The sequence below is a fragment of the Calliopsis andreniformis genome, chromosome 3, assembly GCF_051401765.1.
Source record: "Calliopsis andreniformis isolate RMS-2024a chromosome 3, iyCalAndr_principal, whole genome shotgun sequence".
Taxonomy (NCBI): domain Eukaryota; kingdom Metazoa; phylum Arthropoda; class Insecta; order Hymenoptera; family Andrenidae; genus Calliopsis; species Calliopsis andreniformis.
Window position 1 is genome coordinate 88,576 of NC_135064.1, and position 144,179 is coordinate 232,754.

The 144,179-nt window shown below is 37.7% G+C and overlaps 1 protein-coding gene, 3 long non-coding RNA genes and 1 pseudogene across 4 annotated transcripts; 4 read left to right on the plus strand and 1 right to left on the minus strand.

The window, feature by feature from the left end:
• Positions 1–9,236: 9,236 nt before the first annotated feature.
• LOC143188777 (uncharacterized) lies at positions 9,237–9,872 on the plus strand (annotated as a pseudogene).
• A 1,037-nt stretch (positions 9,873–10,909) lies between these two features.
• On the plus strand, positions 10,910–86,656 carry LOC143177140 (uncharacterized). Its single transcript, XM_076374942.1, has 3 exons — positions 10,910–11,089; positions 46,645–46,910; positions 86,541–86,656. Exons 1-3 carry the CDS (start codon positions 10,993–10,995, stop codon positions 86,592–86,594), a joined length of 417 nt encoding a protein of 138 aa, XP_076231057.1. The 5' UTR covers positions 10,910–10,992; the 3' UTR covers positions 86,595–86,656.
• Positions 86,657–89,034: 2,378 nt separating this feature from the next.
• LOC143177048 (uncharacterized) lies at positions 89,035–90,813 on the plus strand. The gene is made up of 4 exons (XR_013001530.1): positions 89,035–89,196; positions 89,362–89,485; positions 89,564–90,294; positions 90,365–90,813. It is a non-coding gene; the product is annotated as an uncharacterized LOC143177048 (long non-coding RNA).
• A 1,119-nt stretch (positions 90,814–91,932) lies between these two features.
• LOC143177429 (uncharacterized) lies at positions 91,933–93,059 on the plus strand. Its single transcript, XR_013001567.1, has 4 exons — positions 91,933–92,048; positions 92,373–92,536; positions 92,714–92,952; positions 93,018–93,059. It is a non-coding gene; the product is annotated as an uncharacterized LOC143177429 (long non-coding RNA).
• Positions 93,060–106,242: 13,183 nt separating this feature from the next.
• Positions 106,243–106,943, minus strand: LOC143177141 (uncharacterized). The gene is made up of 3 exons (XR_013001539.1): positions 106,822–106,943; positions 106,583–106,733; positions 106,243–106,460 (listed from the first exon to the last, which is right to left on the minus strand). It is a non-coding gene; the product is annotated as an uncharacterized LOC143177141 (long non-coding RNA).
• Between the last annotated feature and the right edge of the window lie 37,236 nt (positions 106,944–144,179).

Genomic DNA, 144,179 nt, shown 5'->3' on the forward strand with positions numbered 1-144,179 from the left:
TCAAAGCTACTTGAAAAAAATCCCAATGTCGTTACACTGCCGTGCGTTTGCCATTCTATAGCCTTAGCAGCAAGTGCTGCTTGTGCTACACTTCCTACGGAATGTGATGAATTACTTCGGGGTGTAGTATCTTTCATAAATAGCAGTCCCAAACGGGCTGCAATTTTTCGTCAGTTTCAAGAGAGTTATGAAAACTCTCCCTTGAAATTGATCAAATTGTCTGAGACACGCTGGCTTGTCAGACACCAGTGTGTTCGAAGATTTTTGCTGATCTGGGACGATTTAGTCCGATTTTTTTCCGAACAGTCATTTTCAGAAAAGTCCGAATCTGCTAAAAAATTCCTTTCATTGCTTAGCAGATACGACTTAAAAGCATATTTCTATTTCTTAGATTTTGTTTTAAATGTATTGAACGGTTTCAATGCCTCCTTCCAAAGTAGGAAAACAATGGTACAAGAGTTGCAGCCCTCTTCAGCAAGGCTGCTTCAATTCTTCTTGCAGAGGTTTCTGAAACCTCTGCTTTTACAACATCTCCATTTAGTGAGGCAGGTAGATTTCTCATCAAAATCGAACCAAGTTCCACTAAATCAAGTGGATCTTGGTACTCAATGTGTAGAATTTTTGGAAGAGGCATTTAATGATAACGGGTTATCGGAAGTTGAGGTGCAGTCCTTCCGCAAAAATTGCTTACAGTTTTATATCACTGTAAGCAATGAAATTAGAAATCGTCTTCCTCATGACGATACTTTTCTAATGCAATTGACGGTTTTTAAACCGATCAATGCTTTTTCCAATAGCGACAGGTCTCTAATTTTTTCAAATCTCGTAGCTGTCGCTCATAAGCTCAGAAATTTTAATACCGCGGAATTACAAAAAGAATGGAACTTTTTGTATTGCGGCACTTCTGAATCGCAAAAAGACGCGTGGGCCAAAATGTCTTTCGACGATATGTGGATAGACATCTGTAAACAAGAAACCCCGTTTAAAGATCTTCTTTTCCCAAATCTCAAATCTTTATTAAATATCATCAGATGTCTTCCACACTCAAATGCTGAGCCCGAAAGGATATTTTCGATGCTCCCCGACGTTAAGTGTAAAAAACGAAATAAAATTGGTTCTATCTTATTAAATTCAATCTGTGTGGTGCGCACAGCCCTGAAAGCTAGAAATGAAACTAGCCGCACCATGTCTGTCGATGACAGACATATAGAATTAATGTCGGGGGAGCATTTATACGGAAGTTCGTCGCGTGAACAAAACTTTAAACAGTTGACGTTGCACGCGTTTGCGAACTTTTAAAAATTCTTCTCCTTTGTTGTATATATTAGCGAGTAAATTTTGAAATTATCACATAGGTGCAAATTTAGCAATTCGTTTTCGCGGGGGAGGGGTGGGGGGTTAGAAGAATATTTGTGTTATTACTTTCATCGATAAAAAAGGATAAGTATATATTAATGTTATTTTCTTTTAGGTCGTGAATAAATATAAAGTATATATTAATATTTATATTTATTCACGCAACTGCAACTCTAACTAAATATTTTTTTTCTTTTTTAGACTTCCCTTTTTTCGTGTTTATTAGGCTACTAAGGAAGTTCCTTCGCTTTTGCGTGTATAATGATTTCAAAGGTTGTTTATGCACTGTCTGGTCAAGATTTAGTACATATATACTTTTTGACATAATGATACATGCAAAAGTGATAGAATTTTCTTGGTTACCTAATAACAGACATGGATATACCAAACTCTACTCGAGAGTTAAAATATGGAATTAACAAATACTTAAAAAAAAGATAAGTTCATATCAATCTTTCTATTTCATCTACACGGTTGGAATAGTAATTGTGATTTCAATCGTGTTTGTCTCTTTTTATGTGCAGGAAGGCGGAATACTTAAAGGAGTGATTTTCTAAGTTCATCCATGCGTTTACCGACTAGATTGTTTCCTGATTTTGACTTATCCCGCTCGGGATCCAGAAACGTGAATTTTCGACGAGAAGAGAGAATCGCCGAGTGACGGCGAGAATCACCGAGTAACGCCGAGCGAAGCCGAACGGACAGCGCACACGGATAGGAGCTGTTGGTTATGTGTGCGTAGAGCGAGGGTCGCAAAAGTGGGAGACCGTGGGACGTCATGGTGGGGGTAGCCCGTTTGTCCCACGTCCCACGATTCTGGCATCACTGGTCGTAGGTGGCTTGGGTTGGGGCCCAAGTCGCCATGGCACAGCGACCCCGGGGGGCGGCGGCGGCATGTAGTGTGGTCACTACATGCAGTGATGCCAAAATTGTGGGCGCTGGGCGCTCGACGGTTCCCTCACTATGACCTACCGGCGTCCCCCACTATGCTTCCATCGATGCGCACACAAGCTACGCGTCCCCTGTACGTGTGCGGTCCGCGTTACTCGTTGCTTTCAGGCAATGTTCCATGTTTCACGTTGCCAGAGGCGAAAGCTCGAGCAGAGGCACAGAGGAAGGCAAAATGAATCGCCGATCGCCGTCGCCGTCATCGGTCGCTAACGTGAACGGCGACTCGCGACTAGGCGACACTCTTCAAATCCCAATACTGCAGATTTTAATGAATTCATAATTTTATGTTATGACTTCACGATAAAAATAAACTGAAATCAGAATTATAAGTTGAACAAATTTACCTAAAATACTACATTTCCATTAACTTACCTTTTTTTTTTCTTAATTTTATATCATTTGATGTTCAAGTTCCGAGAGAAAATCCTGGCTTACTAGAAACTTCAACTGATTCACACACGTTGCCAAAACCACTTCTGTTGCTCTACATACAGTAATGTTGCGGACGAGAGCCGTTTCGTCTACACGGACGAGAGCCGTGGTTTATCCCCACTACCTCGTTTGATACGTGCCGCTGAGAAACCAATTCTTGGAACCATCGCGTTCGAGCTCGACGCCCGAGAACAGGGGCGTCATAAAAAACAACGATAGCATTAGGGATTTAAATAGGAAAAATTGAAGTTTCTTATTCGCAAACGGATTTTCACGCAAGTAACACTAATCGATTCCTTGTGCTCTCCCGATTAAAATGATGTCAAACACGACATGATTCCGATTATTTTTAACAAAGATACATAAAACTTGGTTTGTAGAACGAAAGGTCATGCTCGTAAACAGACCCGGGCGCGACTCTCGTCCGCGAGTGGTAGTCGATTTTAAGCACGACCAGTCCCGAGCGCTGCTCTCGTCCGTGAATGGTAGTCGATTCTAAGGCACGACTAGACCCGAGCGCGACTCTCGCTCGCGAGTGGTAGTCGATTCGACGAACGCGGCTCTCGTCGTAGGGCTAACTCCCTATTATGTATTCCCTCATATTTTTGTGTTTAATTATTTAATGACTGAAATTATTAAGAAAATGAAAGCGTAATACAAAAAGTATGTATATAAGTTCCGTTTTAAATGTTTAGAAATTTTTATTTTTTTATTTTTAATATCTTCTTTCCGACATCGATTAAATATAATATACATAAATTCTGTTTATGTCATTTTTAGCTCGTAAAGAACTGATAGAAAAGTAACTTTGACGATTCTCCGTAACCGTCGCAGGGTTCCAACGTTTATTATTTAAATATCTTTATTATAAATAATAGGAATCATGTCGTATTTGACATCATTTTTATCGGGAGAGCACAAGGAATCGATTGGTGTTACTTACGTGAAAATCTGTTTGCAAATAAGGAACTTCAATTTTTCCTATTAAATCCCTAATGCTATCCTTGTCTTTTCTGACGTCATTGATTTCGGGCATCGAGCTCGAGCGAGACCCTTTTTTTTGCTTCCCCGGTCGTGTACCAATTATCTCGGCGACCGAGAGCAAAGGAAGCCGAATCGACTACCAGTCGCGGACGAGAGTCGCGATCAGACCCGAGAGCGGCTCTCGTCCGCAACATTACTGTACATATAAAGAAAAAATATACACAATTAAAATCTTGTTTGCAATAAAAATATAGAACAAAGTATTAATGTTACTATAAACTTATCTTTTTTTTTTTTAATGTTCCGGAGTCCTAATTTGAGAATGAATATTGGTGTCTCCGAAAACTATACCTTGTTTAATTGCCTATAAGAAGAGAGAAATAAATAATTGAAATCATAATCAAAATTTTAATAACATAACGTTACAATAAACTTTTTTTAAATATTCTGTAATTTACCTAAAACTCCTTTAACTGATTCGTGCACGTTGTTCAGTCCCTTCTCCGTTGTAGCACTAGAAATAAACCGCTCATTTGTCAAATCGAAAAATACAGTTTATCGATGTGACAAATGGGCGGTTCATGCATAAAAAAAAAACAAACACAATTAAAATTGTAATTCTGATACATTAAAACAAATTATAAATATAATTGTAATAAGTTACCTTTTTGAAATTTTTCTGATGAAAGGATAGGTGACAGATCTATGATACGGAGGACCATGTTTCTGGGAATTGCAACTGTTTAAAAACTTCGAATTCCGTCCATCAATGGTACACACAGAAAGATGAATTATCTATTTTCGACAGCGTTTAGAGTCTGTTTAAAGGTCTCTAAACGCGTCAAATTTTTGTACAAATGCTGCCCTGACATGAGCTCTAAATGTCGGTCATCGACAGACATGGTGCGACTAGTCTCATGCCTAGCTTTTAAGGATGTGCGCACCACACAGATTGAATCTAGGAGATCGGCTCCTATTTTATTTCTTTTTTTTGATTTAACATCGGGCAGCATAGAAAATATTCGTTCCGTATATGTTTTCGGGAGTTTCTAATTTGCAAATGTCTGCCCACATGTCGTCGAAGATCATTTTTGCCCAGTCATCTTTTTGGGCTTGCGTTGTACCGTTATACAAAAGGTTCAATTCTTTTTGTAGTTCATCGGTACTAGAAACTCCGAATTGTCGAGCAACAGCAGCAACATCAGCAAAAGTGGAAACTCTGTCGCTGCTGAACAAAGCATTGACTGGTTTAAAAACAGTCAACTGTTTAAGAAAAATATCGTCATGAGGAAGACGATTCCGAATTTCATTACTTACGGTAACGTAAAACCGTAAGTAATTTTTGCGGAAGGAGCGTACCTCAACTTCCGACATTTCATTTTGAGTTGCCTCTTCCAAAAAATCTGTGCACTCGGAACCAAGATTCACCTCATTGAATGAAACTTGGTTGCACGGTAAAGAAAAATCGACCTGTCTAATTAAATCAGTGTGCCTTAGAAGAGCCGGCTTTAAAAATTTATTTAAAAAAAATAGGAGTAGCGTGACTGAAGAGGGCTGTAACTCCTGAACCATTGTTTCGCTTTTTTGGAACGAGGCATTAAAAGAATTTAGAATATTGAGGGTAAATTCCATAAAATAGAAATACCCTTTAATGCCATATCTGCTAAGAGAAGACAGAAATTCTGTAGCAGCTTTCGACTTTTCAGAAAATTTTTGATCCGAGAAAAATCGGACTAAATCGTCCCAGATAAATAAAAATCTCTGAACACATTGGTGCCTTGCGAGCCAACGTGTATCAGAGAATTTGAGAACTTTTACAGGGGACTTCTCGAAGCTCTCCTGGAATTGACGGAAAATAGCAACTCGTTTAGGGCTGCTGTTTATATAAGAAGCGACACCTCGGAGCAATTTGCCACATTCGTCGGGAATTGTAGCATAAGCAGTACTTGCTGCCAATGCTACAGAATGGCATACACATGGCAATGTTACGGCATTTGGATGTTTTTCAAGTAACTTGGACTTGAATGAAGAATATCTACCCGTCATTACCGAAGCATTGTCACAACTAAGGACTGCGATATTTTGCAAAGGAATTTGCATTTTCAGCAACTGATTTTCGAAAGATTTGAAAATCTTTTCTGCTGAACAATCGCCGGCATCCAGATGAATTAATTGTAACAATTCGGTTCTAATTGACAAACGACATGGTTCAACATACTTAACTGCTAGGGTGAGCCATTTATCGTTTGTCGAATCCGAGGTTTCATCCTCGTAAACTGAAAATTTAGTATGCCGTACATTGTCAATAATGTGTTCCCTTTCGCGAACGCCTAAAACATTGGCAATAACTTTGCTACATTTACTGCGACTGATTTTCATGCCTTGTAACACTTTAGGCTCCTTGCCTATGTCTTGCATGAGATGAAGAAAATCAGACGCGACCGAAAGGGGAACATTATGTTCAGCGAAAAAAGCGGCATATTTTATCTCCGCTATTTTTATTTTTTCATCGAGTGTCGATGAAGAAGAGGACACGACGAACACCTCGGTTTGGTTTTCTGTTGGTAACGGTTCTTCTCCGGTTGTGGTAGAACCGATACCTCCAGTATTATCACTACACATTTGCTGCATATTTTTAATATGCAGCTGTGTAAACGAGTGCCTGCGTATTTCTGAAAGCCCGCAATCGAAGACTTTGTTGCAGGCTTTGCAGAAGCATTTTGACTCGTCCGTGGAAATAGTTTGCAACCAAACCTTTAACGAGTCGTCAGCATCAAACCAATGTTGCTGGAATCTTTTTTTGTACCTTTTAGCTGGTCCAGAATCCACCGTTAAAGCAGTTGCAATTCCTCTTTAGTTGAATGTTTAGTCCTCCGGAACCACTTACGCGCACTCGCACTATTCTAATATATATAAAAACTACACACGCTGTTTACGTCGGGATGCACGTGTCGCGGACGCGGGCTTTAAATGACCAATGTCAATACTGAAGCGCGTAGCATCTATTCCCGCTCAAATCTACGTTCTTTTGTTTTAGGCGGTTGCGTGGAAACGTAACGCTGTTGACACCGCGCGCTTTAAATGCGTTTTTACAATTTATCATTATCGATATTTTTCTTCCTATTTCAAAGTTGAAATTTCAAACAAAAAATTGATTCTTTCCTACAAAGTAGCATAATTTTCATAATTTCTGCAGGATTCCAAATCTTGGCTCAATGGACTATTGTTAAAATACCATTTTATAACATCGTCGTCCATATTTTATTACTGTGTGCCTTTTTAGTAGGCAAATATTGTATTGATTAGGAGTCGTCGTTTTTGGTACAGAGATTACTGCAGCCACAGAAAATAGAGGTAAAATAGGGAAAATGTCTGCGAAAAAACTTTTTTTATTTAAATAAAGGTTCCGAAAATAAGACACAATAATAACATTTTCGATTTATTTCCCTCCTTAAAAAATTCCCAAAAATCATCAATTTTTTGACGCTAAGAACGTAGTAACCCCTTAGCAATGAAAGTGTCAGACTATGTATAATGTGTAGTACTTTACTTTATCGTGAAGTCATAACGTAAAATTATTGGTTAATTAAAATCTGCAGTATTGGGATTTGAAGAGTGTCGCCTAGTCGCGAGTCGCCGTTCACGTTAGCGACCGACGACGGCGACGGCGATCGGCGATTCATTTTGCCTTCCTCTGTGCCTCTGCTCGAGCTTTCGCCTCTGGCAACGTGAAACATGGAACATTGCCTGAAAGCAACGAGTAACGCGGACCGCACACGTACAGGGGACGCGTAGCTTGTGTGCGCATCGATGGAAGCATAGTAGGGGACGCCGGTAGGTCATAGTGAGGGAACCGTCGAGCGCCCAGCGCCCACGATTCTGGCATCACTGACTACATGTCGTCGGAGTTAGATGTGTCGCAGGCAGGGGAACCACCCCTCCCGGGATGAGCCTCGGCACGGCTAGGGGGGTACTGGATGTATTTTTCGGAGTTCCCAGTGCCCCCCGAAACGCCTTCGGTTGGCCACCGTGGAGTTTTAGTCGGTAAGAGTCCGCCACTGCCCCGAGCCCTCCCCAAGGGGTTCGGAGTGTCCTATGAGGATTTCTCCACGTCAAAAAAAAAAAAAAAAAAAAAAAAGGTTGTAACCAGGGATGTGAGATTCCTGTTTGACGGTAAGGATGTCCCTCTCAAACCAGAGGTGAACACACATGATGACCCTCTTGACTCGCCTTTTGAGGAGGTCGAAATTATTCCGGCGCCTACTTTCTCTGCGACAGACGATGCGATCGTCCAATTGGGAGATCAAGTGCGAAGAGCGCCGGGAAGGCCGCAAATAATACGCACTGGGAACCGTGGAAGGCCTAGAAAGGTTCGCCGTTTGACGAGTGCATCAAACAACAGGAGCGATGCACGATCAAATGTCGATGAGGACGTACCTGTGACACCGGTGGGAGATGATGGTCAACAAGGTGCTGTATGGAACATGGACGGTGAGCCAACTGAAAAAGAAACGATCGATGACCCAACCTCAGACGATGTATTTTACGAAACAAATACAGTAGAAAATGTTGCCTTCGTATCCGAGGTGAATTTCGATGACGCCATGACGGGTCCTCAATCTGAACAATGGAAAAAGGCTATGATGCAAGAAATAAAGGCTATACTCCTAAAAGGAGTGTGGGAACTAGTAGACCGCCCGAAGAATCGTAAAGTAGTAGGTAGTCGCGTCGTTCTTACCACTAAATGTGGGCCAGGAGACAATTTAAACCATCGGAAGGCGCGCTTAGTCGCGAAAGGTTTCTCTCAGAAACCGGGCGTGGATTTCATACAGACATTTGCGCCAGTGGCTCGTTTGGAGTCATTAAGATTGCTGATGGCAGTTGCAGCAAGATATAAGATGACCGTACATCAAATGGACATAGTAACCGCCTATTTAAACGGCCATTTAGACGAAGAGATCTTCATGGAAAAACCTGCTCTCCTCGAGGAGACACTCGAAGACATCGTCAAGCGAGAAGGAAGAATGAGTGACATTGGTACTAAGGCAAATGAAATGTTGAAAACGCTACGGAAAGGGGATAAGGTGTGCCTCCTCAAGCGTGCCTTATACGGACTTAAACAAGCTGGACGTTAATGAAATAAACGCCTTGACAAGGCTCTTCAAAATCTAGGGTTATTGCCAACTCAACCTGATCCTTGCCTGTACGTTAGACGGAGAGGGACAGCGTGCATTCTAGTCCTCTAAGAACTGAAGAATGGTCTGGCACGAGAATTCCAGGTGAAGGATTTCGGAAGTGCTACGTATTGCTTAGGCATTGAAATTAACCAAGGCCCCGACGGCATCACACTGTCGCAACAGCGCTACATCCAAAATCTTTTGGAGCGTTTTGGTATGAGCGAGGCGAATCCTGTCGTCAAGCCAGGTGAAGTTGGTTCTAGACTACCAAAGACAAAGGAAGTTAAGGACAAGGAGGGGCGACGGCCACCCTACTAAGAGCTGATAGGCGCCTTGATGTATTTATCGGTGGCTACCCGACCTGATATTGTCTTCATTGTCAGCTTTCTTGGGCAATACAACAATTGTCACGGAGAAGAGCATTGGAAGGCTGCGAAGAGAGTTCTTCGCTATCTCTAGGGCACACGTAATTATGCTTTGTTTTGCAGACAAACGGAAGGTACCGTGATGGGCTACGCTGATGCGGATTGGGCGAATTCCGCTATAGATCGAAAGTCGTACACCGGGTATACTTGTCTCCTCAGCGGAGCAGCCGTGTCATGGAAGGCTCAGAAGCAAAGTACTGTGGCACTCTCTTCCACGGAGACCGAGTACATGGCCCTTGCCGAGGCAGCCAAGGAAGCCAAGTATCTGCGTTCGCTATTATTGGAGCTCGGATTTCCAGAAATCGCCTGCATAGTCATCTATTGCGATAACCGCGGAGCTAAAAGCCTTTCGGAAAACCCCGTTTACCATTCTCGGACCAAACATATTGATGTCCGTCATCATTTCGTGTGTCACGCCATTAGAGATAACTTATTTAAAGTGTCTAGTGTGCCCTCGAGCCAAATGTTGGCCGACGTTTTTACTAAATCATTACCCAAATCTAAATATTATTATTGTATCGAATCACTAGGAATGAGATCGAGCTGATATGATGTTTTTGTTATTGTATTCTATTTTTTTTTGCCTTTCGATTGAGAGGGGCGTGTTAGAACTGTCGTTTCCTGAGTTCAATCTTGCGCGGGTTTCTTTGTTGTTTTGGTAATGTTACCATACCTGAGATACAAGAATTATAAAAGTAGCCACGCGATCTTACGCCTAAAAGTCTTAATTGTATTAAATTGTCCTCGTTCATTATTTGCACACGCGCAATTAAGCGTAATCCAACATAAAATCTATTTTGTCAAATACAGTAGAACCTTGATTGTTAGAACGATCGATTATCTGACTCTCGATTTTGATTACCAGAAGATCGATTAACAGAACATACTGTTTGGACAATGAAATATTATTAAGTAAGGAAGAAAACTATATCCAATGTATTTATATACTACAATGTTTGTATTTTGGCAATGGTTTTTCTTTTTTTCTATGTTATTAACACAGTCTATATAAAATTTTAAAATACTTACGAAGACCACAGTCCGTTAATAAATATCTATATCAAAATGTCAGTGAAGATGTTGTACTATCCTTACAAATCCGATGAATGAAAAATATTAAAAAGTATCATTCGGTCAACAACTGAGAATGATTGAGAAGCAAGAAGAGAGGCCGAAGAAAATTTTTAACATTTATTTAAAAATATATATTTAATTCTGTTTAGTTTTGTTAATGTAAATGTACTGTACAGTAATTCAAGGTGAATCTTTAATGAAACAAAAATATACCTAACAGTATTTGAGCTTATATTCAGAAATGCATCTCTCCTTGTAAGTTTGTCTTTAATAAAGTATGAACTTATCCTGAAACTTTCCAATATTCTTAGTATGCTATGTGGTCATTCATTATTCTCACTTTGAGTGAAATGTAACTGAATTTGTTGTCAGCACTCGGTATGTAACTAGTATTATACTCGTGAACTCCACCCACAGTATCTGCGTAGTCAGAATGCTCCATAGTTACGTTCGACTGCGCACTTCGATTCTACTCTCGTAAAAGAAGGAACGCGCGAATTCTCTTCATTCATTCACAACCACTCGCTTGTCCGGGAAACATTAGTGTTATTGAATTTTATCTAATCGTGAGTTAACTTATCAAAAAATACAAGATGAGGGGTAATGACAGCCCTGGTGTTCTGCTGCTCTGCATTTCCATTTGCATGGTAATGGTTCTGCTCTCTAGCAGTGGTACAGTCTACGCTAAACGTGAGTAATTGATTGTTCATTTAGTTTTTGTTCTATACTTTTTGCGTTAAGTTAAATATCTTTTAACATATGTATTTGCAAATACGAGTATCTATAGACGTTGTTTACCAATTTGTATGTTTATGCTTGTGAAAACATATCTTAATATAGTCTTTATATTAATAAAGTATTTGAAAAGGACTTATAAAACATTGGGGCATCTAGTTAACTTAATTAGAGGTCGAAATGATTTTTAATGTTAATGATCGAAGTGGTTCATTTACCTTTAAGTATCATATGCTGCGAAAACAAAGGATTGTCTAATTAAACATTTACTTTGGTGTTTAGAAACAGTCTTTTACACATTTTGTTTAAATTTGTATACGTTCACTCTAGCAAAACATTATCTAACAATATGCGTAAATACTAGAGTTATAAGTATTTTATTAAAATGTTAGTTGGATGATATAAAAAAATATTATGTATTTATTAGTAAATCTATGTATGAGAATCATATGAACAAATATAAGATGAATTTAAAGTTGTTGTTTATTAGAGAAGAGAAATTCTCGAAAATGTTTATAATTTTATACCATCAAGATTGTATAGTGATGCGAATCAGAGGGAGATATGTAAGATACGTTTTCCAAAACACCGATGTTTAGATTTCATAAGATAACTTCTTTTTATTTATATTACATATACTACTTATCATTAAAAATAAACAAATTAACCAAATACCTCTGTAATAACAATAAAAACAATTTCTAATTCAAAAATAAAGTGAATTTTCCACATATACTTATCAGCATTGTTTTTCTGTATTCGGTAAGTTCTATCTGCTTTGTGTATACTCCGTTTCAAAAATATTTAATTTAAGAAACAATTTCGAGCTTAAAAATTTGTATAAATACACACACACACACGTTTTCATCCTTGTATTTTTTACAAAAAAAAAAAAACCTACGCAATGAAACTGCAACATAAGAAAACAGAATAAAATATGATTTCATTGATGTACAGGATGTCCGGAAAGGTCGGGGTCAAACTTATACTACACGATAATGAGGTCAGGTAGGTAAAAAAAGTTCATATCAACCTATTTCTTAGGAAAACGCTTCATTGAAAAGTTACATGCATTCAAAGATTTTTATTAATAATTATGACAGTTATAATAAATATTCGAATTTCTTCTTTCTGCAAGAATGCAAGCTTCCATTTATTGAATTAATGATTTTCGAATTCTTTCAAATGTTCTTCCTGTATTACAAATAATAATAAATACATTTCAAATAATATATGTTCATCTGTGATTATGAATAACAAATTGTAAAAATGATTTTGCTCGTAAATCTTTGAACGCCTATAACTTTTCAATACAGGGTGTAACAAAAATGTCGCAGTTCCTTAAAAGGGGTGATTCAGGGGGTGATTTGAAACAACTTTTTCCTTAACGAAAATGTAAGATGAGGCTTCGTTAACGAGTTATTAATGAAAAACACCGGCCAATGAGAGCACGAGTTTGCCGTCCGAGCGACTGCGGTAGCGTTGGGTACGCGCTGGGCGCTACGGTTGTACTCCGAACAAGAAAGTCGGCATGCGTCGAAGGAAATAGCATACGTATGAAAATATTTGCATAACGTATAAACGAAAACGCAATGCAACAAAAGAAATGAACGGAGACTTGGAGAATTAACGTTGAAGATAGAAACGTTGATTTCTATCGGCGGTCGATGACCAGGATCGGTACAGTGACCCAGTGACACAGGTTTACAAACTATAGGTGAAGTTTGTCCTCTTCTTCCTTTATTTTTCGTTGTATTGCTTTTTCGTTTATACATTATGCGAATAAGAAATTTACATATTCGTGTTTTTACGTTGCACGTAGTTTCCCTCGATTTTAAGTAATTATTCACTTCAAGTGATACACAAAAAAACTCGGTATTATTTATTATGTCGCTTTCAGTTTTCATACTAATGCTATTTTCTTCGATGTATGACGACTTTCTTGTTCGGAGTACAACCGTAGCATCTAGCGCGCGTACCCAACGCTACTGCGGTCGCTCGGGCGGCAAACTCGCGCTCTCATTGGCCGGTGTTTTTCGTAAATAACTCGTTAACGAAGCCTCATCTTACATTTTCGCTAAGGAAAAAGTTGTTTCAAATCACCCCCTGAATCACCCCTTTTAAGGAACTGCGACATTTTTGTTACACCCTGTATAGTGTTTTCAAACATAAGTTTATATGAATTTCTGTTACGTATTCGGACTCATTAAGACATAGTATAAGTTTGGTCCCGACCTTTTCGGATACCCTATATATTCATTAAAATGTTATAAAATTATATATATAAAATTTATATACAGTATGTCCCACGAAACACTGGACAGTCGATTATTTGGTAACCTATTAAAGATATGAAAAAAGTTTTTATATGAAATTGAATGGCAAGAGGGGGCTGATTTATTGGCCGTAACAATTTTTTTTTATCATTATTGTTTACAGAGATATGGAAGTTAAGTTTGATTTTTTAAATGGGATTATATATATTTTTTTTGATCAATAGATAGTACGTTTCAAGACGAATTCAGCAAACATTAATGTATACACCTTTTTTCAAATAGTTTTTAAGATATTACGCGTAAAAGTTTACTGATTTTCGGTGGAAGATTTAGGCCTGCCGTTCCTACCACAGTCTCTTCGTATCAGTTTCAAGAGGCACGGTTTAACGCGTTCGACTCGCGACAGGGTAGATCTATCGAGTTGAGCCCGTTTCCCCGGAGAATTATTGACCCGGCGGTGTTGCCGCGCGCTAGCATACAATCGGACAAACCTTTTTCGACCATTTTTTTACCCCCGCACGCAACGTGTTAACCAGTAGCATCTTAAGTGTGGTCGAGAGTCGAGACTCCCTACTGTGCTTCCTGGTCTCGCAGATTTTCTTCCACCGAAAATCAGTAAACTTTTACGCATAATATCTTAAAAACTATTCGAAAAAAGGTGTATACATTAATGTTTGCTGAATTCGTCTTGAAACGTACTATCTATTGATCAAAAAAAAAATATATAATCCCATTTAAAAAACCAAACTTAACTTCCATATCTCTGTAAACAATAATGATAAAGAAAAATTGTTACGGCCAATAAATCAGCCCCCTCTTGCCATTCAATTTCATATAAAAACTTTTTTCATATCTTTAATAGGTTACCAAATAATCGACTGTCCAGTGTTTCGTGGGACATACTATATATAAAATATATATATAGTATATATAAAATAAATGAATGTGTGGAAAGAATGTTCTAAGTCAACTTTTGGTATTTATCAGCGGGAGAAATAAATCTGCATTTTTTTCTCTTTAAATTAGTGAATATATTTGGATGCAACCAAACATTTTTTTATTTCATTGTTAGAAATATGTATATTTGTTTTTTATTTGGACACCAAGTATGTTTTGTATGTTACTGCGCGAAAGTCTAACTTGCCTTCGAAGGAAAACAGTCAATAATATGAAACTTAATTTTGTAATAGATTAAAAAAAGCATTTTTACACAGTACATGTATAGTCGCTTTTTCTCGTTACTTTTGAAGTTTCTCTCTTTATGTGTTGGACTTTAAAGGAGAATTATATTCATGTGATTCATTTAATTTTTTCTAACATGTCAATTCTAAAATAGATAAGTTCAAACCTTCATTTAGCTAAAGATTTGAATTTTTGAGGTTTTCAAATAGTACTTTTAGAAGCGATTAAGTTGTATGTACATAGAGAAAATTTTGAGCTTAAAAATAAGATACTTTTTCTAATAGGAAATGTTTACTAAGGTTTTATATTCAGCATGGTGTGTACTATCTACCATATAAATGCTGAATAACTTTTTTAAACATTTTGTATACATGGGGGAAGATGAAGTAAGATAGGAATGCTGGGCAAGATGGGACTGTTCCTTATTTCGCGTTATTATATTACCATCTTCCTGAAAACTATGATATCTAATAAAAACAGTCGAATTTTACACGAGACTAATAATTTAAGTCAGTTTATAACGTCCTTATAAGTGTAGTTGTCTTATTTCTGTTTTTTGCAATTGTAATCTTATATTCAGTCATTTTTTGATCATCATCAGATAAAGTATAATTTACAATAATATTAGTTCTTAAGTAGTATCCGTTAGACAGATCCCTAAGCTATTTATTTATAGGCTTATGAATGTTATTCGCAAACAAATAAAGGTATTATCATACAATTAGTTTTGGGGTATTATACTCAACCATGAACAAAGGTTTTAGATAAAATTGTATATATCTACAAAAAAGGAGACAAACAGACAAAGTTAAACGAAATAATAAATGCAAAAAGCCGCTGAAGCAACTTTGTGTGTGTGTTCTGGCTAAGAACTTGATGAAAACAATTCAAAGGAAAAGTTTAACTGACCGAGCCGAAGAAAAAATATATGAACAAATAGCACACTTGGGGACATGTATTATGGAAAGACGAAATTAAAAAATTATAAAGGAATTGAGGTTTCAAGTTGTTGGCATTATTTGTGCTATCACATTACATTTGTAGCTTCTTTCAGTCTTTATATTTACTATTTATTTTAACTTTAACTTGCTTACTCTAAATCTTATTGACGTATTATTATATGTAGGTATATCCGTATATATTGTGTTATTATTTTATTATTATCATGCTGTTTTGTAGACGTTAGTAGAAAATTTGTTTACAGATTTCGATGGTACGTTGTATTGTTTCATCATTATGAAAAAAAACATCTTACATGTGTTTATTGAGTAAATAATAGAGAAATTGCGACAAATGCTTTCTTATATCTCGTCGAGGACGTAAATGACAGAAATATGAAACTGGATACGTCGCTGTTCTAAATGAGAATCTTCGATATTCATCCTTTTGTAGTGTGAAGAACGAAGTTTAAAGGGAACTTTATTCTGGAGAGTACAATCGCATAGCAGGATGTATAAGGTGCGAGTGAGAGAGCAATCGAATGAATAATTCTTGGCTCTGCACCGCTGAACTTAAATTGGTTTTTCATGACGACGAGCAAAAATTATTTGCTTAGCATTTCTCGTTAATACAATTTTAAGTGGAATCGGTAGTTGTCGAAAAAAACTTCAAAAAAGTAAAAAAATTACGCCAAATACATAAAACTGTGTCCAAGACGAAAAACGTACCATAAAATAAATCTTGCTTCTTTGAATTACACAAAACTAGGAGAAAATAATAATCAGAAACGAAACTTTTGCTTTTTTTTTAAATTTTGTGCAACTCAACAATACGTGCATATAAAAATGGTATGAAATTAAAATGAGCTATAAGTACATGTAATCATCTAAATTTAAAACAATATTTTCATTGACATATGTAAAAAATGCATGTAATATTTTATTACTTACTTTGAAAAATATCCTTCAGGTTAGAAGGACCATATTATAAAGTCCGTGTGTTGCATATAAAATGGTTAACATGTTACAATTATGTCTCTGTGATATTATTGTTACATCAATCGCTATGTTCACTTTGCAATCTTTTCATGCTGCGGGTATTTAATGTGAAGTTTATATCGATGTAAAGAAAACGAGCGAATACTCATTTTCCCCCACTGTAGTAAAATTCAAGTTACATCGGCACTTTTATTCAGTTGTTGATTTTATTCATTCATAATAATTGAATTTTGTTGACGGTGAAAGAAGACCGAACATTCGTTCGCTTGGTCTAAAACTCTAAACACACCATTACAGATATGGCAAGTACATGTAGGACCAATTATGTTAACTGCGAATAACTTCTTTACGTAGACTATTATTATATATATATTAGGTGTACAAATTAATTCGGTGCCTTTTTAAATAAAATTCAGAATTTATTTACGAAAAATAAGTACACGTTTATTATTCAGAATAGTATCCATTATTTTCCAACACTTTACTCTATGTTTTAGTAATTGGCGAATGCCCTCGCGAAAGAAACTTAGCGGTTTTGACTGAATAAATTCATCGATGCTTCTTCGGACTTCGTCGACTGTTTTAAAGTGCTCATCAGGCAGGTGATGATAAAGTGATCAAAATAGGTGGTAATCGGTCGGAGAAAGGTCTGACGAATAAGCCGCGTGAAGGAGAGCTTCCCAGCCGAATCCACAAATGACATCCTTAGTTCCTTTTGCAACATGTGGTCGAGCGTTGTCGTGCTGTAAAATCACATGCCTGTTTCCTCTGCTAATGTGAGGTCTCTTTCGCTCCAACGCATTACTCAGACGGATAAGTTATTGTTGATAGAGATCCGCAGTAACAGTTTGGCCAGGTTTCAGCAACTCGTAATATACCACGCCCTTTATATCCCACCAGATACTTAGCAACATTTTCTTTGTATGGATATTAGGCTTCACAGACAACGTTGACGATTGACCGGGATTCACCCATGATTTTCGGGTTATCATACAAAATCCATTTTTCATCACCCGTAATAATTTTGTACAGAAAATCTTTTCTTTTAAATCGGGTCAGCAAAGACATTGCAGTGACAAATCTTCGGTTTTTGTTGTCCGGGCTTAAGTTGTGCAGTACCCATCTACCCTACTTTTGAATTTTTCCAAGTTGTTGTAGACGGTGAGATATGCATTGTTGAGTAACTCCGAGCTGTGACGCAAGCTCTGCTTGAGTTTGAGCGGAATTTTTAGTCAACAGTTTCTCAAGTTCTTCACCATCGAAGTTTTGAGGTTGACCCGAACGTTCTTGATCAGTAACATCAAAATTTCCAGCTCGAAACCTCTGATACCACTTTTTACACGTTTTATATGTTACTGCGTCTTCTCCCAGAGCGGTATGAATCATTTCTGTAGCTTCAGTACCACTTTTCTTTCATTGAAACGCAAAAAGAATGCAGTGTCTCAAATGCTGCCTATCAACAGCCATCACGTTTATTACTGTTTCGGAAGGTTACATCACCTGCTCTGCCAGAGTATGTATTATTTCGACAACTTACTGGTACACAACAACACTACAACAGAACAGGAAACTATTTAAATTTGAAACGGAATTATAAAGCACGAAATATAAAGGCACCGAATTAATTTGTACACCTAATATAATACACTAGACTACTAGCTTCTGTCTGTGAGGCGTCTCCAAATTTTATGTACGAATTTAGTGTATAGACTAAAATGCATGCGCGGCAAAAAGGTGCAAAAGTAGCGCGAAAATTTGAACGACCATTTAAGTATGTATTTATGTTAAACGTCAATTTTTTATAACCTGATAAAATATTGAATGAAAATAATACTTATTATAAGTATTTCCTTATGCAGTAGGCAGATATGCTGTAACCATGTATGTAATAAATACTGTTTGATTTATTTATACATACAGTATGTCCCACGAAATCCTGGACAGTCGATTATTTGGTAACCTATTAAAGATACGAAAAAAGTTTTTATATGAAATTGAATGGCAAGAGGGGGCTGATTTATTGGCCGTAATAATTTTTTTTTGCCATTATTGTTTACAGAGATATGAAAGTTAAGTTTGGTTTTTTAAATAAGATTATATATTTTTTGTTTGATCAATAGATAATACGTTTCAAGACGAATTCAGCAAACATTAATGTATACAACTTTTTTCATATAGTTTTTAAGATATTACGCGTAAAAGTTTACTGATTTTCGGTACAAGAAAATCTGCGAGACCAGGAAGCACAGTAGGAAGTCTCGACTCTCGACCACACTTAAAATGCTACGGGTTAAACCGTGCCTCTTGAAACTGATACGAAGAGACTGCGGTAGGAACGGCAGTCCTAAATTCTGCACAATACTTTTGTATACATCGTAGTAATACCATTCACATCTGAAAAAGTTTCTCCACCCCTTTTGTACGAATTTAAATTCAAATTCTAATATTAAATTCTTGTGGTAAATAATATTTTGTCATCATAAGTATTTTCCATTCAAATGTATTGCCAATTTGTTAATTACTTCAAAGTACGAGTAACGCTTTCGCTTTATCCGTTAGCTTTATTTCCTTACTAAAATATTTTTCTATATTTATTATTATCGCATATTAAATATGCAATATTTTTCTGCATGCCGTAAAGGTAACGGTTGTGAAAAAAACTATTGTGTAGAATTTAGGCCTGCCGTTGCTACCCCAGTCTCTTCGTATCGGTTTTAAGAGGCACGGTTTAACCCGTAACATTTAGGTGTGGTCCAGAGTCGAGACCTCCTACTGTGCTTCCTGGTCTCGCAGATTTTCTTGTACCGAAAATCAGTAAACTTTTACGCGTAATATATTAAAAACTATTTGAAAAAAGGTGTATATATTAATATTTGCTGAAATTGTCTTGAAACGTACTATCTATTGATCAAACAGAAAATATATAATCCCGTTTAAAGAACCAAACTTAACTTTCATATCTCTGTAAACAATAATGATGAAAAAAAATTGTTACGGCCAATAAATCAGCTCCCTCTTGCCATTTAATTTCATATAAAAACTTTTTTCGTATCTTTAATAGGTTAGTAAATAATCGACTGTCCAGGATTTCGTGGGACATACTGTATAACATATTTATAATATATATTATATATCAATACAGATTGACATTGAAATTATATGTATCTGTGACAGAATTTGATATTTTCCATTCTCAAGTCCCAAGTTCCCATTCATTTTGTCCCCTTAGAGGTGACAGTCAAGGGCAAGAGGTTAAATACAGTGGCCTATTCTTACAATTAGATAAATTTTCTGAAGGGATTGTATCTGATTTTAATCTGTTCGTTTTCGCTCCTAGAGTATTATAAAAATTGGCCAATTTAAAATGTTTTGGATAAATTATACTCCATGCATTTAATAGCCAGACTTTTCTATTCACTGCTGCAATTCATGTTAACGATAATTGTGATTCATTTAACGAAAATCTGAAAGTTTTCCAATATAAGGAGTTTGGTTTTAAATAAAGTTTAACATAAAACACGTTTTGCACAATTTCAAAATAACATAATACTTACTGGAAGAAACCAATTCCAGAACCTTTAGATTGTATGCTTCTTCATTGATCTACTACACATTTGGTACGCACAATTAAATAAATAACTTTTACTACACGCTAACGAAAACCGATGTTGATCGACGCTTTGCTTAGCGTCAATACGACCAAAATCAAAATGAACGACACGTAGAAAAGTATGCAACACATATTATATACATATGTATGAGTACCTATGTATACTTGTATTATGTTTAGACACTTATATATTTGCACCCTTTCATCACGCATATACCAGTTTAGTACATACTTTTTGGGTACATTCATCTGCAGCTCTACATGGGAAATTCGTAGTTTAGTGCATTATAGAGAAGTCTGTGGTCCGTTCAGTACGCATGCATTTCTTAATAGTGTCATCGTGAATATGATCTCCGTAATGTTCCTAATCTCAGATCACAATTTAAAATGCACATATTCTATCACTTTTTTTATAAATTAACGGATGCTGAATATCACTGAGAAAATACGAGAAGGGGAAGAAGGAAAGAATCAGGAGGAAAATAAAACATAAATTTCTAATCTTGTATAAATAAAAAAAGTTTATAAGAAAGTTTATTTCCTGTTTGTTTGTATTTAAAATTTTAAAACATTATTGTCTATTTTTAAATTCAATATAGTATGTACACACGTTGAATAATATTGCTGATTGGGTGACTGCCTGGCTGCTACGCAGCTGGTGGTTGTATAGCTACTGGTGGTTGTGGAGGCGGTGGGGGTAGTAGCTCAAATTATTGTGTTGTTTTTAATACAACAAGAAATATTTATGGTTTAATTAAACATGTTACATTTCAAATTTTGGCAGCTTACCTTATTGAAAACTTGGAAGGTTATGATTCAATAGATCGCTTGACACTTTGCAAACACGTAACAATTCAAATGTTGACAACTTACCTTATTTGACAATTGGCAGGTTATCCTATTCATTCTACAGGGACGGGCAACGAGCCTCGACAAATGGTTTCGAAAGTCGATAAACGAAACATGTGTTAGTTTCTTTTGTCTGAATATGTGCATGCAATTTATATATGTATTATCTCAAACAATTGTATAAAATTGGGAAGAAAACAAGAACAAGAATTTTGACATTTGGGACAACTGGTCCATAAGTGGACTAGTTTGATTGAAATTGGTCTTATTTAAAAGTTCATATTCGGCTTATACAGGGTGTTTCTAAATTCGTGGGAAAACTCGGAGATGTAGGTAGAAGACAAGAAAATACACCGAAAATTTCCTATGCAATATTCTCGGAAACGCTTAGTTTGTTAGTGAGCCTCTTGCGACTCGCAACGTATCTCGAGAGATACTTCATCGAATGGGAAAGCATACTTTCTAATTGAAAATACTATTGATATTTATCTACTTTATTTATGTACTTCCACATCCAATTACGAAATAATAGTCGGTGACATGAGATAAATTTTCAGCAAAATTGCCGGTCAACAATGTGTTAAAAATGCCAAAACAACCCCTTAATCGTAGATAAATATCAATAATATTTTCAATTAGAAAGTATGCTTTTCCATTCGATGAAGTATCTCTCGACACGCGTTGCGAGTCGCCAGAGGCTCACTTGGGTCCAGAGATGCCTAGTCCTTTAAAAGCTTGAGGCTTCGTTGAAGCCCGAACACTGACCTTAAAGGGGATAAGCCACTGTTACATCGGTATTTTACGAAATATAAAACCGCGTATAACTAACAAACTAAGCGTTTCCGAGAATATTGCATAGGAAGTTTTCGGTGTATTTTCTTGTCTTCTACCTATATCTCCGAGTTTTCCCGCGAATTTAGAAACACCCTGTATAATGAAAGTGCCTTTAAAAAAGCATATTGCAAGTGTGTTGAGATATTAATGAAACAAGTTTCAAGTGAATTTAGAATGCCTGATTTTCAGGAAAAAAATACGCGGCGACAATCGACTCATGTACAGTTGATGGAAAGGTTCATAGCAAGTAGAGTGTGATGTGCTGGGCAACTATCATTTTGGTCAATGGTAGACAGGCCCATTTACAGCATTTTCGTTCTTTTCTTTTTCATAAATTCGTCACGCTCTTTGTGCGGAATACGAAGTTTAGCGCGGCCAATTTTTGCGTACTTTTTTAAAGCCTTTCCACTGATTATACTTGGCGTCATGACGCTGCCGCATCTCTTGGTTAACAACTGTAAGCACATTTTAATTATTCTCAATGCTCTGAATTGTCATAAATTTTAAATTAGCTCTTTTTTGTATGTGTTAATGGGTTATCAATCGTTATTTTTCTCATTCTGAGTTTGCATACGAACTAAATTGAATTATTATCACCGTAAAATGGATGTAGATAAAGATACTTCCAAAGTAACGAATGAAAACAAAGTGGTTTAGGTTTAAATAATTTTTTAATGTATACAAGTAATGTATGTTATTACATATTTCAAATAACTTTATTTTTGAAAAAGTTCCGTCCAATAACAATTATTACGTTTTCAGATGTGATGAATCTCTTCCCTACACTTTTGTGTAGGTACTTATAACTTTTATATATTTACTTTTATATATTAATTCTTAGCCTACATGTCTTGTCTAGACATTCAACTCTGACCCACATTCCAGATAGCACACGACGTCTTGAAAACGTCTATTTTATGCTCATTTTATGCCTGAACGTCTTACGACATAATTTAGACGTCTTAAAAACATCCAAGAGCGTACATCTTAAAGCCTTGCAAAGTTTACATCTATAAAACGTTTTAAAGACACACTACATGGACATCCTAAAGACTTACGTTCTTGGACGTCTTAAAAACGTCTAATTTTTGTCTGAACATCTTATATACGTAATTTGAACACCTTTAAAATGTCTTATGAATGTTTCTTAAGATGTCCTAAAGACATACTGATTTGTAACATCGGACGTCTCAGAGACGTATTTTGGACATTCTTGTGCTATACATAATCGATTACGTTTCAACCAAGTTTTTATATTTTATCCAAAAGTTTATTTATAATAGATAAAGTGTTTACAAGAATTCAAAATACATAGAAGATTATAATATTTTTTATTTATTGTAGATATATGTATATCGATTTTGAAATCATTAATTTTCAATTAAATGTTTTTTCTTCAAATATTCTTGTTAATTAAATAGAAATAGAAATAATCTGAATAAATCGGTGTTGAATTAACGAACACGTAAACTATTTTTCTATGAACATATAATGGAAATATTGTATACAGGGTGTTTCTGAACAGCACGGGATAAATTTAAGGGGTGGTTCTAGAGATCAAAGTAAGATGAAAATCAAAAATGAGTATTATAAATGAAGTACCAAGGTGTAGAAAATACAGCGTAAGGCACAAAACCATTCCTTTAGTGTTCGCCGTCTTAACAGGATGTACAACTGAATAACTAGTGAACGCTTCGATTGCGATAAATATGCACTTAAACGCTCGCCTTGTTTTTTCGAGTGGATCATAAATGGTCTACGTGTAGTTTCTCGAAGGGTTTAGTCCCTTTATCAATAATATGAAGTTTGCCTTCCTTTTATCTGTTGGTACTTGATATAGTAAACATTTGATACAATCATCAGTATGATTTTTTACAACGCTTCACATGTTTGGAAATCAATATGACTTCGTAAACAGTTCAATAGTTTTCTGTAATGCAACATGTCAAACTTCGTCGTTATAAATACGGGTGAGAAATCAGAAGTTGTCAGTGAGATACTACTTCAACAGAAAACAGAGGTCACTTGTCAAATCTTTTATACAGAACGCCGTCTCTTAATTCTTTACTAAAATTTCGTCAAATAGCAGCAATGACGAATATACAGTGTTCGACAATGTAAGTGTATTGCTGCAATATTAAACTCTATCTATTTATTTGCGAATATTTCTTTTGCTTAATATCAATTTAAAAGCGTTACAATCAGTTACGATGACAAAGCGTATACAGAAAAGAAACTCGAAATTTATTTACTGCATAAACAAGAGCTAATATTTCAAGCTCCTAACTTTGGTAATGATTTTTGGCTGTTGAAGTGCATTTACTGAAATAGATTATCAGACACAACCATCTTGTTGCTTTTGCAACAATGTACCACCGCAGCCGACAGCACTCGCATCTGTATGCAACTCTGTAGCTGCTAACAGATTATATACAAAGATAAAATGGAATATTTAGTTAAGAATCTCAAACGTACGCAATTCTTTTTCGCCAAAACAAAATTGAATGCCTTTCTTTACGAGGTTATAAAGGGTTTGTTATCACTGCGAAATTCGACATAAATCTACGAAAGTAGCATGCTAATTCAAAGGAACTTAATATTTGTTTGGCGCTTCTGAATAATGGAAAATTTGCAATACCTTCCACGTTAGATAGATTAGGAATAATACCTCTAGTTGATACTTTGTAACTTAATAATCAATTTTCTTCATCAAAGTCTGCGTTTGTCCAGATTTAACTTCAAATTATAACGCATTAACAACATTAAAATCTCCTTAACAATGGATGAATTTTCTTCCATAGTGGAACTCGAAATTAAAACGTCATCAAAATAAATCAGAACCTTACGAGCATCCAGAAGAGGTCTAAATGTGACGTATCTTTGTATTTCGGCTGGTGCGTTTTGTTGTGCCCGCGAGATGATTCGCAGGACGAGGTATAGGATTTGGTCTTCAGGGTTCGTGGGCGGTTACAGGATTAGAATCCATCAGGCGATTTCAACAAATCTTTGTTTATTGAGCTATGTAACTGAACAGGACAGGATATACAAGTGATCGCTTCGATCTATCGTGGTTCCTTTCGAACTCCTCGTTTCCCCATATCCTCGAATTTTATTAGGCGTGACGGGGAGGTCACACATTACATTTGTAGTTACAATACTAAAGATAAAGCGTGAGGTCGAGATCGAAAAAATTAACGTTCTAGTAACATAAAATGTAAACAATTTCGTAATTCGTTTCGCTTTATCAGAAGCGAAGGTGCCTACTACATCGTAGGCGTTTAAGAATAACTTAAAAGCATCTAAGTAAATACATACTAGCAACCTCGTAATGAAATAGAGATCATTGTTGTAAAGTTGTATGAATCCGGGAATTCGAGAAATTGGAAAATAGCGGAGCGCAGTCTCATTACGGAACAAATAAAACAAGTCATTAGATCACCATCGTCTGGTAAATACTTCTCCTCCACTAATTCGTTCTCGATGTTATTTGATGACGCATTGTTGTTGCATTGATTACAGAGCGAACACGTTCAATCGAAACGATTAATGAACAACGTAATGCCTTTTTCGAGTAACTGACTTGCATAAGACCGTCATAATAGTTACTTTTTATGCATAATATACAGGGTAAGTCATCTAAAATTAAAATCTAAAATATTTCCAAAACTGTTAATTAGATCGAATAATGTTTCAGACACAAATTAAATGGTTTCAAGGGAAGCATAATTTCATGTAATTAATTGTTTTTTATTGAAGAAGGTGTAGAGGAAAAATAAAGGTCTATTTATATAAAGGTATATGTTTTAATACATGAATCCATTCAGATTATCGTTTCCCACAAAAAACTATTAAGCCATTTATATTAAAAAAAATAATTAGTCCTAGAGATATTTCAATTTAAAGAATACCGAATGTTACAAGTACAGCTATCCGCAATTGTGTTTTTTTAGATGATGCATGCTACTTTTTCTTATTAAGTGTGTTGAGTCAAACTTACTTATTTGCGACATATCATGTGTGATTTTAATAATGTTGATAAACTAATAATAATATTGTTGTGCCCCGCGTGGTGGCTTCGCAGGACTAGGGACGGGATATGGCCTTCGGGTCCGTGAGCGGTTAAAGGATTAGAATCTACCGGGTGATTTCAACAAAACTCCGTTTATAACTGTTCTCGCTTCGACCTGTTCTCGGCCGTGGTTTGCTTCGAACGTCTCGATTTCCAACTCTCTCGAGTTCTGTTCGGCGTTTTTTAGTGAGGTCGCACATTACCATATATGGTTTTATTAGCAACAACGTTAAGATGTCGATGCGGAATTAGCGGAACGTGCTTAGCGGAACGCGTGTCTTTGTAGACCGTTCTCGGGTGACGCAACTATGTTACACGGATGGGCGTTGTCTCGCACAATAGTATTATTAACAGAAGCGTCGTCTTCGTGTCAACACGTGTTCAGTCACTATTTTTTTCTATCGTTCCAAAAAACTACAATTTTCTTCTTAAACCTTAAACTCTAGACTTAACCTAGAACGTAAAACTACTGACTAACTTATACTATAATATTGCACAGGTAGAGTGCCGCCACAGGCTGCCGATGTAGAATCAGAATCGGTGATATTCAAATTGGCGATGCGAGGTACTAAAAATTTCCCCTTCTACTATACACACCACCACATGAATCGCGTGCACATGAGCTCGGCGTTTCGAGCCACTTTAGACAGCTTCGGAAAGTCAAAAGAAATGGTGAATGTAAAGTGAGCTCTCTTGCTCTTAGAAGTGAGCCTTTCTCCAAGTCGTGGATAAGTGGCATGTAGCATGCACGATCTTCTCGACTATTCAAATATTTTCACTGTCCAATTTATTGTTAGTAGACGACTCTTCGGTGTGATCCTCGAAGGGTTGTATGAGATTTTGAAGGCTGAATCTAGAAGTTAAACGATGACATTTTGTAGATTACCTCATATCAATGCATACTTCTTATTAGCAATTAAAACCAATCTATATTGAACGAGCGGTACAACCGTGAAAGGCGTTTACATGTAAAAATAAACTGAAAATTATGACCGCCTTACATATACGAAGCCCGGAAATAGTGAGGTGCATATATAGGAGACGAATCTTTAAATTTAATTTCCCCGAAAACTAAGTACTTTATAAAATGAATTATGTAAAAAATTGTATAAAGTTTGTAATATCCTTAAAACAAGCGATTGGGTAGCTGCGGATCATAGTTTCATAATGAGTAACACGTCACAGGTTCGATACCCAGGGTGGAAAGTACCACTTTTTTTAAATATTTAAATGGCACGTAACAATATTTTACAAATATTGTAAATTCTTTATACAAATTTTCATTTACAAATATATATCTAACACTATACATTTGATAATAGATACCATACATTTGAATCTTTTGCTGCTTCTTTCTCTGTATTTTATGGAGGAATTTCCACTATCTAGGGCTAGGGCCTAAATGCAGCGTCGAAATACGCATAACGTTTCCGTATGTACATATGTGATCTACTGCGTTTGTTTTCTTATATTTTGTGTGTGGCTGTATGCGTTGGACGCAACTGTCGGCCGCAACGTCAGACACGTTATTTTAATTCTGTAGAAATACATATGCATGTATACTTATTGTAGAGAAAAGTTTAGACATATTTATTAGATCTAGAGACGCGGTAGCGTCTCGACGCCAAGCCAAGTACACGAAGAAGAACACCCTGTATATACATTTTCTACTCATACTCATATAATACTCCTTTTCTATAGTTTCTGTCATCTTCTTCAGGCTGAAGTGCCCATTTTCGTGAGCTCTTTTAATTATTTCAAATTGCAGGCGTTTCGGAACGACCACAACGTTTTTACCCCTTTGATGTTCTTCAGGATGTCATCTTCGATAATGTAGTCCTCATATGGTTCCTTATGCAAGATCTGTCGGATAATTCGTAGTTTTTCGTCCTCCTGTTGTCGCGCTTTTATTGCCGTGATTAAACTATTGTCAATAACTAAAATCGGCGAACGACTAAGAGCATCGACATGTTTTAGCTTACTACCCGATCTATGTTTGACTTCGTACTCGAATTCCTCAAGCATTAATGCCCAGCGCGCTACTTTTTCCGATAAATCTTTTTTTGTAAGAGTCTTTTTAAACGCATCGCAATCTGTGACTAATTTAAACTTAATTCCGAATAAATAAACTCGCAATTTTTTTATCGTATTAACTACGGCTGAAACCTCCAACTCATACGAATGGGATCGCTTTTCAATGTCTGTGGTTTTTCTACTATAATAGTATGCTGGATGGAACGTTTTTTCATCGTTTCGTTTTTGCAGCAAGATTGCACCGTAACCTTCTTTGTTCGTGTCCGTATGCAACTCGGTAATGGCTGTCGGCTTATAAATTCATAGAACGGGTTTTGTTGACAATATTGTCTTCAACGTAATGAACGCACATTCTCGCTCGTCACCCCGTATAAATTTCGTATCTTGCTTAAGGGGGCAGACTCCTTGTGTTTTGAGCTGTGTGCGTGCGCTCACACAAGCAAAGAAAGTCATACACGTATACGCGATGAGCGAGAGAGACAAACGGTTTCGCAAATTACGCTTTACGTCTCGATACTTGCATAAATGAATTTTTCGCGTGTACAGAACCCACGAGTAGACTTCACTACAGGGTGCTCTGGTCCGTTTAAAGTCCAATAAACACTATACGTTGAGAAAACTGTAAAATTACAAACTGTAAGCATGAAACAGACGCTGTTGTAAACTAGCAAGATGGCTGCCGAAGTGACATTTTCGCAAATATCTCACGATTTAATGGTTTTTTCACTCATAGCACACCAGAGCACCCTTCCTTGAATTAGCACAATATCGTGGAAATGCGATTTTCCTCAATTTAACACTTCTTGAAGGCGTAAAGCGTAATTTTCGTTGTGCACCCGTTTTGACACAAAAATAGTTCAACGATTTGCCGTTAGAAGCGTTAATGGTATATCTCAATCAATTGGGTCATATTACCATCAGCATCGATAAAAATACAGATCAGTCGGTAAATGTAATCTAGAATTTGACAGCTGAATGGCGTGTTCATCAAATACACGAATACAGACGCAAGAAAGGCTTAGTTGCCAAAACGTATTGAAAGTTTCGTCACGCTGTTGCCACATATATGTATGTACATATTACAATTCTGCCCATCAGGAAAACTTGAACGAATCCAACTCCAGCCGACATTTTGATTCTTACTAATAAGGGAACATCGCGAGGTGAAAGTCTCCGATTTTGATGAAACTTTGTAGGATTGTAGAATAGCAGAAAATATTCGACACGTATTTTTTTTTATTGCTTCTAATTCATCTAAAGGGTGTTAAAACCACCCCCAAAGTTGGGGGTGGAAAACATATTTCGTTTAATATCTCCAAAACTAGTGCGTATAGCAAAATGATATAAATGGGGCGATTGTGTATTTTTGAACGACGAATCCATTTATTTAAAAAATATATTAAAAAATAGTATATTGTCGTTGTTTTCACTGACAACATGCTGATCGAACGTTTTGCAAATTTATATGCAAATACTATGAACCAAAACACAAAATACGGCTAAAATAGAATTTTGAATTTTTACGTTATAAACAAAATAATAACATTCCTAGTTAAACTGCATTTTGTGCGAAATTGGGCCCTGAAACGAGTGGTTTATTGTTCACGTTCATGTTGTTTATTGTTCACTAAATATATAAATTATAACATTGCTAATGAATACTCGCAACGTCTTGCACTCGTTGGAAACAGTACGAGAGGTTCAGTGTGAGTGACTCTTGATCGATGAAAATGTAGCAAGTACAGGTGATTTACAAATCATTATTCTTCAATAATTATTATTTACTATAAACAAACAATTGGAATTGTTCCAGAAGGTATAGTTTAATCCACTAATTTTACAAGAAAGTACCGTAGTTGAGTGTGAATTAGGCATTCCCTCATAATCTGTAGGTGCCTGGTTCGAATCTCGTAGTAGCTTTTAATTTTTTTAGTTTTCAATTTTTATTTTAAATAATTCTAATTTTTGTATACCTTTTCACAGATTACAATTATACCACTCATAACATTTTTATTTTTAAATAAAAAAAATTAAAATAATTTCGTTTGTTTATTTCTTAAAAAGTGTGAATGAATGATTGAATGAATAGCATGAATTTAATGAATTATTTATTCTATATATATAAGTTTTAGGATTTCACATATTAGTATATATATATGCCCATAATTATGAAAGTGGTCTAAATTGTATATTTCTTATTTTGGGATATTGAAAGGATTACATTTAAATAAATTAGAAAATATTTTTATATTACGTAACATTATAATTAGTCTTGATTAATGAACATTTATTATAAATGTGAAATTTTGTGTGAATCTCATACGAAAATGTTGTTTCTTAGACCACTTTCATAATTTTGGGCACATATGTATTGTTTCATTCGTGATACTCTTTCTTTCTCGTTCGCACCGTCCTTTTCTATATTCCGTATGAAGCAAAATATCGGCTCAAGGCGTATTCAGTAGAGATTTACTGATGCATAAAATTGTAATTGATGTGGCAACAGTGTGACAGAACTTTCCTACGATGCGATTTGGCAATTATATCTTCGCACTTCTCATTTGTAATTCAACAGGATAACGCTAGATGCCACATTATCAAATGTCGCATGTATAAATTATATGTTTTCACTAATGCCCGTTTTTTCGCAACAGCGCTTCGATCGATTCGGAGTAGGCCCCGAAGGAGTCTGCCCCCTTAATCAAGTTCGGTAATGGTTGCGCAATACGAGCGTAATCCTTTATAAATTTCCTAAAGTACACGGTTAAACCTAGATAACTCTGTATTTCTTTTGGACATTTCGGTTTCGGAAAACATTGTACCGCTTTTATTTTATCTTGACCCGGATATACTTGTCCGTTTTCTATTTCATGCCCCAGAAACTCGATTCGCGTTTGTAAAACCTGACATTTTTTTCAGTTAATAATTAATCCGTGTTCGCTCGCTACTTTTAATGATAATATAAGTTTATTGAACGCGTCTTCGCCGTCAATGCCAGGTATAACCACTTCGTCAACGTACGGAAAAACTATTTTACGTTGAATCAACTCTCGAAATACTTCCCCAATAAATCGTAAAAAGCTAGCAGGACTAATGCATAAACCGAACGACGTTTTATTGAACTCATACTAACCATCGGAAGTGACAAACGATGTGTATTTTTTACTACTTTCGGCAACAGGAACATGCAAGAATCCGTTTTTCAAGTCGATCACGGAAAATACTTTAGCGTCTTTTAATTCGTCGATTCGATCCTCTACTAGTGGCATTGGGAATTGATCCCTTATAACTTTCCGATTAAGCCATCGATAATCAACACATACCCTATATGTTCCATCTTTCTTGGGTACAATCACTACCGGACTAGCCCACTCACTCTTACTCGGACGAATAATGTCTTTTTCCAACCATTCCGTTATTTGGTCACGTAATATTTCCTTTTCTTTAGGTGCTAAACGTCGCGGTCTTAAGTTAACTGGCGTATTATCGATTAACCTAATCGTTGTCTCAACTTCTGTTTTAACATTCTCCGCCGGGGTATATTCGCTAATTATTTATATATAATAGTCTTTAAACGGTTTCGGAACGGTTTTTTAAGGTTTAGTTCGTTTTCCTCAACGTAACAAATACGCTTTAATTCCTTACTCACCGTACAGTCCTCGTTAACATTTCCGTCCATTGTCTCGACAACACCACGTTCGTCGCCGTCGCCTTTCATTACATCGATAGTTGCATTTTCATTAACGTTTTCCGCTATTTTTTCTACGCTCATTACACTGTTCAACACGGGTCTGATTTTGTAAGCGTGAATAAACATTTCTTATAGATTTCGACGTGCTGATTACGAATCTGCAAACCGTTTTTTTCCAGAACGTACAGTTTTTGAAAAAATCAATTTTAAAAAAAATGACAAATTTTCAACTTTGGGATTTTTCTGTGCTTTTGCCGTAGTAGTTATTTAGTTGCTCTTTGCACGAAATGATTCTGTGGACTCTCCCGAATAAAATAATATAAATAGTTATTAGATTATAAACATCGAAATAGGTTTAAATAACAATTAAAGTGAAAAGGACACCTAAAACGCACCCATTTTTGCTAATATTTTTCACTTTATTTCAAAAAGTAAGGGTCTAGGAGAAAATTTGACTATACCACGCGATAGAGCAAACCTTTCTATTAAGGAAAGCATCAAGCGAATGTTCAACATTATTTTTGTTTTCAATATAGAAATAAAATAGTTTGGCGAAACGCGCGACGGCGACAGTGCCTGAGTCTATTAGAGCTTCGCACTTTAATTGTCCAACTTGAACCTCGTTCAATAATTTCGTCGTCGTAACACAGCCAACGGTCACCGTCTTCTTATCCGGCGGGTTCTTGCAATTCGATGATATATGGCCGAATTCGTTGCACTTGAAACATTTTGATCCTTTATCTCGTTGCGGGCAACTTTTAACTTCATGTTCTTCTGATCCACAGGAGAAGCAGTGCGCTTTTCGAATCGTTTTACCTGTTGTCGGCGTCTTCTTATCGCGTGTATCTTCTTTCTTCTTGCTGCTTTTCTTCTGTCCTATTTTTTCCTTCATCCGGTCATAAACATCTAAATTTCGTTTCAACTCTTGCAGCGTTCGTGATCGATACAGAACTACCTTATTGCATTCATCGTCAATAATGCCGTCGATAATTGTTGTTAAATAAATAATGTCCTTTGTTCGTTCATTAACACCAATATATTATTTAAATGAAACAATACAACTTTCTTTGTGAATAGAATATACTTATATCTTATTTTTAACATTTATAAACTTTGTATAATACATCTCAATAACTCAGCCAGAAACAATGGGCAGTGCTCGTCTCGACCCATTACACTAGATGTCGCGCGTTACCTGCTAAAGGCTAATGCATATGAAAAACATACGAGTGATAACAAAACAATTAACACCCTAACACTCCTCCTTAATTATTTTGTTTCGCAATCTTTCAAACGCTTTACGAGGTAATGACTTTGTCAATATATCGGCATACTGATCAGAACTTCCAACATGAATTGGTTCCACAGTTTTACCAATATGTTCTTGAATAAACTTTCTTGGAATGTCTATATGTTTCTTGCCCTTTGTCATCTTTCCCTCATGAGTATTTTTCAACATATGTATGGCGGATTGATTATCAACGTACAGAGCAGTTGGTTGACTTAAATCTAAAGCATTCAGTTCGCTTGCAATACGTCGAATCCAGCAAATATCATCGATTGATGAAACAGCAGCTCTATATTCCGCCTCAGCAGTCGACGATGCAACATGACGTTGTTTTTGTGAATACCACACAATAGGTCCTCCTCTAATAACAAGAACTCCACTAGTCGACTGTCCCGTCAAGATATCTCCACCATAGTCAGAATCCGTATAAGCAACCAGTGTAGCATTTCCATTGAACAGTATACCCCAGCGTAGAGTGCCCCTCAAGTACTGAAAAATACGCTTGATCATCTTCCAGTGACTTACCATTGGTTTGGTAGCAAATCTGCTTAAATAATTGACTGCAAAACTGATATCCGGACGTGAAATGGTTGCCAAATATAGCAGACTTCCTATGGCTTCCCTGAATGGTTCCGACTCCGACAGAAGCTTGTCATTTATAAAATTCTGTTCATCAGTTTTCATCCCACATTCCATTGGTGTCAACGTTGGATAAGATGTATCCAGCTTAAAACGCTGCAAGATTTTCTCAGTGTATTTTGGTTGACTTACAAAGATTCTATCATTTGCCTTGATTTGAATTTCCATGCCCAAATAGAATAGTTGACTTTGCAAATTCTTTTGAAAAGTGATTTCAAATTTTTGATTTAACTCGTTTAAAAGTTTATACAGTCTATTCTCATTTGTTCCAGCCACTAGACCATCATCCACAAAAAGAGCAATTATAATACTTCTGTCCTTATTATAATAGATACACGGATCGTCATCTGTGTCTGTGAATCCCAAAGTCTTTAAATATGTTGAGAACTTTACATTCCAATTCTTTGGCGCTTGCTTAAGTCCATATATACTTTTATTCAGTCTACAGATCCGATTTGATCCATCACTAAAACCTTCAGGTTGAAGCATAAAAATCTCTTCCTGTAAATCACTGTATAAGAAAGCAGTTTTTACGTCAAATGTTATCATTTTCATTTGATTTGATGCCACAATACTTAGTATTAATCGAATTGAAGCATATCTTGCAACAGGGCTGAATGTCTGAAAATAATCAGTTCCTTTCTCTTGCTCAAAGCCTCTTGCAACTAGTCTCGCCTTCAATCGACCATCCTGTTTTTTTACGTAATATCCAACGACAAGTTAACGGCTTTACATGCTTAACAGGCTTTACAAGATCCCATGCTTTCATTTTGATCAGCGATTTGTACTCTTCAGACATGGCTTTGTACCATTTTTCATCCTTTAATGCCTCTTCAACCGAAATATCTTCAGCTTCACCTATCATGGCCATATTTGTATCATTTTCTCCACGAATAAAACTTAATACATAATCTGCAAATTTAGCAGGCTTCTTCAAGCTTCTTCGATCACGCAGATTTAATGTCGAAGATGAATTTTCACTTGAAATCTCAGGCAAACTATTTGAATCCTCAAAAACATCCATTTCTGAGCTTTCAGTTGACTCATCGTCTGATTTAGATCTTCCATGTTCCTGATCCTCAAGAACTTCTAGATTTTCATCTTTACTTTGTCCCATGGACATTTCAGCATCAGTATTTTCATCAGCTATATTTCCTTCATCAAAAACTACATTATCAGTGCTGATGACATCCCTTTCATCTGGCAAATATATCCTGTAGCAAGGTGAATCTAGATCGTAACCAACAAAGATTCCTTTCTTTGATTTCTTTTGAGTTTTCAAGCGTTTATGATCATGAATTAAAACATAGCAAACACATCCAAAGATTCTTAACTTATTAACATCTATTCTGCGTCCAAACCACAAATCTGCTGAACTTTTATCCTTTACTGAACTTGTTCCAGTCTGATTCAGTGTAATAACAGCATAGTTCACAGCTTCTCCCCACAGATTTTCATCCAAATTTCGAGCATGTATTGCTGAGCGGGCTGCTTCAGTGACAGTGCGCATCTCCCTTTCAATACGACCATTTTGTTGTGGCGTATATACATTTGACCTGGTGTGAAAAATCCCAAGTCCTTCCAGGAGTTTTTTTGAATTTGCATTTTTAATTTCAGTTCCGTTGTCCGACCTGATACTTTTGACACTTCTTCCAAATTGATTCTCAACCATTCTCAAGAATTTGTCCAGTTTTGTGACAGTCTCGTCCTTCGTCTTCAAAAAATAGACTGTCCTAAAGTGCGAGAAATCATCCTTGAATAACAGAAAATACTTGGCTCCTCCCAAGGATTGCGTACTCATTTCACACAAATCAACATGTATCAGATCCAGAATACCCTCTGCCACCTTTGGATTTCTTGGATGAGAAATGCGATGCTGCTTGCCATAAGTACATCCACTACAAACATAATCGTTCCAGTCGTCGAGATACTTAATACCATTTCTATTTAAGATGTCTCTGACGTATTTTATGTTCTGATGAGCTAATCTTTCGTGCCAGACTTTAATAGAGCTAGTCAATAGACAGCTTTCAGGCTCCTCCTGACGAAACAACATCTTAAACAACTTTCCGTCTCGATCTGCAATTGCAACTGTTTCCTTCTTGTCAGATGTCATGAATACTGATCGTTTTGAGTCTGCAGTCTGAACGTAGCCCTTGTCCAATAATTGAATCGCGGAGAAAAGATTGAATGTCATTTCAGGAACATATAATACATTTTTAAGTACTATGTCATACCAAACTTTCCCATTATAGGCCTCTAATAATATATCTCCCATTCCAATTCCTTTCAGTTCTGTAGAGTCGCCAATAACAATTTTGACAGTATCTTGTAACTCCACAAAATTGGTTAGCCATTCCTTTCGAAAGGTCATATGCTGTGTAGCAGCACAGTCCTGATACCATGCATTATCTCGATCATACTTTGAGTTTATGTCCTGAATACTTGCACTGGACAGACCAACAGTAATAAGAGCTCGACGATATGACTTCCGAGCATCATTGGGTTCAGTCTTTTCATTTTTGTCACTGTTCCCTTCCAAATATCCTTTTGAACATTCCTTAGCGAAGTGTCCCTTTTGACCACATGTATTGCAGACATAATTATTCTTGCAGTATGCTAAATACTTACTACACGGTTTGTTTCTGCAATATCGTTTTACATGTCCCTTCATTCCACATTTAAAGCATTCAACACCCAGTGAACTGACTTTTACTGGTTTCTTACTTTGCTTTGTTATGAATGCATTCTGACTTGTAGATTCATTCGACTGCTGGGTTTCTTTTAATCTGTCATCTTCCAGTCGCAGACGTTCAATGAGTTTATTGATATTTTTATCTTGTCCACTAACGTTGTCCCAGGCTGTACGAAAATGATGCAACTTTGATGGTAGCATGCCTAAAATCCTTGTCATGATCCAACTTTCTTTTACCTCCTCACCTTCAGCAGCTAAGTTCTCAGCGTACTGCTGAATTATCATACAATTTTCAACAGCTGACTTGCTCACATCGTATTTATAACTGAAGAAACTTCTTTGCAGACTTTCAATTGTTAAATCAGACTTTTTACCATATAGCGTTTCTAACCTTTTAAGCATTTGATGAGAAGGCTGGCAGTTGACTAATCTTTTGGCTATATTTCCATTCACATTGAGACCTATGAGTGTCTGTGCCTCGAGATCCTTTTTAATCCATACTTTTGTGTCCTCTTCTACATCTGCATCTGATTCCTGAGGTTTTGCAATAATGCCCATTGCCACCAAAAACAAATCTTTCGACTTCAATGTCAAATCCAGTTTAAACCTCCACGAGGTGTAATTTACGTTCCCTTGTGAGTCCTCGGACAGAGTTTCCAAATGTGATTTAATAGAATCCATTGTGTATGAAAACAAAATAAATAACTGACAAGTCTGCCTCTGATAAAGCAATCCAAGCGAACACGTGTATGAACAAGGACAAAATGTCGGACGGCGTGGTTATTCTGGGCCCATAACCTGTTGTTAAATAAATAATGTCCTTTGTTCGTTCATTAACACCAATATATTATTTAAATGAAACAATACAACTTTCTTTGTGAATAGAATATACTTATATCTTATTTTTAACATTTATAAACTTTGTATAATACATCTCAATAACTCAGCCAGAAACAATGGGCAGTGCTCGTCTCGACCCATTACACTAGATGTCGCGCGTTACCTGCTAAAGGCTAATGCATATGAAAAACATACGAGTGATAACAAAACAATTAACACCCTAACAATAATGTACTCTATAATCGCCTTTTCCTCAACTTTATCGACTGCTACTATTTCAAACATGGCGTACACATATTGTCGTCCATTTTCATTCGGCCGTCTCTTTCTTTTAAATAATTGCGAATATATCGTTGCGCTACTAATTTCACACTTGAATTCTTGTTTCAGCCGTTTCTTTAGAATCTTCCACGAAGCAACGCTTTGTTCAGATGCAATAAACTGTTTCGCCGAACCGCGCAACATTCTCTTACCATAAATAAACTTCTGTAAATCATTCCATTCGAGAAGTTCACTCATGTCTTCGAACTCATTTAACCACTTTCGAATCGACATCCGATCGTCACCAGAGAAAGATGATAAACTTTCCTCGACATCTTTTATCGTGAATGCACTCGTCTGAACTTTCCTTTGTGTCGATCTATCATCTCTATCCTCCTTCCGGGTCTTCCGCTTCGTCTTCTGTATCGTCGTCTTCATTGTCAACTAGCAAATGCATTTTCAACCGATTCCTCAATTCTTGTTTTTTACCCGTCGTTTGCAGGTTTAATTTCTTCGATGTTCTTTAGTTCATTCAGCTTCATCTTATCGATTTCTTCTTCGGTCAATCCTAGTTCGTTGTTCGTTCTAAGATTTATAATAGTTTCATCAGCATCTCCTTCGCTATTCTCCGCGGAATTTTCCTCCACCGCCGCGTCTTCCATCTTATCCTTTGCGCTCTTGGCCATCTTTGTACACTTTCGTACCTTCAACCGTTCGGTCTGCCTTCTTATCCGCTGTATCAAGCTTCTGCACACTGTCAACTTCAAACTTGGTTCACTTGTGGTCAACTTACCACTCGAACACAATTCAACTTCCAACGTTTGACTTTTGCACGAATATTGCGAGCAATCCGGCAAACTTCCGTCTCTAACCTCTTTTACTTCGGTTCGTTTATATTTATTCCGATCCCGGCTGAGCCCCCAATTGTGGGGTTGGAAAATTAAAACGAATTCGGTGCTTCTTTAACACGAATATAATAGTAACATAAGAGAACACAAAGAACATAAAAGAACATAAAAGAACGCGTAAAAATGGAATCGCCTTGCTTCCGTCGCTTGATCCCGTCGCTTCCTCATTTTTAACTAAACTCTCTTGTTTTTTCTCTCTCGACGTCGCGGCGCCTTCGGACCCCGTCGTGTGCCGTCGTGCATCCCACCGTCCGATTTCTCGCGTCGCTATACCACACTTATGTAAACCGCATCTGAGCTTTCCAATAAGACCAAATTCAATAGAATCGGTCAATCTATGACGGAGGTATCACAATATCATGTCATGGATCAGTCGAAAATTGTATGACGTTTCTTCTGATTCTTCTTCTTCTCCTTTTCTTTCTCCTTCAGGCAAATTTTCGTCAACATAATACGTATATATGTTACGCGCACACATTCAACCAAAAGGGACAAACACATGTTTCGTTCGTCGACTCTCGGGATACGCGTTACACGCAATATATTCAACCAAAAGAAACTAACACATGTTTAGTTCGTCGACTCGCCGGATCATTAGGCAAGTCCCGGCGGCCGTCATTGGAAACAGAACCTGCCAAGTGTCGAATGACATTTCGGACGTACCGCCGTGGAGGTTATTTGTAGTTGAAGGTTATGATAGAACGAAGAAGCATCCTCATTCACACTAGTTTCTGAATATTTGTGCCATGCTTGTGCGAAATGTAACAAATTGCAACCAGAATTCTCATTTAAAACATTATCGTTTACTTGTCTTAATTTAAGTCTGTAATTAACTAGTTGATACATTTATCTTCTGTGATTCTTCATTATATTTTTTGGCTTCATTATTAATTAATTATTAAGCTGTATGCATGATGAAACGAACATATTTTAAACAAATTACACATATATACAGGTGTATGTGCAATTAAATTACATAATAGTTTGCTCAGAGAAGTTGTTTGCAGTTACCCCGATGGTCCTGCGTGTCTTTTTCGGATCTGCAATTGCTTAAATTATTATTAGTAAATCGGCTAACTTTGTGAGTGACATTTACATTTATTCGTCTGTAGTAGGCTATAGAACACAGAATGTATTTTCAGTTTGTAATTAACTAGTTCATAAATTTATTCTTCTACTGTACATATAATGTAATACATATAGGTCGGCAATGCGGTGCACATGGTTTCTTTTAGTAGTTGTTGAACTTACGTAGAATCTATCCTTAATTTCGTTCCGTGATAAGACAGTTCATGGCTGTTGATGATCTTTGTAAAACGATGTGAGATCCCCACAAAACACTTCACAAAAGTTGTGGTGGGATTCGAGTATAAAAATGATAGATCACGTGTTTCACACAGTTAACAGGGTAATATTTAATATCAAATATAAACGATTAAAGAAAAAGATATTATAATGTCCCTTCACGAGGTTCGGTTCGCTTTGTTTCTCTCCCACTTTCTCTCTTTAACTCCGTGTACTCTCTTATGCGCAGCCGAATACGAACTAACTCCATCTTTCCACACCATTGAGCTATACAGGGTGTCCCAAACTAAGTGCGGGAGCCGGAAACAGGAGATTCCTGGGGTGATTCTAAACAACATTTTCCTTTGCAAAAATATCCTCCGAAGGTTTGTTAACGAGTTATTAACGAAAAACCCCGACCAATCAGAGAGCGCGAATAGCGAGCGCTCGGCCGACCAGCGACAGGTCACAAGCTATGCGCAGCGTCTGCTACTTACCGTGCTCGGGGCTTGTACAAGAAACTCAAGACCTTTACACGTTATTGCCAAATTTCTCCTAAAGTATTGGACAAAAAATTATGAAAAAAATTAGGAACACCTTAGCTATTGCAACAAATATTGTGAAATTTTCTCAGATTTTTAAATTAATTAACAAAATTGTAAAACATAAAAAGCGAGAGACAAGAAGGATATTGACCAATTTTGTTAAAACTACTGGTGGAAAAATTATAACAAAAAATGCTGCAACATGTAAGCTATCGCGACAAATATTTTGGAATTTTTTCAGATTTTTAAAATAATTAACAAAGTTGTAAAACATAAAAAACGAGGAAGAAGAGTTTCAAAATGCCGATTTAGTAAAGTAATGCTATAGTAAAAAAAAATAAAAAGCAATGTTTTCGTAGTTCCTACGAATTGTACGTTATTTTACTGTGTATCAAAACATTGAAAACTCACTGTAAAACTCACCCATTCGGAGAGGAATTCACCTGCTGCTTGAACACTTGCTCCACTGAGTCACTGTGACGGTCCCGATCGTTGGAGGATGATACCGGTAACATACACCACAGGGTTTGCTGATCGCAGGTACACTACACCGCACGAAGCCATCTTGCATTTATGACACTTCGCGGTCACTACATAACACTGATCACTTTACGAAACAAGCACTTGACCTTTTAACGACCGACAATCCCGAAACGCACCGAATTAAAAATCCCATGGTCGTGGATTATTTAGGAACGTTTTGTAAAGCGGTGTTCGCAATGCCGTGGCATTCGGTAAATAAAAACAAAACATTACACAGTTCGGCGGCGAAATTACGATCGATACTGACGACTTTTTTCGGTTTCTTTCCTCGTGCCCTCACATCCCTCCAGCGTGACTTCTGGTAGTCCAAATGCTCGAATTTGATTTGTTGCTTGGAACCAACGAGGTTCGATCTTCCTCGGTTACCTTTTTTAGTGGAGGTGGTAGTCTCTTCTTCGGGTTGAAAAAGTCGCAAGCAAATTCATGGGGAAAAGCAAAGGCATATTGGATTACTGTAGGAGACCGTTACGAGTGTCTCGCAGACGTGGCAATGATCACAAGTATTGCCCTGCACGGTCGAAGGAGCCATCCGTATCCGAGACTGAAGGCCGCGAAGGTCGCGTCGCGCTTACCATGGAAATCCTTTCGATATGTGATGCAATTACTTAATATAATATTAATACGATGCAGTTATGATTAGGAAAAATTTATATTTCATATTCTTAATCGCCTATTATTCTAAGATCTTCAATTATGAAGCAGAACCCAGACTTAACCCAGACCTAGACCAGATTGTACAAGCATTCTTCTTCTCCCCAAAACTTATGTAATATTGATTGATAAAAATGCAAAATGACGACGATGTTCTCGCCCAGTAACCATTTGCATTTTTATCGATCAATTTTTCTGTCGGTAAAACAGTTTGGATGTACATTGATTTTAACCTATTGCAGGCGTGACGTAAGCAGGTATGACATCATCAGGCGTGACATCAGCAGGTGAGATGTCATCAGTCGTGACGTCATCAGGCATGACGTCAACCCCGCCCGTCCCCCCTCTGACGTCAGCCCCCTCGAGCGCCTGTCTAATCCCCCAATGTACTGCTACTGATAGGCACTTACGTTAACCCGGTTCGGATGTACTCGTCATACACCTAATGTAGGCAGTGGTCTCGATGCTCTTACGTCGAGTAGCAAATTCAGCGAATCGTGACAATCACCGATTCCAAGGGTGCATTAATTGGCCAAGAAATCCCTCTACTGCGAGCTGATTCGTCTGTTGCACGTATAATACGTGATAGTCAAACAGATGGCAATATATCAAACAGATGGAATATATCAGACGGCAAGAGACTGACCAGACAGCTGGATTTCTAGCGCTACGAGGACTTCCAGCGTTTTGGAGAAACCAAGGTGCTCTTAGCGAAGTAGGCTCGAAATGGCTATGAAGCTGTTGATTTTCTGCTACCTGTCGAAGGACTGGCGCAAGACTGACTGCGATACTTGCGTATGTCTTCGTTAAAACGCGCTAATTAGCCGCAACGCGGAGCTCGCTTATCATATTTTGTCTTTGTCAAATGTTCGACAGTTTGTCTCTCTCTCTTTTCCAGGCTCTGACGTCTCCACTCGACGTCGGGCGTGAAATTCGAACAGCTGACACAGGTCGTTCACCTGTTCGACTTGAACTGTATTCGCTAAAAAAGAGTCATACTCCAAATTTACCGTGTTTGTTATTAGCGCGACGGAATCTCCTACCGAAGGCGACCTTCGGTTGGTCACGTATATCAACAGACAACGGTTTTCACGAACGAGATAAAGACTCGTTATATCATCGCTTTTTTAAACATACGTATAAACACGTTCTGCAAAATTAGCATCGACATCTCTGCTGTCTACGATATTGTTAACAGGACCATACATGGTAATGTGTGACCCCGTCACAACGCAAAACAGAATTCGATATATACGGCAACACGAAGTTTGAAGGGATCCACGACCGAAAAAGGGTCGAAGCGATCACTTGTACGCATCCTATCTTGTTCAGACATTTTTTCTTAATTCTTCAACCGCTCATGAACCTAATGACCAAATCTCGTACCTCGTCTTGCGAATCATCTCGCGAGGCACAACATTATATTAATTAATTATATTAATTAATTATATTAATTAATTAGTAATGACATAATGACAGCGAGAGCATGCGTACAAAAAGCAATGAATGCTGTTAATTGCTCGATCGTTGGATAGTGCGTGTGGGAACCGAGACAGTGTTCTCAGGCCTTGTGGGTTTTCGGATTCAACCTCTGCGTCACGCTGTAGACTACGATCGTGTCCTATTCGTCGACCGGTAAACCTAACGCCTTTAGAGCCGCGTGTGTTTCCGAATACTGACTGCACAAAGACTGTAATTTTTTCGCACTTTCCCATTGTAGGTATGATTATGAAAAGAAGTCATGCAGATGCGCGTTAATGATGCAACGCTTATTGGAGTATCGACACTCAAGCAAGCCCTACACCAACCCGAAATTATCATTCGTAATTGGTAAATGCTTGACTAGTGAAAAAAGTTCACCGTCAATACATGAACGCAAGAAATGGAGACGCTGAAGATCATCCAAGGAAGAGTCGCGAACTACTAACGACTCGAAAAAAGTACGGAAGGAGTCTCACTGATTGTACTTACCACTAAAACGCGGCAGTTCAATCCGAGGTACCACGAAGGTCCATCCAGTCCCGAAAGTGGCAACTTGTTCCGAGGTTATTGAAAGAGACGTTGAGACGGCAGGGGCCAGCAGAACCATAGACTCCTCCAGGTCGGCCACCATCTCGATACAGGCCTCTTCGTGGGTATGGAACTGTTTCTCGACAAAGTACGGGAGCGAGGTCCTTATCCGATGGTACGCTTTGGAAACGAACGTGCTGTTCATAGCTCTTCACTCATATGTTCTGGATCTACTCTAGTCAAACCTTAATCTGCACGTCTGTGCGTTCACTATACGTCGCAAGACTCTGGTGGGACCACATGATACTATCGAAGCGCTCCATCTGACAAGCAATCAAGACAGCGAACGTTTCCCCAACTATGGTGCTTACACTGGATTCCGACACGGTATCAAAATCAGAGTCCAAAAAGTTAGTAAATTCCGGATTAAATGACGAGTCCATAAGGTCTATGGTATCGCTCATATAGACATGGTACTGTTGATCGCCGAAAGACTTGTACGATACATTAATGTATTGTGTGTCACATGTACATGCGCGGATATGCCACAGCAAAATTGAAGCAAACGAATAACTCTATATGTTTGTTTACGCAGCACCGGACGCGGAGCGTCGTGTACCGTAATGCAGCTGATCGAAGCGACGCAGAGTAAGACGATCGTGCATGAGTGTATACTAGACACGATTTTAACCTCCGTGCGATTACGACATTAAGAAAACTGTAACTGTGACGTCTAAAAGCTGCGGGGGAACGCATTTGGTACAGAAGTAGAAGATTTGGTAAGGCTCACGGTACTCAAAATCAAGAAATGCAGAAGAAGTTTATAGGGAGTAATAATATAGATTGTAAAATAGGTTATAATGAAATAGATTGTAATGAAATGAAAATAAAATCTCCTATAAGTAACCCTTTATCGACTATTTGCGACACGAAGTCTGCCCTATGCAACACACAGTCAATAGTTTGGAACATCAAATGCGTTTCAAGCAACTCTTTGTTATTTTGTAATCGAGATAATGCACGAAAGATACATCACGGGTATTGTGAGTGTAATGAGGAAAACGTACAAACTAGAGAAAAGGAGTATCGCGAACGGAACAATAAAGAGATACTGGGCATAGAAAAAAAGTATTATGAACGTAACAAGAAAATTATACAAGAAAGGACAAGAATGCGTTATGATCAGAAACGTTCCCTAATGATACAATGTCTTAGAAATTATTACATAAATCATATAGAGAAGAAACAGATTGCTAATCGTCATTATGAAGTAATGCAGTTTCTTTAAACCTTGAATGCAGAAGACGTACTGCGCATAAGCTTGTAATAAAATGTAAAAATTCTTTCAATCGTGGGAAAGTTTCTAAAGGTTTTAAAGCTTACTTTATTGGCCCTAGTGCCATTCTTATGCAGGATACTGCTGAGAATTATATAACAAGATTACCATGAATATCGATGCTGGAACAGCAGAAGAATGCAGGTTTGAGGCAGAGAAGTTGTTTTATTTGATGTTGTTATGTTAGAAGTAAATATATGTATGATATTAGTAAAATTCTCAATTTATTAAGGAAGAAAGCAAAACTCTACATTACTCAAATATCTATCCCTGCAAATACGGACGTTAATAGTAGATGGAATGTTCTCGGCGGCGAAACTAAACATATGTTTAAATCGAAAGTCTATTTTGTGGACATTTTTTACAACGTTTTAATGACTACAGATCTTATTATAATAGACGAAAATGATCCAGCTGTGAATATTTGACCATCAATAGAAAACGGCAATGAAGGAAAATTAATAAAATTATGGGATTGTAGCAATTTGAGCGAAAAACACTGCGTTATTCTTGTTCAATATCAACGATATCAAATCGGAAAAGCATAATAACACATTTTGGACGTACGTGACTAGTTACTCGAATATTTTACGTGGTCACTCGCATGCTTGTTATATTAAACATAAAATTTGCCATCCACTTCCTCTTGCACTTAATATTTTAGTTCCCCATTTTTAATTAATTGAAAACATTTTCGATTAATCAATTCCTTAATGTACAAAAGAAAATTGGACGTATTAGATAATGCACTCAAAACCTGTGATGTAGAAAAATTAGTACAAATTACACAAGTTGCATGAGAAATGAAGGGGAAATTGATCTAAACCAGGACGCAATACTCTTAAAATTTTCTGTAGCATTTTAATGTTTGACAAAACGATGGTATATGTGTCTTACGATCCACCTCGATTGGTATGTGTGGCTTACGAAAGGTTACTCTGCCAAAAACTATTGACCTTACCAATTTGAGGAAATCTATACAAGGTGGATATTGGAAAGATGTAATGACGCATTTATAGAATAAAGATGCATCAATTAATTATATTTGCCATTACTATCTAGTTTATTTCCGACAAACTCCTTACCGTCACTTTGTATTTCAAATTACCTCTTTGCGGATGACATATCTCCACTATTTCCAACTTTGAATGACTATGAAAGAATGTTAATACGCAGGGCAAAGGAATTTCAGTGTGTGCAAAAATATAGATACGGTTGCAAATAAGAAAACTATACCACGAAAAGAAATGATTTAAAAGTAAGGAGTAAGAACTTCCCATTTACCATTGTCGTTGGAAGAAGCTTCAAAAAGGATATGTCCAACAAATGTTACGATAAATTCTCATCATGAGACATATTCCGCAGAAACATTTTCAGTAGCAGTCATGCAGGCGATAAACATCAGTCGACTTTTCCATTGCCATCGCTCGTTTAGGTTTACCCGAGCAACTAGCTTCTTTCTGCGAAATTCGCCTTCTCATATTATTTTGAAAATTTTAACAATGTACAGACTAATAGGAAAATTTAAATAAATTCTGTTCGATAAAAATAGAAATATCAATAAAAACTGAAAAGATATGAAATTCCGTTCATTGACGGAAAACGAACTTTCTCTGGACTGTGTCTACATCGTAGTGAATCACTTTTATAAAAACTCCCGCATTCTGTTTTATAAATATTTCGATTCTTAGACAATCACTCTTCTCTTTCCTTCAAAAGCCATATTCAAACGCTACCAAGGACCACTCGCGCGTTTGCGTTTCCAGTGGTATTCTTTTCATCAATTGTGTTTAGAATGTCAACATAATCACTCAGATCAAGTAGACTTATGTTTTTGGGGATATTTTTAATGGAACTTTGGACGCATGGAATCTGCGATGTAGGCCAGTTATCATCAGCGGCCCACAACAGCACGTTACGATTGTACATTTATTGTCACATTATTACACATAATCAAATTGTTGATGAATGTTGTAGCGTTGAATAAGTAATTCAATAATAAATAAGTAACCATTTCCTTCATTTCAGGCGGTTGTTCAGCGTTTGGACATTCCTGTTTTGGTGGTCATGGTAAGAGGTTTGATTCCCTTTTACGGGATAATGGACTTCAGAGGAAGCAAGCAATGGCCAATGGTAAAAACGAGAAACTAGAAAGAACCCGTTTAAACAGTGAATTCTCATTTTTGAAACAAAAACTAGATGAATCTAAAAAAGTGGTTCCTCCTCAAATTCAGCGGTCCAAAGACTCTTCACGATATAACCTCTATAGGCTGTATTTTATTATTGGACAATGGGTATATATTCAATTGTTATAATTGTTTCCAAGAAGCAAAAGGAATGGATAAACACAAATATTTAACTGCAAAGTAATAGTGCACGATTTCTAATTTAATATTTGCAACGAATCTTGCAAGGTTTTACTTTTTTAATTATCACCAAATATAATTCATAAATATTACAGTAATACCCTTAAGAGGGTAGATACGCAAAGGGGTAGATAAGCAAAATTAGGCAAAAACGTGGATTTACGCCCTACGTCCTTTCGCCCTTATTTAAGATTTTGAGCTGATAAATGATTCATTCGAAAGAAGAAAGTTCTCAACGGAGCGCAATCAACTCGTGATTTAACGAAATTCTGCTGATATTTAGTAACATGAGTATTAGAGAGTCTTCTAAACGAAATCACAAGTAGGGTGCGCTGCAAGGAATTTTTTTCTTTCGAATGGACTCTTTTCCATCTCAAAATATTCTCACATAACGACGGAAGTCCATGGCTTAGTATTACTTTTCGCTAGGTTATCGATAAAACACAATAAAATACGTGACAAATTTAGTTACGCTTGTTTGAACCAAACAGCACCTAATTAGGAGAGCTATCGATGTAAAATCGGAATTCCCTAAAAAAACCTTAATAAGATAATAACAGGCACGCCACGTATATGTGTTCCCTTGAAAAAACTAGCAAACAGAAACCAATCTCCCAAAAAGCATCAATCATTTAAAAAAAAAAAAGAAAAAAAGAAAACAATTTAAGATATTAAGGCAAACAAGTCTATTCAAATCATAGAAAAACACCAAGCGCAATAATATAATTTTCTACCAAAACGTTGTCAATATTGTACTCCCAACAAATATCACTTATAATCTTATTTCTACCGCTACAATGTGTCTCTCAATAAAGAAATTTTTGACCATAAAAATGAAGCCGTACTGCATAGGATAAAACATGATTTCCGTCTAGCATGTTGCAAGTAGCGTAAAAAATTTTTTTAATGGGAGACACACTGTAGTGGTAGAAGTAAGATTAAAAGTGATATTTGTTAGGAGTACAATATTGGCAACGTAGTGGTAGATTGATTTGTATTGAGCATGGCGTTTTCTTATGATTTCAATGGATTTGTTTGCCCTCGTATCTTAAATTGAATTTTTCAAACGACTCATGCTTTGTGGAAGATTGGTTTCTCGAAGATAGATTTTTCAAGAGAATGTGTATACTTGACATGCTTTTTGTTACATATTCAAGATTTTTCGGGGTAACTTTATAGCTTTGTGTGATATTGAATAAAGGTTTGATTATTGTTAATCAAGCTGATTTTAACCTGAAGGAGAAATGCTGTGCACTTTTTTAAATGAAAGTAACTTATTTAATAATATAATAAATTGTTTAATTTGATTCACGAAGTGCCGCAATATATTTTTGAATGAAAAAAGGATCCAATGTTACTAGTCATCAAAAGAATGGGAATTGAAAAGCTACAAAGTACGCAGTTATCAAGACCTTATTAATTTCGTGAATAGTTAAAACATAAGTACGTGTGGGATATTCGTGCTCGGGAAAAATAAAGCACGGACTTAAAAATCAACAAAGTGGATTTATTTAAGTCGCATAAAAATGTGGGACTTGCAAGACGTGTTGCTCAAGTCAATCCTCAAGTCGAACTCCTCGACAACACGATTCGCTTTTTCCTTCACCCTGGACGACCAGGTCAAATTTCTAAAAAGGACGTACTGGTGGGTGTAATGGTACCCCTTAGCGACAACGCGAAGTTGGAAAAACCCGACGCTTCGCAGGCTCTCGAAAATACCGTTCGAAGGTCGATCGCCAAAGGTCATAAAACATCTGTTTGGCAAATGTGACCATTGCCTGCGACGATGCACAAATTTTTCCGCTACGCTGTCCACAGGTACCCCCACATACGTTTTTCTTTGTCTTATGTGTAAATGGATTAAGCATCGATTTATGTTAAAGTAGTACATACACAGAAACATTGAAAGTTTACAACTGGTTCACAATGGAAATGTGACTATTATTACCATGAAAGCAACACATAACGTGTTTAATATTATCACTATCCTCTTTAAGTCTATACACAAGTAGGAAGAAGAGCGACTCTTACTATGTACTGACGCCCGCAGAGGATAATTAACATCAATACCGAAAATTATTGACAATATTATCGATCGTTTACTATCGACATTAAATAAATGTGGAGTAAATATTAATGAAATTTTGATTTTTAAGATCCAAACATGGAGTACTGATAATCTGCCGTGTCAGGTGTCTGTCCCACAATGTATGATTGCGCTTGAGCCTTTACGCGACGGTCAACTGGGACATCCAGCCCTAGTAGAAGAAAATCTTGAAAATTAGCTGTTAAAAGTGTCATTTTTCTGGATCGCATCACGAGATTTCAACATACATTGACTTTGATAAAACTGCACTTAATCGAAAGATTGACATTCTACTGCGATAGGGAGTTGCTAATCCCAAGACATTCACAACTAAAATTTCTATACGCAAAACTCCACTAACCGCGTACTGCTACACGGGCTACGTTTCGCATATAGTAATAGCCATTAAAATTGCACTAGCTTGCAGGTGCCAATTCAATGAAATGTGAGGAGTCCTTTGAGGAAAAACGAACTTTCTTTATGCCACGTCTGAATCGTAAAGACTCACCCTTTTTAAAAGTTCCCGTATTCTGATTTCTAAATATTTCTGTTTCTAGAAAATCATTCCTTTCTTTAATTTAAAGGCCACATCCAAATGCAGCCGCAGACTGATCACGCGTTTGTTGTTTTCAGTAGCATTCTTCACATCAGTTAAATTAGGACATCAATATAATTACATTTAAATATAGAATTAAGTGAATCAAAATACATCGAGTCGATCAACAAATGTTGGTATAACAGATGTCCTTGTTAGTAATAATCTTTGACATACAAACACTCAGCAAAAAAATTAAGGAGTCACCTCTATGAAGACGTAAAGTGAGGCCAAATTCAAATAGTCTTAACTTTAGCAAAAACGGTCATATTGATAATATTAAAAAATCGATTAAAAGCGCGAAATCTTTACTTTCGCACACCGTTTTCAAATTTTATATTTGTCATTTTGTGACAAACTTATAGCGATATAAACGGCAGTTTGAACTTTTTTTTAAAATTTTGACAAACTTTTTAATACTTCATAGGGCACAAAAAATTTTCTAAGCATTTTTGTTGTCAACCATCTCTATCATGGAGTAAACTACCCCTAATCGTTTAAATGCACATTTAAGACATGAAACCTGTAAGAAGATTCTTACAATCTTTAAGAAACGTTGGATTTTATACTAATAAATTATTGCATGATAACAGATTATTAGTTCTATTACCTCCAACTCTTACTGAGGGGTGCACCACCTCTGATTGGTGAACTTGTGACGTTGCACATAGCGCCGTTACCGGATTCAGTGCATTTCGTGAAATTAATGATAAGAAGTCGGGAGCGTACGGCTCCCTTGCGGAACACGTGCCGAGAGACGCCTGCTGGAGGAAGATATCGTCGATTTGAATCGCTGCTAATTTCGGGTGCCTTTGTGCTGAGCGCGCACGACGTTTCAGGGCCGTAGAAGACACCTGAGGGACCTCGAGGTCTTCTCCGTCCCTCGGCTGTGCAGTTTCCGGATTCATGCGCCGTATCAACACCGGATGCTACAAGGGCCCTCCACCTCCGGAGTTGAGGGACTTGCTGCTTCCGCGGAGGACCAAAAGAGCCAAATGAAAATCTGCCAACTACGAGCCAAGGGATGGTCCCACGGTGTTGCCCATCTACAGTAGCTCAAGAGGAAGGCGAGAGTGGAGGCGAGCCCGGAGATCGTTGTCCAGGCGGCAGGAGCCATAGGAAGTCCTGGGTAAGTCTCCACGATGCCGAGGAAATGCGGATCGTCGCTGGAGAGGAGCGGCCTGCCCCGAGGGCCCCTCTCCTCGCATACGTGTCTGGACCATAGCATGTAAGCCAAGGGGCTGTAACGCTTGCGCGGGGGAGGGACGTGCCACTAATTGGGCGGTCGCATGCGCGCGTGCCGAACGTCGTCAGTCGTTGCCGTTGCCGATACGTTGACGGATTGACAGGCGAATTGACAGGCGAATTGACATCAGCGTAATTAGGGTAAGCTGCACCGATTACCTTGGTCTTAATTATCGGGCACGGAGTGCCGTTAGTGCTAGGCGCCAATTGGGTTTTCTCCAGGGCGTCTTCGAAATCGTGATATTGTGTAAATCGTCTTTATTGTTACCGCTTTATTCCAGTATTATTATGACCGACACAATTTTGTAACTGGCGAGTCCGCGCGTGCTAATATTCTTAGGGCGCGTGTGCGTTTGCTACTACCGACCACCTGAAATATCTTCCGTTACCGTGCCGTCTGCACGGTCTAGGTAAGGCTTCGGAATTAACTGCTTTTTTCGGCCGATTTTCGAAGACGACGCCTCCTTGCTCCCTGGCACGTCACTTCTCTCCGTGGCAGCCCTAGTGTTCGGAAGGCCTCAGGCGCGTGCCACAAAAATCGCGCATGGCGCATTTGGGCGACGACACTTAATCAATAGATTTCCACATCACCTATGAGGTACTATTGTTGATGCGTTTTTGTTTTGTCAGTGGTATCCCCTGACGCGCGATTCTTGTGGTACGCGCCTGAGGCTTTCCGAGCACTAGGGCCGCTGTGGAGAGAAGTGACGTGCGAGGGAGAAAGGAGGCGTCGCCTTCGAAAATCGGCCGAAAAGAGCAGTTAATTCCGAAGCCTGGTCTAGGTAATTTTATAACAAACACCTGTGGAAGATACTCGTCGTTTCATCATTGCGTTGCCGTGAAAGCTAGATTCCTCCGCGCGTCCGGTCCACGACCTATTTCTCTCTCCCTCCGAGCTAGTCAAGGTTTTCCGCCGTACCTGCGTTGCAAGGCTCGCGTATCGTTGCCGATTTTTACTGTAGTTGGCACGAAAGTGCCTGACGCCCATCCGGACGATTGTCTTTTTGTCAAGCGATTTGCAGGGCGGATAAGGCGAAGCTATCAGGCGTCCTGCCTCGGACTCACGGCAGTTCGACGGAGGAAAAGCTTTCCCAATCCAGCTGATAAGAGTAATTAGCCTGATAAACTACATTTGTTTTACTAGGAACCGATCAAATTCAAGTAAAGATTTTTTCTTGAAAATCGAGTTCCGCATAAGTACTTCACTAATAAAAATAGTATTATTGAAGAAAATTATATTAAATTGTTAAAAACGTAAGTTGAAGTTAAAATATTGTAATAAATAAAAAAATGTGAAAAAGTCAAGTGACTGTGAAATGACACTTATGTTGTGCCCCGCGAGGTGATTCGCAGGATGAGGTACGGGATTTGGTCTTTGGGTTCGTGAGCGGTTAAATGATCAAAATTCACCAGGTGATTTCAGCAAATTTTCGTTAATTGAAAAAAGTGTTTGGACGGTTAAAGAGCGTACAAGTTGTCATTTCAACCTTTCGTCGTTTGTTGTCGTCTTCGAACTTCTCGATTCCGCCTATACCGAATTCTGTTTTCACGTGACTGTCGGGTCACACATTACCATTGTAATGGACCTTTTGGTGATGGTTATAAATAAATTCCACGTTCTAATATATACTACAGTTTAATACATATTTTTGAAATGCACACCGTTCGGTTGTTACTAAATGTCTGCAAAACTCTCTAAGAGCAGGAAAATCCTGACTTGGAATGGGTCTTAAAGTAGGGAAAAGGAATACGCTGGCCTGCCCGAAGGGCGAGGCTTTTGAACTTAATTTATGACCCTTTGGTGAAAGTGAGTCCTTCTAACGCAAAGTTTCAAGGAAACTGCATTTGAAACTAAAATATACAGGGTGTCCCACTTAAGGTGGCGGAGCCGAAAAGGGGAGATTCCTGGGGTGATTCTAAACACCCTTTTCCTTTGCAAAAATGTTCTCTGAAGCTTTGTTAACGAGTTATTAACGAAAAACATCGACCAATCAGAAAGCGCGGATAGCGCGCGCTCGGCCGTTCAGTGACAGGGCACAAGCTACGCGTAGTGTTTTCTACTCGCTGTGCTCGAATCTTATACAAGAAACTCAAGATCTCTATGTTATTGCCCAATTTCTCTTAAACTACTAGATGGAAAATTATGAAAAAAATCAGGGACACGTCAGCTATTCCAACACATATTATGGAATTTTTTCAAATTTTTAAATTAAATATCTAAGTTGTAAAAAATAAAAATCGAGGAAGAAGAATATGAAAATGCCGATTTAGTAAAGTAATGATATAGTAAGATAATAACAAACAATGTTTCCGTAATTCCTACAGATTGTACATTATTTTACTGGGTATCATAACATTGAAAATTGTACAAAAATACTTATTCCATAAGGAATGAACGAAAGTTGGACGTATTAGTTGCTGCAATCGGTAAAAAGTACGGACACATCAGTTTTCATTTTTTTAATTATGGCGCACCGAATAATAATTAATAATAATAATTATTATTATCGGTAAAACTTACCCATTCGGAGAAGAATTCACTTGCTACTTGTACACTTGTTCCACCGGGTCACTGCACCGATCCCGGTCGTTGGGGGATGATGCTGAGGTAGCGCTGATCGCAGGTATCCAAGCCTACAAGAAGACACCTTGCATTTACAACACTTCGCGGTCACTAACACTGATCACTTCACCAAACGAGCACTTGACCTTTTAATGACCGACAACCGACTATTTTGAAACGTTCTGCGGCATTCCGTAAATAAAAACACGGTGTTACACAGTTCTGCGGCGAAATTACGATCGATACTGACGATTTTTTCCGAAGTCTCTTTCCTCGTGCCCTCGCATCCTTCCAGCGCGACTTCTCGGGGTGTAGTTTCGTCGAAATAATCGAATTTGATTTGATAGTTGACACCAACGAGGTTGGATCTTCCTCGGTTACTTTTTTTTAATGGAGGTGGTAGTCTCCTCTTTGGATCGAAAATGTCACAATCAAATTCATGGGGAAAAGCAAAGGCATATCGGATTAGAGTAGGAGACGGCAACGAGTGTCTCGCAGATGTGGCCGTTTATGATCACAGGTATTGGCCTGCAAGTTCAGCGGTACACCGAAGCCGAAGGTCGGGAGGGTTGTGTCGCGCTTGCCGTTCAAGTCCTTTCGATGCATTCGGACGGATGAAATATGGAACTGCTCGTCGTAAAAGTAGTAATTGGGGAACGTTTCTGGACGTTACTCATTTGGTCAACGGATGTCTCGCACAGATAGACAAACTTGTCGATGAAAGAAAAATACATCGAACTCTCTCGAAAATTCCACATTTCTGTCGAATTGTTTGACAAGCATGGTGGATTCGGTTACATAATTCTTCTAAATCATTTATGGGCGAGGAATACACTAGGCTTTTTAAATATCTCCATAAAAAAAAGTCCAAAGGGTTTAAATCGGGGGATCGAGGAGGCCATGCAACTGGTCCACCACGTCCAATCCACCTTTGACCGAACACCATGTTTAAGTGGTCTCTCACATTACGCAAAAAATGAGGTGGTGCCTCATCATGCATGTACCACATCGATAATCTTTCTGCCAAAGATATATCATCCAAGTTCTGAGGTAATGTATTCAACAAGAAGTTGAAATAAGCAGCACCTGAAAGCCGATTTGGGAGTATTACAGGACCAATAAGGCGATCTCCTACAATGCCCATCCAAACATTTAACGAGAAACGGTGGTGATGATTTGTTTGAATAAATGCATGAGGATTCTCTTCCGTCCATACGTGATTATTATGGAAATTTGTAATTCCATTTCGCGTAAATGCAGTTTCATCAGTAAATAAAATGCAAGATACGAAATTCGGATTCAGAGCACATTTTGTGAGTAGCCACTGTGAAAATTCTGTTCTTGCCTGATAGTCCGGTAGAGTGAGGGCTTGTACCCGTTGGATATGGTATGGATAGAGTAACTGCTCATGAAGCGTCCTCCAGACCAAAGTAGTACCGATTCCTGTGGCACCGGATATTCTTCTTACGCTGGTTTCGGGATTTTCTTCTACAATCCTTAAAATACGATTCTCCGTATTGGTTGTCGATACAGATCTAGGTCTGCCAGAGTTTCGATGGCAAGGTATAAGTGAGCCTGTTTCACAAAGAGGTTGGTGAAGTTTTTGAAACAGCATGTGAGAGGGAACCCTTCGATTAGGAAATTTTTCCGCGTATAGACGTCGTGCAGATAAAGCACTTCCATTAGCACGGCCATACATAAAATGCATATCTGCCATTTCTTCATTCAAATAATACGCTGACATTTTCACGATACTTTGTAACTGTGTAATATTTACAATCGCCGATTCACAACTGACTGATTCATAATGAAGTCTACTGTCGGCACTTGAATAAGAACATTCAGAACGCGGTTTGTAAACACTAAAGTAAACATCGCATGCGATAGAAGCAAGTAAATCAATCATGATACTAGCAAACAAAAATGTTTATATCTCAGAAACGGTTGACCTTTCGACCTATATTTACTAAAGCTTTTTTACTCAGTACAATGTATCCTATATACCATATAAATATTGAATGGTTTTTTTGAACACCCTGTATAAAGTATCAGATATTTTACTTAACTTAAAAATAGCTATATCTAAATTATCTAAATTTACATTTGGAAGTATTGCTTGCTTAAAATCTAATGTAACGCTTAAATTTATTTTATCCTTAGTACAACAATCATCCTTAATTATATCGAAAGAAGGTAGAATTGGCATAAAAGAACTTTTAAAAGAACTTTGCGCAAGTAACATAGTTGACAATGTATACGTTTTGTATTCAGATGCTAATTCAAAGATGCCTATGTCTGAAAGTATAACATCAAATGGTTGTAATTGCGATTGATAAGTTAACGTAAGCTCAATTTTCTTTGGTAAAATATAGATCCATTGATTTCCATTTGCTAATCTGTACCAGGCATCACTCGAAATTTGAGTAGCACGCATATCACAGGATTTTGGTATATCCATGGATGAAATTAGTAAATCAGTTTCACATATTGCCCTAGTATGAGTGGTATAAATTGGTGTAATCAGTTTACAGATATAGTTTTCAGGTGTTAACTTACAATAATTTAAATTATCTAAAGTAACATATTGAGTTTTTAATTGTGAAATTGCTAGATACTTTACACTAGGCTGAATAAAAATATATGGTTCATTTTGTAATTTTACTGACAATAGTAGAAGATTATAAAGCTGAAATATAACTTCAGTTACTAATGGAATTTCCATACTAATTATGAGTTTACTGTCTATATTATAGACTTCCACTGTAGCCAAATGTAAAATTTTATTCACCTTATCTACTGTAAGTTCATATGGATAATGAACTCCTAGAGGAAGTAATTTTACAGTTTTCTTTAATTCATTAATAACCTGAACAGGGATAATAATTGCTAGATGTAAAACATTTTGTTTTGCAAACAAATTACCGTTTATTAAATCAGAGATTTCTTCATTAAGTATATTCGCTATTGCATTTAACGTAAGAAAATGTTGATTTATTTGCTCTTTAATTTCAAACTGATCTATTTTCTTGTTTATATCCCTTGTATGATTATTTAGTAATTTAAAATTATCATTAAAGGTTTATATGGATTTGTACAGATTAGTAATCGTATTATGGAAATTTATGATAGTTGTTTGAACTATTTGAATTTGCGATTTGAAAAGTTCGGTTAATTCTTCCTCATTTCCTTGAACATTATTGATAATATTATTGTAATATTCTGCATTATTATTAATCAACATTCCAGCGATTGTTTTGAAAAAAGTACCAATTGAATTTAGAGGGTTACGTTTTACTCGATTATGATTTACTAAATTCTTTAGGTACTGAACCTTTATTTTAATTTCCCATAGTAAATGTTGCAAAATTTTCTCACTAATATTGTAAAATGTCACGTGACTGATTAAAACGCCCCTAATACAAACATTTTGTGTTTTAGAAAAAAGTATATCAATTAATTCTATTCTTTCAATTACATAAAACATATCAATATACGTTACAAGTTTCCAAATAGTGTCATAGAATTTAAGCTCTTGAACATTATCGTAACATATACTGGAATGGTGTAGTTCTATATGTTGTGCCCCGCGTGGTGACTTCGCAGGGCGAGGGACGGGATATGGCCTTAGGGTTCGCGAGCGGTTAAAGGATTAGAATTCACCGGATGATTTCAACAAACCTCCGTTTATTGAACAGAAGTACTGAACAGTTCGGAAGGTTACAGTGATCGCTTCGACCAGCTCTCGGCCGTGGCTTTTCTCGAACTCCTCGATTTCCGACTCTCTCGAGTTCTGTTCGGCGTTTTTTGGTGAGGTCGCACATTACCATATATGGTTCTGTTAGTAACAATGTTGAGGTGTCGATGCTGAGTTAGCGGAACGTGCTTAGCGGAACGTGCTTAGCGGAACGCGGTGTCTTTCTAGAGCGTTCTCGGGTGACGCAATTATGTTACTCAGATGGGCGTTGTCTGGCACAACATATAACATTCAGCACTATTCGAAATGACATACCTGTAACAATTTATTAGAATTTCTTAGTTTAATGCAACTATTGTGGAATGAGCGTGTTTTAAACGATCAGTATGAACTAAGATTTGTTTGCACTTTACTTGAATAGTAACATTTACAGGAGAATTTATCCTAACTATTTTGTAAGGTCCTTTATAATTCGGAGTACGTTCTTTAGATTTATTTTTTGATATTTGTTCCGTTTTTAAATAAACTTGATCTCCTACTTTAAATTCAACGTTCCTACTTCTCTTATCATAATATTCCTTATTCTTTTTTTTTGAACTTAATATGTTACTTCTCGCAATCTCACACGACTTTGGAAATTTTAACTGTAAATTATCAAGGTAATCGTCATAAGTATATCAAAATTATGTTCCTTAGTAATTGAATAAGGTAAATTAGGCTTATGTCCGAAAACTAACTCATAAGGAGAAAAGTTCGTAGTTGAATGTATGGTCGTATTAAAGGAAAACATTGCATAATCCAACCAGTCATCCCAATAAGTCTAATCAGAATGTATATAATGTTTTAGATAATCAATAAGTATAGCATGACTCCTTTCAAGCGCCCCACTAGTTTGAGGATGATAAGCAGTGGTTTGAATCTGTTTCATTTTGAATGACTTAGCAACGTTTTTTAACAAATTAGACGTAAAATCCTTGCCTTGATCTGTTAATATTGAATCAAAAACACCAAATGTGCAAATAAATTTTGAAGCTAAGATTTCCGAAATAGTGATAGCCTCATTATTAGGTATTGCATATTCCTGAGAATATTTGGTAAGGTCGTCCTGTAAAGTTAAGATAAACTTATTTCCATTTTCAGTAGTAGGTAATGGACCAACAATATCTAATGCAATTTTCTCAAAAGCATTACTAGACGTTGTTTTGATTTGCATTGGTTTACGATTCTTTTTACGAACAAGTTTATTTGTTTGGCAAGATGTACAGGTTTTTATGAATTCAGCTATATCTGCTTTCATTCTAGGCCATTTATAATTTTGCATAATGCGTTTATACGTTCGATGAAAACCTGAATGTTCACCAGACGAAGAACTATGATTTTCTTTCAAAATTTCAGAGACTTGCTCAAGAGTTGGTTCTAAAATATTTCCAAAACATATTTTAACAGTAATATCAGTTTCATTAAATATATATCTGAGTATTACTCTTACTTTTTCTCAGCGAAATTTATCAAATTCAGTACCTAATCGCGGCATGCTAACAGATTTCTGATTATTTCGTCGTAAAAAATCTTTTAATATTACCAGTACCTTAAATAAATCCTCATAACCGGCTTGATCCCAAAAATTATCTTTTACAATAAGATAATACATGTTTTTATTCTTATTTGGAATAGTTCAAACTTCGTGTAAATGAGGATTTTGACTTTGTAACTCATTAATATAAATAAAATGAGTCTTAAATTGTAACAATTGTGACATGGCACAAGTGCCAGTCACAAAGCTGAGCTCTCCCCGGGGTAAGAGGGACTTTTAGTGCGCACCATCGGGAATCTAACGCGTTACCAACATCTCTTTTACGCTCAAGATACCATGGCTATCTCGGCGGACTAGATGCAAGCATTGACAAGAGACAGGGGCCAGACAACAACGGAGCCACCAATACAGTCTTTTGTGGAGGATCTTCTTAATCAGAGAGCGTCCAGTGTACCAGCTGCTTCAGAGTCACTTCACCTGGCGAGTGACGCGACGCCTAATTTGGGAGGCTGTCGTGGCCCATCGAGCCAACTCAACGAGGATGCGTGACGGGAGGGCTGCACCACAGTTGTACGAGCACGCACCAATGGATGGGAATCAGCCGACGCGCGTGAGGTTGGCCACCTCGCCCCGCGTTCCGGGGAAAAGTCCTAACCGGAGAGGCGCAGGGGCATTGCTACGGGAGCCATCTCGTGGGCAGATGATGGCATCAGACCCTGGAAGTACAGCGTCTAAGACTGCATCTCGGATCTTCGCCGCAAGAAGAGTTCCAGGGGGACTCAAGGAGTCCCTGCCAATCAACGATCGTCATTCGAACGGCGCCAATAATTATTGGTCGCGACGTCGCGACACGAGCGAGCCAATCGGGGCACGGTGGGGGAAGCGTCGCGTGCCGAGATCTTGCCGTACGTAGCGATCTCGGCCTTCTTCTTGTACGGGACGCTGACTGGGTCGCAGGTGGTAAGTCTTCCCGCATTGTTCTCCCCGGTTGACTCGGAATAGCTCAGTTCGAACGCGAAATTTCGAGAGGGAACAGGGAGCCCGCGGCTTAGCGGCGTAATGGCGAACGGTTGTCACGTGGGGAAATATCTTTGGCTTGCTGGTGTCGAACCTTTGTAAAAGCAGCCACGCTGGCGGATCTCTTACGCGTGCCGAACGTGTGTTTCAGCCTTGTCATCGCTCGAAAACCATTGTTACACGATCGCTGTGGCGGGAAACGGGTCATTGCCCGCGACCACGTATCCCGGGACTGCGCGTGTAATAATCTCGACAAGTACTTGTACGTTTCTCGCTAGAATATATTCCTTCTTACATCAGAAAACCGTGTTTTGACTGGCGTTCTCGCTGTAAGAACCCAAAATCCTAGACACGTTCCTCACCCTACCCCTGAAAGAACCTCGCCCCTCTCCGCGCAAAGAGCTAGCATGGGCCGCGATTCGGAAAACGGGAGACGCGTTCCATGCTAGTATCGCAAGATACCTGGCGCCCACGGAAGAATCAAGGCATGGGACACATAGTGGCCTGATCCTGCACGCCCGTCCTAGCCTGAATACGGCTTAGCGGGATGATCACGTCGCACAATATACCATGATTCATATCCAAGTCCCCAGAGATACGTATCACATAATTCTCTATAGAAGAAAACAAAGAATCTTTATACTCAGTAATTTTATTATAAGTTAATATTGTGTTCTGTACTTTATCTAAGAAATTGGTATAGGATAAATTAGTTGCATTTATATCATGGATAGTAAAACATTGAGTAATATATTTATACGACTTAAAGCGTCCGCATTTGAATTCAACTTGCCAGGTTTATATTCAATTTGCTAATCATACTCCTCTAACATAAGACGCCACCGTAACAATCGAGATGCAGGATCTTTTAAACTAAATACCCAAGTTAAAAGACAATGCTCAGTAATTATTCTAAATTTCCTTCCAAAAATATATGAGCGAAAATGTTTCACGACCCATACTATTCCCGATAATTCACGTTCAACAGTAGAATAATTCGATTTAGCTCAATTTACAGTTCTGCTAGTATAAGCTATTGATAAGTCTTGTTTATCATATTGTTGCAATAATACTGCTCATATAGCAAAATTGTTAGCATCCGTCGTTAAAATGAACCACTTAGAAAAATCGGGGTACCGTAAGATGGGTTGAGAAATAAGTTTTGACTTTAAAAGTCCAAAAGAATTTTGCTGTTCACTTGTCCACAAATACGGTACATTTTTTTTTAATAATGATGTTAATGGCATTGTAATTTTGCTGGAATTCTCAATAAATCTCCGGTAATAACTGGCTAAACCTAAAAATGACTTTATTTCCCGTACTGATTTAGGAACTGGGTGATTTTCAATAATTTTGATTTTGTTAGAATCTAGTTTCACTCCTGTTTCACAAATGAGATGACCAAGATACATCATCTCACGATGTAAAAATTCGTATTTATCCACTTGAATCTTTAAATTATGTTCCGAAAGTCTTTGAAATACTTCTTTAAGTTTTTTAGAATGAGTTTTTAATGAATCAACGTATATAACTATATCATCTAAATAAACGAGACAACGTAATCCTTGTATGCGGATTAATACAGAATTCATTAACCTTTGAAAAGTTACAGGGGCATTCTTCAACCCGAATGGCATACGATTAAGTTGATAATTTCCTTTAAGAGTAGGAAAAGCTGTTTTCTCTGCATCTTCTTCATGCATTTTGATCTGGTGAAAACCCGATGGTTTCCTAATTGGTCTAATATGTTTGAGATGTTAGCAAGAGGGAAAGCGTCCCCTTTTGTAACATCATTTAGTTTTCAATAATCTACCACGACTCTCCACTTCACTTTGTCCGACGCGTCTATTTTCTCAAGAACCACCCAAATAGCAGAATTCCATGGAGAATTTGAAGGCTTGATTATATTATCTTTTAACATTTTATTAATTTGTTTACACTGTTCAACACGGGTCTGATTTTGTAAACGTGAATAAACATTTCTTATAGATTTCGACGTGCTGATTACGAATCTGCAAACCGTTTTTTTTCCAGAACGTACAGTTTTTGAAAAAATCAATTTTGAAAAAAATGACAAATTCTCAACTTTGGGATTTTTTTCTGCTTTTACCGTAGTAGTTATTTAGTTGCTCTTTGCACGAAATGATTCTGTGGACTCTCCTGAATAAAATAATATAAATAGTTATTAGATTATAAACATCGAAATAGGTTTAAATAACAATTAAAGTGAAAAGGACACCCAAAACGCACCCATTTTTGCTGATATTTTTCACTTTATTTCACAAAGTAAGGATCTAGGAGAAAATTTGACTATATCACGCGATAGAGCAAACCTTTCTACTAAGGAAAGCATCAAGCGAATGTCCAAAATTATTCTTGATTTTAATATAGAAATAAAATAGTTTGGCGAAACGCGCGGCGGAGACAGTGGTACTCAATGACGTCAATGCGCACAGGGACCGCTGAAGGGAAGGCGGTAGGAGAAGCGTCCTCCGCGCGCGCCGCTGTCATTGAGTACCACTGTCTCCGCCGCGCGTTTCGCCAAACTATTTTATTTCTATATTGAAAACAAAAATAATTTTGAACATTCGCCTGATGCTTTCCTTAGTAGAAAGGTTTGCTCTATCGCGTGATATAGTCAAATTTTCTCCTAGACCCTTACTTTGTGAAATAAAGTGAAAAATATCAGCAAAAATGGGTGCGTTTTGGGTGTCCTTTTCACTTTAATTGTTATTTAAACCTATTTCGATGTTTATAATCTAATAACTATTTATATTATTTTATTCCGGAGAGTCCACAGAATCATTTCGTGCAAAGAGCAACTAAATAGCTACTACGGTAAAAGCAAAAAAAAATCCCAAAGTTGAGAATTTGTCATTTTTTTCAAAATTGATTTTTTCAAAAACTGTACGTTCTGGAAAAAAACGGTTTGCAGATTCGTAATCAGCACGTCGAAATCTATAAGAAATGTTTATTCACGTTTACAAAATCGAAAAAAAGTAAAAATTTGTCGAACAGTGTTATTTACCTCTTCCTTATGTATTTCTGGATAACAATAAGTCTTCGCGACAATTGGAATTTGAATAGCTATTGGAATCTTATGCACAGCAGTATCCGTACAACTTAAATTCCCTACAAATATCTAAAATTGAGTCCTTCTCTTCCTCAATTAAACGCTCCAAACGAAGGTTCGTAAATAAATTTTGCAACTGTTCAGATCTAAAGTCAATGAATGGTTCTGAATTTATATTAATATCATAATCTAAGTTTAACATATATAGAACGTTACTATCCAAACCCTTTAATTTTACTTTTGGTTTAATGATTTTCTTATCTGTTAGAATCGCTTAAAATAAGTGATCTAACGGAGGTCCAGATAAGGTGAGAGTGAGGGTATAAGAAAGAAACAGGTACACAAATTCAATTTTTATTCATATTATCAATTTGGGGGCTCCTTGGTCCTCGGCGGCTCCTGGGCTGGCGCTGGAGCGGAGGGCCTTGGAGGTGGTGGCGACGCCGGCTTGATTCCTTCAGCGACGTTGGCGTCTGAAAAAAAGAAACGCGGCGGAACCGCAGCGGTAAGCGAGAGTGTAAATCAAGCTGTACCGAAGATTCCCGACTCCAGGCTTCGCTCACGAGCCTATGTGGAGGGAATAGCAATACCTTGCCTGTAACACGAAGGTAATGCAGTGGACTGTATTATCGACTCTTCTTCTGGTGCGAAGAAGAAGTCGATCAGCGCGGGGCTGGAGAGGAGGGGGGACCTCTTCTCTTCACCTTGCACCTGTGCTGCCAGACTGAGGACGCAAATCTTGAGAATTACCCCCTCCACTACGCATACTAACGCACGGGCCACGTATCCGTGAGCTCGGCACTTCGGGCAGCTTCGAACAGCTTCGGACAACTTCGGGCAGCTTCGAACAGCTTCGGACAACTTCGGGCAGCTTCGAACAGCTTCGGACAACTTCGGGCAGCTTCGAGAGGTCGAGAGAGAAGGTGGATCGTGTTGCGCACTCTCTCATTCTTTGAAATGTTTAAATCCCAATCGCTAGCAAGCGGCAAGCGGCACGCACCTTGCGCGAGCTTTCCGATTGCCTGGATATTTTCAGTTTCCAACTTAGAAAAGTATTCTAATGAAAAAAAATTTCGAAAATTTTTTTCTGCAGAAAAACTCATTTTAAGACCCCCTGATTACGTTTTAACTAATAAAAAAAGAGCTTTTTTTTAAAAACCGCATATGTTTATTAACCCAATTGCATTCAAACGACTGAATGAATTTCAATGAAACTTTATATCTAAATTTTATATTCACATCTCAAGATCTGATTAGATTTAGAGCAAAATCGATGCATGGATTATGATACTTACCTCTTATAATTATATTTATATTATACATATATTTTTTACTATTAGGTGGGAAGATAAAGATTTTCATTTGTAAAGTTAACGTAACGCGATTTAGTCTGGTAAACACTGCTTGTTTAGAGCTAGGTTGGTTAGAGCTAGGACCGGGAAAAGAAATACTTTGTGGGATCTAGAATGAATGCGGTTAAAAGGGAGGGGCAGGGTGAGAAGAAAGGATCCGACCTTACCAACAGATGGTAAATAGGTAATAGGTTAAAATCAATGTTGATCCAAACTGTTTTATCGACGAAAAGAACTGATCGATAAAAATGCAAATATGGGAGTGAGGAGGTACTGTTTTACCGACGAAAAGAATTGATCGATAAAAATGCAAATATAGGACTGGGAAGGTACTATTTTACCGACGAGAAGAATAGATCGATAAAAATGCAAATATGGGAGTGGGAAGGTATTGTTTTACCAACGAAAAGAATTGATCGATAAAAAATGCAAAAATGACAGTGGGAAAGTAAATCTGATTAAGTACATGAAATTAGTTATTTAAAATAAAATATTTTGTAAGATCTGGTCTAGGTCTAGGTCTTATAGTAATATGCGATTAAGGATATGAAATTTAAATTTTAAAAACAATTTTTAATATATACTACATTGAACCATGATCAATCCATGGTAATTATATAGATTAGGAGAGCCACCTCTGATTTTAATGACCTTGGAATATGTTGTCAAAGTCATCATTCTGAACAACTTTTCCCTAGACACATACCCGGCGGTCTTTTTTAGTTTTTGAGATATTCACAAAAATGTTTTCAATACTAAACAGTGTGATCGGAGTTGGTCTGGGTTAGGTTCATTAGCTCACTAGTTCTTTAGGTTCATTTTTTTGTTTCTTGTTTTTTTTTTTTATTTTTCTTAAAATAAAGTGGAACGAAGAAAATAAAGATGAGATTGCCGCTCACGCGCTGCGAAATGCAAAGGAAGAGTTTAGAAGAAGTATTGTACGTAAGGAAAAGTGATCCAGCCGTTTTTCAGATCGTATCGCGTATTCAATTAAGAAAGGCACAAAGTAAAAAAAATCTGATCAGTTCGGCCTTTGGCACAGGTGTTGTGGGTACTTTAAAGTAAAAAAAAACGTGGACACTTGAATGTTTCCATGATTTTTCTAAAAGTGGCATCATGTTTTGTGAAAAGTGGTAATTACCTCATTTTGTAGGTCATTTTGAAATGACCTGTATGCGATGAAAAAAAATTCTCATTAAATTTCCGAAGAAATGCCCTTAAAGGGAAACCTTTCAGCTTTCCAAAACACTCTTTGCAATTTTCCTACGATTACTCAGTCGTAAATTATAGGTGTTCAACATTAAAAGTGTCACTTTTCATACAACAGTAAATAACGTGGTAACAAAAAATGCTAGAACAAATCTAAAAAAAAAGGAAATTAAAGGGAAAAGTTGCCGCCTTAAAAGCGTTTAAGTGGATTGGCGAAAAAAAATTACTTTCATCCCATGCATCACTTCAAAGTTGACAAAAATTTTTAACAATTGTTTTGTTGCGCTCTATCTTGAAAGAAATAGCATTATACTGTACAAAAAATTAGCTGGGTGCATGATTTCAAAACTAGAAACTTCAAGCTAAAGAATGGCTGCTTTCAATATCTTTAATACCTATTTTTCACGGAAATACAGCCACTTGAAAATGACCAAATTTTTCGCAAAATTTTAGTTCTACTCTTAAACATTTAAAATTAACAGTTGAATAGTTTAAAATACATGTTTGTGCTCTTATTTATAATTTAGATTTGTTAGTTCATTTTGCGTACAATATTTGTTAATGGATTGTATTCGATTGGACGATCATGTAGAATAAGACAATAAGCTGTAGTATTTGTTGGAATATTTTCACCACAATCAAATTCTATATGCACATCCACAATACTGTTCTTGATTGAATCATTTTGATGCGAACAATCAATCACCAACGGAGGATCATGTTGTAAAAACTCATCAATCGTTAGAAACACTTATCTATTGCTACATCCGTAATTGCCTTAGAAAAATGTATATACATGTTATACAAAAAAGTATAAAATTCTGAATTGAGATAAATTTTCACGTTGGATAGCTTACAGTTATCAAACTCTGTAGCATTTTCACTCATTACATTTTTTTTACCAGTTTGCAAAGCAAAAATTACATATCGCAGCTTTTTCAATTGTGTAGCCGTTTTAACAGACCAAGAATGCTTAGTCGTGTTTTATAACAGAGGAAACTCATACAGATCCCACGAACGAAAACACATGCTCAGATTTCGTCTACCTTCTAAAGCACTGTTGCCTCTCTCCCGTTCGTTGGTGAGAGTTAGCGTGCTCTACCTCCGATCGCCGTCAGGTGAGAAGGAGATAGGATGATTAGGTCCTTGGCCAGGTTAAAGAGTTGGAACTCACCGTGTACTTGACTACTTTTTATTCAAACACTAATTAGCTCTGGTACTGTCGCGTGTGGTTCGCGGGACAGGCTATACCAAAGTGCACCGCGTTCCTCGATCGTATCCACGATCCGCGTTCTTTTTTGGAGGCAAAACGGGGATGGCCGAAGCCGTCACGTTTTGCCGATTCTTGTGAATTCGCTTAGCTCGGCGCGGAGGTATTGAGACTCCGCGGTTTCTGCTGCTAAGCGCACGTATATTCACACGAGCTACAACAGCACATAGTAATGATAGTTTGGTAATATCATTCAATATCACATGTGATATGCGCCATTGTACTTTAAACAATTCGATTTAAGGTTGTAGCATCGAAGATCCTACAAGACAATAGTTATCATTGCGTGATCATATTAAAATTTGCTCGTGTCGAGTGTTAATTACTATGCGTTTATAATCTTTACAAAACCCGATAAAATTTTTAGTAGTACGCAAAAATTGAAATGGTATTTTACATTCTTCTCATCATTTCATCTAATGTTTCATCCAGCATTCTTCATAATTTTACCTTCATCACATGTAAATGATATGTAGTTCTTAAGTGTGCTAGTTATTCCAACGTTTCTATTGCGATCAATTTCCACACCATTTAGTTCGTATCGAACTTCATCAAACATGAATGCTATGCAATTATTTTCCAGCTTTATAATTGATGCATCATTTGATTTTTTTATCACCACCTTGCCTTCCACGTATAGAAAACTCTCACATGGTAACGTGTATAGATCTTGTTGTTGTATAAGTACTCTTATTTCATCGTTATATCCAAACGTCGAGTTAGCATACGCATTGTATGTATGAGTTTCAAGCTTGACAATACGATCGCCGAACATGGGTTGTTCCACAATATTTAAAATATCCATTATTTTTAGTAATTATGCACAATGAATCCCAATGATTTTAAAAATGCGATATTCACTGCACTTAGCTTCTCTTTTTTTTCTTTTCAATGTATTTAGGGGAAGCCTTAATGTTGTATGCAGTTTTATTTGTAAGGGAAAACGTTTTTTGATGCTGTGTTTCGTTGAATACAAGCATCTCATTTACATGTAATACATGTATTATCGACGTCGCCGTACGTGTAACCTTACAGTAATTCCTTCTTCACGAAAATCAATTAATCGTCCAGTCTGATCTATGATGCTTATTGTTAGGTCCGTAAAGTTCCGTGCAATGACTGTAAGGTAAATGACTTGAACAGGCGTTTCTGATATTTTATATCTTGGTAGTACGTTTGGGGAGAATTCATGTATCGTATGTACGCACTTATTATTGTATGCACCAGCAGTTACATAGCATTCTACTCGAATAATGTTTACAACCATGCTATTAATTAGGCTATCCGATTCATGCCACTCATGCGGTTTCAAAACGCGAGTGGATGACAATCCTAATAATGAACTAATGTTGTTAGATTTGGTAAAATTTATTCGATAACCACACTTTATTTCACTCTTCACGGTATTGTTATTAGCTCGCATTAATACATTATCATAGACATTGTTATCATCATCATTAATGTCAAAGTTGATATTGATTTTAGATACATCTGTTTCTATATAATTATTAGAATGAGGAGTAGTCTGCATAATTGTGCGATTTAGATACTTTCTTATTGCATACAACTCACATGATCCATCGGGAATCACTATAGCTTTGTCATCCTCATCAAAGTAAAATGTGTTATTCAATGAATTCACATTTGGTATCGTATTATATAGGGTGTCTCAAACTAAGTGCGGGAGCCGGAAATGGGAGATTCCTGGGGTGATTCTAAACAACATTTTCCTTTGCAAAAATGTCCTCCGAAGCTTTGTTAACAAGTTATTAACGAAAAACCCCGACCAATCAGAGAGCACGAATAGCAAGCGCTCGGCCGACTAGCGACAGGTCACAAGCTACGCGGAGCGTCTGCTATTTACCGTGCTCGAGGCTTGTACAAGAAACACAAGAACTTTACACATTATTGCCAAATTTCTCCTAAAGTATTGGATGAAAAATTATGAAAAAAATTAGGGACACGCTAACTATCGCGACACATATTGTGGAATTTTTTCAGATTTTTAAATTATTAGCCAAGTTGTAAAAAATAAGAAACGAGAAGAAAGAATTTTAAAATGCCGATTTAATAAAGTAATACTATAGTAAAAAAAATAAAAAGCAATGTTTTCGTAGTTCCTACGGATTGTACGTTATTTTACTGTGTATTAAAACATTGAAAACTCTACAAGAATACTTATTTCATGACGAATGAACAAAAATTGGACGTATTAGTTGCTGTAATCGGTAGAAAGTACGGAAACATTGATTCTTATTTTTTTAATTATGACGACCAAAGCAAAAAATGTTTAAATGAATTGAGATTAATAATATGACTCTTGTAATACGAGTAATTACTATCGGTAAAACTCACCCATTCGGAGAGGAATTCACCGGCTGCTTGAACACTTGCTCCATTAGGTCGTTGTGCCGATCCCGATCATTGGGGGATGATGCCCAGGTAGCGCTGATCGCAGGTATCCAAGACCACAAGAAGACACCTTGCATTTACAACACTTCGCGGTCACTAACACTGATCACTTCACTAAACGAGCACTTGACCTTTTAATGACCGACAACCGATTACTTTGAAACGTTCTGCGGCATTCCGTAAATAAAAACAAGATGTTACACAGTTCGGCGGCGAAACTACGATCGACACTGGCGATTTTTTCCGAAGTCTCTTTCCTCGTGCCCTCACATCCCTCCAGCACGACTTCTCGGGCTGTAGCTTCGTCCAAATACTCGAATTTGATTTGCTAGCTGACACCAACATGGTTGGATCTTCCTCGGTTCCTTTTTTTAGTGGAGGTGGTAGTCTCTCCTTCGAGTCGAAAAAGTCACAAGACAAATGCATGGGGAAAAGCAAAGGCATATAGGATCAGCGTAGGAGACCGTAACGAGTGTCTCGCAGATGTGGCCGTTTATGATCACAGGTATTGCCTTGCCTAGTTCGAAGGAGCCATCCGTACCTGAGACCGAAGGCCGCAAGGGTCGCGTCGCGCTTACCATGGAAGTCCTTTCGATGCATTCGGACGGAATTAATGTGGAATTGAACCACCTCCACTAAAAAAAGGAACCGAGGAAGATCCAATCTCGTTGGTGTCAACTAACAAATCAAATTCGAGTATTTCGACGAAGCTACACCCCGAGAAGTCGCGCTGGAGGGATGCGAGGGCACGAGGAAAGAGACTTCGGAAAAAATCGCCAATATCGATCGTAATTTCGCCGCCGAACTGTGTAACATCTTGTTTTTATTTACGGAATGCCGCAGAACGTTTCAAAGTAATCGGTTGTCGGTCATTAAAAGGTCAAGTGCTCGTTTAGTGAAGTGATCAGTGTTAGTGACCGCGAAGTGTTGTAAATGCAAAGTGTCTTCTTGTGGTCTTGGATACCTGCGATCAGCGCTACCTGGGCATCATCCCCCAATGATCGGGATCAGCACAACGACCTAATGGAGCAAGTGTTCAAGCAGCCGATGAATTCCTCTCCGAATGGGTGAGTTTTACCGATAGAGATTTACTCGTATTACTATAGTCATATTATTAATCTCAATTCATTTAAACATTTTTTGCTTTGGTCGTCATAATTAAAAAAATAAGAATCAATGTTTCCGTACTTTTTACCGATTACAGCAACTAATACGTCCAATTTTTGTTCATTCATTATGCAATAAGTATTTTTGTAGAGTTTTCAATGTTTTAATACACAGTAAAATAACGTACAATCCGTAGGAACTACGAAAACATTGCTTTTTATTTTTTTTACTATAGCATTACTTTATTAAATCGGCATTTTAAAATTCTTTCTTCTCGTTTCTTATTTTTTACAACTTGGATAATTAATTTAAAAATCTGAAAAAATTGTATAATATATGTCCCAATAGTTAACGTGGTTCTAATTTTGTTCATAATTTTTCATCCAACAGTTTAGGAGAAATTGTGCATTAACGTAAACATTTTGAGTTTCTTGTACAAGCTTCGAGTACGGTGAATAGCAGACGCTCCGCGTAGCTTGTGCCCTGTCGCTGGTCGGCCGAGCGCTCGCTATTCGCGCTCTCTGATTGGTCGGGGTTTTTCGTTAATAACTGGTTAACAAAGCTTCGGAAGATATTTTTGCAAAGGAAAATGTTGTTTAGAATCACCCCAGGAATCTCTCATTTCCGGCGCCCGCACTTAGTTTGGGACACCCTGTATATATTTTTGTAAAATATATATATATTTTTTTCGGTTTAATTGAATTTAATAATTAGTGTACAAGGGCTTCTTTTCTTCTACATTTTACATTTTATCAATTTGAATTTGACGGTCGAACGGTCCATGTGTAGGTTCCAGACGAGATTACCGGAAAGTCCGGCAGGTACCTTGATGTGGACATTGTCAAGAATTCCCAGATGCAACCGGTACAGTCCCGTGGATCTTCCTCTCGTAGGACCTTCTTTAGGCAGCTCGTGCACCTTTGCACCCAGGGCGCCTTATCCTCCCTCACTAGATAATGTACTGGCTGGTACCTCCATTGGTGTGCGGTCCGGCTCCAGTTGTAGCTTCTTCTTTTTATAGCACTCCTCACACAATGACGTTTAGGTCCTGTCATTGTGGATGGTAGCTGTTTCGGCGCGGAGGCAGCGTCTCCTTGAAAACGGAGCGCTGAGTGGTTGCGGCAGAATCCTTCCTGTCAGGGTTTCTTGCGGGACGATTTTCTTTTCCGTCCTTGATGTTTCCATTGCGGTGCTTACTTTTTCTGTACTTATTAATGCGTACTTAATTTGCGGTTTGTGATTGATACTTTGATCTGCTCTCGGTCTGCTTATATTCTAAATTTTGACCTATAATTCCAGAGTGGGGAGCCTTATCGGATGTATATATGAAAACGCTGAATTTTTTAGTATATTACAATGTCCAAATCGGAATCTCTGGAATTTCGCGTGATGGCACCGTCTGACCCACTGAATGTGTCTTTTGTAATTGATGGTTCTATAGCGGGTAGGTCGTTTGGAAAAGGAGTTATTGTCAATGGAATGGGTCGCGATATTGTTTTCCTTGTTGTTGGAGTTTGTCTAAGCTCAAAGGTGGGTTCCATTTCGATCATAGAGGTTCGCGGTTGTTGCTTTATTGTCGTTGATTGATCCAGCGACGCAAAACAAATCCTATGATGATGATAAGGACTATTCCTCCAAATGCTGGAAAACCGTATGTAGCGTACTGTATCATTCGCGTTCTTCGATGATGAGTAGCTAAATTTTGTGCTTGACGTTCTATTTCTTGTAATGCTATTGAATTTTCCTCATGGTGAGTGTCCAATTCTAACAGTTTTTCTTGGTGTTCTTACATAATTTTGATGTGGTGATGTGTCATTTTCGGAATAAGGTGCGAAATATTGACTCCCAATGGTGGCCTAAAGGTAGTGTTTTGATATTCTGTGATAGATCTGGAGGCTATGAATTTTATACCTTCTATCGTTGCTTGACAGTTGCCTCTCATCTTTTGGATGCCTGCTCCTGCCACTATCTCATAACCAGAGATTTTTTTGTCGCATCTGATCTGCAATGGTTTAGTACCATTCGTAGAGAAGATCCAGGTGTTTTCAGCTTTTAATCTTCTTATGAAGACTGAGCCGGTAGACAAGGCGTGGACGTTTCATCTTGTCTACTTGATGTTTTGTGGTCGGGTTAGCAACTCTGTCTCGCAGCTAGGCATTTTTTCTAGGTTCCCAAATGGGAGGTCTCGCAGATGAATATCCTGCTGTTCTTTCGGCACTCGTTTAGATGCATTTCGTTTGGTAGGAAAAATTCTTCATGCTTTTGGTTTATGGCTAGGTAGTTAGTTTGAGGTAGTATGTAGATAGGAACGCTTACATTGTGCGATACAGTTTGGAACGAGTGGTACGGGTGAAGTTGGTAGAGATCAACTGGGATTTTGTCTAATAAGAAGATGTCAAGTACTATGAGGAGACGACCTTTCGTATAGACCATGTTTAATTTAGCTACACCCTGTAGTTGTTCGGATTGCAATTCCTCTGTAGTCAGTGGAAATTAATATGGCGTAGCTTTTGAAATTCGCTCGCATGATTGTACCAGCTGATGTGTTAATATAGCAGGGTGTAATGCTCCCAATTTTGCAAAGGTTATTACATCAATTAATAAGATCAGTGCCATCACATGTTCGTCCACGTGCCTAGCTGTCTGATAGGCCCAAGCCGTGGTTGTCACCTCTAATTCTAATTTAAATTGTTGTTCATCTAATCGAACTAATCCTGAGATTATTTTTTTCATTCTAGTGCTTAGGGCATTTGCGGTATTTGAAAACGTTTTGAGATTGTTATGAATTTCTCGAAATTCCGATCGGACAATATGGGTTTGGTTTGACAATAATTCTGATAATTTCTGTTGGTCTCTATAGACCTTATCTATCTCCCGATTATAATATTGAGCATCGTCTTCGCTTAAGGTGCCAAAAAAAACTCGACTAATTGTGCCAATAGATCCCAACGGGGCTAGATTTCGTAATAAGTCTTCATATTTTTTGGCATCTTCTAATTTACGTTCTAAAGCTATTTTAAGAGTATCCGCGGGACAAGGCTCCCAACTACTTGTTTTACATTGTGTCTTTACTTTTCCGAGTTGGAGGCTTACGTCGGGTCGTGCGGCTAACATATCGGATACGTCTAATGCCGTTACAATTTTCCAAGACGCATGAAAGACGCGTAATGGACGTAAAGTTTTAAAATATATACCAGGATTGGTTTTCAGTGAGGTTACTTGGTAGTCTTTTTCCATCATGATATTTCCATTTAGATATTCCATTTAGATATTTTGTTAGTTACATGTTGTGAAAATTTCCTTGATTATAGATTCCTGTAATTAATTAAAGTTATTAAAAATGAAAATGGAAAAATATGGAGAACCACTGTGTCCATCTTCACTGTTTGCTGAATCACGAGTTTTACATCAGCAGTTCTTGGGAATGCGCGTTTCAGCGATATGCTCAGGTGCATTCAACTTTTGAATGTGTTCGGTTGACCTGATTTTTATGTGCGCACGTTTTAATTTGTCCAAATGTTTTGCAAACTTATGTCCCTTATCATTTGCTAATATTGCATTATTCTGGCCTGTAATACTAGGGATAGTGTATGGACCTTCGTAATGCGCCTCAAGTTTCGCTATTCGCGGTTCCTTTAGTAGATAGACGAGATCGTTCGGTTGGAAGACCACTTGATTGCCAGTTTTGTCGTAGTTTAATTTTGAACGCAATTTGCTAGAATCTAAATTTTGTTGTATTTACAATCTGATTTCATCTAATCTTTGTACCAGATCCTGAACATAACCTGGGTAAGTAAGGAGTTCGTCTCGAGACATTGGTATAAATGGATCCCGTAGCCTTATGCACAGATGTGTTGTAAGAGTACGTTACAAAGGGTAATAGTATATTCCAGTCTCCGTATTTTTCCAAGTAATGCTTTAAATATTCGGTTAAAACGATGTGACTTCTCTCAAGTGATCCATTAGTCTGTGGACGATATCCAAACGTAGTTACGTGATTTATCCGAAAAACTCTCGCAATTCCTTATATGACATTGTTTATAAAAAATTTTCCTCGATCTGTAAGTATTGCTCATGGAGCTCCGAAAATTGTTATGAACGGGATTGCCATACAAAATTTAGATAATTGGCATTATATGGTGAGAATATGTTTGTTTCCGCTAGGAGTTTCGGGGAGAGGCCCTACTGTGTCTAAAGCAATTTTGTCAAAGGGTTTCGCCGAAGTATCCGTGATTAGCATAGGTCCACGGGTTTTAATGCGAACTAATTTTTGTTCTTGACAACTGCGACAATTTCTGATGAAGTCTTCTTTATCCCGGTGCATTCGGGGCCAGTCGAAGAAGTTACGAATACGGCGATAGGTTTTTGTTACACCCTTATGTCCGCCTATTAAACTCTTGTGGTAGTGTCGTATGATGTTTCCCCGCTCGTTTTCCGGAGGTTGCTGAATTTTGCCAGTACAGATTACGATTGTTATGGGTACATCTCCAAATATTCTTTCTGTTAAATCAGCAAATGTATGCATATTAAAATTATGGAAGCTTTCGTCATTAATGGCTATCCGGAGTGCTCTAGTGTCTCGAATACTGCTTCTAAGTGCATTAAGCAAGGATATTACTTGATTCTCATCTATTTCGTGAAAGAAGTATTTCGCTCCCACTATGGAGTAGATTTTTCCTTCGTCATGGTGCCTGACGATGACATGTCCTTCGCGTAGGTGTGCGGAGGGTAATTTTGTTTCATCGAATAGTTCTAATGCTTTCAAGGTTTTACAAATCGGACTTATAAGTACTCGATCTGCAGGAATGAAGTGAACGTAATCGTTTGGAACTGCGGTGAGTGTATTCTTTGATATCGTTACTTCGCATAATTTTCTTGAAGAGTTGAATCTTTCGAATTTTCTTACAGGATTAAGTGATATACGCGATGGTTGACGGGAATTTATAAATGTATCTCCGATGATTGGTTCGGTGGGTGTGGTCAGTTGTTCCCTTTCTTCCGCTTTTTCCGTCATGAGGATGATTCTAGTCGATTGGGGTACATCGTCTAGATCCTCGACAGAAGGAATAGCCCATGATACTCGCTTTTTAGTCCCAGTATGTTCGTCCTGGGAGTTTTTCCCTAGAATACTTTGGGCAGGTACCGCAGTAGGCATGTGTACATCATATTATCGGCTTTCCTGAGGTGTATCCTCCAAGATGATGTTGAATTCCGGAATGTCCTGTTCTTCGGTATCTAAAACCGTTGAATTAGCCCTCTATTCTAAAGTAGTTTCCAAAAGGGGTAATTCGTCATTTTCAGGGGCATCCTCGTCTTCGACTATCTCGTCAATAAAAGAAGGAAGTTCCTCATAGTTTGGCCTAGATTGCCCTTCTCGGCGCAACCTGACCCTTTGTCCAATCTCTGAGGTGGATTCGTTGCCTTGACCATCTGTGGTTACAGGAAAGGCGTGTGCCACTGGGTTTCGGGACAGTGCGTCGGCATTCGCGTTAACTCGATCTGGTTTATAGATAATTTCAAAGTCGTGATCGGCGAGTAGGACTCGCCAGCGCGCTAATCTTGACACGGGATGGTCGGTTACAAGAGAAAATTTTCTTCCATAAATATATGTTCGGAAGTGTTTTACTGCGTATATGATGGCAAAACATTCCTTTTCCGTTGTTGAGTAATTTTGTTGACTCGAATTAAGTGCTTGGGAAGCATACGCAATCGGCGAATCTTCTCCTATTTTTCCCTGACTTAGTATTGCACCTACGGCTATGTCAGATGCATCCGTGGTAATGATAAAAGGTTTATCATAATTCGGGTATTGCAAAGCAGGTTCGCTGCACAGAGCCTGCCTCAAATCTTCGAAACTTTTTTGGTGACTTGACGTCCAGACACAAGAGACTTTAGGACTAATTAGCTCGGTTAGCGGTTTGGCACGTTTCGCTATATTTGGTATGTAACGGCGATAATAATTTTTGATCTTATCGGGATTTGGTTTCACTCCGTCAGCTGATAAAATATGACCGAGGAAAGCGACCTTCTTTTGTAGGAACTTCGCCTTGTCCCTCTGCAATGTTAAGTTGTGTTCGCGTAATCGGCTAAAAAAATTCCTGAGTCGGCGTTCGTGTTCCTCCAGTGTATCCGAGTGAACTACTATATCATCGATGTAAACAAAGAGTTCTTTTCCGATTAAGCCTTGCAAGGTTTTATTCATTTCCCTTTGAAAGGTGGTAGGTGCATTTTTTAAACCGAATGGCATTCTTCTATATTCAAAGTGTCCATCAGGTGTGGAAATTGCTGTCTTCTTTTGATGTTCCGGATTCATGGGGTCTTGATGGAAACCGTTTGCCAAAATCGAATACCTAGAAATATTTAGCTCCTCCCAATCGGTCCAATATGTCCGGAATCCGAGGTAGAGGGTATCGATCATCCTCTGTTACCTCATTTAATTTTCGAAAATCAACTACCGTTCTCCAACGTTTGTTTCCCTTTTCGTCGGCTTTCTTGGGCACTATCCAAAGTGGAAACTTGTACGGGGAGCACGAAGGTACTATTATTCCCAATCTTTGAAGTTTTTGTATTTGTTTCCTCACCTCTTCTTCCTAAGTTGGTTGAGAGGGATATTGACGCGTAAATACGGGCTTTGTATTTGTTGTTGGAGTGACGTGTTCCATCGACGGAGTTTCGCTTAATGAGGCGCCAGAGATAAAAAATCTATCGGACCATTCGTTGACTATGCTCATGACCATACGCCGTGCTTCCTTATCTAAGTGATCGAGTTTCAGCGCGTTCGTAATCATACTTAGACGCGTGGACGGCGGGTGCTTGATAATTTGATAGTCCCCTAAGTCGTTTTCTTCGCGTGCGGCGAACTCTTCTTCATATTGCGCAAAGGGCTCCTTCGCCGGGAGTCTTGTTTCGTTCGTTTCCTGACTTACTTCTTCCAATTCTGGCTGGGACGCTAAATATGAATTCAACATATTTTGGCCACAGGTTTGGAAGGTTAACGTCTTTTCCATTTCCTTAGAATTTGAGAACGGCAAGGGATTAATTGGACGGCTGGACGTAACCATAGTTCGATAATGGTAAGATAATATTGCCTCGTCTTGCAATGCTCTGATGGGCTTCTTGTCTATTCCGACCGCAATTACAACTGCATGGATTTACTTCGCTAGTTTCCCTATAGTCTAGCCACTCTCTTGATGCAAGTTGTGTTAATGTTCTGTACGGCGTTTTGGGATATTCGAAGTCTCGATCGTATTCTCTTTCTTCGCGAGGAGGTTCACGCCATTCGAACCATTTCCGATCGTGGTCATAGGGTGCGGGTGGCCTAGCCAGTAACGAATACGCGAGTGTCTCGCGATGACCCCTTACAGGAGCCATTAGTTCATAACGTTCTGCCTGTAGGGCCTCATCGAACGTCTTGCTTAAAGTACTTGGAGCTTCTATGGAAATGTGGCTAGCGATATTAGTCGGTAATCCTCTTATAAAAGACCGACGTGCTATTCTACCGATATTTTCGATAGTATCCCTACAGTGTTCGTCTAATTCTTCGCGTGCACTAGCTACGGTTTGTATATAGAGCTTATGGACCCGTTCGACGAAGTCTAATACGGTTTCTCGTGGTTGCATGGTCGCGTATCTAAGTTCTTGCTGTAGTTCTTGAAAACTACGTCCCGGAGCATATCGCCTTTTAAGACGTTGGAGGATTTCGCTTGTGGTAGAACAGTTTCCCTCTTCAACGTAGTATCGCGCTGTATCTGATAATTTCTGTAAGAGACCCGCCTTGAAGCGGTCTTCATACCCGTGAGGGATACGGTAAGATGCGCCGCGTACTGCAGCTACGATCTTCCAACGAAATATATTTCGGATCAAATCGCGGTATGCTTTCTAATGCTCTATAGACTAGTTCCTCATCACGCCATATTTCTATCCAGTCACCTCATGAGATGGTACTGTGTTATGTATTGGATTAGAGAGGGGAGCTGGCGGAGGATCTGAAGGACGCGGTGTTTGGAGTGCGGGTGCTGATCATGGAAGTGACATGTTGTCAGCAAAGGATGTATAGTAGTGAAAGTTTAGTCAAGTTATGAGCCACTTAAAATGAAATGGAAGAAAAACAAATTTTTTGGGTTATGTACATCCCACTTCTGACACCAGTTATTTTGTTACGTCCTAACTACACGGCGGTCGTCTCGAGTGGCAGAGATCAATTTTAGGGGTTCTTGCTCTTTTAAAGTGTTAAAGCACACCTTGATTAAACTTTCTCTTATATGTAACGTAAGGAGAGAGAGGAACGTGAACTGGTATATTTTACTGGGTTTAACAATTATATATGTATTTAACATGTCGCAGGTTAGATACCAACTCCTTCCTCTGGATTGAGAGTACAACTTTTTTAGTTTTTTGACTTTAGAATCCTTCGTTTCATATACTACTTCCTTTATAAAATACTGTAGAAAATATAATTCATATTTTAGACACACAAATAGCCATAAAACACTGTTGCACTGTTCTCATTTTTTTACAACCAGTCTTTTATGGAATAAAATAATAATTTGTGCCAAAATAATATAAAATCAAATTTATATTCTCACAGTCCAAACAGCGTAAAACAGCGTAAACAAGATAAGCCAAACGAAAAGTCAACGTTCAGGCCCAACGAAAGGCCAACGTTTAAGCGAGACTGGCCGCGGTCCGAATAAGGCAAACAAGATAAGCCAAATGAAAAGCCAACGTTAAGCAAGCGATAAGAGAAGATATAAAAAGGAAGCGGGCACGCGTGAGCGAGTAGTAGTAAGTCAGCGACCAGTGAGTCAACCTTTGTTGTATTCGTAGCGAGATCAAAGACCAGGACAGAATGAATAAAGGTTCGATACTCCTTTTGAGTCTTCGTGTGTAACATATTTGGTGGCAGCGGTAGGATCCGCTGAAAATCGTTGCTGAGCCAACGTAGTTGTGGAGACGGCCAGCGGATTCCGAATCCACGGATAAAGAAGAGAAAATTTGGGGAAGAACCAACCCATTAAGAAGTACGAAAAACCAAGGTAAGATGGCTGAATCAGAAGCTATTACCAGAATGCTCTCCGAAATAATGAATCGACTGGAGAAATTAGAAACAAAGGACGAATTACCGCGGAGAGAGGACCTCCTTTCGAAATCAATGCAGTCGGTACTGACGAGCGATAACGAATTCGAATCAGCCCCGTGTACATTAAACGAGTTGTTAGGGACTGTGTCCGAATTGGACGGAGAAACATTACCAGTTGAAACCTTCATTTGCCAAACAGAAACAGCTAGACATAATGTCCAGAAAGAAAAAGCTCAATTACTGCTAGGAAACATATTAGGACAAAAGATAATTGGAAAGACTAGAACGGTGATCCGCGCTAAAATGATAGGAACATTTAATGACCTAAAAGAACAATTACGACAAAACTACGGAACTCCAATCGATTCAACAGTACTTCAATTACAAAGAATCCAATGTAAACAAGAATTCAGAGAACCCGTAAATTCATACGTATCACGGTTCATGAGAATACATGATGCTGCTTTAAACGCCGCACTAAGCAGACCACTACCGACCAAGCATCGCGAACTGCTACTCGAAGAGAAAAAAAGAAAAGGGGTTATAGATTTTATAAATGGGTTGGAAAGAGAAACCCAGCTAGAGGTAAAAGCAACCAACCCGCGACCAATGCGAGAAGCAATCAACGCAGCCAGGATGTCGGAAATCATGCAGTAAAGACAGAGTCTCTTTAAACCAAATCCAATGAGATTTCAAAACCGTACGAATTTTAATACGAAAAGACCGCAACCTAACTCTCAAGGTTCCCGTAAACAGTGCAATTACTACAAAAGAATGGGTCATATAGAGGCAGAGTGCAGAACTAAACAATATCAAAATTTTCAAATGCGCTGAGGGTTCCCAGAAACACCACCAGCGCACGCAATCCACGAAGAATAGGGATCAAAACAAGAAACCGCCCCAGGAGGGAACCTTCAAGGGAACATCAACGAAACATTGTACGAATAAACACGACGATAGGGGATCGACTAACATACGTTAATTTGAAACTAGAAAACGCAAGGACAGGTAAATTCCTAGTAGATTCGGGAGCAGCTGTATCACTATTAAGGGAATCTATGATCATCAACAAAAAGAAAATATCGAGGCAAAATATACGTGAAGTAAGAACTTTGTCTCGGAGCATTTTTAAAACAGTAGGAGAATTCGAAACAAAATTATTTGGAAAAAATTTAAGGTTTCAAGTAGTGGGAGACGAAATAATGCAGGAAGATGGCTTGATTGGAATAGATTTGTTGAGAACATTGCACTGTACATGGGACATAGGAAAAGGGCAATTACGACTAGAGAACAAAATGTTTAAGAGAAGGGATGACGACAAAGAAGAAATAATCATACCACCAAAAACAAGCAAACTACAAAAAATTAAAGTAGCTAACATCCAAGACGGAGAAACGAAAATAACCCTAGAAGATATAGATATGTTAGTCACGGTGAAAGATGGAATCGCTCAAATACCTGTAAACAATCTAAGTGAAACAGAAACCAAGAAGGTGAGAACAACGGAGGTATTAGGTCAAAAAATTCAACCGTCGGATTTCCCTAAAAATCCCAAACTACTAACGAAGGAACGCGAAAAAGTATTGAAGCAAAACATTAAACTGGGCCACGTTATAGAAGGAAAAGAGCAACTATGGGAAATAATAAAAAGTTACCATGACACTTTCGTACTACCAGGAGACCCCGTACCATTAACAAATTTAACTGAACACTCCATAGAATTCACGGACCCAACTTCAATACACACCAGACAATATAGGTTCCCAATAATTCATCAAGAAGAAATAACAACACAAGTAAAACAGATGCTAGAACAAGGAATAATTAGAGAAAGCAACTCTCCTTTCAATTCACCGTTGTGGATAGTACCAAAAAAACCTGACGCATCAGGGAAACGGAAATGGAGACTGGTGATAGATTACCGAAAATTAAATGAACGAGCAAAACAAGCCTCGTAACCACTCCCATTAATAGACGAAATATTGGACAAATTGGGAAATGCGAAATACTTTTCTGCATTTGATTTAGCTTCAGGTTTTCATCAAATAACCATGAAAGAAGGAGACAAATCAAAAACTGCTTTCTCCACTATCGACGGACATTACGAATATAACAGAATGCCATTCGGATTGAAAAATGCACCAGCTACTTTCCAAAGAATGATGAACAACAGTTTAAGAGGACTAATCGGAAATACTTGCTTTGTGTATATGGACGATATAATAGTATTTGGAACGACCTTAGAAGAACACAATAAAAACCTGCAAACTTTGCTCGAACGATTATCAAAGGTCGGCCTAAAATTACAACCAGACAAATGAGAATATCTTAAACCAGAGCTATCATATCTAGGACACATAATATCCGCAGAGTGGGCCCAAATTCTGGAAATGGATTTTCTGTGAACCTGACTATCATATCTTTGAAAATAATAATTTAAAAGATAATTTCTTCTAGCCAATAAATTATTCCCTGTATATGTGTAGATACAGTAATGTTGCCGACGAGAGCTGTTTCATCTACACGAACGAGAGCCGCAGTCTATCCCCACTACAGTAATGTTGCGGACAAGAGCCGTTTCGTCTACACGGACGAGAGCTGTGGTTTATCCCCACTACCTCGTTTGATACGTGCCGCAGAGAAACCAATTCTTGGAACCATCGCGTTCGAGCTCAACGCCCGAGAACAAGGACGTCATAAAAAACAACGATAGCATTAGGGATTTAAATAGGAAAAATTGAAGTTTCTTATTCGCAAACGGATTTTCACGCAAGTAACACCAATCGATTCCTTGTGCTCTTCCGATTAAAATGATGTCAAACACGACATGATTCCGATTATTTTTAACAAAGATACATAAAACTTGGTTTGTAGAACGAAAGGTCATGCTCATCGCGTTATGTAAACAGACCCGAGCGCGACTCTCGTCCGTGAGTGGTAGTCGATTCGACGAGCGCGGCTCTCGTCGTAGGGCTAACTCCTTATTATTCCCCCATATTTTTGCGTTTAATTATTTAATGACTGAAATTATTAAGAAAATGAAAGCATAACACAAAAAGTATATAAGTTCCGTTTTAAATGTTTAGAAATTTTTATTTTTTTATTTTCAATATCTTCTTTTCTACATCGATTAAATATAATATACATAAATTCTGTTAGCCAAATCTTCATTTACTGTCATTTTTAGCTCGTAAAGAACTGACAGAAAAGTAACTTTGACGATTCTCCATAACCGTCGCAGGGTTCCAACCTTTATTATTTAAATATCTTTATCACAAATAATAGGAATCATGTCGTATTTGATATCATTTGTATCGGGAGAGCACAAGGAATCGATTGGTGTTACTTGCGTGAAAATCTGTTTGCAAATAAGGAACTTCAATTTTTCCTATTAAATCCCTAATCCTATCCTTGTCTTTTCTGACGTCATTGATTTCTTGGTGTAAGTCAATTCAAACTTTAAAAACATTTTCGTATAAGATTCACACAAAATTTTACATTCATAATAAATTTTCATTAATCAAGGCTAATAAAATTCTAAATTACAATGTTACAGAATATAGAAATATTTTCTAAATTTATTCAAATGTAATCCTTTCAATATTCCAAAATAAGAAATATATGACTTAGACCACTTTCATAATTATGGGCACATATATACTAATGCGTTAAATCGTAAAACTTTTATATATAGAATAAACAATCCATTACATTCATATTACTTATTCATTCATTCATACTTTCTAACCCTTTAATGTAAATTGTTGCACATATGAATCACCTATAAAATGCCTTCTAAAATCAAAACACTGATGCAAAATGAATTGTCGACTAAAAGTACCTTATTAAAATTAATCAGTTTAAACTTCTAATAGAACCTTTAAACCAATTATGCACGCCAACTGTTTTTCGTATTAAGTAATGTACATGATTTTTTTGTTTAAATTGGAGATGTTGCGCATTTAAGGGTTAACTACATGCTGATAGATCATTTTGCAAATTTGTATGCAAATACTATGAACCAAAACACAACATACGACTAAAATAGAGTTTTGAATTTTTACGTTATAAACAAAATAGTAACATTCCTAGTTAGACTACAATTTGTGTGAAATTGGGCCCTCAAACGAGTGGCTTTACGAAAAACATATGTCTTTATAATGTTTTGTATAATGTCGACTCCCTTTACTATTTTCTGAATCCGATCTGGTACAAATTTGAATAATGCTTTCACTCATAATATACTAATGGTAGTAAATGACCTTCGAACTGACGAAATTGGTACCAATAATAAATTGGTGAATTGAGTTGAGTGGTCCATTTGTAATCTGTGAAAAGGTATATGAAAATTATTATTATTTAAAATAAAAATTGAAAGAAAAAATAAAAAGCTTCCACGAGATTCGAACCCGGCACCTGCAGATTATTAGTGAATGCCTAATTTCTCATTCATCTAAGGTACTTTCTTATAAAACTGGTGGATTACAATTTAGGTACAATTCAAATTGTTCGTATATAGTAGATAATAACTATTGAAGGATAGTGATTTGTAAACTTCTACATTTTCATCGATGCTAATATAATTTATATATACCTTAATCTTAATTTATCTCATTAAAATGGCAGATTATGAATGGTAAAAACATGAACATCTTCATCGAATGATATATAGAACAGAGATCTTTGAACTCTACTCGTTAAATACTATCAATAGGTACAAAAAGAAGACAAAATTGTATGGTCTCCGACGGCGTTCAACCCAGATAACTATTTCTGGCGTGGTAGTTAAATTAAAAACCGTGACATTTTTAAGGTCGTATAATTTTAATTACCACTACTGTATATCTACTTGGCGTCACAATACTATTATATGGCTTAACCTGCCCCAACGGAAGAAATGAGTAATTTACCACGCCAGGTACCCCTCCCATAATGCATGGTCAGCTTACGTTTAGACGCGATAGACATCCGGACATTCATTCCATGGAGAAGGAAATCTTGAAAATGATGTTTAAAGTTACACTTTTCGAAATCGCATCATAACATCTCAGCAACAGATGCACCGATTTTGATGAGGCTAGGCTTAATCAGAAGATCGTACCAACATTATACAGGGTGTCCCAAAACTATGGGACAAGCCGAGACAAGCATATTCTTCATGCAAATAGAAATCGAAAAGTCCTGTACCGTTTTGCAATCTGGAGCTTCATCTTCGAGATATCGGTGATTGAAATTCAGGTATTGGACTTCCAGGGCGCGCTGTTCAAATCCCAGTCAGCCGAACGTGTGACCACAAACACGCGAGTGCGAACGCGAGAAGCACGCGTCGGTGAACATACACACGCGTATACTGCTGATGTTACAGATGTTAACGCACTTCCATGGTATGAACTGAACAGTTACTTAACTTTTTCACTAATTGTAAGTCATAATAAATATTCGAACACATCTCCTTGTCTATCAACACACTTTTGAAGTCTTCTTAATAATGAGTCCTGTACACTAGCACACACTCCGTCCAGTTTAATTTCCTCAAACGCATTTTGGATCCTGTCACGCAGCATGTCGACACTTTCAATCTCGACCCCGTAAACTTTTTGTTTCACGTACCCCCACAAAAAAAGTCTAAGGGAGTGAGGTCGGGAGACCGTGGTGGCCATGCCACTGGACCTAATCGTCCGATCCAACGATCTTCGTATGTATCATTTAAAAATTCACGAACACTTCGTCCAAAATGAGCTGGTGCTCCATCCTGTTGGAAAAGCATAGTATTCCTTACAGCTAATGGAATATTTTCCAAGAGCAAAGGCAGCTCATTTTGTAAAAACTCCAAGTACGTCCTGGCTGTTAATGTCTCCGGGAGAAAAACTGGACCCACAATGTCATTACCTACTATTCCTGCCGAAACGTTAAGTTTCCATCGATATTGGAAATTAGTGGACCTTGTCTCATGTGGATTTTCATAACTCCAAACATGAGTATTGCGTGTATTAAAAGCACCAGATCTCGTAAAAGTGCTTTCGTCTGTCCATAGTGTTCTTTGCAAGATATTCTCATCTTCGTCGTGTTTCTGCAGTAACCATCTGCAGAAAATCATTCTCGCCGGTAGATCAGCAGGTTGTAGAGACTGCACACGGTACATGTGGTATATATATTGTCCTTCGTCTTGTAAAATTCGATGTACAGTCGAGCGTGGTATCCCAATTAATCTTTCCATCTGTCGTACACTCGTTTGGAGGTTTTCTTCTGTGTATTGAAGGACACGTTCCTCGTTTGCATTACAACGCGTGCTCCTTGGTCTTCCTGTTTCCGAACGGTCACGCGAATATGGGCCATTCTGCCGGAAGTCCCACATGACCCGCGTTAACACTTTTCGCGTTGTAGGTTGTCTATTTACAAATCTTTCATTGTACAACCGTACTGCTTCACAAATGTTGCCTCTGCATTCACCTAATGCAAGCATCATATCGTACTACTCTTCGTTGGAGAACATTGTTTAACGTTCGAGTTTTTAATTCGACGTAAGTTCAAAACACTAATCTTAGTACACTACAACTTAGAAAATAACGCACTAAAACCTACACAATGACACACACTAAAATCCACACACTAATTTAAACTAAAGTCTAAACAATAATGAAGGGTAAAAACTAGATAATAACTAAGCTAATAGTTAGTTAGACACCAATAATGTCTGTCCTCAGAAATCTTTTTACGATGCTCTCGGCTTCGCTCAAAGAATGATTCTGACTGTTAGAATCCGCATGTTAACAGATCAATTCAAGGGGATACCTCGAAAGAACATTATTGGTTCCTTTAACACTTAAGAAAGCTATAGTTACGCAAAGCGTAACTCCACTGCAAGCCACGTGTTAAGTCATTTTCCTAGTTCCTGAATCGCGTCGCGTAGGAAAGAACCTACACATTCGTTCTATATGCCAACTCGAACACTTTCAAAAAGGTTTTCGTGTCATGTACACTAAAGCATTATACCCCAGTTGACATTATATCATCTCGTAAGACTTTTTCTGTATTGTCAAATATATAAGTGCACTACTGTACTACTGCCCCTAAACGCTGTAACGTTATTTTGATGAAACATAACCACCATTTCGGTTTCAGATCGAATAGCTGAACAGGCTTGCATTAAATACAGAACAATGAAAAAGGTCGGTCAGTAAATATGCATTAACCTAGTTACGAGTATAGTGGCATAGTTGCAGTAACCATATTGCAACATACATAGTCGAAAGTGTTTATTCATTCCTTCTTTTCAATTTATTTACATATAATGTACATTTATATCAATTTAATTGTTACAGTTAACATCGCATCGTAAGCTTCATAAATCAGTCTTGGAACGTAATACTAAATAAGCAAATAGTAGCTTTTGATGTACTTTGAATTTAAAGTTAGAAAATAAAGTGTGTAATTTGAAGAGCGTACACATCTAATGAAATTTGTTCAGTTGTTATATTGTAATAATAGCCTAATTTTCACAATTTTTTAATTTATAGAAAATGTAAATTATTAGGTAAGGATTTGTAATGTATTAAATATAAATATACATTTCATCGCAAAAGTCTACATGCATGAGAAAAATTGTAATATTTTAAATATACAATAATTTTAGTAATATTACAGATACTGTATTGTTTTACCGTTAATGTTACAAATTAAAAAACAAACAGCATATCTGAAAGTCATTTATAATAAAACAATAAACCTAAGGTATAGTATCATGAATGTACTTGTTTTTAAGCTGTAAGGAATAAATGTTAAACATAGGCGCTTTAACTCCTCGTGCGTATATCTTGAAAAGCTCTTAAGCCGAGTATGTTTTAGCCGCTCTTGAGCTTCTACCTCTTTTTCGCACAAACTGTAAGGTAAGGTAAGGCCAAAAGCAGAAGTAATGGCAACAACTTATCGAATTAAAGGACGTGTTTATTGTGTTGTCTTTTGGCTTACTTACAAGTATCGAAAATCTCTGTTCACGTTTCTCGACTTAAAGGAGAAAACACAAAAGAGACTTACGAGTACGAAGTCAGTATCTTAATCGACATCTATGTCTAAATAATCAAGTTATAAACTAATCAATATAGCAGAATGACTACATTGAATGAATGAACTGCAATGAATGCATTTCCTATTTTAACGTGAGAGTTGGAGTATAATTCATCTTTAATGCAATGTCTACGTACAATAAAAACTATTGAAACATTTCCACTTGGTACATTTACTGTAGCTGAACGCCCTAACCTTCATACAACTTTTCGTAACCAGAATACGTTCTAAGATGAACTTGTCTACAGACAATTTTCTATTGTTTTCAATGGCGCTAAAATATTTTGTGATGTGAAACGTCATCTTTAGTAACTTTTTAGCAAAAAAAATTTTTAATAACAAAATTATTATTAACGTCAAAGGTGAACCTGTTAATCGCTTTCTCATCGATTTGAACAAGTTTACGTAATAATGCAGTTTAAGGAACTCAACTCCAATGACGTTGATATCCTGTACAACTTCGAGGAGATTCTAGTCGTTGCCCTGTTACGTGGCCTTCAGGGATTTTTATTTGGACCCGGGAAGGATTCGTGCCCGTGGAGCGCTAAAGCACTCTGCTCGTAAAGAAATGAAACAAATTTAAACTCAAACTAAACTGTTGTATTTGAACCAAGGGAAAACACGTCTTATCAGTTCACAGGACTGGGACGAAGAAGAGCGTACCAAAATGGTTTCTCCTAAATTTTTATACATGTTTGTTAATTTTTGGTATCTTAGTAACAAGGAACCAATTACATAATTATATTATAATTAATAAACTCCAATTCGTTAAAACTATCGTCAGCATTTATCGATTTCTAGCTTTCGAGTCTTTTACATTTTGGCGCTGGAGATAATTCCTTAGAGAAGGGGAAAAAGGTGAGATTTGAATGTTTAAATAAGTGTTTCTAAGGAGATATTGATTTATTCTTTACTCTGAAATATTCTGTGGAGTAATGTTTATAACTGGTTTCAAGCATATAAACTTATTCCAACTTCACTTTTGACGCCTTCTCTATTACATTCAATTTGAACTTCGCGCCTTGAAGTTAGTGTCACACGTTGTCACACAACACCTTCCCCCTTACAACAAAAAGTGTTTCAATGAAACAGTTTTTCAACAATAAATTTACAACAATTAATGACATGAATTCATAGACGCACACAAATACATGTTCTATGCGAGTAGGTATTGCTGAGCCTCCTTCTTCCCACATCCCTGCGGTAGCCAAGCTACTCGGTCCACCTGGGTTCCCACGGAGAATGCAAGTTACAGGATACTACAGAACACCCACACATGTTCACAGCTGTCACAATATACAAACATATAACTGCTATAACAGTTCAATAACATAACAACAATCATATACTAAACTAAAGTAAAATAACATAGAACCAATGTCGTAAGTAAATAACCATGTGTCATTTAAATTTATCTGGAGTCGTGTAATATAAGGAAAATTTTAACCCATATTTGGGAAACAACATAAACATAAAATGCATACTCAAACTACTTAAAGAGAATCTAATCTTATACATGCTAATTTTAATTTATTCATATGGACAATTTTAAATTTATCTGATCCTATAGCAATTTCTACATTTAAATCATTATATATTCTAGTAATCTTATATGGTCCAAGCCATGAGGAATCGAATTTCGAAGTTTTGGGTTCCTTTAATAGGTATACGTCATCTCCTACTACAAACTGCCGAGGGTTTATATTTTTGTCATACAACAATTTACTTTTTTCTTTTGCCTTTTCCAGGTTTGCCGCTGCAGAAGCCTGGGTAGTGGAAATTTTGACAAATAGGTTATCTAAATAATTGACAAAGGTTTGCGGGATCTCTTGATGAGCAAATTCTGTTGGAATTATGGCTTTAACACCAAAAATAAGTTCGTGAGGGGTAAAACCGGTGGCTTCATGTACGGAGGTATTGTAAGAAAATATACCAAAACGAATCCATTCGTCCCAATCAGACTTGGTGCAGTAGTGCTTTAAATAATCTACGAACACACGATGTGCTCGCTCAAGTGAGCCTAACGATTGCGGCCGAAATGCCGTGGAAGTAATTTTTTGTATTTTAAATATCTTACAGAAGTTTTTCATGATGCCACTAACAAAATTACTCCCCTGATCAGTTTGAATTATCCGAGGACATCCGAACCTACTAATGAATTGCTCTGCCAAAGCTATTGCAACAGTTGTTGAAGTTATATCAGGTATAGCAATGGCATCCGAATATTTAGTTAAGTTGTCCTGAAGTGTCAAAAGATAACGATTATTTTTCTTTGTCACAGGTAGAGGCCCTACAATATCTATTTGGATTTTCTCAAAAGCTCTTTGAGGGGTGTCTGTTATACGCATAGGTTGTTTGGTTTTTGCAGCAAGGATTTTGTTCCTTTGACAACTAGCACAGGAACGAACGAAGTCTGAAATTTGTTTATTCATTCTAGGCCAGTGAAAATCTTCCCGTATCCTTTTAAATAATTTGGCTACACCTTGATGACCTCCCACTACTGATTCATGATACTCTTGAATAATAGGGAGCCGTCTAGATGGAGATGGAGTTATAATTTCATCAGTACAAACTGTAATATTATATTGTGAATTATCAAAAATTATTTTCAAAAGATTCTCAAGAGAATTCCATGTGATTGGCTGTAAATTATTGTTGTTCATAGCTATACTAATTGTTCTAACATTCAAAGAGTCCATTAAATGTTTAAGGGATGATAATGAAGATGCAAGATGATCCGAATCCTGTACCTCTTCAGAATCTGTTTTAGAAAATAGATGAAAAATGTGATGTCTTCCATCCGGAAATACCATTGCGTTTCCCGCATGAATTTCATAAGATTGAATTTGACTAATGGAGAACTTCCCTCGTAATAATAAATCTTCACTGGTTTTTGAAATAGTCTGACAATCAGCTGGAAGGAAATGAACAAGATGGTCTCTACGCATATAAAGATAATCTTTACTATAGATGATATTAGGAAGGTTGAAAGGATGAGGTGTCTGTATTTGTGTAGGTGTATTCATTGTCAAGACTCTAATTTCATTATTGGTAGCTATTGTAGATTCAATATTTTTTTCAGGAAACATCATGACGGAGGATCGTGTCCTCTTCCTTAACGACTGTGCCGGTGTTACCTCATCGGGCGAAACAATCCTGGGCCGCTGAACCTGTGCCTCAACAGTCGTTGGGAAAAATACAGTCTGCTCAGCTCCCGGCACGACACAGTCTAAAATGCCGTTGTTGTCAACCTGATGCGGGGTGTTATTAAAAACCTTTCCGATAACCATCAAGTCAGGCAGAGCGCGGGCACCCGGAAATCTGGGGACAACATCGAACGATGCCGGAAGCGGGGTGTTATTAAAAACCTTTCCGATAACCATCCGACTACCGTTTTCAGACTGTGTCCCCCTTAACATAGAGAGCGATCCTCCATCCTCTATATTAACATTATTTCCGATTTCTGTACAAGTACTATTAAATTTAGCTTTATCTTTATCAATAAACTTTCCACATGTGAGAAAAATTGCAGCCACCATTTGTTCATTTCTGTCTTCTGTAGATTTGTCTTTGTCCGTATCCTCTTTCCCTTTGGAGCCCACAGCAGGCAAATCGTTGGCGCCCACGACAACCCCCTGCACACTCCTTGGAGAAAAGGCATCAGTATGTCTGAGTTGTTGCGTCTGAGTAAGAGAAGTCTGACTGTCCTTGGTAGAAACTGGAGGGTTGCGCGATAGTGCATCTGCGTTAAGATTAACTTTCCCGGGTTTATAGATTATATTATAGTCATACTCGTTTAATTTGATTCTCCATCTCATTATACGAGAAATAAGGTCTTTCACGTTACGTAACCAGACTAACGGTCTATGATCTGTTATTAAGGTAAACTTTTGACCATACAAATATGGCCGGAAGTGCTCAACCGCATAAACTACTGCGAGTAACTCTTTTTCGATAGTAGAATACTTAATTTTAACATCGTTAAGTGTCCTCGACGCATATGCAATAGGAAGGTCCTTTCCAATTTGACCTTGACTTAACACGGCTCCGAGGGCAAAATTAGAGGCGTCAGTTCTAACAAGGAAGGGCTGTTTAAAATTTGGAAATTGTAACAAGGGTTTTGAACAAATAATATCACGCAAGTGTTTAAAAGCTGAGTAAGCATCATCATTCCAAACGAAAGGAATATTAGCTTTTAATAATCGTGTTAAAGGTTTGGCAATCTTTGCCATTTCAGGGATGAAACGCCTATAATAGCCGACTAACCCTAAAAATTGTTTGACGTTTTTCCTAGTTTCCGGAATGGGGAATAATTTTACAGCTTTAACTTTGGCGGGATCAGGTTTAACTCCTTCGGCTGAGATAATATGACCTAGGTAAGAGATTTCTCGTCGAAGAAATTGACACTTTTCAGGCTGTAACATTAACCCTGCATCTTTCAATCTAGCTAAAAGATTTTTTAGTTTCCGTGTATGTTCTTCCAAGGAATTGGCGTAAATGACAATATCGTCCATGTAAACAAACAATTCAACCCCCTGTAAGCCTGAGAGAGCTAAATCCATACACCGTTGGAAGGTTGCTGGGGCATTTTTAAGACCGAAGGGCATTTTATTAAATTCAAAATGCCCATTAGGTGTAGAAAAAGCAGTCTTTGCCTTTGAATTGGAATGCACTGGAATTTGATGGAAACCAGAGACAAGATCAAGAGTAGTAAAATACTTTGCTGCACCAAGTTGATCGAGGATATCTATTATGTTAGGAAGCGGGTAAGCATCACTTATCGTCTTATCATTAAGTTTCCTATAATCAATAACCATGCGCCATCTAGGTTTACCCATAGAATCCGCCTTTTTAAGAACCACCCAAACTGGGGAATTATAAGGAGAGGTAGATGGTCTGATAACATTATTCTTCAACAATGATTCCACCTGCTTTGTGATTTCCTCCTTGTGAATTAGGGGAAATCGATATTGTTTTGTGTTTATCGGAGCCTCATCTATAGTTATTATTGTGTGTTGTATTATATTTGTTGAACTTAATTGATCCGTTGGCAAATAAAACTGATAAGGAAATTCTTTCAAAATTTTCAGTATACTGGCTTGTTCGACATCGTTAAGGATTTTCAAATCTAATGCTTTAATCAATTTGACAAATCTATTAGCATCAGCCCTAGATTGTTCTATGCCGGGATTTCCTGTTCGAGCTGAACGCGGTGCAGGAGGAAGCTCAGAAAAATCTTCCAACTCGACCAGAGGTACATTTAGGTTAACGTAATTAGGGGTAGTATTGATTGCGAATATTTTAGCAAACCCACTTTGTGTCACTAACGCTTCCCCTACATAAATGCCTGTTTCTGCAGTGAACTGTCTTACATAACCATCTTTCTTCTCAATGTTTTTTATTGGAATAGTGATAAGAGTTTTTGTTCTAGGGGCCAATTTAAACGAAGTGGGTGAACGGAGGAGTACCCTTGTATTGCCAAACTGAAGACTATTTAATATTTTATCGTTAAAGGTTAAAATTGCTTGTTGCTTCTCTAAGAATGGAATTCCTAAAATTCCCATTTCCGAGATTGGAAAGTTCTCATTTACTAACTGGAAGTGAACGTCGATATCTCGAATAGAGATAATTATTTCACCACAAGTATTAACATTTCCTGAATCAATACCAGTAAGTTGATATGTAACCTTGGGATTTACTTTCAAAGTAGAGATAACACTCTTTCGTTTGATTAGGTTTAACTGTGAACCAGTGTCAATAAGGAAGCTAGCGGTCCCTCTACAAAATAAACTGTGTTCTAAATCAAGAACTGGTAATTGACCTATACTTTTTACATCGAACTGGAACCTGTTTTGTTGAGTTGGGGGCGTGCAATCAAAGGTTCGCCCCGTGTCACACCCTTCCGCGGAGCTATCTGAGAGTTTAAATATTGAGGTTTTGTGATAGTGTTTGAAGTTAATTGTGCTTGTGAAGGAAAATTAATATTCTGTTTTTTAAAACAACGCGATTCGTCATGGCCGGTTTTCCTACAGAATTTGCATCTGATCCAGTTATAATTCGATTTATTCAAATTCCTCTCATTATTTTGGGGACAGTTATTACGAAAGTGTCCTTTTTGATTACACTTAAAGCATTGAATTTCTTCGGCGTTAGTTGTAAAAACTTTACCATCTCGAATTATAGGCCGAGTAGATAAAACTTGATTTGATTGTTCATCACCTAGTTCTCGTCCTAGTTCGCACGCAATTTTCGCGATTTCCTCAAAATCTTCCGCTCGTTCTTTAAGAAAATGCAGTCTCAAAGATTGGTCTCGTAAACCCTGTTTAAAATTAGTTACAGCTTCCTGGTTTAATAAAGCTATTACACCTTTCAATTGTTCCAGATTAAATTTATCTTTGGCTGCTTGTATTCCTCGATTTAAAATTTCGCGAACCCGAGCTACATAAAAGGCCAACCTTTCCTGGATACCCTGTCGCAGTCCTCTCAATTCACCATGAATTTGACTAATATCGAATGCGGAATCATAGACCTCCTTGAGTAGATTTAGGAGTCCATCAACAGTTTCCGGTTCTTCCCGATTTGATATCAATATGTCTGCTTGTCCTATTATCTTATTTCGAATTATGGTAAGAAGAATGACGCGATCAGAAGATTTAACTTGTGAATTAATTTTTTGACATATTTTAATAAATTTGAAAAGTGACGAGGAATCTCCATCAAATTGCGGAATGATATTCGATACTATACGTATAGGAAAATACGAAGATTCCGCAGTTTCTTTTGACGCCGGTTTATCAATCGTATCAGAACGAAGTAACTCTCCACTTAAACTGACTACATCAACTCCACCTGAATTACTTGTTCGGGGTGATGAAACATTAAGCGAATTCAATTGCAACATGTTATTCGGAGTCTGTTCCTCCAGTTTATCTACTAATATATCCTCGACGTCAAAATTTCGAACTTGCGATAATAATGACTTACGACTACGCTTCGCTCGCTTACGCTTCATAAATCTGCGTAACATTTTAATATTTTAACGACTAACTGTAACTATGTTTCAGGACGAATACAATATAATAAGAACAAATTCACTTTGTTAAAACTGAAAACAGTAACTCCGAACTATTAACTATTTATAATATTTAACTCGCCGAATCAGATGAGATGGAATTCTTGAAATCCAACACGCTCACTCTTTCATCCAACTCCTGGCTCCACGAAGATTGCTGAATCCAGAATCCACGAAGTCCTTATAGTACGATGTTCCGAGAGATGTTTCCAATCGTCCAATAGTCTTCACGAGCCGGCAAATCTGAAGACTGAGATTTCCTTTTCAGCCTTGCGCATCCCACCGCTGTCACCAATATTTGTTGCGTGGCCTTCAGGGATTTTTATTTGGACCCGGGAAGGATTCGTGCCCGTGGAGCGCTAAAGCACTCTGCTCGTAAAGAAATGAAACAAATTTAAACTCAAACTAAACTGTTGTATTTGAACCAAGGGAAAACACGTCTTATCAGTTCACAGGACTGGGACGAAGAATAGCGTACCAAAATGGTTTCTCCTAAAGTTTTATACATGTTTGTTAATTTTTGCTATCTTAGTAACAAGGAATCAATTACATAATTATATTATAATTAATAATATAATTATTAATAATATAATTATTAATTATAACCAGTTCTCCCTCTACATATGGGTCATTCCACGCGAAATCGGGCACGTTTCGGAGCAAGTTCTTGTAATTTGCTCAAATTTGAATATGTTGTAGTCTTTAACGATATTTAAACGTGCCCCAAAGGATTTTTCAAAATTTTGAAAATTGTCGATTTTACAGCTGTTTGAAGTTAAGTGCTACCTTTTTTTTTAAAAAAATTATAGCTATTGAAATAGTAAGCGGATGGAGATGAGCTTTACGGTGCTTATAGAGAAAATATTGAAGTTTGTAAAAAAAATTATTTTATTTAAAAAAAATTGTTTTTTAATCATCTTTTTGGCAATTATTTTAAACAAATGCAGGTTTTTAAGATGATGCGTGATTTTAAAAATCTGAAAAAAAAGGAGAATATAGTTTGATCCTTCCTCTTGATGGACAAACTTTCAAAAAGATGGACATTTTAAAATTGGCCCTGTGAAAATTGCCGAAAGTTGACGCTGCGTCGAATCGCACTGCTGTGGCGGGCGCGTCGTCGCTGGCAGCCTACTCGACTCCAGCGGACGAATGTGCGTTATTATTTGTTATTATTTTTTCATACTGATTTCTGATTGGTTAAAAGTTACCAGACAACCTTTTTATTCTATAGGTCTTGGACCAGTCCAATTTTTTCGAACGAAAATTCAATATGGCCGTCCAAAAGCGGTTAATTTAAATTAGGAAATTTCAATGTAGTACTGGCAGTACTACTCCTTTTCTTACAAAACATTAATATTTGGAGATGGCAAAAAACAACTGCAATAGATATTAATAAACATTAATTTATTTGTCCTTTAATTCTTTGATTTTGTCTTCTACGTCATGTACATATACAGCGTGTCCCAAACTAACTGCGGGAGCCGGAAATGGGAGATTCCTGGGGTGATTCTAAACAACATTTTTGTTCATTCATTATGAAATAAGTATTCTTGTAGAGTTTTCAATGTTTTAATATACAGTAAAATAACGTACAATCCCTAGGAACTACGAAAACATTGCTTTTTATTTTTTTTTACTATGGCATTACTTTACTAAATCGGCATTTTAAAATTCTTTCTTCCCGTTTTTTATTTTTTACAACTTGGATAATTAATTTAAAAATCTGAAAAAATTCTATAATATACGTCTCAATAGTTAACGTGGTCCTAATTTTTTTCAGAAACATTGATTTTTATTTTTTTAATTACAACGGACCAAAGCAAAAAATGTTTAAATGAATTGAGATTAATAATATGACTATAGTAATATGAGTAATTACTACCGGTAAAACTCACCCATTCGGAGAAGAATTCACCTGCTGCCTGAACACTTGCTCCATTGGGTCATTGTGCTGATCTCGAACACTGAGGGATGATGCCCAGGTAGCGTTGATCGCAGGTACAACAGCCGATCTCGCTTAAACGTTGGCCTTTCGTTGGGCCTGAACGTTGACTTTTCGTTTGGCTTATCTTGTTTACGCTGTTTTACGCTGTTTGGACTGTGAGAATATAAGTAATGCCAAATACTTTTAATATTTTTTCCTTCAAAGTAAGATAATGCATATCGCATACATATTTATCTGCGAAACTTATGTTACTTAATTGCATCGCCAGTTTTACACCTATTTTATCGGAATGTCATTCTGATGTTATATAATTATCCATTATAAGATGTTCTGTTTTATAAATGTTTTCAATTATGTCCCAAATAATTCTCTGGTGTGTTTTACAGTCATTGCAATCTTTAAAGGGCTTTTCGAAATTGAACATTTTACACAGCGGACGTATCATATGTTGTACATTAGACTGTACTTTAAAGGTGGGCGATGTATTTTTTGTCTGTTTTTCTTTAGAATTTCGATCAAATTTTCTAATATAAATAGAAATTTGTTGCCTGCGTCCTCTTCACAATTGCTTCTGCTGCTGCGGTCGCAGGTTAAATTATTTATTAACAGAGTCTTGAAAGTGCTTGAAAATTGAACGATGGATGGATTTATATTTCGATAATTATAGGCGCGAACTATGCCAAAAAAGTTCTCTAATGCGTCTTGATTTACGTTTTTCGCAGTTAAAGTTTTGCAACCCTATTCTTGTATGGTTTTATATAGTTTTTGAAAGGATTCTATTGTAACAATCCAATTTTTTAAGGATGGTGGATTTTTTTGTTTTCCTCCGGTAATTCCTGCGTCGAATTCCATACGTTTAAGTTTCCTTATAGCTTCGGGCCAGAATGTATGATGTGGGCTGCTGTCACTGATGATAGTTCTTAATGGTGAATTGATGTGAACGTTCATTTCCTCAGAGTCTTTACGCAGACGTTTCTTACTGACTACAGTCCCATTCACTGAATCAAATATATCGTTGAACAGTTTTAACGTCTCGCTAGTAGGTAACCCATACTTCACTAAATTATTTAAATAAATAGCACTTTTGCTTTTTAATGTCTTTCTAATAACATTATACACTGCATATACGGTTACCCTGGCTTTGAACTGTTTCTTCCTCAGTTGCATTTCCACGAAGCATTTTTGGCTGGCTGTCAAATTGTTTGCAAGTTTTTCACCATATTTTCCAAATATGACATTTTTTGCATCTTTGACGCGTTGTTTGTATGTCACCATCTTGTGTTTGTATGTCCACGTCATTTTTTTCAAATGGAGACACGTTTCATACATTGATTTTGCTGTCGGTGATAAATTTCTTTTCCGTCTTACAGCACCTAATACGTTTCTTCTTTCTGTACGTTGTACTGTATTCATGTTTTGAACATTTTCTTCAGTCTGTTCATTCATATTCTCAAGGAAGTTACTTTTTGGACTTCGATTTTCTTCCATGACATCATTGAAGTCATTTCTATTTTGTGTGCTTGTACTTGGCATATGATTATTAAAAACTGATAAATCAGTATTTGAAATATTCTCACTTGGCACAGTATCAGTTTTTAATCGCTTTCTGACTGCAGAACACATGTATGAATTTTCTGTAAAGTGCAGATGACACACTTTAAACTTTCTCCTTTCTTCCACCAACAAATTATCAATTATTGGGGAACGCACTGCATTTCTCCATTTATCAGAAAGAATCGGATTTTTTGGAAAAGTATGATTCGGAACAGAATAATCAGAACGGCAATTTGGCACGCAACAATGTCGTGACATAGCTCTTTAAAAAACATTCTAATTTAAAAAGATGTTCTACATATACTACATTAAAAATATATACTCAACTATATACATATCTTTTATTGTCAAACTAATTTTATACAACTTCTTTTTCGGTAGGATTGTTTGGATGCTCTTAGATGCTCTCATCAAACATCATCACATGCAACGCATATCAATGGCGTCAAATAGCGTACACAGTTACAGATGAATCATGAACACGGGATCACGGCCATATTGAATTTTAGTACAAAAAAATTGGACTGGCCTAGGTGGCAGGTCAAATAGTATTTCAAAATCGCATATAGGAGTGGTTGCCCGCTGTGCTCCGCGCTAACGCGAGACACTTGTTGATCTTTCGGCAATCAGTCGGCGAATATCCGTTATCGAATACACCACAATAGGCGCTCTTTGGTTACCAAAACACTCCAGGACTCTTAGCCGATTCGAAACACTGTCATGTCTGTCTCAGGCGATCTGCACATTTCGTTCTGGGTGATCCACATGTATTGCACGTTGCCCAGACGAAGCACATCGCGTTCCAAAGAGAAGAGGCCACCTCCTCTCTATATGCTCGCCAGCCGACAGATTCTTCGCTGAGAAGAATTGTCGATAATACAGTCCACTGAAATATTTTGCACTACATAGCGAGGTATTGCGCCCCCCTCCCAAGAGGCACAAATGCTGCTGGCCTGGAGACGGGTCAGACGAATCTGGTGCGAATTATTCGTACTGAGACAGTGCGGTTTTGCCGACTTTTGTTTTAGGCATCAGAGACGTTAAGACAGCCGCCGGACCCCCGCCAGGAGAACAAAGTCGAGGACTCCAGCCTCCCTTCAGCCACACTGGTCTAAATTTTGAAAATAATTCAATAAACATCTATCCTTGTCAGGACAAGCAAAAGGAATTAAAAGCGTATGGTTTCTTTTGGTTGACCCCACCTTCTCACCCAATCCGGACCGACGTTAGGTCACCTTTAACGATCCCAACATAGTATTTAAAAAGACATATGTTTCACATTTAATGTGATATTAATGTAGCTATATAATCCACACACTGGGTGCGAAAAAATACAATAACTCACTATACTTTCGTTCGATTTGCTTCCAATTTTTGGTAATTGTTGCTAATGTTATTCTGTTTAATTGTACTGTTGCACGTATGGAAGTTCTGGTGAAATAATGCATACGTACATATTTTTCGGAACCCTGTCTTATGGATCGCGGTGTGAGTGCCTATACTTAAATCTGCTATTGGTGAGACTCCCAGAGACTTTTATGAAATTTTTAGGGATGAGTCTAGGAGTGACGACGTTTTGTGGAATATATTTATGCGTATTTAAATATTTTAAATAAGAGAGAAAACGTCTTTTCCAGACTGGGTATCGAACCTGGGACGTGTCAGTTACAATCAATCTATCATTCGCAATTCCCAACCGCTTATGTTGGGAATACAATTGACTTCTCAAAATACAGAATGTGGCAGGCCGTGCGGTAAAATGGCGAAGTGGGTGATTGGATGAAACTGAAAATAAAGAGTATAATCTTTGTAAAAGATGCTTAGTTTTCGGGAAAATTGAATTTAAAGATTTATCTGACGTATGTGTATTTGACTATCCCTGGGAATCATACATATATGTAGGATTGGATCGTGTTAGAGGTTCAGATAGACCACCTTTCGTACTGACTGAGAATTTTTACTTGGCAAGCAATAATACAAAGAAACGGGAAACAGAAAATGCGTCGCCCTTTTTTGGTGACTCTCCACGCTTCGCTCGCTGCGCTCTCTCCACCACGCACCACACTGCTCACGCACACGCACACGCGCACGCACACGCGCACGCACACGCACACTTATCTCGTTCCTTCGTATATGCAAGAATAAGTGATGCTAACGTTATTATTGTATACGTATATGCCTTTCCGGTTGTACCACACATTCTGCTACAGTCTGTGTATAGATTTGTTTTAATTGTTACCAAGTAATACGCTTTAGCACGAGAAATTTCACAAAATGTCATCGTTTAATTTCTAAATTTATCGCTCAGAATTCCATACAAATCTCTGATGATCACGCCGAAGAGTCTTTTTCTAATTGTAAGTTGGAAAGTGAACATATTTGGACAATCCAAAAGATCGCGCGTGGCTAGCGCCGTTTCCGGCGACTTGGATAGCGTTTCAGTTTCAAGAGCAAGAGATTGAGCTTTATTTTGTGTTCACCTTCTCTTTTGACTGTCCGAAGCTATCTGAAGTAGACCCAAATACCCAGTTCGAATAAATACAACTGGTACGATAATGTGTGTAATGGAGGAAGAAATTTTCTGTAGTACACGTCGATAATTTAAATTTAAATAAATTCCGATTCCACATCGGCAGCCTTCATAACACTGTTCAACACGGGTCTGATTTTGTAAACGTGAATAAACATTTCTTATAGATTTCGACGTGCTGATTACGAATCTGCAAACCGTTTTTTTCCAGAACGTACAGTTTTTGAAAAAATCAATTTTGAAAAAAATGACAAATTTTCAACTTTGGGATTTTTTTCTGCTTTTACCGTAGTAGTTATTTAGTTGCTCTTTGCACGAAATGATTCTGTGGACTCTCCCGAATAAAATAATATAAATAGTTATTAGATTATGAACATCGAAATAGGTTTAAATAACAATTAAAGTGAAAAGGACACCCAAAACGCACCCATTTTTGCTGATACTTTTCACTTTATTTCAAAAAATAAGGGTCTAGGAGAAAATTTGACTATACCACGCGATAGAGCAAACCTTTCTACTAAGAAAAGCATCAGGCGAATGTTCAAAATTATTTTTGTTTTCAATATAGAAATAAAATAGTTTGGCGAAACGCGCGGCGGAGACAGTGGTACTCAATGACGTCAATGCGTATAGGGACCGCTGAACGGCAGGCGGTAGGCGAAGCGTCCTCCCCGCGCGCCGCTGTCATTGAGTACCACTGTCTCCGCCGCGCGTTTCGCCAAACTATTTTATTTCTATATTGAAAACAAAAATAATTTTGAACATTCGCCTGATGCTTTTCTTAGTAGAAAGGTTTGCTCTATCGCGTGGTATAGTCAAATTTTCTCCTAGACCCTTATTTTTTGAAATAAAGTGAAAAGTATCAGCAAAAATGGGTGCGTTTTGGGTGTCCTTTTCACTTTAATTGTTATTTAAACCTATTTCGATGTTCATAATCTAATAACTATTTATATTATTTTATTCGGGAGAGTCCACAGAATCATTTCGTGCAAAGAGCAACTAAATAACTACTACGGTAAAAGCAGAAAAAAATCCCAAAGTTGAAAATTTGTCATTTTTTTCAAAATTGATTTTTTCAAAAACTGTACGTTCTGGAAAAAAACGGTTTGCAGATTCGTAATCAGCACGTCGAAATCTATAAGAAATGTTTATTCACGTTTACAAAATCGAAAAAAAGTCAAAATTTGTCGAACAGTGTAATTAGGCGCTGCCTAGTTTGCACAGACTCAACTAAACTTGTGACATATTTCACTCTGTTTTATCGATAACCCAGCAAAAAGGAATGTTGAGACATAGGTTTACGGGAGCTAACTTTACGTACTTATGTGAAAAGCTTCTGAGCTAGGAAAGGGTCCATTCAAAAGAAAGAAGTTGAATAGAGCACAATCTAGTCATGATTGAACGAGATTCTGTTGACACTTAGTACTACGAGTGTTACAAAATCGACCGTCCACTGCAGTAGAATTCAAGCAACTTTATATAGAATAGAGAGTGTTTTAAACAAAATCATGAGCAGAGTACGCTCTACTAAACTTTCTTCTTTCGAATGAACCCTTTCCCAGCTCAAAAGCTTCTCATATAAGGACGAAAAGTTAGCTTATGGCCGAATTTTTGTTAAACTATTGGATCGAAAGTAATGAAAAAAATCAGAGACACGTTAGCTATCGCGACACAAATTATGGAATTTTGTCAGATTTTCAAATTAAATATCCAAGTTTTAAAAAATAAGAAACGAAAGAAAAAAATTGAGAAATGCCGCTTCTGTATTGTAGCAATGCCTGAATGATAATCATATAAATTCAGCAGATAAATATCATTAACACTATTGTTCTCAATTTTTTTCCATTTTTCCATTTGATACACCACAGTAAGAAAAATAGAAAGCAATGTTTCCGTCGCTTCTACAGATTCTACACTATTGTTATGCGTATTAAAACATTGGAAATCATGTCAAAATGTTTGTTTCCTAAGAAATGTAGAACTAACCCGTAAATGCCATGTATTGCAAAATGTAATCTGTAAAAACTACGTAACCCGCGATTTTTATTTCTTTAACTATGGCGCACTAAACCAAAAAATGGCCAAAAAGTTCTATATAAGAGAATAACGTAACATGCAATTGTTACTGTTGAAACTCACTTCTTCGGAGAAGAAATCACCTGCTCCTTGAACGATTGTTCCACTGGTACACGCTGCCGATCCCGGACTTTGAAGGATAATGCAGTGGTGGCGTAGGCCCTCCTGCTGTCATCAATACTGATCACTTCATTAAAGGAATAATCAGCCTCCTAACCACTGACAACCACAGAACGCACCGAATGGAAAACCCCGCGGTCGAGGATTATTTGGAAAGTTTTTTTAATATTTCGACTAATATTTCGACTAATAGAATATGATTTCGAATGTTTTAATGTGCATAAGAATAGTGTAGAATCCGTAGGAACGACAGAAAGGTTGTTTTCTATTTATTTATTGTGGTGTATCAATTTGAAAAGTGTAAAAGGAATTGAGATCAATAGTATTAGTGATATTTATCTGCGGGTCATTCCACGCGAAATCGGGCACGCTTTAGAGTAAGTTTTTGTAGATTGCTCAAATTTGAATATGTTGTAGTCCTTAACGATATATAAACGTGCCCCAAAGAATTTTTCAAAATTTTGAAAATTGTCGATTTTACAGCTGTTTGAAATTAAGTGCTAACTTTTCTTTAAAAAATTATAGCTATTGAACTAGTAGGCGGATGGAGATGAGTTTTACGGTGCTTATAGAGTAAACATTGAATATTTTCCAAGACAAAAATGTTGGTGACAGCAGTGGGTTTCTTCTTGCGGTAAATAGAAAGGTTCACGAACATTAGCTGTGAAAAACCTTTGCCGGATTGTGAGTGCGCGATGTGTGTTATTTAGATAGTAGTTTAGACTAACGGAACTGAGACTTTTATAAATTCATTAACTTTAACTAGTGTGTAATTAATTGATGTATAAGTGCAGTCTCTCCCTCTTGGGGTTTCGTACGGTTTCCCCAAGAGCAAGGGTGAATGCCGGAGATGAGTGGTTTCAGCGACCGTGCTTGCTAAACCTGGAATCACATGCACCAATTGATGCTTGGATCTGAATCAAGGGATCATCTTTCTAAATAATTGACGTCGGACTGGCTAAGATTGGCTGAGGATCATTGCGGAACGACGGCTGAGCATTGTGGAATATTCTGCATTCGTAACGGACCACTGTGGAATCAACAACGAACTGGTTAATTTGCAATTTTTATTTTCTTTGAGTGTCGCATGATTTTTAGAATCAGCTGTATTCGCAAGTTTAGACCGTATAAATTGTAATATTACAAGTAATTTTTCACGCACTGTTTTGGTGAAGGGTATATACACTTCCTTCACAATGCCACCATTTGTCAGAAGGTATAAAAAGGTTAAGAGAAGCCAGAGTAACGGTTTGAGTGGCAGTAGCATTTTTGAAATAGAGGAATTAATAATAGAATCGTCCAGAATTCAATCTACTTTGCCTGTACCTCCAACGAATGATTTAAGTGTTGTTCCCGCTTAATCTTTTCCTCTTCAGGCGTTTAATATGTCTATTTTGAACAATGGATCAATTCCTGTTAATAGCACTATGGTAACGGATGTATCTGGATCATCTTCTGGGTCTTCAAAGCCTAGAATGTGCATGTCTTTTGATTTAATTGGAAGCTTTATTCCTCGCTTCGATGGTAAACCAGGTTCTGTTTTTAACTTCATAAGCCAATGTAGACTTGCTAAATCCATAGTACAACCTGAAGACAAAATTTATTTGTTACCTTTAATACGAAGTAAGATGCAGCAATGTGATTATGGTAGGCTAACTGGTGCTAGTGAACCAACAACAGTAGACAAATTTATGATTTTAGTAAAAACTGCATACGAACAAAGTTTTAACTTACAAATTGCTCGAGATGAGTTATAAGTTATACAGCGAAAAGGTCGCGAAACTGTCGAGGAATTTGGAACTAGAGTACATGAAATGTTGGATCGTGGAATAGAGGCAGCACGGGAAAAATTTAGTTCTGAGCAATTAGTGGGAATTGAGGTCTTACTTGCAGAGCAAACAACAGCAGGATTTTTAAGAGGGCTAAATAATGATACAATTATGTTACTAACTTCCAAAAGTAATATTTATTATTTAGGTACTGCTATCAAAATGGCCTCTAAATTAGAGAGTCAATTAAGGACTAAGGATGACCTCTTAAATTCGAAACCATCAATAAACAAGTTAAGAGTTTTCACAGATGATTCAATTGAACGTAAATGTTTTAATTGCAATAGATCGGGCCATTTTCGTGCGGATTGTCCTTCAAGGTGGAATAGTAGGCCTGCCAAATCAAATCGTTCTGCGATTAGATATAGCTGTTGTAGGAAAACGGGTCATGTGGAAACACATTGTTATAAAAAGAAGGGTCATCCTGTGCAAAGTAAACCGCAACCACGAGTCCAAACCTCTAGGAGTGAGCAGACTTTAAAGTCCAAGAGGGTTCTGCGAACGGATGCAGCGCAGAGGGAACCCTTAATTTCACGCACCGGATCCATCGAATCTGCTACAAATTTGGAGTAATAATTGCTGCACAGTCACCGGTCATCCTTCTTGAGCACAAGCATTTTTGTAAGGGTTCAGCTAACTTCCTAATAAATATTGGATCACAGCTAAATTTAATAAAACAAAAAGAACTAAGTTCAAAGTTAAAAATTAATACAAATGTTATAGTCTGCGACGTGACCGTCCCGCCCAACCGTATTCCGGCTAGGACGGGCGTGCAAGATCCGGCCACTACGCGTCCCATGCCTTGATTTTTCCGCGGCCAGGTATCTTTCGGTACCGACGTGGAACGCGTCTCCCGTTTTCCGAATCGCGGCACAGGCTAGCTCTTTGCGCGGAGAGGGGTGAGTTCCTGTCAGGCGTAGGGTGAGGAACGTGTCTGGGATATTGAGTTCCTACGGCGAGAATGCCAGTCAAAACACGGTTTTCTGATGTAACAAGGAATATATTCTAGTGAGAAACGTACAAGCTCTAGTCGAGATGGTTACACGCGCAGTCCTGCGACACGTGATCGCGGGCAGTTACCCGTTTCCCGCTACAGCGATCGCGTTACAATAGTTTTCGGGCGGCGACGAAGCTGAAATGCACGTTCGGCACGCATAAGAGATCCGCCTGTGTGGCTGCTGTTACAACGATGTTACACTAGCAAGCCGCAGATGTACCCGCACGCGACAACCGTTCGCTATTACGCCGCTGAGCCGCGGGCTCGCTGTTCGGTCGAGCCCGCAAGCTTCGACAAACCCGTACTTGATGGCTTTATTCCTGCTACATGGCTTACAAGACCACCAGGAGTCGGTCCTATCGAAATTTTGCGTTCGAACTGAGCTATTCCGAGTCAACCGGGGAGAACAATGCGGGAAGACTTACCACCTGCGACCCAGTCAGCGTCCCGTACAAGAATAAGGCCGAGATCGCTGCGTGCTGCAGGATCTCAGCACGCGACGCTTCTCCCACTGTGCCCCAATTGGCTCGCTCGTGTCATGCGATCTCGCGACCAATAATTATGGGCGCCGTTCGAATGATGATCGTTGATTGGCAGGGACTCCTTGTGACCCCTTGGAACTCTTCTTGTGGCGAGAATCCGAGACGCAGTCTTAGACGCTGTACTTCCGGGCCCGCTGCAATCCTCTGCCGACGATATGGCTCCTGTAGCAAGGTTCCTGCCCCTCTCCGGTAAGGACTACTCCCCGGATTGCCGGGCAAGGTAGTCAACCTCGCGCGCGTCGGCTGGTTCCCATCCATCGGTGCGTCTTCGTGCAACTGTGGTGTAGCCGTCTCATCATGCGTCCTCCCTGAGTGGGCTCGATGGACCGCGACAACCTTCCAATTTGGACGTCGCGTCACTCGCCAGGTGGAGTGACTCCGGAGCAGCTGGTACCCTGGCCGCTCCCCGATTCCAAAGTTTCACCGCAAGAGACCGTGTTGGTGGCTCTGTTGATGTCTCGCACCTGTCTCCTGCCAATGGTCGCATCTGGGCCGCCGAGATAACCATGGTAGCTTGAGCGTAAGAGAGATGTTAGAAACGCGTAGGATTTCCGATGGTGCGCACTAAAGGCCTCTCTTGCCCCGGGAAGGGTTCAGCTTTGTGACTGGTACTTGTACCACGTCAGAAGTCTTACCGGAATTGGTACGGGAAGAATTTGTACTGAAGGTGAAGTGGAATTAGTCATCCATGATATTCCGATTCAGTTTCAAGTAGTACATAATGATTTCCCTATTAATGAAGCGGGAATTTTGGAAGTCTCATTCTTGCAAAGACAGGAGGCAATCCTAAAATTTAAAAATAATAATTTACAAGGTGTTTTGCAAGTTGGGAAGGTACAACTTCTGGTTGATAGTTTTACGTCACATGACTTACCTCCTCGAGCTAAAGTTTTAATCGCTGTTCCAACCACAAGCATGAATAGATCAGGTTATGTTAGACGGATTATTGCCGGTTCTGGTACTTTCGTCGGTGAAGTTCTAGGGAATCCACAAGAGGGACTGGTAAAACTCTATGTTATAAATACCACAACCAAACACGTTCTTCTTAATTTAGGTTCTTCTAATGTTACTCAGCATAAAATTATTACTATGGATGAAATGCCTATAAATACGAAACAATACAGGTTTCCTTTGATTCATAAACATGAGGTAGGAAGGCAAGTAGAATCTTTACTTCGTGATAACATAATTCAACCATCAGACTCTCTGTATAACTCGCCTGTATGGATTGTTCCGAAGAAGTCTATTTCCTCTGGCAAGCCACGACGGAGAATGGTCATTGATTACCGGAAGTTAAACGAGAAAACGGTGGAAGATGCTTATCCTCTCCCAAATATCACTGAAATTTTGGATCTGCTAGGGAGTGCCAAATATTTTAGCACTTTAAATCTGGCTTCAGAATTTCATCAAATTCCAGTGGATCCTGCGTCAAAGACGAAAACCGCTTTTTCTACTCCCCATGGCCATTATGAATTTAATAGAATGCCATTTGGTCTAGAAAATGCACTGGCCACATTCCAGAGGGTTATGGATTTAATGTTGTCAGGATAGCAGGGTGTTGAACTGTCTGTTTACATGGACGATATTGTTGTTTATGCTAATTCATTAGAAAATCATGCGCGTAAGCTGAGAACTTTTTTGGCGCGTTTACAAAATTCTGGATTGACTCTTTAACCTGAAAAGTGTCGATCCTTAAAAGAGGAAATAACTTATTTGGGTCATATACTTACCGAAGAAAGGGTAAAACTTGACCCTGAGAAAATACGGGCTGTAAAACAGTTTCCCACATCTAAAACTAGGAAGAATATAACAATTTTTAGATCTTGTAGGATATAAAAAATTTATTTGTAATATGGCTAAAATTTCAAAGCCCTTGACAAAACTTTTAAAAAAGGAAATTCCTTTTGCCTGGACCTTCAGAAACTCAGATTGCTTTTGAAACTTTAAGAGATATAATTTGTTCAGAGCCTTTATTACAATTTCCTAATTTTTCACAACCATTTATTGTCACCACTGATGCTTCGGATTTTGCTATAGGAGCTGTTTTAAGTCAAGGTCCTATTGGGCAGGATCTTCCTGTTGCATATGCTTCTAGGACATTGAATGAGGCGGAAATTAATTATTCTGTTATATAAAAGGAGTTTTTAGCAGTCCTACTTGCAGTCGAGCATTTTCGACCTTATTTATATGGTCAGCAATTTACCTTGGTTACTGACTTTTAGTATGGCTGCATAATGTGAAGAATCCTAGCTGACAAATTATGAGGTGGCGTATTAGACTAAATTAATACAATTACAATGTAGTTTATAAACCCGGTCGACCTAATGCAAATGCTGATACCCTTTCTCGTAACCCTGTTGAGCCTGGTCAGGACCTTGATTTCGAATCGAAAGTTACCTTGATGAATATGGTTCCTAACCCTGATTCGAGGCGTTTCGAAGGGGTGGTTCGCTGCGCAGGCAATTCACCTCTTGCAGATTCCGTAATGCATAGGGCAGAGGATGAAATTTCGTATTTGGATGATGAAAGGATGGTAGCATCTGTTTTCCTGGCGCGCGGGAAGGTAGGAGCTGTACACAGAGATGATATGAGTGCTTTGGAAAAGAATGCAGCCTCTAAATTGTTGACCTATTGTGGACCGCGTCATAGGAGCACAAGGAAAGACTTGCTGCAGCTGTAGTTCCTGCGTTAGATGTATCCTTAAAGGAGGCTTAGCGGGGGCTGCAAAGTCTTGACCACAGGCGTGGGGAGCCTTTTTTGTTTGCGACTTCTGTCATAGTTGAGGCTGTGATGCCTGGTTTTATTGCAACTAATGTTGTGGTAAGGGCTGACGAGCCTGGATGTTTTGAGGCCAAGACTGGGATCGGGGGTCCCAATAAGGTAGCTTGTATAGAATTAGAAGATTCAGTAAAATCTGTAGACAAATAAAGGAATTCCGAGGTCCTTGATCAGGGTAAAAACAAAGTTTTAATTAATAATATAAATTCAGATGCGCAAATATCTCATTTTTCTTTGTTACCTACTATCATTCATACAAAGGACCATTTTTTATGCAGAAGGATAATATTGTTCATTTTGTATCATTGAAATGCGATGTCAGTTCCCAGGTTACTAAGGATTTACTGGATCGAAACAGGATTTCTGTAAATCAAATTCAACAATATCAGGCAAACGTGGATGATGCTATGGCATTTCTAAGTGATAAATGCTATACATTTCTGTAGGCAGCGAGCGTCGAGAATGTTCGCAGCGTCTAAGGATTTGAATTCAATATAACGAACAGCTGATCGAGGTGTGCAAATTCTCCCGCGCTGGTATGTGTGCGAGTGGGCGAGCGTGTGTGCGTGCGTGAGCGTCGTCTATTGATATGTCGGGGCGAACATTTCTCTTTTCGCGCTCGAGTGATCCTCACTCATTTTCTCGAATTCACCCAGAAAGAACCTCCGCTCACAAAATTAAGGAAACGAATAGCGAATCCGTGGGCCGCTGCACGTGTGCTCTGATCCCATCAGTCCGCTCACCAAACCAGCCCCTTTTTCTCGTCCTCTCGTCCTTTCTAGCCTCACAAGACTGCCTTCACGGCCCACGGCTACGCTTGGTGACAATCACCCATCACCCCGTTTCCTAGGATACTTAAAAACACAATAATCACGTACACAAAACGATCGCTACCGGAAGGACGTGATTCAAAACCGCGCACCTTCGTCAAACGATGCGTCGTCATATATATTAATCCCTGCAATTTTTCTGGAATTCCCCCTTTCTGCAAACTGGAGTTTGCTTCTCTTTCGCTTCTTTTACTTTTCTTGCGTATATGTAGTGTTACATTCCGGTTAAATCATATCCGCTTGAAAATGATTTCGTATGTTACAAATTAGACGTCTAAAGATTCTAAATTGCCACATCAAAATTGTACAAAGAATGGAATAGACATGAGGTCAACTAACGATATCAGTCTGCACTCTGAAGAATCACTTTTGTCATTTATTGATCGAAAGAAATTTTCGGAGATTCTTTTTGCTGCCCTGGTCATCGAGATCAATTGGCAGAAGCAATTCTTTAATTTTTCCAAAACATGGGGAAAGATCCCGATGTATTGGAAAAAATGACTTTCGATCGAACAATGTGTACTAATATCATGTCAAACGTTCGGGGTCCTCGGAAAACAGAACGTCATAGTAATGTTTTATAAGTTCTCAATTTTCAATGTTCAGCATGTCAATTCTCAGACTATGGATATTTGCACGAAACTGCTCGAACTGATTAATCTTGATGCAAAGGATTGCAACGCTAAAAAATTATTAGGATATTCAAGCATTCGAAGACACTGTCGCCCTATCTTGTGACAGCACACCTGTTATGATAAGATGATACTCGTCATTCAAGACTAAACTTGCAGAAATTCACGATAATTCGTTTTTTACACTGTTGTGTGCATGCCATTTCTCGGCATTGGTAGTGAGTGTAGCATGCGCTATTATTCTCGAGATCTGCGAAGAACTTTTTCATAAAGTCCCAATGTTTATTTATAGTAGTCCCAAACGTTCAACAATTTTTCACGAATTTCAACAATGTTTTCAACATTCCGACTGCAAAACTTTAAAGTTGTGTACTACGCAACAGCTGTCGTATTATTCATCTGTAGTCACACTTTTAAAAAACTGGAGGTACCGTGTTACACTTTCTGCAAGAGTTAGTTTTGACTGAAAAATCAAAGTCAGGGGAATATCTGCTGATTTCAAAGCAAAATTCAGAAGCGAAAACATATCTGCTTTTTCTGAAATGTATTCTCGAATTTTTTAAATAATTTTAACTTATTCTTCCAGGTTTGAAAGATAAGAATCCATTTGCTTCAAAAGATTGTGGAAACTCTTTTGTATGATACAGTATGTAATTTTTTGAAATTCACACTTTTGAAGCACATGGATTTAGTAAAAATTAATAGACTCTCGCGAGGCGATAATCAAATCGTCCTTGATTGCATTAACGTATTCAACGGATCTAGTCATTCCAACAATCCCGGATCAATCTGAGCTGTTCTCGGCTCGCAGAAAGAGGTTTTAAACATTTTAAAAAGTAAAAGCAGCTACAAGAATCCAGCACTAATATACGAAGACCGTAAGGTGAAACAGCAAATCGCTTTGATAAAATTAAGGTCAAAACTAGCAACTCCGCATAGTTGTGGTGGTTTAAATAAAACTATTAAATTTAGAAATTATGTTCCTAAAATTGTTGAAATCACTAAGCCTTCAACTGCTGTATGTCGACAAACTTAATAATGCATCCTCTAGTCTACTTCCAGAACTTTCGTCGCTAAGAACTAAATTAATTCCCTTAAAATCTGCAGTTACATCTGTTATGGATTTCTTTTCGGTTGTAATTTTCGTTGCAACATGGTTATGTAATTGTACATAAAACTCCGGACTTGGTGTCCATCAATATAGTATTTACCGTTTAGATAGGAACACTGATACAAGTATGACTTGTTTGGGTGGTGGTTTAATCGTGGTACACAAGTCTTTTTAGCTATCGTATCCACGTGCTTTCTGGGTTGAGCAGGTACTCGTACAAGTTTGTTATGGTTTTCAAACTATGGTTTTCGGCTTTGCTTATTTACCTCCGGTCAGTGACCCACATTTGTATTCGGTTTATACCAAATCAGTCGAAGAGGTACTGTCACATTTCTCTCCGGACATTGACCTAGTTTTAACAGGTGGTTTTAACCTACCGAATACTGTGTGGTACAGTAATCCGGAAGGTAACCTTCTTTATTTGTTTACCCATCCTTGCTCGTTACGCACTCAAGCCAGCATTATTCACAATCATTTCAATTACCTTCATCTGTTCCAGTCAAATACTTTACGAAACAGCCATAACAATTTTCTTGATCTTGTTTTTCTTCTTTCAGTACTTTAAAAGTAGTTCCTGTTCCTGATTCTCTTTTACCTCGAAATCCTTCCCATCCTCTTTTTCAATTTATCCTCCCTTTATCCTACTCAATTTCTCCATCGTCATCATTTACTACATTTAAAGACTTCCGAAATGCTGATTTTACTGCCATGTTATGTATTTTGTAACATCAACTCGGATAATGTTCTCTCTAATTTATCTTTAGAAGAATCATTAAATCGTATGTCACTACCAAAGTTGTACGTAGATCTTCATACTCACGTCGGTTTTCTAGCTTTTTAATTTCTCTTATAAAAGCTAAAAAGTGACTCATTACCAATTTAGGAAATACAACCGTCTTCCTGATAACTATTAATTTTGTAAACTCAAATCTGATTGTAAGAAAGTGTCACACGACTGTTGGCAAAATTATTTGATTACTATTGAAAGGAAGCATTTCTCATAACTGTGAGACGAATCTCAAAAACGAGGTGAGGACGTGGCGTGAAATCGGGACTGAACACACAGACGAGTATTCAGTGAACAATTTTGGAGTATAATACTCGAATACAGATACAAAGGTACGCGAAATGCTTTCACGTAGATCTGCCCAGCTCGAAAGGTTGACTCCAAGTGGGCTACGCAAAAAGGCCTGCCTATACTTCCCGCGACGCCGTTAAGGGATGACCTGACCTCCGTGAGTTTTTCCCGCGAGAGTCCTGGTCACTGTTGCTAACCAGCTGAGCGGTAGGCCGGTGCTGGCTGAGACCCTCGGAGCTTCTCGAAGTTTCTCGAATATTACAGCGCGTATCCGAATTTTCTCACATAACATTAGATGTTTTTGGAACTTCACGCACCCTTTACGTAAATCTAATGATCTTTCGAACGCGATGTATTTTGATGATGGAGATTCTTGGAAATGATACTTCCATATCAAATGCGTCTGCTACCTTTTTTAAGTCAGTCTAGTGTGCTAATTCGCGAAACTCGCGAACACGCGTCGATTTTTATAAACTTATTTTTTATATCATAAAAGAGAGAACAGACAATCAAAAATATTAAAAAAATAAAGTATATATATATCTAATGACGAATTTATACAAAAATAGTTTCAAGTGGACATTGTCTAGCTTGGAGAAATGAAACTTGGAAATGAATTGACTTCGAAATGTATTAAACTAATGAATACGGACCTAATATTAATATATGAACCTAATATTAAGAAACTATCTGAAAATAAACAACAACAGATTTCTCGTTAAATATACCTCAACTTTATTATACATACTCATACCTGTAACTATATCTATTAATAAATAATATTTCATAATATATGTTGCGGATTGGCTGTGTGGGTCGGCGGCGGATGCGCACAAAACCATTGCGCAACCGCGCGACCGGCAACGTTCGATCGATGGTGAGTGAGCTCCCGAGTCGGCTGGCCGATCGCTGAGTCAGATGTCAGCACCATCCGGTGGCGATTTGGGTATCGATTATCGATTCTAAGATTAGCCAATCAAAATTGAATAATCGAAGCATCCCGATCGATCCCCTTTTTGCTCGCCCGACGGACTGACGAAGAGGCCAGCGGACTCGTGTGTGGTGTGCGCTCTCACTCTGCCGTACCGTATATCTTCTCGCGACGTCGTGCGTCTTTTGACCGGTCGCGAAATAAAACGCTGAATCGTAATTGCGGAAGCCGTGTTCTCAATTACGTGAGAAATATTTTGCCAACGCTGTTTAATTTGGTTTTACTTGTTTAATTAAAATCCTTTGTACAAGACTTGTTTTGATTACATGTTTAAGTTTTTTGCACAGTTAAATTCACGATAACGAACCCGTTGGGCGAAATAAACACTTTAATTTCTAAGCTAATTTTCTTAAAACTATCTGTGTTGAACAATATACATACAGTAATGTTGCGGACGAGAGCCGTTTCGTCTACATGGATGAGAGCCGCGGTCTATCCCTACTGCTTCGTTTGATATGTGCTGCTGAGAAACCAATTCTTGGAATCATCGCGTTCGTGCTCGACGCCCGAGAACAAGGAGGTCATAAAAGATAAGAATAGCATTAGGGATTTAAATAGGAAAAATTGAAATTTCTTATTCGTAAACGGATTTTCATGCAAGTAATATGTTGGGATTATTCGGTTATGGTGAAACGATTATCACACTATTGATTCTTTTAAACTAAAACCTTTTATTACTCAAAAGGAAGGTATATCCTAACTGAACTGACTCTGATGAGCGACTCTGAGCGACAGATTATTTTACGTGCTACTTGCTGCATTTATTATAGTGTCACAACCAGCTGCGATTTCCACTATGAAGAAATGAAGACATTTTTCTCCTTGCATTCAACAAATAATAAATGATAATTAGATCTTAACAGTGACAGTGATAAACCCCTAACTCATAACCCTAACCTGAAATCCTTAATCGAATCCTCGCGCCAGCGATACGCAGCGCGCGTGCGTACACACAATGGAACACTTCCATTACGCGTGCCCAAAGGATCAGTACGTCACCAGAGCGACATCCCATGGCGTGCGATAGAACACACGTTGACGACAGGGTGACAACCGGATGATGACAGTACGAACCAATCAGCAAGCAACGCTCTCTATACGCCGGCGCAAACACTACCAGACACATGCGCCAAAACCTCGGAACCAATTGGAAGCACGTATCCTGCAATGACTCCTAAACGCACAGGCGCAACACGGCGCTACCCCTACAGCGAGGACAATCATTGGGCCCGAAAGAGAGAGGCAATTTTCCCGTATAAATAGGCCAGCACCAGCACCAGCAAGGAGAGGAAGATAATAAAAGTCAGAAGTAGTTTCTCCGAACTTCCAAATCCATACCGAGGCAGCTTCAACCAGCTCCTTGGTTCCTTCGGTCTAGGCAGCTTTAGCTAGCTCCTAAATCACTCCTAACCGAGGCAGCTCTAACCAGCTCCTTGGATCCTCCGAATTGAGGCAGCTTTGACCAGTTCCTTGATTACCGACCGAGGCAGCTTTAACCAGCTCCTTGGCCTTTCCTTGATTCGCATTGACATTGATCATCACTGCTATCTACTCAGATTATAAGTAATTAACATTCCGTCGAGATAAAACCTCGCGACAAGTAATGATTCATAAATTAACAAGGATCTATCTCATCAAAGACTGAAATTTGTATAATCATAAGAATAGAATTAAGTACTTTAATAGTGTAAAACATTTAGGTTAATAAATCATTTCATGTTTTATTTTAAAAGAGAAATCGTAGTCTATGAAACTTATTTCTTAATCGCACGCCACACGAATCCTACTCCCTGTTCACAGGTAAGCCGCTCTATCTGTGAATGTTTTATGTACTACGACGCACGGTTCGTTACAAGAGGACAGAACTCGCCGGAGCACTGGACCTTTATCTCTGTTTATATAAACAAATAATCCTAAAATAGTCCGAAAACAGAAGTTCCAAGAATCAATTCTTCTAAAGAGATTAATTTTTGTTATAAAGAACTCCTTGCAATAGTCATAAAGAACTCTTTGCTGGATGTATGTTATTCGACAAGTCCCCTCCATGATTAAAAGGAAATTTAATTAAAAGATATATTTATGCAACTCGGATACTTGCAAAACTTGAATAGACACAAAAACTCAGATAAATATTTTTAATCTAAACAGGACAAAATACTGACATATAAATTAACTCAAGTACATACTTATTGTTAGTATCCTAAGGTTTTAACATATTTATTTTAATATTGATTGCTAAAGATTTTAGCCATAACGCTTCCTAAACTGCTTCAAATATAGCCATGTATTCAGCCTCAGTTCATGAAACTCCCACTGATAATTGCTTTTGCGTGTTCCAACTAATTGTACATCGTTCAAATAATTTAAATGTGTACCCCGTTGTACTTTTTCTATCAGAGGTATCATTACCTCCTGTTAGAAAATTCGAAGTCAACGAATACTCGAACAGGGCATGTGCTTTTCGTTAACGTGCTTTCTCTATCGACGGTCAAGTGGGTACCTCTAGGGTTACCATCAACACCGGAAAGGGCAATACTGACGAAGGCGTCCTCACGGCTAAAAAGACGGTCGAAGGACCATTCTTATACGAACAGTCGTCGTGACTGGTGAAACCCAGAAATAAACCTCACATACTTTTGCTATTAGCGTAAATGCCTACAAAGTGTCTTTCTTTTGACCGCTCATCACGCCGATCCTGATTTTCCGCCCTACACTCCCGAATTAGAATCGATATAGCCTGTCAAAATGTTATTATATTTGCCTCTAGTATACGTTAATTTTATACCTATATATCTTTGCAAATATCTTAAAACTCTCTTGAGGCAATTCCACGGTTCTCTATTTCTCTTATTTGTATATCGACTCAATATAGTAATAGCGACACATAAATTATGTCGCGTACACACCATTATGTACATTAAACAACCAATAACATTTCGACAAGGTGCGTAGTATTCTTCATCTGAATTCAGGGCTTTATAATCAAGTTTACTTTCTAGAGGGGTATTTACCGGTTTGCACTTATCCATATTAAATTTCTTCAAAGTTTTTCTTATATATGTACTTTGATCTAGAGTTATTTTTATTCTAGTTCTTTCGATCCTAAGTCTAAGAAATAATCTAATTTCTTTCAAATCTACCATTGAAAATCTATTCATTAAATAGTTTTTGAAACTATCCATGGTTTCAATATTAGCTGTCACAATAACCAGGTCATCAACATATAGAACAACATAAATATTTTTAGAAACATCTCCTCTGTATAAAATATAAATACAAGGGTCAACTGGAAAATTGTCGAAACCTTTTTCTTTAAGAACCTTCTCAAATTCTTCAAACCTGCATCTTGCTGTTTGTTTTAATCCATACAGGGCCCTATTTAATCTACAAACCTGATTATTTTCGCTTTTAATTCCCTCAGGTACCCTCATATAGATTTTTTCCTTTAATCTACCATTTAAGAAGGCTGTTTTGACATCCATATGATGGATTAATAAATTAAACTGATTCGCAAAAGCAATTATGAATCTAAAACTTGACATTCTGGCGACTGGTGCAAAAGTTTCATCATAGTCAACTAAATACTTTTGGCTATAACCTCTTGCAACCAAACGAGCTTTGTATTTTAACGGGTTTACAAATTCGTCATCCTTAATTGTAAACACCTATTTACAATCTACAATATTTTTGTCCTTAGGTCTTAGCACTAATATCCATGTTTTATTAGTCAAAAGAGAATCAATTTCATCTTTAATAGCTCGTTCCCATTGAACCCTGTCATCTATTGATTGAACACACATAAAACTATCATTTGGTATATCGTCTTCGTTGTACGAAATACGAGGATGACTTTTAATCCGATCACTTCTTCTGGGTTTTGAAAACATTTTTTTATTACTGTGATTATTCATACCAATCTGAGATGAAGAATTATCACTGTGCATTTCATCAACATTTCCGTTAAAAGAATCGTCGTTCTAATTACTTAAATTTTCAGGACTTAATTTTTCTCCAACTGAGTCTCCAACTGATTTTGACTTCGTATCATTAACATCAGTTTTAGTTCCAAAACCTTCTAAATTTATGGCATCTAATTTATCATTATCAGATTTCTTAAACTCAATTATTGATTTTGATGTCGCATCAGAAACATCAATTTCGTTTCAAGGTTTTTCAGAATTAACCCCTTCGGTTTTTACCACCGGCCTGGATGTTAAACAGTTAGTCTAATCTGCAATTGTATCTCTTACAACGACATATTTTTCTGTTTTTACATCCCACACTTTATATCCGTTTGTTTCGTACCCTACCAGTATTCTTTTTCATGATCGTTCATCAAATTTTGTTTTACTGGATTTATTATGTACGCGTACCGTAGAACCAACAACTTTCAAATGCCTTATTTGTGGTTTCTTGCCATGCCATAATTCAAATGGTGTTTTATCTAATTTCACTACTCTAGTTGAGATTCTGTTGATTAAATATGTAGCGGTGAGAACCGTTTCACCCCAAAAAACTTTATCTAATCTCATACCAGAAATCATTGCTCAAGCCTTTTCTGTTATGGTTCGGTTCATACGTTTTGCTACACCATTCAACTGCGGAATTCGTAGAACAGTTAAATGATAACTAATACCTTTCTCAGCACAATAGTCCTTCATCTCATTAGGTAGGTGTTCCTTCCCATTATTACAGTATAAATTAACTAACTTCAAATTGAAATGAGCTTCACTCTTTGCAACATAATCCTTAAACATTGTAAGAAGTGTCGTCGAGGTGCTCCAAAGAACTGGACTGGATATCGTTTTCAGTATTTTTATTTCGTTGGTTCTTACAATATTTTTATAGAGATACGCTTTTGGTACTTTCGTGCCAAGTTCCAGACTGCTCCAGACTCAAGACTGACTTGCTCCTCGTTGAGGGCCGGTATTTAAGGGTGCGCGCTAGGAGGGGTGGAACCTTTTGGGACCTTCGTAGTTTGGGGAAAGCGAGTTTTACAAGAACTGATATTGAGAGATTGTTTAAGAGATTAAAAAGAAAGGGAATGATTTATCCTTGGATACAGGAATATTGGGAAAGGACGGCATTTTTAGGAAATGGTATCGTGGGACGATCACGGAAGTCATGAATTATTGTTGGTCCTTTTTCTTAGTGGAAAAGGGTGTTTCCTAGATATGGGGTATAACGGGATGAGGGTAGGAGCACAGAGCCTATGTCTAAGGCACACAGGGGGAGGGGTTTTTTCTTCACGAACCGGTTGGTTCGGGCGACAGAAGTTCTGATCTATGTGTCATTAAATATGTAACACAATAGTGAGTAAAGTCATCAATAAACGTGACAAAATAATTTTTGTTATTTATAGTAGGAGGAGTAATTAGACCACAGACGTCTAAATGTACCATGACCAATGATCTTCTTACGTAATCTTTATCTTTGATATTGTTAAATGGCAATCATGTTTGTTTGCCCTTTATGCAAGCTTCACATAAGTTATCATTAAATTTAATTTTGTTAATTAATTCTATTTCGCTTACCATTTCGCTGTTTTTCAGTTCTAAAAATTTACTTTTACTAATACGGCCTAATCTTTGATGCGATATTTCATAATTATCATTTGACGGAATATATATTTGTGTGACTAAATCAACTTCTTCATTTTTAATTACTAGGTCTACAACTATAAGATTATTTAAAGTCTTACCCTGCATTATGACCTTTTTACTATTTAAAATTGTACTCCCTGCTTATCAAAAATAATTGTAGTAACTGCATTCTGCATTTTCGTCACAGATAGTAGATTATAGGGTACTTCTGGCGAATACAACACATCATAGACTTGTTCGCTGATTCCCGTATCACTGACAACTTTCAGCGTGCCGCTTTTTGTCGCTGATATGTACATTCTATTTTTCGCCACAGAGATCCTTATTAGTATTTTCAGTTCTTCGAAATCTGTTGCCAAGTCTTCTGTGTTAATTGGGTGATCTGATGCTCCTGAGTCCAGTAGAAATTGTATCCTTGTTTTCTCTGTATTGTTCAGTTCATGATCTCCTGCCATAAAAGCGAACCCTGTTGTATTTGCAGTTCCTTCTGATGGTTGTGCAAATTGCACGGTCTGCAGTGTTCCTCCCTTTTCTCTTCCTTTAAATTCTAGAGCCTTCTTATAATAACAACAGTGCTTTTTTATGTGACCTTTTCTTCTACACTGATGACACTTTGTTAGATATGATTTTTTTGGCTTAAATTTATTATTTTTTCTTTCTGCGTGACGATCTTTACATGTAGTTGGAAATTCATGATTGTGTTTTCTTTTGTTTTCGGTATTTCTTTATGCATAAAGATCTTCTTGTTTTCAGCTATAATGTAATGTAACAAAAAATATATGGTGTTATTTAAGGAATACTAATGACTGAGATTCTGAAAAAATGTTGTTCCTATCATTCTATACAACTCTATAAATGATGTAACTTTTTCCCCAGAAGTTTTTTAATTCAACGACATGCAACACGGATATTTAGATGATGCGTTTTTCATGAATCACCTTGTATCTTCATGTTAGAATCATCTACTCAAAATAGGTATATACTGTACAAAATATGTGAATTATACAGGATAGAGTGAAAACTTTATCCACACTGGAAATTTCCATTATTCATGATTTTGTAGAACAAAACAGAATTTTTCCCACGATTATTGTTTTACAAGATTTGAATGCCATGGGTGTTTTGTTAAATGGTTTTTTGAAAATTTTTTTTAAATATGTTTTTTTATATTCTTATGGAATATAAAGAAATGAATGTAACGATCATATGAACTATATCGTTATGATTATTTTTATTTTAATATTGTGGCTTAATAATAAATTGAGTTTCGAACAGACATTTATTGTATCGTTGTTTACCTTGAATTGTTCTTTATCAGACTGAAACCTTCGGTCTCGCAACTGCATCGATATACATGCCGCTAATTTCATCCAAAAAGTAATCTGCCCAAAGAAGCATCTAAAAGATATTAATCTCACAGAAAATCTAAAAAGAAATTAATCCCTCCAAAGAAACATCTAAAAGATATTAATACCCCAAAAAGCATTCAAAGGATATTAGTAAATCTCCCAAAAATACCTTCAAAAAATGTTAATCCACAAAAATGAAACCCAAAAAAATGAACTTCAAAAAAATAGAATAAAAAATACACCGAACAGTAAAATCGCGATAAAATATTAATATTTTAAATGGATTTACAAATAACAGGTATATGTGAAAAACAGATAAAAATTAAATCTACGATGTACTTAGCGAGTCCTTTTTATCAAAATCGGACACCCGACTTGTGGTGTCAAGTATGTGTCCTCGGTAGTATACGAATAACGATAATTTTTTAACTATTTCATCGTACATATTTAAAGATAGATGACCAGTGATGTGGTCAATGCATAAAATAGAAAATGTGTGCGAAGAAACAGTTAAGAGATTTCAATTATATATAAAAGCAAACGACTATCATCACATTAAACACGTTGTTTCCCTCACTATGAGATTCCGAACAAAGTATAGAAGTCCATTTAAAAAATAGTAATAAGCTTAAAGTTTCGTGAAAAAATGACCTTGAAAAATTTCTGTTTTACCATTTCATATGCCTTTTAAAACAGTGTAACAATGCTACGACAAGTTTTTTCATCGAATCATAAATAATGGAGGTCTTCGTGCACAACGAAGTTTTTGGACCATTAATAATACAGAATAAGAATGTAACTGTAATAAAGTTATATCGAGAAAATACTATATTAGAACATGAGTAATAAAATATTACACTGAACAAATGCAGGGATACATTAACAACATGACTGATGTTTATCACTCTCTTCAATTCGAGATTCCAATAAGCCGAATTTCCTCGGAATTTCATTCTTGTAATCTACTTGACCTACATTTGACAAGTACGCAAAATATTCTATAAAAATGAACAAATCAACGCATTACAAGCCATTACACTGCAACATTCGATATACATTTGTAATAAAAAAGGGGGATAAACAATGCAGGTTAAATCGTGGGTAGTGATTCGCATCGTTGCATCTTTATGTATATAACGGTATGGTACGGATTTTTTCGTCTGTTCATCAAAGCTGACTTAATAATCCCATAATGTGCCAAAGCACCTCGTTTTACATAAACAGACCGTCAAAATCGCTTAAAGGATACCGTTACAGCCATGACGTGAGATATGAATATTAAAATCACCATGTTTCATTTGACATCATAAAACTAGAATGTTTTATAGGCAGTATATTTTAGTTACATAATAGAATTTAAAAAGAAAATAAAGAGAATTTAATTGACAAGTACTGCAAAACGTGCTGTCAATTCAAACCATCTGAACGGTAGAAACTTTAAAGATATATTCACATATTTCTTAGATACGTGCACATTTTTCATATCGCACCTTCGCTTCAAAAGCAACACAATTCAGGAAACTTGTTTTACAGATGACGACTATAAAGCAGTTTAATATACAAAATATATTTCCGTAAACATTCTTTCGTATTAACCAGACTGAAAAAATTTTTTGTAATAAAATATTTATATCAGCTTATATTTTCAAGACTGTTCTGTATTATATTGTGAAACATGAATAAATAATGGTTCAGTGATAAATTAGACTGTCATGTTATATAATTTTAAGGATATTTAATTGTTTTCTTGCGTGGGTAGATGCACCATTTATTTTGATATACAAGCTGATCCTTTAGTTAGAGGACTCAAACTAGTACCGCCACGGTAACATCATAACAGGAACTTAGCGGGAACGCCGAGTGGGTATACAAGACGTATCGATAGATCTTTACCCCAGGTTCTAGCTTGGGACTTTGGGTCTTCCAAATCGATCGAGACTCGTGACCAGCGTTGTCAGCAAAAGTCACTGAATCCCCGTTTAAAGGAATGAGGGAAAGTAGGATGGTGGGTCTCGATGCAGTGGAGTAGGAGAAGCAACACCGTATACCGGATACTCGATGTTATTAGATAATGTTAAATCATCAATTAAAATATAAATAATGAAAGATCCGAACAAAACCATTGTCAGTATAAAAATATGCGCCAATAGTATTCACAGAACACGTGGTTATTAATAAATTAACAAAAACGCTATCGGTGCATCTTAGCAAAAACATCGTCTGTGTAACAATGTACACCCAGTACATTTGCAGAAATCGTGGTTAGGTTTTTATAAAGGTCATTAACCTTCATTGGTTTATGTGAATAGTTCAATGTGCGCTCTAAAAAATTTGTGAAACAAACATCGTTTCAGAAGTCAGACACAAATTGAAAAATTAATCTTAAAGTGTACTTGGCGGTTCTTTTTGCGAAGAAAATGTTTTTACCAAGCCTGAATTAAAGAGAGAGAAGAGACTAAGAGAGACTAGAGGGACTAGGAAAGACTAGAAAGGCTATAACCATTTTTTTTATCTTGATTAGACGTATTAAAACAAGTCAAAACAAAATCGGCACAGCTGTGTAGAAAATGAGCATTATATTGATCAATAATCGACCAGCATACATTTTTCAATTTTCCGTCCCCCCGCCGACCACGTCGAATGCATTTCGACCGAATCTAAAACAAAGAAACGTCACGTCGTCGACATCTCCACGTAACCTCTTAAGGTCGCTTCCCATTGCTGTAACGAGCTCGTTCGGTCATAAATTGTGCGTGCTCGGCGAATTTTGTTCGAAAAGACGTTCCCACTAGGCGAGCATAGGTCGCCTATACGACGCTTCGAGCCACTCGAAAGGGTCAATTTTTACGAGCGTTCGAGCATGAGAGGCGTTCGGCGCTAGCAGCTATATTCCACGCGAGCATCCGAGCATCCGAGCACCCGAGCACGCGAACAGAGTGAACAGAGTGAAATTTGTAATTTTCAGCCTCATTTTGTATGCTATTTCTACAGATTACTTGCATATGCGCACTTATTGCGTATCAGTACGAGTTCATACATTAAAAGCAGACAAAAACATGTTAATTATTGTTGAAAGCTGCAATTTCAACAATAATCAGGGTTACCTCAATTTTCTCAATGAAAATTAATATTTTTTTAATACGTCAATCGATACATCTTTGTATTCTCTTTAGAAAAGTATTGGATGTCTTAGTTCGAAAGTTGATTAAATTAGGAGCAATGAGTTTTGCTCCAAATTTCCACAATAGGCGACACACTGTGGGACGGAAGACCCTACCCCTTGTTGACCGCCTGCGGCGGCGACCGCGATCGAGGTGCATGGTCGCTTTGGATATGCCGGGCTCGTTTGGTGATTAAACAGATCACGGTGCAGGCTCGCTGGGTACTTCAGACCCTCCTGCTCGTAGAGTTGACACTTTCAAGTGGACCGCGAACGCGCTCGCGGCCCGAACTTACAGCAATGGGAAGCGACCTTTACAGTTCGGCCATCCTGACCATATGGTCGTCCTCGACCATATTGTTATTCTAGGTTACCTTCTTGACCATTTTGTTTCCACTTTACGTTCATTGTCACCTAACCACAATTTCATTCTATCTGGACTAAAAACCCCAGAGAACGGGTTTGAAGTTAATTGAAATCCTTCAATGTCTTTAATTAAATATCTGTCCATTCTTAAGACTTTGTCCACCGTATAAGGTCCTTTGTATTTTTTTTCTTTATTACTGCATATTTACAATCTGCCCTTTAAGGACAATAATTAAATGTGTTGTGAGGAAAAGACGTGAGGAGAGATGTCATCCATCGATGATACTCCTATAATTTCCATGGTTAGTCGTCTTTAATTGTCTTCTTCTATCTATAGTAGGTTGATTGGCCACTGCCTCTTTAACCTTCTTGTTACCTTTGGAAGGTTGATGATTTCAGCAATAAGTTTGTTTTCGTGATCCGTAAGACTTTGGTGGTAGAGTGATAATAGTTTACGTATTTCTTCAGTTACGAATGGGATATTGAGATCATTGTATATGATGAAGTTTGAAACGTACCAGGGCGAGTTGGTTATTGTGCGTAGTATTTTTGACTGCAGTCTTTGTATGATTTTTGTGTTTGTGGGTTTAGTACATCCCCATAATTGTATCCCATAGGTCCATATAGGTTTTATAATACATTTGTAAAGTAGAACTTTGTTGTTTAGGGAAAGTTTAGATTTACGACCCTGTAGCCAAGACATTTTTTGTAGCTTTAAGTTTAATTGTTGTCATTTTGTTTTGACGTGCTTCTGCCATGTTAGTTTTTGGTCAAGGTATAATCCCAGGTATTTTACTTCGGTTTGGAGTAGTATTAGTCTGTTGTGGATGGAGACTTGTGGGCAATTTATGCGTTTCGTTGTGAAGGTAATTTGCGCTGACTTTGCTTGGTTTATTTTAATTTTCCATTTGTTAAACCACTGTTGTAAAAGGTCTAAGTGATGTTGGAGTTGTTTTGATGCCAATTCTACGTTGCTATTTACTGCTAATAGGGCTGTATCATCTGCGAAGGTTGCAATTGTAGTATCTTCTGTCGTAGGTAGGTCTGCTGTATATATTAGGTATAATAGGGGTCCTAGCACGCTTCCTTGAGGTACGCCCGATTGTTCTTTGTAATAATCCGAGTATGAATTATTGTGATTTACTTGGAAGAATCTGTCAGTGATGTATGATTTTAACAGCATGTGGTATGGGCTGGGGAAATTTTTCTTAATTTTGTATAAGAGTCCTTTATGCCAGACTTTGTCGAAAGCTTGGGCAACATCGAGGAATACGGCTGTGCATAGTGTCTTCTGCTCCAGGCTAGCTACGATTTTGTTTACTATTCTATTCGTTTGCTGTAGAGTAGAGTGTCTTTGCCGAAATCCGAATTGACAAGCAGGGATGACAGTTGATATATCTACATCCTCTCTGATTCGTTTTAACAACAGTTTTTCAAATAATTTTGAACGGATGGGTAACAGACTAATCGGACGATATGAGCTTACTTTGTTGATTTGTTTACCAGGTTTATGTATCATTATGATTTGGGCGAATTTCCATATTAGCGGGTAGTACGATATTCTGAGCAGGGAGTTCGTATGGAGAATCGGTAGTGAGTAGACGTGTTTTGTTGTGCTCCAAGTGTTTACAGTGTGTAAGCAAGCTCAGTGATTTAGCACCTATCCGAATTCTAACAGTCAAGGTATTACGAGTGCTATAGATATTTAAAAACATCTAACTCTTTCTCTGTCGACGTTCTTGTGCTTTTGGTGCTACATTGACAGCACAAAATGGCTTCTGACAACAGGAGTCATATCCCTCAAGTAATTCAAAGTCCAGATCTATCTACTGTCAACAAAACCTACGCAAAGGCTGCAGAGCACAGTTTTAGCCCCAATAAGGATCAAGCAATTATAATTGAATCAATCGAAGGTAATACTATTAATGATTATATCGACGGTCTAGAAAAGCTAACAGATACCAGCAATATCATGTTTATATAAAAAATCTCATGACGAAGAGTTTGTATATTCCTATCAAATAAATCATTAGTAGAAAAACTAAATAACAAGACAGTAAAAATAAAAAATCAATCACTACTATAATAGAAGCACTACAAAAAAAAGGTATATCTCCACTTTCACAAATAAGTTATATTAGAGCTGGATTAAATAAACCAGGTCGCACCCATATTCTGTCGTTCCGAAGACAAATGTATATTAAGGAAGAAGATGAAAGTATCCTTTCGGAATCTCTACAAATAAGTTATGACGGCACACAATATTGGGTATATCTAGGTACAGATTCCACGTGCTGCTTCGTTTGTAAACGAACCGGACACCTGGCAAAAGCTTGTCCGAAAAGTACCGAGGAAAGACCGATAATATCTCCTGTAGTTCAAAATAAGAATGAAAAGAAATCTATAGATGAGGCCTCGATAATTTCTGTAGACTTTCCAAATGCAAACAACAATAAAGGAATAAAAAGACATTTACAATCGTCTTCTTCGGACCATTCTTCGACAGCTATAGATGTTACAATCGAACATTCAAACTCACACTCACATAAAATGAGCAATGATGAGAAAGACCTAGCCCAATCTTCTCTGCTGGTAGAAAAAAAATGTTTAAGAAACCCAAAACTAAAACACCAAAACCTTCAGATAATTCAACTATACTGGAAAATAAGGACATACAAGTAACTCTCCTACCATCGAAACACGTCTTTGAAAAAGATGCAACTAAACATTGTATAAATTACGACCAATTTAAATCGTTTATAGATAAAGCTCATGGTCGTTCCGACACAGTTGGAATTGCTTTGGAATTCACAGACGACATAGTTGGTTTAATTGAAATAATTAAGGAAACATAGAACTGATCGCTCCCTAAAAGCAATATTATCACGAATTAAAAAAAACTCATAATAAACAAATTGAGTGACTCGGAACTTGAATCAGATCAATCACAAACATAATAAAGAAGAAGAAGAAGAAGAAAAATCGAAAATGACTTCATCTCATCAAAAGGACCTAAGAATATTGTTTTGGAATGCAAGAAGTATAGTTAATAAAAAAGAAGAATTCTCTAAAATTCTCACCAATCTAGACATTTTCATATGTGTTGAAACCTGGCTTGCCGAAAGGACATCTAAAACAAAGACTTTCACTTTATTGGATTCAAGATTTTTAGAAAGGATCAATTACATTCAAGAGGAGGAGGAATCCTAGCTCTAATACGAAATAACTTAGCATTCATAGAGCTTAATGTCAAGAGTACAGATGCTTCTGTGGAATTGGCGGATATCAAAATTACCAATGTAAAACCCGTAATAGATCTTATTATATGCTACAGAACCCCAGGTGTGATCCTTCCAGAATTAAAGTGGAATGAAATTTTTGAAAATATTGATATAAATAGTCACACTGTTTTAATGGGCGATTTTAATTCACATCATAAAAATTGGAATTGCAACGAAACTGATACTAATGGCATTAGACTTCTAAAGAGCTTTAATAATTCGAACTTATTTCTTCATAATCCTAAATCCATTACATACGTTTACTCCAACAATCATACAATGTCTAATATCGATTTAATCTTTTCATCGGTAAACATAGCAGATAAAATAAACGTTAAAATCAATGATGACACATGGGGTTCTGATCATTTCCCTATATTTATCAATATGTATGCAGAAAGAAATATATATCATAAAAAATCCTTTAATATAAAATCAATAAGAACTAACTGGGATGCTGTTAATAACTACTTAGAAGAAACTGATTACAAATTACTAACAATAGATTATGACCAACTAACAGCTAGCGAAAAATATTCTGTTTTTATAGACATAATAACTAATGCTATAAAGACACATAGACCTAAGAAAAAAATTATAAATAACAGAACCCATCGCAAACCAGTTCCATGGTAGGATTCCGAATGTGAAAAAATTAAAAGAAGGAGAAAAGCAGCCCTTAAAAAATGGCAATTCACGAACAACCCCAATGACGTTATAGAATATAAAAAATGTCAGGCTATAGTTAGAAAAACCTTCAAAAATAAAAAAAGAAACAATTTTAAAGAATTCGCAAAAAGCATTGACTTCAACACTAACATAGGCTACGTCTGGAACTGTTGTAAAATTTTCAAAAACAAATGGACGAAAATAATTCCTAACCATGTATCAGAAAATCTTCAATTAGATGAGAAAGTTAATGCAGCGGTAGATAGAATTAGCCCCCCCCCCCCCCCCCCCCCCCCCCCCCAATCCTAATTCGATACCTGACTGCAAAAGAAATGATATTCTTAACTCTCCTTTTAGTTTTACAGAATTTAACTTTGCCCTCAAGAATAGAAACATACAGTCATCTCCCGGCATCGACGGTATTGATTACGTAATCCTAAATAAGTTACCAATTAATTACAAACTAATTCTTGTGGACATATTTAATGAAATTTTTAGTACGAACAACTATCCAACCCAGTGGAAAAAATCATTTATCCACTTTATTAAGAAATCTGATGGTAAAAATATTAGACCTATTTCTTTATCATCCTGTGTATGGAAATTATTCGAATCTATAATAGAAAGTAGAATGAAATGGCGGTCGGAGACCAATAATTTCACTCCAAAGAGCCAAACAGGTTTTAGAAAAGGCCAATCTACTATTGACAATGTAACTAACCTAATTAATTTTAAACATCGAAGAAGCCTTTAAAAATAAAAGAGATATTGTAGCGGCCTTTCTTGATGTAAGCAATGCATTCGACAATGTCAATTCAGACCTCTTGCTACAAAAACTAGCAGAGATAGAATGCTTTTCAAATATAACCAAATTCGTAAAGTTTATTATGTTCGAAAGATTAATTTATACTAATACATCAATAGACCAGCCCAGAAAAGTTTACAAAGGCGTCCCTCAGGGGGGAGTCCCTAGCCCTCTCTTGTATAATGTATATGTTTCCACAATAATTGAGTGGTTGTCTAGAACCGTTACAGTCCTGCAATTTGCAGACGATATCGCCATTTACTGTAAAGGGATTCAGATCGACAGAAATATAAAAATACTAGAAAAATCTATAGCTATAATTCAAGATAATTTACAAAAGATAGGATTAGATTTATCTCCTCAGAAAACAACTTTAATACATTTTAATAATCGTGGTATTCTTCCAGGCGAGACTACAATTACAGTCCCAAATACAATAATTAGATCTAATGATAGTATACGTTTTGTGGGCATAATCATTGATTACAAAATGAACATCAAAAAGCATATAGATCAAGTACAACAAGAATGCTTAAGATCAATGAACATAATAAAATTTATTAGAGGAACGTGGTGGGGATCCCCCCCCCCGAGACCCTAAACACAATATACAAAAGCTTCGTTCGGTCGATTATTGATTATGGCAGTTTTGTATATTTTCCCATTTAACAAAAAGAAATAGGTAAATTAGAAAGAATACAATATGTGGCAATAAGCTTGGCTCTTGGATATACAGGGTGTCCCAAACTAAGTGCGGGAGCCGGAAATGGGAGATTTCTGGGATGATTCTAAACAACATTCTCCTTTGCAAAAATATCCTCCGAAGTTTTGTTAACGAGTTATTATCGAAAAACCCCGACCAATCAGAGAGCGCGAATAGCGAGCGCTCCGTCGACCAGCGACAGGGCACAAGCTACGCGGAGCGTCTGCTACTCACCGTGCTCGAGGCTTGTACAAGAAACTCAAGAAATTTACATGTTATTGCCAAATTTCTCCTAAAGTATTGGATGAAAAATTATGAAAAAAATTAGGGACACATTAACTATCGCGACACATATTGTGGAATTTTTTCACATTTTTAAATTATTAGCCAAGTTGTAAAAAAAAAAGACAATGTTAGTGTTGATTTCTCATAAACTATTGGACAAAAAATTATGAAAAAAATTAGGAACACCTTAGCTATTGCGACAAATGTTGTGGAATTTTCTCACATTTTTAAATTAATTAACAAAATTGTAAAAGATAAAAAACGAGAGACAAGAAGGATATTGATCAATTTTGTTAAAACTATTGGAGGAAAAATTATAACAAAAAATGCTGCAACATGTTAGGTTTCGCGACAAATATTTTAGAATTTTTTCAGATTTTTAAAATAATTAACAAAGTTGTAAAACATAAAAAACGAGGAGAAAGAGTTTCAAAATGCCGATTTAGTAAAGTAATGCTATAGTAAAAAAAATAAAAAGCAATGTCTTCGTAGTTCCTACGAATTGTACGTTATTTTACTGTGTATCAAAACATTGAAAACTCACTGTAAAACTCACCCATTCGGAGAGGAATTCACTTGCTGCTTGAACACTTGCTCCATTAGGTCGTTGTGCCGATCCCGATCATTGGGGGATGATGCCCAGGTAGCGCTGATCGCAGGTATCCAAGACCACAAGAAGACACTTTGCATTTACAACACTTCGCGGTCACTAACACTGATCACTTCACTAAACGAGCAGTTGACCTTTTAATGACCGACAACCGATTACTTTGAAACGTTCTGCGGCATTCCGTAAATAAAAACAAGATGTTACACAGTTCGGCGGCGAAATTACGATCGATATTAGCGATTTTTTCCGAAGTCTCTTTCCTCGTGCTCTCGCATCCCTCCAGCGCGACTTCTCGGGGTGTAGCTTCGTCGAAATACTCGAATTTGATTTGTTAGTTGACACCAACGAGGTTGGATCTTCCTCGGTTACTTTTTTGAGTGGAGGTGGTAGTCTCTTCTTCGGGTCGAAAAAGTCGCAAGCAAATTCATGGGGAAAAGCGAAGGCCGTAACGAGTGTCTCGCAGATGTGGCCGTTTATGATCACAGGTATTGCACTGCAAGTTCGAAGGAGCCATCGATACCCGAGACTGAACACCGCAAGGGTCGCGTCGCGTTTACCATGGAAGTCCTTTCGATGCATTCGGACGGATGAAATATGGAATTGCCCGTTGTTAAAACGCCAGTTGGGGAAAGCTTCTGAACGTTAAACATTTGGTTAACGGATGTCTCGCATAGACAGACAACCTTGTCGATGAGAAGAAAATACGGCAATTGTATTCTCATTCTTTAGTTACTTCAATGTCAGAGTCCTGTAACCGGCATACATTTTATTACGGCACATACACACAGTGATCATCCGATGTTTGTTTCTCTCTTCCCCCTATTTTCGTAAACCTTTTCGACCTATAGGGGAGATTTACCCATGTATTAAAGATTTGACGGATCTTTTACATGCATGTAAATGCATTTAGGTACATGTAACATCAGGACCTCCTTTATAAACCACTTGGAAATTAAATTCAATACAATGGCAATACTTTTTTTCCTTCGGAATATTTCAACGAATATCTGTTTATTTTTTCAATTTTGTTTCATAAAAATATTTTGGAAGATAGCAGGGCAAACAATAAGAATAAAATGTACGGTCACTACATGTGCAGCGTGATAAAAAGCAAGCCTCGGTCGCAAGACGCAGACATCGAAATTGTTAAAGGGATTCGAATACAATTGATGTATTTAACCCCCGATTCAGCGACGAATTAGTCTCTGCCAGACATTCGTTGACCAAATGTTTAAGGGCAAAAGAGTTTCCCTAACTCGCTTTTTAACAACGGGCAATTCCATATTTCATCCGTCCGAATGCATCGAAAGGACTTCCATGGTACGCGCGACGCGACCCTCGCGGCCTTCGGTCTCGGGTACGGATGGCTCCTTCGAACTAGGCAAGGCAATACCTGTGATCATAAACGGCCACATCTGCAAGACACTCGTTACGGTCTCCTACGCTAATCCGATATACATTTGCTTTTCCCCATGAATTTGCTTGTGACTTTTTCGACTCAAAGAAGAGACTACTACCTCCACTAAAAAAAGTAACCGAGGAAGATCCAACCTTGTTGGTGTCAGCTAGCAAATCAAATTCGAGTATTTTGACGAAGCTACACCCCGAGAAGTCGTGCTGGAGGGATGCGAGGGCACGAGGAAAGAGACTTCGGAAAAAATCGTCAGTATCGATCGTAATTTCGCCGCCGAAGTGTGTAACATCTTGTTTTTATTTACGGAATGCCGCAGAGCGTTTCAAAGTAATCGGTTGTCGGTCATTAAAAGGTCAAGTGCTCGCTTAGTGAAGTGATCAGTGTTAGTGACTGCGAAGTGTTGTAAATGCAAAGTGTCTTCTTGTGGTCTTGGATACCTGCGATCAGCGCAACCTGGGCATCATCCCCCAATGATCGGGATCGGCACAACGACCTAATGGAGCAAGTGTTCAAGCAGCAGGTAAATTCCTCTCCGAATGAGTGAGTTTTACCGATAGTAATTACTCGTATTACTAGAGTCATATTATTACTCTCAATTTATTTAAACATGTTTTACCTTGGTCCGTCATAATTAAAAAAATAAAAATCAATGTTTCCGTACTTTTTACCGATTACAGCAACTAATACGTCCAATTTTCGTTCATTCATTATGAAATAAGTATTATTGTACAGTTTTCAATGTTTTAATACACAGTAAAATAATGTATAATTCGTAGGAACTACGAAAACATTGCTTTTTATTTTTTTTATTATGCCATTACTTTACTAAATCAGCATTTTAAAATTCTTTCTTCTTGTTTTTTATTTTTTACAACTTGCATAATTAATTTAAAAATCTGAAAAAATTCTATAATATATGTCTCAATAGTTAACATGGTCTTAATTTTTTTCATAATTTTTCATCCAATAGTTTAGGAGAAATTGAGCATTGACGTTTACATTTTGAGTTTCTTGTACAAGCCTCGAGCACGGTGAATAGCAGACGCTCCGCGTAGCTTGTGCCCTGTCGCTGGTCGGCCGAGCGCTCGCTATTCGCGCTCTTTGATTGGTCGGGGTTTTTCGTTAATAACTCGTCAACAAAGCTTCGGAGGATATTTTTGCAAAGAAAAATGTTGTTTAGAATCAGCCCAGGAATCTCCCATTTCCGGCTCCCGTACTTAGTTTGGGACACCCTGTATATTTCAAAATTACTAACCTGCGAAGCATTTTCGAATTTGTATATTTCATTAATGTTATTTAAATAGTGATTCGCGATATTAAATATTCTTATATCGAAACAAAGATAAATAAATGATTAAAAATGTAATTATAATTATAATTTAATACTACAAAATAAAATACAAATATTAACACTTAGTCGACCGCGCCCGCCACAGCGAACTATACGATTTCCACCGCGCAATGGCACATTACAATATTCGCAAATGTATCGCTAACGGTTTTTAGAGGTTGAAAGGATGGTTAATGGTGTTTCGGGAAATCCCTTCGGAAATCCCGAATCTAAAGAGTCGTAATAACGGGCAATAAGGGGCCTTAAAAATTGGTCGATTTTCAAGTCTTTTGAAAATCAATTGCTGAGAAAGCAAATTCCACTGACAAACATCGCGGCCCTTAGCTGCGACAACGCGTCCGTTATGATGGGTAAATATTCTTCTTTCAAGTCAAAGCTACTTGAAAAAAATCCCAATGTCGTTACACTGCCGTGCGTTTGCCATTCTATAGCCTTGGCGGCAAGTGCTGCTTGTGCTACACTTCCTACGGAATGTGATGAATTACTTCGGGGTGTAGTATCTTTCATAAATCGCAGTCCCAAACGGGCTGCAATTTTTCGTCAGTTTCAGGAGAGTTATGAAAACTCTCCCTTGAAATTGATCAAATTGTCTGAGACACGCTGGCTTGTCAGACACCAGTGTGTTCGAAGATTTTTGCTGATCTGGGACGATTTAGTCCGATTTTTTTCCGAGCAGTCATTTTCAGAAAAGTCCAAATCTGCTAAAAAATTCCTTTCATTGCTTAGCAGATACGACTTAAAAGCATATTTCTATTTCTTAGATTTTATTTAAATGTATTGAACGGTTTCAATGCCTCCTTCCAAAGTAGGAAAACAATGGTACAAGAGTTGCAGACCTCTTCAGCAAGGCTGCTTCAATTCTTCTTGCAGAGGTTTCTGAAACCTCTGCTTTTACAACATCTCCATTTAGTGAGGTGGGTAGATTTCTCATCAAAATCGAACCAAGTTCCACTAAATCAAGTGGATCTTGGTACTCAATGTGTAGAATTTTTGGAAGAGGCATTTAATAATAACGGGTTATCGGAAGTTGAGGTGCAGTCCTTCCGCAAAAATTGCTTACAGTTTTATATCACTGTAAGCAATGAAATTAGAAATCGTCTTCCTCATGACGATACTTTTCTAATGCAATTGACGGTTTTTAAACCGATCAATGCTTTTTCCAATAGCGACAGGTCTCTAATTTTTTCGAATCTCGTAGCTGTCGCTCATAAGCTCGGAAATTTTAATACCGCGGAATTACAAAAAGAATGGAACTTTTTGTATTGCGGCACTTCTGAATCGCAAAAAGACGCGTGGGCCAAAATGTCTTTCGACGATATGTGGATAGACATCTGTAAACAAGAAACCCCGTTTAAAGATCTTCTTTTCCCAAATCTCAAATCTTTATTAAATATCATCAGATGTCTTCCACACTCAAATGCTGAGCCCGAAAGGATATTGTCGATGCTCCCCGACGTTAAGTGTAAAAAACGAAACAAAATTGGTTCCATCTTATTAAATTCAATCTGTATGGTACGCACAGCCCTGAAAGCTAGAAATGAAACTAGCCGCACCATGTCTGTCGATGACAGACATATAGAATTAATGTCGGGGGAGCATATATACGGAAGTTCGTCGCGTGAACAAAACTTTAAACAGTTGACGTTGCACGCGTTTGCGAACTTTTAAAAATTCTTCTCCTTTGTTGTATATATTAGCGAGTAAATTTTGAAATTATCACATAGGTGCAAATTTAGCAATTCGTTTTCGCGGGGGAGGAGTGGGGGGTTAGAAGAATATTTATGTTATTACTTTCATCGATAAAAAAAGATAAGTATATATTAATGTTATTTTCTTTTAGGTCGTGAATAAATATAAAGTATATATTAATATTTATATTTATTCACGCAACTGCAACTCTAACTAAATATTTTTTTTCTTTTTTAGACTTCCCTTTTTTCGTGTTTATTAGGCTACTAAGGAAGTTCCTTCGCTTTTGCAGGTATAATGATTTCAAAGGTTGTTTATGCACTGTCTGGTCAAGATTTAGTGCATAAATACTTTTTGACATAATGATACATGCAAAAGTGATAGAATTTTCTTGGTTACCTAATAACAGACATGGATATACCAAACTACTCGAGAGTTAAAATATGGAATTAACAAATACTTAAAAAAAAGATAAGTTCATATCAATCTTTCTATTTCATCTACACGGTTGGAATAGTAATTGCGATTTCAATTGTGTTTGTCTCTTTTTATGTGCAGGAAGGCGGAATACTTAAAGGAGTGATTTTCTAAGTTCATCCAGCCGTTTACCGACTAGATTGTTTCCTGATTTTGACTTATCCCGCTCGGGATCCAGAAACGTGAATTTTCGACGAGAAGAGAGAATCGCCGAGTGACGGCGAGAATCACCGAATAATGCCGAGCGAAGCCGAACGGACAGCGCACACGGATAGGAGCTGTTGGTTATGTGTGCGTAGAGCATGGGTCGCAAAAGTGGGAGACCGTGGGACGTCATGGTGGGGGTAGCCCGTTTGTCCCACGTCCCACGATTCTGGCATCACTGCCCCACGGGCCGTGCTGCCAGACTGAGGACGCAAATCTTGAGAATTACCCCCTCCACTACATATGCTACGCACGGGCCGCGTATCCGTGAGCTCGGCGCTTCGGATAGTTTCGGGCAGCTTCGGGAGGTCGAGAGAGAAGGTGGATCGTGATGCGCACTATCTCATTCTATGAAATGTTTACATCCCAATCGCTAGCAAGCGGCAAGCGGCACGCACCTTGCGCGAGCTTCCCGATTGCCTGGATATTTTCAGTTTCCAACTTAGAAAAGTATTCTAATGAAAAAAAATTTCGAAAATTTTTTTCTGCAGAAAAACTCATTTTAAGACCCCCTGATTACGTTTTAACTAATAAAAAAAAGCTTGTTTTTAAAAACCGTATATGTTTATTAACCCAATTGCATTCAAACGACTGAATGAATTTCAATGAAACTTTATATCTAAATTTTATATTCACATCTCAAGATCTTATTAGATTTAGAGCAAAATCGATGCATGGATTATGATACTTACCTCTTATAATTATATTTATATTACACATATATTTTTTACTATTAGGTGGGAAGATAAAGATTTTCATTTGTAAAGTTAACGTAACGCGATTTAGTCTGGAAAACACTGCTCTTATCGAATTAATCCTTTCTAGTTCAGAATTAATTGCACTTCAAAATTCAAGATTATCACAAAATAAATACTCTGATACTGAAAATTCGTCAAACGTATTAGACTAAAAATCCACTCTTGACCAGTAACGTGCACGTTGTCACAACCTTCAATATAAAATATTTATATTGGTAATTATTTAAAATAAGAGCCTCCCCACCGATTTCTTTGAATCTTTTTTATATCATGTATCTTCAGACGTGAAGTAATTTTTCTAAATGAAATTATTGTCGCTCTCTTCTCGTTTTCGAGATAAAAATTTTTATATGCTTGAAAATTATGGTGGCAGGCCGAGGGTAGGTAGGAAAAAGGGAGTTTGAGTTGGGTTAGAGCTAGGGCCAGTGAAAGATATGGTTCGAATTGGTTAGAGCTAGGGCCAGGAAAAGAGATGTTTCGAGCTGGTTAGATCTAGGACCGGGAAAAGAGATGTTTCGGGTTGGTTAGAGCTAGGACCGGGAAAAGAGATGTTTCGAGCTGGTTAAAGCTAGGACCGGGAAAAGAGATATTTGGAGTTAGTTAGAACTAGGACCGGGAAAAGAGATACTTGTTACGTTAAAAGAAAGTTGTATTACGTCCCCGTAACTTTTGACAGTAGTTACTAGAGCCTATACAGGGTGTAACAAAAATGTCGCAGTTCCTTAGAAGGGGTGATTCAGGGGGTGATTTGAAACAACTTTTTCCTTAGCGAAAATGTAAGATGAGGCTTCGTTAACGAGTTATTCATGAAAAACACCGGCCAATGAGAGCACGAGTTTGCCGTCCGAGCGACTGCGGTAGCGTTGGGTACGCGCTGGGCCCTACGGTTGTACTCCGAACAAGAAAGTCGGCATGCGTCGAAGGAAATAGCATTCGTATGAAAATATTTGTATAACGTATAAACGAAAAAGCAATGCTACAAAAGAAATGAACGGAGACTTGGAGAATTAACGTTGAAGATAGAAACGTTGAAAGTAGTCTGCGTTAGATTTAAAAAATAATAATCATTAATGAATTAAATGCAATTCATCTGTAGTTTGTAAATCTGTGTCACTGGGTCACTGTACCGATACTGGTCATCGACCGTCGAAATGGTTTATGGTAGGATAGAATTTTTCCAAGGAAGCTCCTTGTACCCCCCACGTAGTTTAAGCACCTCAGACCTTCCTTGGTCGGACACTCCGAGATCATGTCTCCTTCGAAACCAAAGCAATAAATCCATAAATTACCTAAACGCGTGCCCTAGCATAAACCATTTCGACGGTCGATGACCAGGATCGGTACAGTGACCCAGTGACACAGGTTTACAAACTACAGGTGAAGTTTGTCCTCTTCTTCCTTTATTTTTCGTTGTATTGCTTTTTCGTTTATACGTTATGCGAATAAGAAATTTACATATTCGTGTTTTTACGTTGCACGTAGTTTTCCTCGATTTTAAGTAATTATTCGCTTCAAGTGATACACGAAAAAAGGACTCGGTATTATTTATTATGTCGCTTTCAGTTTTCGTACTAATGCTATTTTCTTCGATGTATGACGACTTTCTTGTTCGAAGTACAACCGTAGCATCTAGCGCGCGTACCCAACGCTACCGCAGTCGCTCGGGCGGCAAACTCGCGCTCTCATTGGCCGGTGTTTTTCGTAAATAACTCGTTAACGAAGCCTCCTCTTACATTTTCGCTAAGGAAAAAGTTGTTTCAAATCACCCCCTGAATCACCCCTTTTAAGGAACTGCGACATTTTTGTTACACCCTGTATACACTTGCGATTATTGGAAATGTTCAACACTACTGGCAATGCCAACGGATGGTTTGGCATAGAACACATTCTCTTCGTCGGTGACTTGCTACAGCTGCCACCAGTTCATGAAGAACTATCCTTCATTAAGAGATCAAACAGTAAAAATGAAAAGTACTTTAGCTGGTTGAGGTCAGTTAATCAGTGGGTAGATTTATTTACTTATGACAAATTGACCATTTACATGAGACAAAAATGCAATAATGCTTATCGCATATTTTTAATATTAATTATACGCTTAGGTATTCTTACACAATCATATACACATAGGTTGGAAACGAGGAAAATATCATTTTTCTGTCTTGAGACATAGCATAGTATCTACATCAACCGCTTGTCCTCCGATGCAATATGTCTTTTACCAATATGTTATGTGTGCAACGTACTCAATACAGAAATGATTAAAAAACTGTCGTATGATGAAGTACAGCTTGTGACACGGGATGAAATTGATTGTCCAAGACATCTTAAAAAACAACTTTATAGGACCTTGGAGAAGTATGAAGAGAATAATGCTCGGATAGTTGGGTTGCATAAAATTATTGCTGTAAAAATAAATACAAAAATTATGTTACAACGTAATATTGACATTACGTTGGATCTTGTAAACAGGACTATTGATGGACAGAAGTCCAACGATACGCATCAGAATTTCTATTCGCTTTAATCCAACATGTCCACGAATTCAAACTGATAACAGAGTATCAGTTATTGTGTACTATCCGTTGTATATCTTGCAATCATATGTCGGCATTCAATAAGTATGTCAAGTAACAAGCGAATTTAGCCGATCGTACTTCCAAGAAACGAGGTCTGTTTTTTATAAGGGTATCGATGTGAACAGAGGTAATATCGGCAGATGGAGGATGTAGACAGGGTAGATAGGAAAATGGCTCCGATCTGAATAGACGTTCAATAAAGTTCGATTATAGTATATGATTTGATTTCTTAGAAATTCGAATTATTATCTTCCAAAATCAGAAGTGGGATCTGAGTGGCCGTCAAAAGAAGGCCCGAAGAAACCTCCAAAGCAAACAACGTCGTGTTCGACAGCGTTGGAACGCGACGAGAAACCTACCATTTCCACCGCTCCAGCCACACTGTCGATGAGAAACAACTATTCTGCAAGACGTTTGGATACTCTGCCGAAACCCTTCGATCAGGATGAAATAAATATTTATCTCAACGTTTGGTGCAAACACGTTAATGGGTGGATGAAGATCAATCTAGTCAAGAAGGAAGGACTCCTTTATATTTACGACAGGCGCCCTGTAGGAAAAGCGGCTGAGTGGTATATTAAGAGAAGAAACAATTTGACATCTGTCAACGATGCCAGCTTTATGTACTGCTTTGACTAATAAATTTGGTGGTGATACATTCGAAAATCATACGATTATATTTTTGTGCCAAAGATTATTATGCTGCAAATCGAATCTGGAGGCCATCTTTACAGGTGCCTTTAATTTCAATTAAAGGTACACCTGGAAGAAAATTACCATCTACGAAATCAACTAACAAGTGAATTAGCACTGTTAGATCCACGTTTCGAAGCAAGGAATACAATCCAAAAACGGAAGGCCGAAGAAAATACTAACGACGTAAAGGAATTACGTAGAAATTTTAACAATTGCGGAAAAATGGAGCACCGTCAGGAAAAATGAAGGCTGCAAAGTGCGGTAAAACAAAAATATGGATCAATCGGTGACAATAAAGAGTCGGTAGAGGGTAAAAGCAAAGAAAAAGTTAATATTCGTAGTACAGTCAGGTGTTATGCTTGCGATGATAATAAGCATATTTCAACTAAATGCCCAAAGAAAGTCGATAAGGCAGTTAAGGTATGCTTGGTTTGGGTAAATAAACAGTGCATAAGTACGTGACTATTCCAGACTTTCTTTTTTACGCAAGCTGAACTCGAGACTTCTTGTCTCTTCCAGACTCACTGAAGAACTTCGAGAAGGAGCTATTCAATTAATTTCCATTGGCCAAGACGATTCGTTTCTTAACCAATGAAAATGTCCTTTAACAATCCGCCCACTCTTTGTGTCCGTATCGCGCTTCTCCAGAGTGGGGCGAACTGTCAAAGGCCACTTACTTAACGTAAACCTTGGCGATGCAGCGGGGTCTCATCAGGGCGAAACCTCAACATCCTGCCAGACCCTGGAAGTTATGTGTCACCGCTTGATGCTTCGCAGGTCACCGGCAATTGAGGTTTCAGCCCATCCAAGACCCAAGATTTATGACACTTGCGAATGCTATTGAGGCTGTCGTAGAAGATTTCTAAATAACACTTAATTGTTCGAATCAAACGGGTAAAACTGAAGAAAACACCGTTAAAAAATAGCTTCTCTGGCGCGGGCGTCATAAAACTTTCTAAAACTTGGTACGGCAAGAAAATATTTCTTAACACTATGACGTCCGGTGACGCCACAGTGGTGACCTTCACAAAGTATCTCTCGGCGGCTGGCGACACCACAGTGGTGACCTTCGCAAAGTATCGCTCGGCGGCCGGCGCCAAGCGAAGAAATGTTTAAAAACAGTGCGGCCGGCAAAGTGTTAATATACAGCTAGCCGCTAGAGCAGCTAAGTCAGTCAACCTCTGCAGTAAACTAGGTACGAACGTTGTTTTCAGATTTGGTAAGAGCATTCCATTTGTATTTGACACGGGTTCAGATTGCTCGCTAATACGTTATTATTCAGTAAATATACTCTCTGAGTATGACATTAATAAAGAGAGTAGCGAAACAGTAATGTTAAAAGGAATTTCTAACCGTATCATATTTAAAAATTTAAAAATTAAAAGTATTAAGTTTGTATTGTGGTTGCATGTAGTTAATGATAATATATTACCCTAAACTATTGTGGTCAGAAAAGACATATTTCATAATAACTCAGCATTGTCCGTAATTATCAATGCAAAAGTAATATTTAACATTTGCGAAGATATTGATAAGATAGATTTCAATATAATAACTACAGATTTGACGAACAATAATGATCTCAAAAAGTTACAAATAGTATTAAACAAATTTAAGGTGTCCTTTGTACTGGGAGTACCTGGTAGTCGAGTTAAGATAGGGTCAATAAATATTAGGTTGGTCGACAATTTCTTAATACGTACCTAATACGCTCAACCTAATATGTACACTCAGACAAAGCCACGACACTTAGCCCCGAACGAAAGAGAAATAGTCCGAGCAAAAATAGAAGATTTTCTAAAGAATAATATTATTTGCGAAAATAGTTCGCTCTTCACTATTTCTGTAGTTTTAATAGATAAGAAAGGTATGTCCAAGCGGTTATGTGTGAACTACAGAGTTGAAACCGCGCATACTGTACCCGATAAATACCCCCTACCCTTAGTAAGCGATCTAGTAAATAACTTAAACGGTGCATGTTTCCTCACAATCCTAGATATGGCTGCTGGATTTCATCAAATCCCATTAACAGAAAACTGAATAGAGGAAATAGTTTTCGTTACCCCAGATAGCTAATACGAATATTTAGCGATGGCATTTCTGAAAAATACTCCGTCAGTGTCTCAGTGAGCCATCGAAAAAGCTGTAGAAGATTATAACACTGGTATTGTTCTTACGTATGTGTAGACGATCTATTGATTCCGAGCATAACAGTCGACAAAGACACTCAAAGTCTTGAAAAAATAATAACTCAGCTAGTGGATGCAGGGTTTTGATTTAACTTTACAAAATGTGAATTCTTCATAGGTGAAGTTTATTTTTTAGGATACGACATCAGCAATGCAGCGATAAGGCCAAATCCGCGAAAAACAGAAGCATCGGATAACGCACCCCTCCCGAAAACATTACACCAGTTACGGTGTTTCTTAAGTCTAGCATCTTACTTCCGTCAATTTATACCTAAGTTCGCACGATTAGCAGGACCACTTTGTTCTTTAACCTCACGAAATAACACCTTTCGCTGAGCGGAAAAGTATATGCGAATTCATAACGAAATTATTCACTTTTAACAAATAGTCCTGTTTTAACCTCATTTGATCCCAATAACGAAATAAAACTGCATACTCATGCAAGTACCAAAGGTTATGGTGCGATCTTAATACAAAAAGACGATGAAAGAGCAAAGAAATAACAATAAAGAAGATACTGACCGTCAACCCACCTATGGATCCGAGGACCGAAGCCACGCGAGGACAAGGGGACCAAGGAGACTAGTAGACGCAGTTATCATAGACACGGGCGTAAGAAAGGACGACTCGCCAGGTAACTCGATAAGAGAAGAGGCAACGAACTCGTAGAGATTTACTTTCTACTCCCCGTCATCACCGCTGGTCCACGTACAAGAGGACTTCCGATTGAGTCGACAGAATGTGCGTACGAGCAATCCCGTGAGTACACGAGCAAGAGATTGTAAGCCGACTGTATAGGTACGAGACTTTGTGTAAATTAGGATCTATAACCGTCGCGATGGCCTATGTATGTCTATAGAAGACGAATGCGCGCGCAAATACATACTATTAAACTAAAAAGTCTATCCAGGTCACTAGAATCATTTTTTGAAAAAAAGTTTAAATTCACTAGATACAACGAAGGTCTAGTGTTGCATATACAGGGACCAAGGCCGTTTCGACGCCGATTACAAGCGCCAGCATTTGATTCGAGTTTCGATACCACTTCCCACGCCAGCGTAGTCGGTGCACCGAAATTGCGTTACCTGAGGATACCCCATTCAGTTAGCGAGACTTTAGTTTAATTGACACAGTGGATTCCGACTCAAAACATGTCGACAGCTGATCCTAGCAATATCAGAAGAGAAACGGGAATACTATCTTTAACAATCGCGTTAGGGCTAGTCAGTAAGTTTGAAGGAAAGTCCGCTGACGAGCTTACCGAATTTTTAAAATCTTACGGAAGTGCGGCAAATTTGATTTTGTGTCACGAATAAACAATTTTCTTGAAAACAGTAATAGTGACCACATTGAAGGGAAAGGCCGTGAGAGAAATAGAGTATAGGGAGATGCGTTAAAATCTGTACTGGTGTACCTTTTTATGGAAAAGCATTCGACAGGCACAGTAAAAGCAGAGTTTCACGCGTATTGTCAGAGAGACGGAGAGAGTGTTCGAGCATTCTCCTCGAGAGTCGAAGAGTTAGTAGTATAATTGTTACAACTCTCTGTAGAACCGGAAAATAGTAATGAAGTAAATATCTCTTTAATTAATTCAGTGCGCTGACGAGCACTGGATGTTTTTAGTCTTAGGCTGAATACAAGACTGGGAATGATAACAAGGTCTCGAAGGTACGATTTTCTTAATGCAGCTATTGTCGCTGCCATAGAAGAAGAGACAGCTATAGGCTTTAAAGCCACGAAAAATTTCATGAGATGCGATAACTATTTTAGCAATAATTACACCAGATTGGAGGGAGAGAGATATGATACGTTACGAAAAGTGCCATAGATCAGGACATCTAGTAAAGAACTATTACGCGTGTTTAAGCATGCCGCACCTAAACATCTCCTGCCATCACACACATAAAAAGGGAACCTCAAAGAGCTGCTATTTGCCATTATTGCAAAAAATCAGGGCACGTAATTAGGGTCAGCAGACCGAGGGAACTGGCGGACGACCGCAACTTTTCCAGCAATTCTCAGAGATACTCTAGCAATAGACGCGAACCCGCGAATCGAGCTAACACAGTCACGAGCAGGAAGATAATCGGCGTAGGTCAAGGAACCACACGCACGTACGTTAACCACGAAATAAGCGACGAGTGAAGGGCAAATGCCGAGCCAACAGTAGGAACATTCGCGTGATCACTGTCACTTCCGTGAAGAATATCCTAGAAATTAGAGCGCCAGAGTTAAATAAAGGAAACGCAAATCTACAGGCAGACACAGGAGCAGATATCACGTTATTAAAGATAGGAATGGTGCTGCGCTATCTACGTGCAGAAAACAAAACGGTGGCTCTGCGGAATATAGTCAGCATAGAAATCCAAATACTGTGCCGAATACAATTAAATGTATAAATTGGAGATAGGTTTATAACGCACCCCTGACGACTATTTCGGGACGACTTCCCCATAGAAACTGACGGAATTTTAAGACACGATTTCATGACGAAACACGAGGCTCGTATTAAAGTAAACCAATGTCTAGAACTACAGGGAACAGAATTGCCCCTCCGTAGAAATGATAACGTCATATTGAAACCAAAATTAGAAACTATTATTCTAGCAAAAGTTCGAAACATAGGA

Coding starts and splice junctions, on each gene's coding strand:
- LOC143177140 (XM_076374942.1), top strand. CDS start 10,993: ATGAGGGGTAATGACAGCCCTGGTGTTCTGCTGCTCTGCATTTCCATT. Junction 11,090..46,644: donor TGGTACAGTCTACGCTAAAC/GTGAGTAATTGA, acceptor CCTTCATTTCAG/GCGGTTGTTCAGCGTTTGGA. Junction 46,911..86,540: donor ATTTTATTATTGGACAATGG/GTATATATTCAA, acceptor TAATTGTTACAG/TTAACATCGCATCGTAAGCT.